At 45.7% G+C, this 144179-nt stretch overlaps 1 protein-coding gene, 1 long non-coding RNA gene and 1 pseudogene across 2 annotated transcripts; 1 reads left to right on the forward strand and 2 right to left on the reverse strand.

The window, feature by feature from the left end:
* Positions 1–665: 665 nt before the first annotated feature.
* BEND4 (BEN domain containing 4) lies at positions 666–52853 on the reverse strand. Its single transcript, XM_090035851.1, has 5 exons — positions 52266–52853; positions 39688–40254; positions 14141–14232; positions 10654–10894; positions 666–5019 (listed from the first exon to the last, which is right to left on the reverse strand). The coding sequence occupies exons 1-5, from the start codon at positions 52678–52680 to the stop codon at positions 4802–4804; spliced, it is 1533 nt and encodes a 510-aa protein (XP_089891977.1). The 5' UTR covers positions 52681–52853; the 3' UTR covers positions 666–4801.
* Positions 52854–53169: 316 nt separating this feature from the next.
* LOC149870223 (uncharacterized) lies at positions 53170–69972 on the forward strand. Its single transcript, XR_016440701.1, has 4 exons — positions 53170–54103; positions 57051–57190; positions 63550–63756; positions 69652–69972. It is a non-coding gene; the product is annotated as an uncharacterized LOC149870223 (long non-coding RNA).
* Positions 69973–108208: 38236 nt separating this feature from the next.
* On the reverse strand, positions 108209–108334 carry LOC149870224 (U2 spliceosomal RNA; annotated as a pseudogene).
* Positions 108335–144179: the final 35845 nt, after the last annotated feature.

The following is a 144179-nucleotide window of genomic DNA, read 5'->3' on the forward strand; positions in this document are numbered from 1 at the left end:
CTTTTCTATATATTTTTCTTCCAATATAATACCGGGAAGAGATGTTAAAAATATTGTATCCTGGTGTACACAGCTTGATCTTAAACTTACCTGTTTGTTGTTTTCTTAAGGTGCAGGCACAGAACACATTTCCTTGAGGGTAAAGGCGGTGCAAACAAATGACATGTACCCTTATACTGGTATAAATCATTTCATTTTGTCATAATATTAGCTCAGCTGAGTGATGATTATACGGTTGTGTAAGTTGAATCAGTGTACCAGTAATTTATCTTTTCCCCTGGTCAATGTCACCCTGGAGGTAACCATTTATCCAATGCAAACTCGATTTCCCACCACCCAGTGGTCAGGTGGTATAATAATTCCAACTGTGGACAGTTGGCTTGGGACAGCTGATGTGTCTAATCCCTGGTATGAAGTGCAATCTTCAGTAAATGACTTTATAGTAACCGCATTGTGCAGACATACCTTTATATGAATGCTTCCTCCTGAGACATCCTATTAAAATTTTTAGGGGGAAAAAAGACAGTACTATCTACTTAGTACATTCAGTATGTACAGTAAATGGTGAATGTTGTTGCTTTCATGCAGTGACATTGTACTCGGTAAAAAATATTAACCAGAGACTAACTTTTATTGTGCACTGTTATGTAACAGAACAAATGGAACTGGAGGTATGCAGTAATAAAACTAATATTCAAATTAGGATTAACACCTGGAATAGCAAACTGTAGTAACAAATGTTTTTATAATTAAAAAATATTGACTGTTTAAAAAATTATCTAACATTTTTAATTTTCTAAAAGAAATGTGTGCTGCCACATAGAAAACAATTCACACTTCCTATAGAAATTGTCACAAAAAACCTACTAGTCTATATTACACTATGCACTTTGTTGTACAGTATCTGGTATTGATCTATCCCTAGTTTGTAGTTACTCTACACAGTACAGTTATTATTAGAAAGTATTCATAGAATTACATACACCTTAACAATAAAAATATTAGGATTAATGGGCTTTTTAATCACAGTTTTTCCACAAATATTTGTTATAGAAAATAGAGCAAAGGCATGTTGGCACTGATGGGCGTGCGGTACTGCTACACGACATTTCAGGGGGTAGATACATAAATAACAGCAAGTTGGTACACGGAAGGGTAAGATTAGGATCTAATCTTCTGGGATTGTTTGGAGTGACATGACAGATAGTAATTCCCTTCTGTTACAAGTTTTCCATTTACATATAACACCATAAATTAATATGATGCTTTACAAAACACAGTGCTTAAACACGCTGGGCAATGGCTTAGATGCTATCTCTGTTACTTCTGGTCCGTAGTTCTCCCGTAGTATTATTTCTTCGTTCTTGTAATTTCATAAATGATTTTAGCATAAATTGATTTACAATGCAAGATGAATATATTCCTGGGACTAATTAGAATAAACAGTTGTGAAAAGTTATAAATGAAGTGATTTTTGGTCAAGAACTAACATGCCAATGTTGTTGCCATAAACCTGGGACAGAGATTTAGTCTACTACTTTAAAAACAAAACACACAAATGGCTGACTGACTGACTAGATCATGTCCTCTGCACATCTATGACAGCTCTATGATAGATGCAAACACTCAGCTAGAGCAAAAATTTGTTCTATTTGAGTTGAAACAGAAAGGCTGTTTCCATACGTCTGGACCTTTTCGGAATCATTCCATAAATTTGGTTACTTTGCGCACTAGGAGAGCACAGCATTGAGTGATGTTTGTGAATTATGCCAGCATTATAGGGCAGAAGACAGACCATGCTTTATACTAAAAATAAAAACTAAGCTTAGAAGCTGCTCTAACAAATCATTAATAGAGAGAGGTCTATCCAGTTTAGTAATATTGTTCTATATTATTAAAAATGAAGCTTTTTATTTTTAATCTCATACAGTTAAATATTGGAAAGAAACTTGCACTGTTTACAAAAATACATCCTGGTACGTACTGCTGTAGAGAAGATTAACAGTCGCACATTCTGACATGTTTTACCAAGTAGCTCTGGTAAGTGTCATCACATTAAATGTAAACCAGCAAGACTTGCACCATCGGAGCAAGGTAACAGCTTCTAGAACTGTTCTTTTTTAAAAAAATGTTTAACAATGAAAAGCCATTATTGGATATCTACACTAACATTTTTACACATTGAGCTTCCTCACAATGGGCCATCTTGTGCTACTGATTTTTCAGCAGAACTTCATCTTGGCTGCCAAGAGAGCTACTGGTCAAAAAACCAACGGCACACAGGGACCAATGTAATTAAGCTATATATTCATTTTCAGAAATTAACTTTCTTGTTCTAAGTTAAATGAGAGATTTAAAAAACACTTTAACATTAGAAAAAATAAAATGAATTAAGAGGTATTGGATGTTTAAGGGCCTAAAGCACATATTAAGTTAGACAGTAGCTGGAGGGTGCATTCAGAAGATTATTTTCTGAAACACCATCCAGGTACAGCCTCTTAGAAGCTGTAAGGACAGCATGGTTTTGTTCAGAAAATACACAGTGCTGAAGTGGCTTATATGTTGCCATGCTTCCTCACCGACTGACAGGAGGCACCACATCCATAAGAGACCCTTTTCAACAGTGGCCAAAGAAGAGGCTAATAATAGGAAGATGTTGACATGAGAAATTAGTATTTGAGAACCTGTCTCAGTATTTTGCCCTTGGCCACCTAGGAGTTATCAGAGCACCTCATGCCCAAGGAACCCTTTGGTTGCTTATGAAGAGTGTTTTCCCAAACCAGTAGTCACCATGGAAACAGTTAGCAGATTTGCTTGGCTAAAGACTCATACACTGTGGTGTGAGGGTGGAGTGGGGCACACATTCAGGAAAACTGGCAGAGATGAGGTAGAGAGGTAAAGGTGATCACAGATGGAGAAAAATCACTCTAACAAATACAGTTCAACATTTGCATCAGACAGGAAGTGTTGCCTCAAGAAAAGCTGATTCTGTAGCTGATCCTCATCCAGTAGTGATGAGGATAGCCTGACTCACCTGAAACAAGGAAGAGTACTGGAAAAATGCTGAAAATGAGAGGGAAGGGTAGCATTTCTTTGGCATTAGTTTCCAGAGTGCATCAATGTTTCAAAATATTACTGTAGTGACACTGGATCCATAGCTGTGATATTAAAAATCTCAAAGCAGTTGAATTTATTACCTTGGCATCTGCTTTCAGTATTATGTTCCGTTCTGACCTGGCTTCATTCCTAGCAGAAGTATTTGTTTACAGCTCTTAATTAAACCTGGATCCCTTGGTTAAGTGCCCAGCAGCCAAAAGGCTACATTAGGTTCTTCTTGTAGAGCCCCCCCCTGCATGCACCACTGACTATCTGATTATCAGGACCAGCACATTCTTAGAGAGTTCAGACAATGAGCATAAAACACAGACAATGGCACAAACAAATGCAAATTAAAATCTTTAAAGCTATATAATACTGCTGCAGAATAATAATAACAATAATAAAACTATCTCCTCAAATGGCAATTTGTGGTTTAGTAATCTCTTTTTTATGAAAACTGTAGTGATTAGCGCTAATCCTTTCAACAACTGGATAAATATAGTATTTATCAATTACATAGAGTAATTTTAGTGGGCTAGCAGTACCTGTTACTGTTTGGTAGCTCTGTAACTGCCAACGACCACTGCCACTTTACTATGGCACTGGAATTTTATGGTATTAAGTGAATAAAGGAAGTGTTATTTAGGATCTGAGTACACAAAATGAAACGGGCACTATAACATGTTTAAGCTACCTTTTATAATTTATTGTGCTATTTTTAGTCAAAAAATGGAAGGCCACTTCCTTTGCCACAGGCTTGAGCTTGATCCTACACCTCTTCTTAGGCAAAACAAATAGGCAGACACGTTTCTAGTCATTTGAGGTGCAGACAGAAGTGACAATTATCTGGACACAAAAAGCAGTTTATACCTGTGACCAAATACAAGTGCACAGCTGTAAACAGCTTAAAAAATGGCCAGTTGAGTGAAACCCTGATCCCTCATCACATGAGGTATCAGACAAAGATGCTACAAAATGTAATGTCTCTTGTAACCTGTGTCTGCACAGCTCCCAGCCCATTGCTGTTTTCAGAATGGGAGGGGGAAAGGGAGCAGAGACAGTTCAGTCTGGGGGGTTTTCAGCCCCCTCGTGGGTTGTGTGTGTGTGTGTGTGTGGGGGGGGGGGGCTATAATTCACCCACTCTTCAGCACCAGTTTGGGAGCCCCAAGCATGAGCTCCCTCCACTGCCCTTCCCCCTCCCATTCTGAAAACAGGCAGCACTGACGAGAGCCCTGGCTGTTGCTATGGGAACCTGGCTGCAGACTCCCAGCCCCAGATGGATTCCTTTCTCCCCAGGAGCCAACACTGAACTTCTGTTTGGTCTGGGGTAACGTTGTAATCCAGAACGCTTTGCAAAAATCCTTCTGAGTTACAGCTAGCTGGGAGCTGCACTTCTGTCTGCAACCTTGAGAATGTGTTAAGTCACATTTTCTTTAGAATGATATGAAATGAAATTGCAGTTTCCTTTACAAACAATGAAAGGCTTGAAAATTATAGGCACAAACAAATTCCACAGGTAGGCCTTGTAACAGATGTCTTTGTTAACTGGGGCACTGGGTAGGACGGAAAAGCCAGAATGTTTGCAGTATGAGTTTGAACATGCTTTGGACTCTTAAATGATTTCAAGGTAAGTATATCTAACCAACAGTCTCTTCTAGTTTAAAACATCTGCTACAGTTGTATGGTTTTTCTTACTTTGCTTTCAATCTCCAGATCCATCTTGCATGCCCCTATTGAAGACTTCATCTTGTGAACCTGGATGGTCAGTCCCTTCATAATATGAGTTACCATTATGAAGGAAAGTCCCCACTGCACGCCCTTGACGAGCATGTCCTACTGCATCACTGAACACCTTGTTTATCTGTTCTTCAGATGGCATCCACCAGTCAGGGTTGGAAGTACAATGCATCCTAATGAACTCTGTGGGAAAACAGGCACTGCTGAGAAATGGCATGTCTTTGTAAGAGTTATTGCCTAGAGAGCAAGTAACAAAATAATTGACTATTATTATGATATTTAACCAGAAGTAAAACCTTATGGGAAATGCCATGAAAATGCCAGTTAAACCTATTACATTTCTACACAGATTTATTTCGCCACATGCATCTAGTGTATAGATGTAAAATAAGTATGCTAGTTCTGAGAAATATAGAGCCAACTGGAAAGAGAACTTCTTATCGAAATAAAGTAATAAATATACTTTTTAAGATACAGAGTGTGCAATGCATGTAAAAGCTGATATGAAATCAGGAATGTCTTTTATTTGAAACTTGAACCACTTATGTATGCCACTATACATAGATTCACAGAATTTTAGGTTCTCGCTCTGCTGGCTACCTAGACATATACAGATTTCAATAACCTACAACCTGCCAGATAATATCTTTAGTACTATTTGAGATGGATGCCACTTCTCTTCTAATGGTAACTCAATTTAAGTTTTATATTTTCTGTTTGCTTTTGAATATGGTCAAGTCTAAATTGGTCACAGAAATAGCTAAATGAAACCATGGGACTAATTTGTCCTTTTTTCAGACCAGTGGATAAAAAGCCATGCAAGCTCCACTTGTACCTTGCTTAATTTGTTTGTTTAAATGGCTAGTGTGCAAGTGTCTTTGTCCATGAATGTCCCATTTTCTTTTGTAGTGTTTAACTGTTACCTTTTGCTTTATGAATTTGAACCGCTTGGTCATATTAAACCTACAAAAGTGGTTTTCACAATTCTACAACTCTTAAAGTCAAATGCATATAAAAACCAGAGATACCTAGACCTCAAAAAATAATTTTTTGAAGTGCAGTCATTTTACCACACACATCAGAAGCACTGTATCTTATATAGAAATAGGCCTTCTTAGTTATTCTCTAGAATTAGGCATTCTTTTATGGAGAAATGTATCTCAAAGGACATTTCTGGTTTTATGTTCTAACACTGACAAGCCAACAGCACAACTGGTGGCATAAGTTAACTTCTATTACTGTCGCAACCTTTTGAGTGCAGGGAATATTGTGTTCTACCAGGAATTACATTTTAAGTATTGCTCACTTTTGGGAGTGACTTTTAAAAAAAAAAAGAAAGAAAGAAAATATATTCGCATCTTTTTCTCCAGAAAGTTCTTCTTGATTCTGTTAAGGTGACAGGGAGCAAGCTCAACTATCTTAAAAAAAAAAAAAAAGACCCTTAAACCTCATTCAAGAAATGACATTGATATTGGATGTGGATACCACATCTTTGCATATGCCATGTTAACTCAGACTACAGTCCCATATGTTACAGAGTAATGGGATCATGTTTCCCTGCATGGTGCTCAGGGGGAAGGCAACAAGAAAGTATTAGGAGTTGAACAAGAGAAAGTACAGGAAGGGAACAGTAAAACCTTTTTTTTAGGAACAACCACCTTTTTTTTCCCCTCCCAAAAGGAAGCCTTTCTATTTCCCCATCATCCTTCTTCACACTCCTAGGCCCTCCATTCTGCTGACAATAGTCTCAGGTAAGGAAGGCACTCTCTCAAGTCAGCCTGGCTGCAAAAAGATACGCAATTCTCAATTCCTGCCACAACTAGATTGCTAAGGTTTGATCCTAATACTCACAGAAAGCTGGGCTATCTCCACTCTGCCAAGCCAATGCAAAGGTGCATTAACTTACAGATTTCTATGAAGCAGTTTAGCAGGCCCAATGGACCCTGCATATTTTAGTTTCCTAGGCAAGATACTAAATTATTTAGGGAACTGGTATTTTTTCCATGGAGAGCCAAAGGATATGTACATCCATATTAGCTATTGGCAGTGGTGATCCCTGGCTTATTGGTCAGATTTATTCCTTGAACTCTCTTGGCTGGAGGGCTGTGGTGGGCATGAACTCACACTTCTGCATGAGTATAACATACCAGTTGAAATTTAAAGCTGCTTAGAACTGCATGATGTCCTGCTGTTCAACTCTGAAGCTGCCAGGTGAGCTTTAGATACCCTACGTTCAGCAGCAGCAGGGTCCTTTGTACATAGCAATACATCTTACTCATTTTTGAGCTCTTTCAAATCATTTTATGGTGCTGTAATATCTAGTCAAGTTTGTTTGTCTGTGGGTTTAGTAGCAGAAAGCATTCTTCTTTAACTTAAATTTATGGAACATGGTACTTTAAAGGTATTACTGGATTACATAAATATTCCACAATTAAAAATTTGTTCTGCCAGGACTTGTCAATTGCTTCTACTCCAAAAAAGTATAATCTACTTAGAGACTCAAGTGTAACCAGTGCAGCTGCTAGTATAGATGGGGAGCAGGATTTTATCAAAGACCGGTCACAAGTTGCAAGTATGCAAGTAACCTTCTTTGCATTTGTTTAGCGAGAGCTGTGTAAAGTTATGCGGTACATCTATGCTGAATTTCATTCTAATCCATTCTATATTTACACATACAGAAGGCAATTGCTTCTAGAATTGTTCTTTAAAAAAACATATCAGATGCCTAAGCCTTCATGAGCAACAACTCACTGCATCAGAAGCTCTGCACGTCTTTTCATAGTGTCTGACAAAAGTGAGCTGTTGCTCACAGAAGCTTATACGTTTCCTCTGATTCAGTTGGTTTATAAGGTGCAGCTCTACCCTCCTTCTGTCTGACTACAGGCTAACATGGGTAACTGTCTCTTTCTGCTTATATTTCCTTATGTAATAGCCACACTTCTGTAATGACTGCACCCTTGTATTAATCTCATATTTTTTGAAAAATAAAGCACTTGGGCAGTAGCCACATCCTGAGTCCTAAAAACAGATTCATAAGCCATTTCCCTTGAAAGATATGATTTGTTGAAGAATGGAATGCAGTCATGTGGGAAACATGCACCATGTGTCCTTTAGTTCCATTTCACAATTGGTTTAGTTTGGAAGATTGTGCAAGATGGGGAAGTATGATCAACATTTGAATTACAATTTTGGTTTAGTGTTAATAATTCCCTCAGTCTTCATCCAGGGGCCAAATAAAAGCCACTGCCTAGAAAAAAAGCCTTATTAGGGAAAGGTTAGTTAAAATAATGAAAATCTTACTAGCCCAGGTCTATTCTGCCTCTAGGATATTGAAGTCTTTGCTGCCACTAGCTCAAAAGTATGCCTTCTGGCACAGGAGTGTGAGCCTGCTCTACCCTGGGAAACGCACAACTTTCCCATTCTCTTAATGGGCAGCCAGTGTGCATCCAGAGGGCAATTCTACCACGTTCCCTGAGAAATGAATATTAGCTCTCCCATTCTGATAACAGATAAGTTTACACAATCCACAAGGACCATCCTAGTCCACTCTGGGGGATGGAAATAACTTTCTCATCCTCTCAAGTGCCCAGTCTTACATGCTTCTGTCATTTGTGAATCCAGCTCCCTCAGATGGCAGGCTTCTTGTTAGGATCCACCTAATTTGTGTGGAACAGTCTCCCTGGACCTCTATAGGTAACTGCTGGGGGTGGTAACACAAGAAGAAGATCCCCCCACTTTATGCCCAATAACTCAGCAGATAGAGCCTCTGCTGAGAAAGAGAGAAACCTAGGGTCTAGACATTCCTCAACCAGAGAAGATCTGAACACCCATATTTCTCTTCCAAGGAAAGTGTTTACCAAGCTATGAAGAAGCCAGAACTTAGACCATTTTCCATCCTCTTGCTGAAGCTGGGCCTTAAGTGGAAAGGAATGCCTGAATTACTGGGACCAGAGGCGAGTATATAGCATGGAGCCTGATTCTGTCGCTCACTGAGGAAGGACCTCTCCTGGGAGGGAGGGAACCCTGGGTTTTAGTCCCTGTTCCTAATAAGTGCTTGACCATTGTTACTCGTTTTTTTTAGGTGTGATTAACCTGTTAATCACATCTTAAATTATAATAACCTAGCCACAAATTAAGACAATTAATGGCATCACAAAACATGACACTGGCCATAAAATTATTCCACAAAATATGTGTAATGATTTTGTGGCCGGTTTCCAAATTGAACGTGTGGCAGGGTCCCCCTGATGCCAGCTACATGTATGGTGAAGCTTAGCTGATATCTCCCTTAGACCCAGGACTGCATGAGAGTCTCCATCTGGCTCCAGTGTAGTCCCAGGGCTGGGATCCCCAATCATCTGACTGTCAGTTTCAGCCCCAAGACCACACCAGAGTCTCTAGCCAGCTCTAGCATAGTCCCAAGGCTAGAACTGACAATCGGATGATTATCAATCTCAGACCCAGGACTACACCAGTTCTCTTGCACTGGCAAGTTGAAAATGGGTGCCCTGTAGAGTCTGGGATCATGATCCTGGACTCCCCCTGCACTCACAAGTCATAATGGCCTGATTGGGATTTGATCCCGAATCCCAAAATCACATATTCTATGTGTGGCATAGCAGGAGGTGTGACTGTTGGGATTAGGGAACATCACACCCTTAAATGAACATGTGCCATTGACCTTGCTGTCTTATTGATTTTAGTGGCTGCTGCACAAGGTGGTATAGGATTTAATTTAGTAACACAGACACCTGAAAGCCATGTAAATGCCACTTGTGTTTAGAGAGTGGCTACTATATTTAAGAAAAGGAAACACAGAGGAAAAAATGCCAGAAACTTACTTTTAACCAAACTTTAAAAAATATATATATAAAATAGTATGTAAAATGACAAGGAGCTTTTATAAAATCTCAGAAAATAAAAATAGGCATTGTTATAGCAGATTAGATCATCTGTCCATTTTATAGAGTATTCGCAGTCTTTGACATTGGTCATATGTTTCCAAACCCCCCCTGAATGGACAGATATGGACTTGCTCTCAGGGGGAAGTTTCATCTTAACCCTCTCACTTAATGTTGTTGGTTCATGCCCTGAAGAGTAAGGGTATGGAAAATGTACCTTTTAACCACTGTAAAAGGGGATGGGGAGCTGTTACTTGGGAGTATGCATCAGCTCTTATGATCTATCTCTTATATCAGCATGATCCTGTAGTGATACAAGTTAGCTAAATTCCACTAACGCTGACCCTGCATGAAGGATTAAAGTTGCAGTGGTTTTGCTTCACTTGCATTGCTATAGAAACATGCATGTGCAGGTTACATCGACAGTTTATATCAGTATCCTTTGATACTGATGTCTCTATGGGTATGTCTAAAATTTAATATTCAACTTCCTGTGGATGAGCTCATCCATACAAAATAAGAGTCCTTGCTGAATCCTACTTTGAATTGTATATTACAACACTGAGTTCCACAGATTATGTGTTAATTAAAAAAATCTTTTTTTACAATGAGACACAATAAAAGAATAAATGTCACCCCATTATTGTATTATAAGAGAGGGTAGCAAGACCTTCTGATATGTCTTCTTTGCCAACTGTTATTTTATAGTCTATTATCATGTGCTTACTTAGTTGCCTTTTATGTAAACTAAACTTCCTCAGTCTCTCCAGTCTTTCCTATACTCAGAAGTTTTTTCATGCCTCTACTTTTCTCGGAAACCCATTCTATTACAGTAAGCTGAGTGCTCTATTGAGCCAGAGCCAATGCGGTGAAATGAGATCACATATGGTGGACACTGAGCGAAAAGATGCAGTACCTCTGAGACATGTTACTTTTACTGGATCCAGAGGACGTCTTTCAGGACCTGTCTCTCCTGACTGCACTGACCTTTTCCTTTTTCCAAGGCCGCATGAGTACTTAAGCTCATCGGTTGTGAAAACAAATCTGATGAGATATCGAAGTAGTCGCCTTCCATCTTTCTTTGAAGAATTTACAGCCTCATCCCACTGTTTACTAGTGATGTAGACAGGATAGTTGTTCAGCAGCTGCTTACTTCCCTGAAAAAGTTAAATATTTCTATTACTTACAAGGCACACAACTACATACATCAGTTCCAAAGAAAAATATGCTTTTAAGTAGCTGAGGTCCTAAGAGTGAAATGCATACTGAGGTGAATAAGTAACGTTCATACTGAGAACAGGCACTTTTAAAATTAAATTTGCATTTTGTATAACAAGATCCAGTAAGATACAATGAACATCTTCTGCAAGAGTAGCTATTTATAACTTGCACTTTAACAGTTAGGTTAAAATGTGTCAAGATCCAATGACTGGAGATACCATTTAAATATAACCTTTCTTCTTAATCTATTAAAATGTGTAAAAAGGTCTTTGAAGAGTGTGATCAAACAGGTTTCTTCTTGGCAGCTGACAGTTAACTACTTCAGAAGTGACTTTTTATAGTCTATTTTTATAATAAATTCATTACTTTTTGTTGAACACACCTATAACTTGACAACAGTTATGTTACTATGAAAACTATAAGGAAAATAAATAAATCAACTATAAAAAAACTAAAAGCTTCATTACTATTAATGAATGCCACATTAACTCAAATTATAGCTTTCTGCAAATGCCACCATGTCAACTGAAAATGCATCTTACTTTTAACCTTCATAATTTATGTGTGCTTTAAAATTCTAACACTAAATGGGTGCAGTGGGACTAATTACAGGAATTTCCATAACCTACACAACATTTATAAGCTATCTTTAGTCAACTGCACCTAAACGGCATGACCTTAGTTCTTGTTGCCTATAAAATTCTATAGTACAGGACAAATTAATTAACCCTAGCTCTCAATTTTAATGTACTTGTTCACAAGTAATTAAGGTAAAGAAGAAAAACCCTCCTAGAGACTAATTTGCTTTTACAACTACACATTTATTGCGACTTATAACTTTAGCACTGTTTCATTAAATTAGACCTGATTAATAAAAGCTTCATATAATAAACTGTTTAGATGGGAGCTCATGAAGAATGTGTGCAATGAAATATTTTCTTTTTCCATGAGGGAAGATGGAGACGGGTGCTACACATGGCCAGCTCTACTAACGTAATGCTATTTGTTTGCAGACATTTAGTCCATTTAGTACGAACTTAGAAAAAAATCACTCTCTCTGTGTGCATGTTTACATACCTCTTGGCAGATGGGCTTATCTTAAAAAAAACCCCTTTGTACTTCATTCATCCTGCTACTACTGCTGTGCAGCTACAGCCCTAACTGCTTTAGCTCATGCTGGCTACTCACAGACCTGAAGGACCAAAGACCAGGTGTTGGAAGCACTGCAGTGTACAGGCATTTTGGCTATGTGTTCTTTTACTCGGTTTCGCTGTCATCACCCCGCTCATTTGGCAGCAGAGAAGGAGAGTGGTGAACTTACACACTACTTATACAGCTGGCTCTATGTAAGTAGGGGGACCGCATTACACTGAGGTAATATTTCCTGGGTCAGTTCTGGCAGACAGGCAAAGTACAAGAGCACATGACCCAGAGCAGATAGCTAAACATCTCTCATACATAAAAGCTAGTTTGTTGTCCATTCTAGATTCCTAGGGTTCATCTTCTGGACTATGCAGATTAAAAAAATAAAACCCAGCAATGTAAAATGGAAATGAACACTAAGTTTTGACACCACTACAACTTACACACTCCTGCTTATTAGGAGTGAGACCTTTGATCACCTGCTGTGCTAGCTGGGGTTATGGCCTTGTCATCTCTGAAACTAAACAAGATAAGGCCTTGTTCAGTACCTGCATGATATGGGACTCTGGTCCAACTGTCTTCGAAGGGACTTAAAGCTATGTAGGTAACTACCCTAAAAAGTAAGCACAGCATTAAAAGAATTGTGAAGATGGAGGTGGAGTCTTGTAAATATCATTTAAAGAGATCTTGACTGTCTGTGGTTGTCAAAGATCTCATAGCATTTGACTAGAAGGAAACTATTAAACCTGACCTGATTCCAAGAGCCCCTTTTAAAGTTTAAATTTGCTAGAGGTTTTTTTTTAAGGGCTGACAAAAGGTGGTCTGTAGTGTTCAGGTCCTATGTTAGACAGCAGCTACGTTCTATTCCATTATAATGCTGTTACTTCTGATGTAGGTTAAGCATTTTGAAGCAAAGGCTCTTGATAAATGTACATTAATACTGGTCTATCCAAGAGTCATCAAAATAAACTGCAAGAAACAGAATAAGCAGATTCAGCTTATATCTGTATATGATTAAGCTTATGAATAAAAGATTGGAATGTGTTTAATTGAATAAAAGATTCTCTCCTTTCATAACAATTTACTGCACATGGACAATTACAAAACACAGCCAATTTTTGCAATGGGTTGAAAACTTCGGTCAAGCAAAATTTTATAGAGCTAGGACAATGAAAGCTTGGAATACTTGCAAGTGATCATAGTGCAATTCTTATTAGAATCAAACTTCTTGGAATAAGCGAGGAGGAAAGCAAAGAGATGCCAGCTCTTGGAGGCAGATTCTTAACTGGGACAAAGTAACTTCAGTGCTGCTATGACAATCTGGACTCTTTCCAGTCCCTTGCACTGCACCTTGCAGGTATATACGAGAAAGTATATGTGAAAAGCCTGAATTAAACACTGGGGCAACATTAAGTAAAATTGCTCCAGAGCTCGAACAGACGTGCCTATCTTTTGGACAAATGCAAGGCTTAAGTCTCCAGGACTTAATAATATATATTTAATAAATATATAAATAATATATATTTACATGTATTATAAATACACTTACACTTAGTGTTGACTTTTGGGGATATTATTGTTAATGTCTAATTTTGTTTTAAGTCCCTTCAGAAAAGAAACAGTACACTGAAAACTGTAGTTCGGTCAAAATCACAAGAAAGAGAACTAAATCTGTAACGTTGGGCTGTTTGAGATATGAAGTTGAAAAGGATTTTTATTTGCATTTGGTGATGTCTCTGTCTGTAGAAAGTTCAGACAAAAAAGTTCCCATTACAATGCAAATAGTGTGTGCATGTGCCTGTTCGCATTACACATTGTTGTACAGAACAATTTTGGATTAAATTAGTAATGGCATGATTCCAACAAGTTTTAGGACTATGTAAATTTAATCCTTTGTCGCATACATGAAATGACAGTTTAATACCGGTTTTTACATATTTTAGCCTAAGTATATTCTTCCAGTGCCTATTGATTTATTTAGTTATTTTCAATGAAATATCAAACGTGAAGGTATGTAGCATAGCATCATTGTATACTACCTCTGTTGGATGGTCCGTTGGCTGTGGTATCATAAGTTGGTTGTGGTGCTGAAGTACAGTCTTCAAATAATCTAAAACAGTCTGGCAGGGCACTGCATGAAACAAATTGTAATTACTGTACATTAGCTATCTATCACAAAGTAAAACAGCAGTCTTAAAGCAGGGTTGTCCAAGATCTGCTCTGAACGCCATTAAGACTTATATCAAATGGGAAATATCTCTCCTTTTGATTTGTGCATCCATTTCATTCAACAAATATATAACAGATGCTGCATTTCATTTGTTGAAATCTTAGAGATTTTCTTCCCACTGCATTAAAAGTTTTCTTGGTTCAAAAATATAATGTCTATGACTATAAATTAGGTCGGCAAGAAAGACAAGAAAATCTGTGCATTCTGTAAACAGCCCAAACCACGTAAGGGAGAGAACATTTCTTGGACTTAAATCATGCATTCAGTATTAATATGGAAAGATGCTGGAATGTCTCTGAAACTACAGCCTAGTTAAATACTCTGTATATATTTAAGTATGCACATACTTTTTTCCCCCCTAAACATGTTACAAAACCAGGCATTAAACAAACAGTTTTATCCCTCTTCCCCCTCCTCCTTCCTTGCTTTCTCCCCCTGCTTCAAAACTCTCATTTATTTCAGTGGAGGTGCCACCATCCTATTCTCTTCTCTGGAGGTGATAGGTTAATTAGGCCTGATTCAATTATGAGTCTTGTCTCTGTCAAGCAGATGCTGCCATATCCCTGATTAACTCTGGAGTATTTTTTGAGATACAGTGCTTTTCTTCTGAGCCACAACAGTGCAGGAGAATTAAACAGATATTAACCCTAGCATTAAGACTGACTTCTGAGAGACTAAATAAATAAATGCTATTTTGTATTTGTCAACCTTGTGTTTTCTTTCAGATGTTCTTGTAACAGCAGTAAAATGCAAAAAGGGTGTCTTAGCTTTAGCTAACAGTCTAAGGTAATACTTTTAAAAAAATCACCAATTTTGAGTGCCTTTTTCAGTATTTCTAGAGATACCTCAAAGGTCTGATTTTCAGGCTGTGCGCGCTTAGCGCTTTCTGAAAATCAGACTTCTTTAAGATGTATCAACTTCAGCACTTCAAAAAGGAGGCATCCAGTCCCTGTTCACTGCTGAAAATTTTGCCCTGAGTTCATAATGTGTCTGTCTCTCCTCAAGATAGTCCTATATTTTGCTAGGTCCCATGCTGCTCGTCTACGCAGGGAAAGTTACTGAGTTAAGCTAAGCCAGGGCATTAATGTACAATACACTAGTTTGCTGCTCTAACCCCCCCAAGTGGATACTCTGGGTGCATCTATACATGCTATTAAGGCAAAACAATAAACTCCGGTGCTTATCACAGATTTTACTGATTCCAGGTGCTACATTTACACATGCTCCTAGGACCGCAGCATGTTGAGCTGTGTCAGAGCAGGGGATCCAGGGGGTCAGCCTGCCAGGCCAGGGCTGTTCCAACTTGCCTCAACGTGCTGCATAGGGGTTGGCTGGGGCACAAAGGTGCTTCAGTGTGGGGGCAAGCCGGCAGGCAGCCCCTGTACTGACATACCTTTGTGTCCCAGCCAGTTGTGCCAGCATCTACATGTGCAGTGCTATGGAGTTAATTATCTCCTAAGGCCTAATAAGGCTGTACATGTAGATGCAAGATATTTACTGTGGAGCTAATTAGTCTACTCCACAGTAAATGTCTCCTATACACATGCCCTCTGAGTGCACGTTTACCGTGACTTTTTGCGAGCAAGTTTATTCTGTTTTGGAAATGAAGTATGCTACCTTGCATTTAGTACATGCTTGCCACATTTACATGGCAGGCTTGTGTGGTACAGTAAGCATGCTGGAATTTCACAAGCTAGTTTACTGCCCACTGACTTCCCTGTATCAAAAAGAAGGCAGTGTGTTTATCCATGCTTCATTTTCACTTTCATATTTTCACCTTTGTAAGCAAAATGTCAGCTTCACTTATGAAGTCATGTGGAATCTGATAGCTTTTTAACTGGTCTCTCCCAGGCTAAGTAGCTCCAGCAATTTCACTGCTTGCTGTAAGCATCATTACTTCTGTACCTCAGAAAGGAATGACGTTACTACATAGCAACATTGTTGAAGCAAGTGAACAAGAAAAAGTGAACAAACAGTCTACTGGCCTATTTTTTATACTTATCAAAATATTTTTTTAAAAATAAGTGACTCTTCGGTGACAAAAAAACAGTATTACAAAATTCCTTCAACCTTGGCAATAGCTGAACACTCCTAAAACTGTTATGGCTCAAAATACTAATTTCACAAAGGTGCATAATGCACTTCTCTGTATGACTATTGAGATATTTAGCATATTGCTGGAGTTGAGGAAATAGAGTTTTGCATAAGCCTTTCTTCTATCTGCTGTTTAGCTCTGCTGTCTGTTTCTTTTTCTCAGAAACCTGAAGAAGGGTACAATGGTACCCAAAGCGTGTCCATGTCCCTCCCAATCATGTAGTTGGTCCAATAAAAGATATCACCCCCATGGCTTTAATTTCTTACGTGATTAGTGAATTAGTATGAGGCAGTTTAATAGTATCTTGAGAGACTATTATGATGCCTAGAAGAAAATATGTAGTATTGTTTTGTTTGTGGAAATGGGGGTAGAAGATACAGATGGAGATATATATTTAGGTGAGATTGGGTTCCTTTGAGAAATGCAATTGTTTCTGGTGATCTTAGTTTACATATCTTGGTCTCACTGATTTCACTAGCTGACTGCACTTAGGCACTGTCCCCCTAAGGTGGGTGTTATGTGGGACCACTATGTGCTTGGTGAGGGTTTTTATGAGCATTATAAGGGAATTTCTCTTTTTCCCTGGGATTCTTTTCTTATTTGGCTAAGTGAGTGTTCCAAGAGGGTAACATGAGAGGTTTGAAAAGTGCTTCATTTCTATTGTTAAAATAGAAATGGTGTTTCTTTTGGACAGCAGGAAGACATTGTAAGGATTGAATAATACTGCTGTAATCTATGGATGTAAAAGGAAGATGATTTGGGTGGGCAAGAGCTCACCATTCTCTACCTATTGGGCTTGAGAAGAAAATTAGGAGGAAGTCTTCTTAGACAATAGGAAGATGTCGAAGTCCCTAGCTTAAACTGAAATCTGGTTGGATGACATAATAAGGCTTGGCTGGTACAGAAGAGCTGTGTTCAGACAAATACAAGATATGTCTTACTCCAAACATATTGATTTTGTATGTGCTCATTTCCTGAAATTCCCAAGGATATGGCTAGGCATAGGCTGCCTGCTATTTTGATGAATTCCTGGACTGGTCCATGTCCTTTAACACATATGAGATGCTGAGGAAGGGGAAGGGAGGAGTGACAGTGAACCTATTAGAACCATGGTATTGTCAACCAGATAACATGCAGTACATTTTTTAATCCATCTCAGCTGATGTGATGCTGAAGCTTTCCCATTTCTTGCCAGAAACATGAAGGCAAGTTGGCTCAAGTTCATTTTTACAAATAAGTATTTTATTTTTCCTAAGAATAGAAATGTTTTTGGCTTCAAATTGGATGCTCTGAATACTGTGAAAATGGCTGGGCACATTTTGAGGACTTTAATTAGTAATATCACCTTATTTCACCACCATTTGTTGTGGGACAAGCAGCTTTCCATCTTCTAAGCTTCACAAATGCCAAACACTATTCCCAAAGTTTTGCCACCTCACTCAATTACACTGGTTTAGAAATGAGGCAACAACATTTAACAGGACTCTAAAAACAAAAAACCCACCAGGAGCATTAGAAGCACAGAGATTCAAAACTTTAGCAAATCTCCTGGAATCTCTAGTGAATCTCCTCCTAGATATTTCTTTATGGCTCAAATGGTATGACTGTGAAATTAATCACTGTCTTTCTGAAAAAGCAAATAAAACCATTTTTTCCAACTCTCCTCAGTAAATATAACATTATCAGAGCCTGGAGTTCTAAACTGTGAGTGTGAATGATTTGATTTTTTAATATATGATTCACAAGGAATTAACATACTCATAACATAGAGATATAGAATCATAGAAAATTAGGGCTGGAGGGGACCTCAGGAGGTCATCTAGTTCATCCCCCTGTTCAGAGCAGGACCATCCCCAACTAAGATCATTCCAGCTAAGGCTTTGTCTAGCTGGGTCTTAAAAACCTCCAAGGAGAGTCCCCCACTTTCTCCACGTAACCTGTTCCAGTGTTTTACTACTCTCCTAGTGAGAAAATTCTTCCTAAAATCTAACCTAAACATCCCTTACTGCAACTTGAGACCATTGCTTCTTGTTGTGTCATCTGCCACCACTGAGAACAATCCAGCTCCATTCTCTTTGGAACCACCCTTCAGGTAGCTGACGGCTGCTATTAAATCCTCTCTGTCTTTTCTGCTCAAGACTAAACGGGCACTTGTATATGTAATCCGGGTTTTATTCTATGCCCCCTAAACTGAAATGTTGGGTTTCAATTTTTCTGTCACATTACAGTGAGGTGCCTGATCCTTTTATTTTATTTATTTTCTTTTTTTGGAAAGAGCCAGAGCCTGGGCAGGGGACAGCTGCCAGTGGGCTGAGCAGCCCAAGCTGCAGGGGGCCCTGGTTCTTCCCTCTGTGGTGGTGGCACCCCTTAGGCTACGCAGGTGAGCTGCTTGTGGGCCAGGTGTTGCCCTAGCTTGGAGGCATCACCTGCCCCAATCCAACTGCTTCCCAGGCCTGCCCAGGGAGCAGTGCTCAGTGTGCTTCCAGCAAGCAGGCTCAGGGAAGAGTTGGATCATGCTGGGTGCTGCCTCCAAGCTGGGACACCACCAGGCCTGTTAGCAGCCTGCCTGGGAGGCCCAGGGACGAGCCACTGCCATGGAGCTTGCCCCCTGTCCATGGGAGAGACACGCAGGCTATGCTGAAAAAAACCCCAAACGATCGGACCCTGCATCACTTCAGCTTTCAGCAGGTGTCTGCTGAAAGCAGAAGTGGTGAGGGGCCCAATCCTTTTTTCTGCGGAATCTGCCCACCTCTCCTGCGGCAGGAAAAGTGAGCTGACGGCTGCAATGTATCAATGCAAACTCACCTAAAATCCCCAACACTGGTGCACGTGTAATGTGTGATGCCATTAAACCACACAAATTTTATTTTTGTCATATGTACATTGTGGTGACTGTCAAGTGTACAAGCATCCACTGAGCCCAGTTCCCTCAGCCTCTCATCGTAAGTCATATGCCCCAGCCCCCTAGCTATGTTTGTTGCCCTGTGATAGACTTTCTGCAATTTGTTCACAGTCTTTTTGTAGTGGGGAGAGCTCAAAACTGAACACAGTTCTCCAAATGTAGCCTTGCCAGTGCTGAATAGAGGGAAATAATCACTTTCCTTGACCTGCTGGTAACACTCCTACCAATGCAGCTCAGTATGCCATTAGCCCTCTTGGTAACAAGGACACACCGCTGGCTCATATTCAGCTTACTGTCCACTGCAACCCCCAGGTCCTTTTCTGCAGAGCTGCTGCCCAGCCAGTCAGCCCCCAGCCTGAACTGGTGCATGGGATTGTTCTGTCCTAAGTGCAGGACTTTGCACTTGTCTTTGTTGAACCTTATGAGATTTCTTTTGGCCCAGTCCTTCAATTTGTCTAGGTCACTCTGACTCCTAGCCCTACCCTCCAGCCTATGCACTACTTCTCCCAGCTTGGTGTCATTTGCAAACTTTCTGAGGGTGTACTCTATGCCATCTTCTAGGTAACTGATGAAGATATTGAACAAAATTGCCCCCAGGACCAACCCTTGGGGCACCCCTAGTTGATACTGGCTGCCAACTAGACATTGAGCCATTGATTACTCTCCTGTAAGACTGATGCTCCAGCCAGTTTTCTATCCACCTTACAGTCCATTCATCCAGCCCATACTTCTGTAACCTGTCTGTGAGGGTGTTGTGGGAGACTGTATCAAAAACCTTTGCTAAAGTCAAGGTATACCACATCCACTGCTCTCCCTGCATCCACAGAGCTGGTTATCTCATCATAGAAGGCAATTGGGTTAGTTAGGCATGACTTGCCCTTGGTGAATCCATGTTGACTGTTCCTAATCCACTTTTTTCTCTTCAAAGTGCTTAGAAATGTATTCCTTGAGGATCTGTTCCATGATTTTTCCAGGCACTGAGGTGAAGCTGACTGGTCTATAGTTACGTGGATCCTCCTTTTCCCCTTTCTTAAATATGGACACTATGTTTGCCCTTTTCTAATAATCTGGGACCCTCCTGATAGCCATGAGTTTTCAAAGATAATGGCCAGGGGCCAATTGTCAAAGATAATCACATCAGCCAACTCCCCTCAGGCATGGGCGACTGGTGGCCCCACAGGGGCCAGTCATTATGGTGGGGAGGTCCCCCCACAGCCGACTGCGTGAACCAGGAACCGTGAGTGGTGCTTCCAGAAGTGCCAGAAGCCCTTCACCAGGCGCGCCCCTGTCCATTGCCTAAGTGGGGAGTGCTGCCTGTCAGGGGGTGCACCAGCGCTCTCAGAGGGTGTACGTGCACTCCTGTGCAGCCCCAACACGTCACCACTGCCCTTGGGTGCATCCCACTCAGCCCTATGGACCTGTGTATGTCCAGCTTTTGTAAACAGTCCCTAACCTGTTCTTTTGCCACTGCTGGCTGCTCACCTTCTCCCCACACTGTTGCCAGGTGCCGTAGTCTGGGAGCTGACCTTGCCTGTGAAAAATGAGGTGAAAAAGGCATTGAGCACTTCAGCCTTTCCCACATTCTCTGTCACTAGGTTGCCTCCCCCATTCAGTAAGGGACCCACACTTTCCCTGATCTTCCTCTTGTTACTGAATACTTGTTATATGACTATCTGCAAGCCTAAACATCTATACTATGACTGACAGATTAACTGTACGGACAACATCTGACTGCAACCAGTGGGAGAGGTGATATTGGTTGTAAAGATACAGCTTCTCTGCAAAAAACAGAAAAAATCATTTTCCTGCCCATTAGGAAGATGGAGGATCAACTGTCTTTATTCACCAGCTTACTACCAACTGTCAGAGATCCAGATCAAATCCTAAAGGTGGTAAGGTAACTCAGAGAAATAAAATGCAAGGGAAATATCAGACTTTTTCTTGTGGATTACAGCTATGAAAAAGGAGATGGATTTTTGAGACAATGAAATATAAACTGGCAGAAGGCAGGGCAGGGGAGAACCTTGAGACTCAACTCTAAAGTCTCTAAGGTGCTACCCTGCCCTGCCTTTGCCTGACTTCAGACTGTCACAGCTAGCTGCCTCTCCCTAAATATAAATTGAGAGTATTAAGTGATGCATATAATTTATTATACATACAAAAACTCAGGCCATAATTTTGGAGACCAACACTGTAAAAACAGGACCTGCACAAGGGCTTGTTGGAACTTTACTGTTTATTGACCAAAGTAATAAGATTTTGCAGTTACTCTAAGGAACAAGCCTTGTATTGCTGTTGGTTTCCTTATGCTATGCCAAATGAAACTTGGGGCACTGCTTGCAAGGGTCTTGCCTATGATGTTTTCACATTTCATAATGAACTCTTGACTAGAGCTTTGACCAGAGAATGCATACATTATAAGGCTAGTAGGGACCACTCTGATCATCTAGTCCACGGGCAGGCAATTATTTTGGGTGGAAGGCTGCTTACTGAGTTTTGGCAAGCTATGAACAGCCGCATGACAGGCAACCAGGGGCAGATGAATATTAATTTTCTAAATTTTTTGGCTGACCCATAGGCTGGATAGACTGGCCTGGTGGGCTGCATCCAGCCCATGGGCCGCATTTTACCTACCCCTGATCTAGTCTGGCCTTCTGCATAATACAGGTCTTAGGATTTTCCTGAATTAAGTTCTGCGTGCATTATAGCATACTTTTAAAATATATTTTCTGGCAAAGTAAACTTTACTTGGTAAGCTGCTACAATGGCTATTTACCCTCACTGTTAACAATAACATGCCCCATGACCATACTGAAAATGTCTAGATACATTTTCCAGCCATTGGACTTAATTCATCCTTTGTCTGTTAGACTGAAGAGAACTTTATCACATTTTTATTACCCAGGAAGGTACTTATAGGAGGTGATCAAGTCATCCCTTAACTTTCTCTGTATTAAACTAAACAGATTGACCACTTCTGACTGCTTTGGCTACACCACCACAGTGGGAGTTCATTTTCAGTTGATAATCCACTATGATGTCCAGATCCTTCTCAGTCTCCACATCTTAAATTGAGATTCCCATCTTCTAAAACAGGTTTAAGCGATTTTGCTCCTAAATGTCAACTTTACATTTGGCTGAATTATATGCATATTGCTTCCTTGTGCCTCCCTTATCAAGTAATCAAGATACATTTTTTTTTTATCAGTGACCTCTCCTCTTCCTTATCTGAAAATCCCGCAGACCTTGTATCACCTGCCAACTCTTAGTGATAATTTTGTTTTCTTCTACTTTCCTGATAAAAATATTAAAACAGTGTAGGACCAAGAACAAACGCACATGGAACCCACTAAAATCACATCTGCTCAAGGATGATTTCCCACTTACAACTGCATTTCAAGACCCATCACGGAGCTAATTTTATCCATTTAACATGAAACATCTGGATGCTGTATCATTCTGGTTTCTTAATCAAACTGTTGTGGTACTGAGACAGATATAAGCTGCTGGTAGACATGTAAAAGAAACAAACCCCACCAGTGCTTTACCAGAAGAGGAAGTGCGTTAGCTTGACCCAACTCCCCGGTGTCTGTGCAGATTGGATACTTCAGTGGGGCTTTTTGCGCTTTTATCTAATAACTGATTAAATCAGCTATTGATTCAATCAGCAGGCAGGCTCCACCTATGACCAAAAAAAAAAGAAAACAGGATTGGGCCCATCACCATAATCTGCTGGAAAAACTGAAATGGTGGGCAGAGACAATGCAAGCAGAGTGCAGGGCCCAGGGCAAATATGCCCGTGCAGGGTTCCGCCCAGTCGCTGAATTTGGTGTGGGGGTCCAAGTGCCCAGATGTGAAGCTGGCAGCAGCGCAGAGTCGCTGTGGCTGCTCCGCCCTGCTCTGCGGGGCCCCCAAATGTGGAGCACGGGGCAGTTGCCCCGATTCAATCCCCACCCACCTCAGGGATGGCCCTGATGGTGGGTTTCAATTAAAAACTCACCATTTCAGTTTAGGGGGCACAGAATAAAACCCTGAGGACTAAACCCCTATCATGTGTACAAACGCCCATTTAGTTTAGAGAAGAGAAGAGAAGACTGAGAGGGGATTTAATCGCAGCCTTCAACTAAGTGGGGTTACAAAGAAGACGGAGCTGGACTGTTCTCAGTGGTGGCAGATGACAAAACAAGGGGGACTTCCCCAGTATTCCAAAACTTACTGGTCCCAAGTTGCAGCAAGAGAAGTTTAGGTTAGATATTAGGCAGAATTTTCTTACTAGAAAGGTAGTAAAACACTGGTGGAGGTTACCTAGAGAGTTTGTGGACTTTCCATCCTTGGAGGCTTTTAAGACCTGGCTAGACAAAGCCTTGGCTGAAATGATTTAGTTGGGGATGGTCCTGCTTTGAGCAGCAGGTTGGACTAGATGACCTCCTGAGGTCCTTTTTAACCCTAATTTTTTATGATTGAATCAGCTATTACATAAAAGCACCAAAAAGCCCTGTTGAAGTGCCAAAAAAGCCCCACTGAAGCTTTTAGACACTGGGCAAGCCGGGTCAAACTATATAGACACTGGGCAAGCCGGGTCAAACTAACACAATGCTTCTTTTGGGCATATGCTGCACTTGGTCTGGAGGTGTGCTGAGTTGAAAGTAAAGCACTGTTTTTGATTATTTTTTCATGTCTGTCAGCAGCAATAGCGTACATAGATGTAGACTTCTACATCAGCCAAACTGGTAATATAATCCAAAACACAGTATGATAAGATCCATCTTCATGTTTATCAATTATATACCCTTATTTAATGCCTTACTAGTAGAGTCCAGTGGTTCCTATATTTTGCTAGGCCTACATTTGTTCTAGTTTTTCCATTTATCCTATTCTTAATATTTGCACATTTGTTTTCTTTCAGTCCTTTGGAACCTCCCCAGCATTCCAAAACGTACTGAAAACCAAAATAAACAGCACACAGAGCTCCTTGTCCCTTTCCTTTTACAACTCTTGCATGAGAGATTTTTAACAAAATGTTTTTAAATGTTGCTGTTTAATAACTGCTCTTTAATATTTTCCTTAATTACTACTGGAATAGAGAATATGAGTTGTCAGTGTGACGAAATCATCAGCAAAGCTAACCACACTTTATCATGCATCAGCAGGTGCATGACAAATAGAACCAAGGAGGTGATACTTTCCCTCTGGGTGGCATTGGTCAGACCACAGTTGGAGTACTGTGTCCAGTTTTGGGCGCCGTACTTCAAGAAGGATGTTGATAGACTTGAGAGAGTCCAGAGCCACTTGTATGGTTCAGGGCTTACAGGACAAGCCCTATGAGGAGAGACTAAAGGACCTGGACCCAAGAGAAGGCTGAAAGGTCATTTTGTGGCCGCCTACAAATTCATTAGGGGGACACAGCAAGGGATTGGAAATGTTCTGCTCACCAGGGCGCTTCTTGGGGTAAACAAGGAACAACAGTCACAAACTGACAGAGAGCAGATTTAGGCTAGGTATCAGGAAAAACTTCACGGTAAGGGTGGCCAAAATTTGGAATGGGCTTTCAAAGGAGGTGGTGCTCTCCGCTACCTTGGGGATCTTTAAAGGAAGGCTGGATCTGACCCCAGCATTCTTTCCTGCCTAGGCAAGGGGTTGGACTCAATGACCTGCTGAAGTCCCTTCCAACCCTAGCATCTACGAATCTATGAATCGATGAAAACATGTTATCAGGATACTCCTTTTCCTATGATATGACATAAGCTGGCTTTTTCTCAGATACCGTAACAGAAATATTTATTGAACACTTGCATTATTATTGACAATGGTTAGGATTCTTTTTTCCTATTATACTTTAAAAACTCCTACTTTTGTTCTCAATTCCACTGGCCATAGATTGGCCTTGCAACCTTTGGCTTATTTTATTTATTTAGTACAGTGCATGGCTACTAATGTATATTCATTTCTCCCTTCTTCCATTTGTTATTTTTTATAGATATTTTCACTTCCTTTCCAAGCCATTTTTTAAAAATCAGTATGGGGTCTTCTTTCTTGAGTGTGGTTTTTTGGGGGCCTCTAGCAAAACACTGTCTCTCACCCTGTTCTCATTAAGACACTGGGGGACTGTGGTGTTGACACCCACACAATCAGTTGGGTCGCCAGCTGGCTGGATGGCCGCACCCAGAGAGTGGTGGTGGATGGGTCATTTTCAGCCTGGAGGGATGTAGGCAGTGGGGTTCCGCAGGGCGCCATCCTCGGCCCCACACTGTTCAACATCTTCATCAGTGACTTGGATGAAGGGGTAAAAAGCACCCTGTTTAAATTTGCTGATGAAACTAAGATGTGGGGGGATGTGGGCATGCTAGAAGGGAGGAATAGGCTCCAATCCGACCTAGACAGGCTACAGAGGTGGGCGGATGAGAATAGGATGGGATTCAACACTGACAAGTGCAAAGTGATACACCTGGGGAGGAACAACTGGCACCATACCTACAGGCTGGGGAACTCCCCTCTTGTCAGCACAGAGGCGGAAAAGGATCTTGGAGTCATCATTGACTCCAAGATGAACATGGGCCGGCAGTGTGGGGATGCAGTCAGGAAGGCCAACCGTACCCTGTCATGCATCCAGAGATGCATCTCAAGCAGGTCCAAGGAAGTGATCCTCCCCCTCTATGCAGCACTGGTCAGGCTGCAGCTGGAGTACTACATCGAGTTCTGGGCGCCGCATTTCAAGAGGGATGTGGACAACATGGAGAGGGTCCAGAGCAGGGCCACTTGCATGGTCAGGGGGCAGCAGGGCAGGCCCTATGAGGAGAGGCTATGGACCTGAACCTGTTCAGCCTCCACAAGAGAAGGCTGAGGGGGGATCTAGTGGCCATTTACAAACTAGTCGGGGGTGATCAGCAGGCATTGGGGGAGTCCCATTTCCCACAAGCACTGCCAGGAGTGACCAGGAATAACGGTCACAAGCTGGCAGAGGGTAGATTCAGGCTGGGCGTAAGGAGGCGCTACTTCACTGTCAGGGTGGCTAGGATCTGGAACTAACTTCCAGGCAAAGTGGTGCTGGCTCCTACCCTGGGGGTCTTTAAGAGGAGGTTAGATGAACACCTTGCTGGGGTCATTTGACCCCAGTACTCTTTCCTGCCATGGCAGGGGGTCGGACTAGATGATCTGCTCAGGTCCCTTCCAACCCTAGAAACTATGAAACTGTTCTGAAACAGTTTCTCATTATCATTTACATTTTTTTGTTTAAATTTTTCCAACTGCTTTGGCTCATAATTGTTTTCAGGTTTGCAAAATCAGCCCTTTTATAAAGCAGCAAGTATGTGTGTTTGTATATGTATGTGTGTGCGTATGTGTGTGTGTTCGTGTGTATATAACACTGGGTTGGATTGTATTCTTTTTGTGCATAACAGATGTAATTGAGCCATGATCACTTGTACCTGCGCTATCCCTAATTTGTATTACTGTAATCATTTCCACTTTATCAAGATGAGACCACATAGAGAATAACCCTGTCCCCCAATCCTAGAGGCTATACTTTTGATTTAGGAAATTGTCATCTGTAATTTTTGGAAAGGTTAAGGACTTTTTAAACACTTTGATATTGCTCTTACTGAAATTCCCCAAGAAAATGCACCCTTTTTCCTCGATACAATATAAATGTGATGCTCATGGATTCATTCTGATCTCTGGTGAGTGGCAGGGTGCAGCCACTAATTCAGGGATGGGCTATGATTTGAGCTGGAGAGTCACTTAAGGAGTTCTGGCGAGCTGTTGAAGGCCTGGCAGGGAGGTGCTGACCTGGCCTGCAGAACTGGCACACATCACAGGGACATGCGGGGCACCCTGGCCTGTCTGCCCTACACCGGTTCTGGCACTGGAGACACTAGTTGGTTCTAGCACTGGTGACACTGGCAGTGGCAGCTGGAAGGAGCTACTACCACAGGGGGTTTCTGGGAAGCTGAGTCTGGCTGCTACAGCACCTGCCCCACAGACTACAGCTCCCTGTGTGCCTAAGAGCTGCACACAGGGATAGGCATAGGTGGAGGGAGGATATTTTGGGGGGGAAGGGGGAGGGAGGGGCTGAGCATGTGCATGCACCCCCCTCCCCCAACAGGTAAGCCTATGGGGGAAAGAGGGAGGGGGGGCAGATTGAGCCCCTGTCCTGCACAGCCAGGGCAGGGTGTGGGGCAGAGCCACGAGTGGTTCATCCAGGGGGTGCCCAGTGCAGGGAGAGGGTGGTGGCTTCTGCTGCTGCACACACCCCGGGAGGCACAGGGGGCATGTACCCCTGAATCTGCATGGGGCAGGGCAGGCTGCCACTGTGCACTGGGGTTGGCGGTGCTGGGCTCTTCCCAGCTGGGTGAGCTGGACCAGGCTGCACTGGGAGTAGGTTGTGGTGGTCCTGGGAATGGGAACTACGACAAATTTTGGGGTGGCTGCAGCCGTCCATGTAGCCTTGCTCCCATCACCATACGCCCCAAGCGCAGCCCTGCTGGAAAGAGCTCAGCACAACCCCGGCCCCTGCCCACAGCGAGCAGCAGCTTGCCCTGTCTTGCACAGGTCTGAGGCACATGCACCCCATGCCTCCCAGGGTGTGTGTAGCAGCAGGAGCCCCACCCCACTGGTGTGCAGTGTCTCCCCCAGTCCCAGATCCACTCCCTCCCCACCCAGGCTGCAGCTGCTGGAAGCCAACAGCCAGGCTACCTTGTGGCCCTACTGCTGCCCCGTGTTTGGGGCGGCTAAGCCCTGTTAGCCCCCTACTTTCTGTCGTTTACGGGGATAGGCCAGGCTACACTCCATGCCAGACCCTGCCCATGCCCAGAGGCAGTGGGACTAGCCACATGTGCCATGCCCAGGCTGTCCCCCATGCCTGGGCTTGGCAGGGCCAAGGGATCTGCCATGGACCAGAAAGCCCACAGGCTGTATTTTGCTCACCCCTGTATTAATCAGTACCCTACCCAATGCTTTTAACTGCTGAAATACAGATCCACAGGCTTTTAAGATTACTTGCTTCTGAGGTGTCAGTGCTCATCTGACTGGTGTAAATGTCTTATTTATTTCTGTATAACTGCCGCGCGGCACTCTCACATTTATGTAACCTTGTAGTTTTGGCTTCTAATCAAAATGAAGGCTTTATATTTTCCCACGCTTGTATTAAGCTGCACATGCGTATTTTGTAAGTTTCATTTCTTATCTATAAGTGTCATTCCTGCAGAAACGAAACTTATGTAGAAAATCTACCTAGTAACTATTATGTAAAAGAAAACTATCCTATCCCTGTATGCTTAGCTTATATCATAGTTAGTGTCACAGAGGCAGTCCAACCAACATCTATAAAGAGGCATAGAGGCAAGAAGTAGCAGAGACGATGACTGGACGACCCTTCAGGCTTGATCACCCTGTAGCCAGTCCTCAGCCTCCCTGCCTGGGTGTATCCCAGCGAAAACCAAGGCCTCAAAAATCTGACAATTGACAACGATTCACCGTGTTACAGTTTTGTTATGTATCATCCTGTTCATGAGCTGTTGACCAGCCCTAGGACTAACTAGTGAGTAGCCGTACCTATCCCGCAAGGGGTGGAAAGCAAGGGCTTGCTAGTGAACCCTGTGGGCCAACAGACCCTTTGTATCCGGCATACTGTAACTGAAGAAACATCGGAGACTCCACCTCTTGACTGCCTCTCTTCGTAGTTTAGACAGCATATCTACGCTTTCTATACTTATATTTACTGCAACTTCATTCCAGCTGGTCTCCCCTCTTATTCATAAGAGGGTGAGGCCAGGTGAGTGAACCTCCATATCTGAATCAAATTGGGAGACCAATTAAAAGCTCCAACTCAAATTGGAAGCCTTCAAATCGATTCGGAAAAGATTTAGCCAATTTGGAGAATCAGCCATAGACTAAACAGGCAGCAGTCCTCACCATGCTGGACACAGTTACCTCCAGCTGGTAAGTCTGTTGTGGTGGGTGGAGGGGGGGGAGATTGGGGCTGGGGTTGGGACAAGCTGCCCAGCTGGGGTGAGGGGCATGGGACACAGGGAGTGGGGCAGGGGGTGCAGGATGTGGGCACAGCAGTGCTGGGAGAAGGAACTATGCCCTGCTGCTGCTTGCCCAGCCGGGGTGTGGGGGTGGGGCGTGGCTCACTCTGGGAGATGGGGTCAAGCGGCAGCAGGGCATAGCTCCTGCTCCCAGTGGTGCTGAGCCTGTGCCCTCACTCCCTCCCCGCCGTCCTAGCTGGGCAAGCGGTGGCAGTGCTTGCCTCCCACACCAGTTGGGCAAGCAGTGCCAGAGCCCATCCTCCCACACTGGCTGGCGAAGCAGTGGCAGCGCCCACATCCGGCACCTGCTCTGTGCTGGCTGGGCAAGCGGCAGCAGTTCCTGCCCCCCTGCCCCAGCTGGGCAAATGGCATCAGTGCCTGCCCCCCCATGATGGCTGGGCAAATGCCAACAGCACCCGCCCCACCCCCAACACCCCTCCACACCAGCTGGACAAGTGATGGCAGCGCCTGTCCCCCCATGCTGGCTGGGCAAACAGCAGCAGAGCAGAGCCCCCACTCCCAGTGCTGATGTAAGCGCAGCAGCATTGGAAGTGAGGGTTATGTCCTGCCGCCACTTGCGCAGCTGGGGTGGAGGGAGTGGGACAAGGTGCAGGTGTGGCTCCCTCCAGGCTGAAGGGGACAAGCAGCAGCAGGGCACAGCCCTCACTCCCAGCACTGTTGTGCCTGCATCCTGGCCCCCTCTGCCCAGCTGGGCAAGTGGCAGCAGGGCAGACACCTGCTCCCAGCGCTGCTGCACCTGCAACAGCACTGGGAGCAGGGGCTCTGCCCTGCCACCACTTGCCCAGCTGGTAGGGGGGGACACTGCTGCCACTTGCTCAGCTGGGGTGGCGAGGGCATGGAATGCGGGCGCGGCACTGCTGGAAGTGGGGGCTATGCCCTGCTGCTGCTTGCTCCCTTTCGCCCTGAGTGAGCTGTGCCTGCAAACTGGGCAAGGAGCAGCAGGGCATAGCCCCCGCTCCCAGCACTATCGCACCAGCATCCCGCGCCCCCCTCCCCCCACCCTGGCTGGACAGCTTGACCCAGCCGCAGGCCCAGCCCCAATCCATCCCTCCCCCATGCCTGTTCTCACCCACCTCCACAACAGACTTACCAGCTGGAGGCAGCTGTGTCTAGCGTGGTGAGGACTGCTGCTTGTTTAGTCTATGGTCAAATCTCTGAAGCGGTGCCGAATATTCGGATCTGATTCAGCCGAATCAAATCAGGACATTAATTCGAATCTCTGAATTGAATCACTATCCCTCCAAACTGTCCGAATCTGAAGCGAATACTTGTCACTTCGCACAGGTTTACTGCTCAGTAGCTGAAAAATACTGTGAAGTAGTCTATCGCAGCATGGACAATGTTAATACACTACTGAGCGGTAGTATTAGGCTACTGTGCAGTAGCATCATCTGGAAGATGTTCACTGGCACTACTGCATGGTAACTCTGGTTACTATGCATTTATTTAGTACTTGCTAATATGAGTACTAAATGAATGCACAGTAACATCTCATGTAGATGTGCCCAATTACACTGTATAGGTACATACAGACCACGCACATCATTGATGACTACTGGTAAAGACCTGTACAACTACACTGACTGTGGCTAAAATATTTTATTTAAATGGATCTTTTTAATTCTCTTCTTCCCTTCAGTTTGAATTGATATACAGCGCTATTGCCATTTCCTACCTCACACCATATGGTACTGTATACCTTTATTTATTGTAGTCAGAACATCTATAATGCCTTCATTCAGAGGAAAGAAACAAGAAGCTTCCTTATTCCCTCTTAAGAGTTCAATTTTTATTTCACAAGTTTCTGGTGCCCTTGTTCGCTGGATGATGAGAGATTCTTCATTTTAAGTTCATTTGAGGGTATTTCTGAATTTAGACTTACTGTCAAAAAGCTGTGATGAACAATATTACACCTATTTAGAACATATACGGTAGTACTAATCTCTGATCATATAAATGGAGTCATTTTTCACCCTAATATTTGGACAAGTTCTCTGTACAACATGGATTATATAATTTTTGTCTACTAGCTCATTTATTTCAATAACAAGCTGGAAGCTGGCAAGAGCTGCATGTGGCAGCTTGTGACGAAAAGTGGTGGAGTGCCCTGGGGTGATGAGAAGCCAGGGGTTGCAGAAGAATAGGAGTTAATGCTTTATCTCCTGGAATTCATGCTTTTCATGTCTAAGTATCCTGAAAATTTATAATATTTTCAATTTGATAGGTGAATGAATAAGAAAACTACACCTTTCACTGCAAGCAACAAACAGAAGCTAATGCAGGTAAGAGGCCATAAATGGTTAGCTTGGCTGACCTAAAGTGACAGTCAAATGCAATACACTACCAGGGGAGTGGTGGGGAAGGCCTGAATTACAGTCTCTGCTGCCAGGACTTTTTATGCCTCTTACATTAGACAGTCTTTGGTTAGCAAATAGATATAACCCTGGCAGTAGAGACTGGAGCCCAGGATCCCTTCACTCAGGGAGTGCTGTAACCAGTAACCTACAAACTCAGACTGCCCATGACTCTTTTGTTGAAGATGGGGCACAAGGCAGCCAAAAGGTGGACAATGCTTTCATTTAGCTTATTCTATAGCCTGCTGGTTAAGGAATTTCCCTGCAAAGTAGAGGAAATGGGTTCAGAGCAAGGGACAGTTCTAAAAAGAAAAGTGCACTTTCTATCCTGCCTGAAGATGGGCTGTGGGGTACCCAAGACTGTAAGTCATGAGGCCAGAAGGAGAACAAGCAAGAGGCAACCTGACTGTAGTCTACTGGAGGTCCTTGGACTCGAGTTTTTCCACTTCTTGGGTGAGTGCTCTAATTACTAGGAAGAGATTGGTTACATCACCATTAACCATCATGTTTGAACTGATTTCAGTGCTGTTAATGTAAGGATGGAACTTTTTTCACCTGTTGACAGGAGCTTCTCCAGAGACATAGGTGGAACTTAAATATCTCCCAGATCTGAATCACAAAAGTGCTTAGGTGTAAATTAGAGGCCTAGGTATTCTACCTGAATTGCTTCTCAGTATGTGCAGAAGATACCTGTGAAACTCAGCAATTCAAAATAGAAGCAGCTAATGAATTTGTGGCTGCTGGTGTAGGGCCATTTTAAATAGATCTTTGGAGTACAGACACCAAAACTTTTTCCAAGTCTGTTAGGTACCCAGGGCCATCCCTAGGGGGGAGTGAATCGGGGCGACCACCCCAGGCTCCGTGCTTTGGGGGGCCCTGCGGACGTTTTAATTAAAGCGGTTCCCAGAGAGCATGTTTTAAGCCCCAGCACATTTAAAAATGGCCACAGGACGCTTTATCTAAACCTCATATATATAGGCAGCCAATAAATCTAACGCTTTACAGGTTTTTCTCTAATTTGTGTGGCTTTTGATCAAGGCTCTCTGATCATAAATTCCACAGAATTTGCCAGGATAAATCTAAAAACTGATGCATGAAGAAAATAAAGTTAATATGGCCCAGATCAGCTGAAGTAACTGTACTGTGTATATTAACAGGAGTAAGAGTTTGTATGCTCAAAATAGATAGTTTTGGAAACTGCACAAGCATCCTGAAGTTGCAAAGCAAAGCAATACTGAAATGGCAGCTATTGCATACAAATTCAAAAAGGCACTCTAGTATACTATTCCTTTCAAAACACTCATTGATTCTATTCAAGCTCTACTTACTAAAATAACTTCATTCTTTGAAACTGTAAAGCAGAACAAGACCAGACAGGATCAAGCTAAAATGCCAAGAGTATCAAGGATACTGGTTTTAGCCATGTTGGTCTAAAAGCATAGGCAGACAAAACTCTTGGGGTAGAAGTGATATCTTTTATTAGACTAACTAAATGAGTGAGAGCATCAAGCGAAACTGATAAAGTATTTCAAAGTAACTACCAAGGGTTTAAAAAACAGCAGCAATAAAATATTAATTTGTATACCACATATAGTTGCCAAGTCTATCCTACACACCCTTGTGCTACTGCCACATAATTACCTTCCTTCTAACTGAATTCCTTAATCCACTTCCCCATACAGTAATAGTTGGAGAATTTTCTGTTGCTCAATCTAATTATTGGAGGGGGCAGGGGGTCATGTTAAATCCAGAGTTGTTCTTGGATCTGGGTAAATGCAGTATATTTCTATGAAAAGAAACCATTTAATTCTAGAATATTTCTTTCTGCTTTTATTTGGTGGTCTGCCTAGGACTGATTCTTTGGGGCACCCTAGGCACGTCTACATGAGATGCTGCTTGTGCAGTAGCCGAAAAATACTGCACAGTAGCATGTTGCAGCATGGACAGTGCTAATATGCCTTATTATTAGGCTACTGTGCAGTAGCATCACCTAAAAAATGTTTGCCAGCGCTACTGTGCAGTAACTCTGGTTACTGTACATTTATTTAGTATTTGCTAATATATGTACTAAGTAAATGTGCAGTAATGATTGCACAGTGGTGTCTCATGTAGATGTGTCCACTATAAACTAAAAAGATACCACTAAACTGAGGGACTTGCAAAACTTGCATTGTAGGATCTTGGGGACAGGAAGAAAGGCATTAGTAGCAGAAGGTCTTAGTTCCTCCACCTCAATGGCCCAGGATTGTATAATTTTTTCCTCAGTAAAACTTCTAACAAAGTAACAATTTCACTGCTTTCTTATGTCCCCAGAAAACACTTTGTTCTAGGATTCTTTTTGTGAGCAATGCAAATGGGGTTTTGTACAGTTGCAGTTAGAAATGTGCTGAGGATCTATTTTTAGAATGCAAACTCTCATTGATTTTAAATGGGGTTTTGCATACCAAAAGGAAAAAATGCTAACTGTTTGAAAAAAGGGGGGAGAATGGTTCACAGTCAGTTACAGAAAAGAAGGAACAGTCTGCTGCTTTTATCTTCTGTTTACATTTTGCCATCAGGAATGGCAAACCTTCAGTACATGGGGAAAGTATTCCTTCCCTCTTGGACCTATTTTTGGCCTTTCCTTAGAGCAGGGGTGTCAAACTCATTCAGCCCTACAGGCCAGATGACTGGTTCCAGGCTGGTTTGAGAGCTGAACTGGACCCACAAACTGGCTGGAAAGGGTGCTGCATGCAGCATGGTCTTGCTCTGGCCACTCCAGGCTGTGCTGCATGCAGTGTCTACTCTGGTCGCTAGAGTACTTGTGGCACAGCCCTACACATCCCTGGAGTGGCTGCTGTATACAGCACAGTCTCGGACTGGCCAGTGCAGCCACTACGTGTGGTGTGCAGGGCCATCCCGTGCACCCTGCATGGTGCCTGTGGGTCAACTCCAAGATCCACGGGCAGCAACTATGGGTTAGATCCCATGCCTTAGAGGCTAATAGAACTGCTTCAGTTCTGTGCAGCACTGAAGGAAAAAACCCCTTAGTCAAACAATCACTTTTCCAATGGGCTGATAGGACCTAAGAACGGCCTTCCTCTACCAAAGAGGCCCCTAAATCCTCTTTTCACCTGGATCTCTCTCATTGCTTGCCATGGCATACAGACAACCTGCAGAATTTTAAACAGAAGGAGAGGAAAGTTTTTGCACAAGGGAGGGGAGATAGTTCATGTCAAATTGTGAAAAGAATTATTAAAATCTTAGGGTGAGATTTTCTGGAACCCTCAGTAACCTTCTGAACCCTTTATCTGCAAATGCATATCAGCTCAGAGTGTTTTATGTCATGGAAAATGTAACTACTTTTTAGTGCTGGACTAGAATGTGTGACCAAAGTCAGGCTATGAGCCAAAACCGCAGACCTCCCCTTAGCTTGTTTTTTAAGCATATTCACTCCTTGGTGCTTCTGGAACCAACTGGGGAGTTTCGGTTCCATCCGAGACCCGTGTCCTAGTTAGGAGCAAGGCAACTGTGGCAAATACCTAAATCCTCAGATTTTCCTGACCTGCTGCCAGGTTGGCTGTGGACCTATATATATTATGCAGACAGCATCAAGTTGCATTAGTTGAAGATAATCTACTGATAAATACACGACCTGCATTTGTGAAAATTCAGTCTGTATTTTTCAGTTGCTTTGAATATACCATTGAAGGGATTTTTTTTTTTTATCTGTAGGGGTAGAGAGAATGACATTCAGGTGACTCCACTCTCCTCTAAAAATGAAACGAAGGGCAAATGGAATGACCCAGATAAATATAGACTGCTTAGCCAGACATCAATCTTGGGCACAATAATGGAAAAGCTGACAAAGAGATTCAACTGACAAAGAATTAAAGGATAGGAATATAATTAATGCCAGTCAAAATGATTTTTGGAAAGTAGAGCTTGTCAAACAAACTTGATTTCATTCTTTGATGAGATTACAAGTTTGGTTAATAAAGGTAACTCCATGGATGTAATACAGACTAATGCAAAGTATTCAACTTACTACTAAGTGACATTTTGATTAAAAACATAGCAATATACACTATCAACAGAGCATGTTATATAGATTAAGAATTGGCTAACAGGCAGATCTCAAATAAGGAATCAGCATGAATAAGAACATTTTTAATGACGTTCTACTTAGACTGGTACTACCTCAATGGTACTTACTGTTTTTCTAGTGATCTGGAGGGAAACATATCTCTGATAAGATTCATAGATAATGCAAAAATTAATGGTAAATAATGAAGAGAACAGGGCAGTCAAAACACTCTGAATTGCTTAACCTGGGTTCCATCAAACAAAATACTTCTGCCAAATGCAAACTTATGTGTCTATGAAAAATGCATACAGAACGCAACATACAGTTTCAGCTTTCTAGCCTAGAAAGCAGCAACAGTAAAAAAGACTTAAGAGTCAAAATGAACAAGCAACTGAAGATAAGCTCCTACTAAGGCCATGCAGAGACATTCAGTTTCTCCTGGGAAGGTCACACTGCTCTTCCAGGAGAAACCAAAAGTGTACAGGTGTTCAGAATTTTTCTCCTACAGCAGTAACCAGGGACAGGCAAAGTCCAGCCCCATTTCCCAGCAGCCCCTGTGTGGCTGGGGCCAGTTTCCATGGATACCCAACAACATCTGTGCTGGATCATGCAGGGCCAGGGTTTCCATGGAGGTCAGCCCCTGCAGTGCTGGCAGGCAGCAGCAGCACCAACTTCTTCCTGGTGGGAGATGTTGAGGGGGGGGGCTGTGCTGTAGGTGGGAGCAGGGTGGATTCAGCTACTGCCATTTGTGCAGGGTGGGCAGTAGTGGCAGCAGTGACACTGCTGGGAGATGTGGCTACGGGGGGGGGGGGGGGGGTTTACAGGGAATTTTGGAATGGCTACAGCCCCAAACCGCCTCCTAGTGTTGCCTCGGCTGACGCAATGTGCAGCAGGGCAGGGACCTGCTCCGGAGCTGGGCTTGAATCTTGCAACAGTGACAATGCACCCCAGGAAGGGGTGTGCAGGCAGTGGATCATGGCACTGCCCCCGCTCTGGACCATGCTGGCACTGCTGCAAGGAGCCGGGGCAGAGCCGCAACCCGCTAGCTGCAGATTGCAGTTCTGTCCTGGCTCTGGACCATGTTATCACCACTACGAGATCCCAGCCCTGCTGTGCACCCTGCCAGAGCTCTAGGTCTGGTCTCCATGGAAACCCTGGCCTTGCACTATTACAGTGTAGCTGCTGTTGGGGGCTGCTGGGAAATGGAGTCCACTGCTGCCCAGATCTGCCATTTTGTTTGCACCTGGCATAACTGGTAGCTCTGGGAGAAAAATAACCCAGGAACAACAAAGGATAAATTGCTCCTGGGAAAGTTTCTAATCGGACAGCAAATGTCTGTACATGTTCCTTTTGAACAGAACTCACAGCATAGCCCTCCAATATCTCAGGTTCTTTTGCTCCCCTCATCCCAAGAGACAGTGTGTTGCTCAGGCTGGATTCTACTGCTCAAGCCAAGCACATAGCAGAACACTCCTCCTATACAATCCCCACATTGTGCTACAGGAAGACACAGGCTGATGATTCAGCTGCTAGAGGAAACATCTATAGAGAGAAATGTATTGTTTATTTAGCTTGTCAGTGAAGAAATGCCTGGTACTAAACAGCATTTTTAATTGTGCGCAGCAAGACATCACAAGAACCAATGGCTAGAAGCTGCAGCAAGACCTTCAAATTAGAAATCAGGCAAAACTTTTTAACAGTGGAAGTGATTAACAACTGGAACAACCTACTAAGTGTTGGATTCTCCATCTTCTTAAGACTTCAGATTAAGACTAGATGCCTTTCTGAAAGAAAAGCTCTAGGCAAACAAGTTTTGCAAAACTTTTGTCAGAGAGGAGGTAGTGCAGAAAAGTTATTGAGTCTAACAGAGAAATAACTCAGTGAAAGTTAGCTGCCTATGATGTACAGTCTAGATCTGACTCCAATATTCTTTTGGTGTTAAATTCTATGAGACTATGATCTAACTCTGGGTACCACAGGGTTTTACTTATCACTCCAATTGTTCCATGTGGGGTATGAAGTAAACAGAGAGGTGGAATGAGCTGAAATGTATATCTGCTCCTCATATTGCTTTTTATTCACATTTTCGATCTTCAAGTAGATATTCAGATAACAGCTAGTGCCAAAAGACTTTTTTTCATCTGTGCTTGAGTAGAAGGTTGGCAGTATTTTTTCTCAGACGCAGCCCCCACTCATGCCTTTCTCACCCCTTTTATTGATTACTGCCATGAGCTTTGTGTGGGTCTCTGTTCAAAGAAGTCTCAAAAAGAAGTATGTACTGTATAGTCTTTACTGTTTTCTATTTTATCAGTGGGACAATCCAAAGTATTGTACTTCCACCTGTATTTAAAATCTAATGGGTTTAGAATCGTAGCATTATAGAAATTAAGGGCTGGAAGGGACCTCGAGAGATCATCGAGTCCAATCCCTGAGCTCCTGGCAGGAATACTGCTGAGATCAAATGATCCCAGCAAGGTGTCTGTCCAGTCTCCTCCTGAAGACTTCCAAAGTTGGGGACTGCACCACTCCCTTAGGAAGTCTATTCCAGATTCTGGTCACCCTTACTGTAAAGAAGTTCTTCTTTACCTCCAACCTGAAACCATCCTCTAATCATTTATGGCCATTGTTCCTTATCCTCTTCTGGGGTGCCCTAGTGAACAGTTTTTCTCCCAGCTCCCAATATTCACCCTTTACATACTTATAGATGGTCACCAAGTACCCCCTCAGTCTTCTCTTCTCCAGGCTGAGCAGTCCCAGATCCATTAGTCTTTCCTCATAAGGCTTAGGGTTAGAATACTTTACTAACCTTCTTTGTTCTCATTTGAGACCAGAGCTGAAACACCTTGGCTGCTTGCAGATGCTAAACAAACAAAAAACTAAAAAACCCCACACTTTACCAGAAGAAGCAGTGTGTTGTAGATGCTGCAGAGCTAGGTTGAAGTATAGATCAGGCACTTCAGCAGGGCTTTTTGGCACTTTTAGCTAAAGCTAATTCAAGCAGCTATCTGATAAAAGCACCAAAAAAGCCCCACTAAAGCGCCGGATCTTTACAGATGCTGCAGAGCTAAGTGGAAGTAACGCTCTACCTTTTCTGAGCATTTGCGGGGCTCAGTGCAGGAATGATCCAAGTTTAAAGTAAAGAGTTTTTTTTTTTTTTGGGGGGGGGTTTAATGTCTGCAAGCAGCCCTTCAGTTAATCTCAATTTCTAATGGCTCCAGGTTTAATAGGGTATAGAGTTTCAGGAGTTTTTTCAAGGCGGACAATATCTTCCACCTGCTTGATCTCCCGCTTCATCAGACACAGCTCAACCATGTTGACTGCCACTCTTTTCCTCAGGTTTTACCTGGAGATGGGTGGAGAAATGTTCAAGTTTTTGTTGATCGGAGAGACATTTTAGGAGGATAAAGCCATTATAAACATCATATCCATCTTGTTAAAGGGAAGGACACGTCTCCATCCTTTTCATAAGTGATTTTAAAGCAAAAAGGAAATACTCATAGACTGACAATTTATATATAAATGCCACATTAAATATGACATTTAAATATCAAAGAACATATTTTAAAGTATTATGACAACCTGCACATAATGACTTCAGTGTCCCAAAATCAAGGAGACTGAGTTTTGACAATACATCTCATCCTAAATGTACAATCCTGAATGTACATTTATCAAGGTCTTGCGATTTTTATAAATCTGTACCTGTATTTTATTCGGGGCAGTTACAGGAGATTTGGGTAAAAGCTTTACATTATGTCCCTCTGTTTGGGTGCATGCCAATGACACCTCTTAATATATACTTTTAAAGTTAGCTTTAATACTACAGTCTTTCTACCAAATATAAACACACATTAAATTTGATACTAAAATGTAATGTTAAATGGCTTATTTACCTGGAATGCTCTCCAGTTTTCTCCGGAGTTCCTCATTTTCTTGTTGCAGTGAAATTACCTCCTGTTCTAGCTCTTGACATCGGGGACAGTACCCTTCCTCCTCCTCCTCCTCTTCCTCCTCTGGAAGTGTGGAAGATGATGGATGTCCATGGGATTCAGAGGTTGCTGGGGAGGTCCATCCACCTAAAGTGTGTACTGGAGAAGTTGAAAGTGGATCCACATCTGCTAAATGGCCAAAATCATTTACTGATGAGGTGTTCTGAGATGGAAAGCTCCCAGAAAGCAAATAGTTCTGGAGAGAATCAGTAAAAACCCTCAGAAAGGCTGAGGTTTGTTGTTTCTTTTGCATATACTGCATCTCTATGTCTAAATTGTCTGGTGTCTGACTATGGACAAGTTTCCCAAGCTGACACTGCTCTTGTCTTTCACTATAACTTGTGCTTTCCTGCTTTATGTAAGAAATCATGGACTGAGAGTGATTGCTGTCCATCAGTTTTCCACCGCAATTTAAAAGACTAAGAACCCGGCTGCATTGTTGGGCAAAGGCATCCAGAATCATACGACTCTCTGAAACAAAAGAAAAGATGAATCACAGCAACCTAATGCAAAAAGATGTGCCAAGCAGTACCAGCTAGACTATCACACACAAGAGTTTACATGTTATATATGACATATTCAAATTATGACTTCCATTTTTAATACTGTTTTAACTCCAAGCTTTAAAACAACCCTTCTTTTGCTTCTATTTTGAGAGTGCCCCTATGCCCTTGTGGCTAATCAGGACTGCATTGTGATGATAGTTGCTGCTCTGTGCAGGGCTTTCAAAGGGAATTAAAACAAGCAAATGGGGAAGAAAACACACATTTGATTCTTTGTCACAAGTATAAGGTCAAACAAGTATTTTTCTTGAATCAAAATGTAAACCATTCGTAGACACTGTATGTTCTTGTTTCTAAGATTTCATGCTGTATTTTATTCTTGTACCCTGTGCGCTTTTCTCCGCTATAGCTTCCCTGAGGGTTTTCTTACTGCTCATGTCCTTGACCTGAACAGTGGTGTACAGACAGTGGCACTTCACACAGACAGGTTTGCAGTACTGTGGTTAGACCCTGTGTCTTCTCTTCCTTCCAGTCTTGGCTCTGAGTATGCCCAGATTTCACTGACTGGAGAAAAATGGGTGCTGGAGGCTCTCTTTAATCTAAGGAAGATACGCTAACTTTCTTCCTATGCTGTTATCTCTAACAATAAGGGTTTTTTTATTTATAGACCCCCCCTAAAGCCAAATGCCTCTAGAGGCAGGTCCACCCTAACTCATTGATGAATTCCCTGCAGTGAAACACAGCATGCCTGCTCTGCCCACACTATCACCTAAAATGATTGCAATGTAGCATCTTTAGGGTGGTGCTGGTCACATGCCAATTCCTTTTGGAGGGAGGGAGTTTATTGATGCATGCCCAGCATTGCACTAAGGTAGTACATTACGGCTATTTTAGAGGATATCATATGCAGAGTAGGCATAACCTTGTCCCGAGCACATGTTCTAGGTGTCTCACAAAATTGACTTGAATGGTGGGCCAAGATTATAAAAATGGCTAGTGACTGTGTGTGCTTGGCTTTCTACAGCTGAGTTTGACGTAGCTTAAAGGGGCCTGAGTTTCAGAAAGTGATGAGCACATGTACTTTTTGAAAATAAAGTTTTTTCTAGGTATGCCATATTAGAAACCCCAAGTCACTAGTTGATTTGAAAATCTACCCTTAATTTTGAAACATGGTCACGTGACTGACAATACACAGATGGCAGGAGAAAACAACCAAACAGCCAATGAAAGCAACAAGCAAACAAAAAACCCAAATCCTTCAAGACTGGGTTCTTTTGGATTCCTGAAGCTACAAACAGTTGGAAAATCCACTTGCTGCTACTGAAATTAGCAAAACCATCCCTGAAAAAGTGTTTGAAACAACACTGCTTACAATGGTCATCCCAGTACAGCACTTTGCTTAAGGTAAAAGGGTTCAAGCTACAAAATCCTGGCTCTCTCAGTGACTTGGATGAGGGGGTAAAAAGCACCCTGTTCAAATTTGCAGACGACACTAAGATGTGGGGAGAAGTGGGCACACTAGGAGGGAGGAATAGGCTGATATTGGACCTAGACAGGTTACAGGGGTGGGCGGATGAGAACAGGATGGGTTTCAACACTGACAAGTGCAAGGTACTGCACCTGAGGAGGAAGAACCAGCAGCATACCTACAGGCTGGGGAACTCCCTTCTCGTCAGTGCAGAGGCAGAAAAGGATCCTGGAGTCATTATTGATGCCAAAATGAACATGGACCAACAGTGTGGGGATGCAGTCAGGAAGGCCAACCACACCTTGTCATGCATCCACAGATGCATCTCGAGCAGGTCCAAGGAGGTGATACTCCCCCTCTATGCATCACTGGTCAGGCCACAGTTGGAGTACTGCATCCAGTTCTGGGCGCCGCACTTCAAGAGGGATGTCGACAGCATGGAGAGGGTCCAGAGGAGGGCCACCCGCATGATCAGGGGTCAGCACAGCAGGCCCTACAAGGAGAGGCTAAGGGACCTGAACCTGTTCAGCCTCCACAAGAGACGGCTGAGGGGGGATCTAGTGGCCATTTACAAACTAGTCGGGGGTGATCAGCAGGCATTGGGGGAGTCCCATTTCCCACAAGCACTGCCAGGAGTGACCAGGAATAACGGTCACAAGCTGGCAGAGGGTAGATTCAGGCTGGGCGTAAGGAGGCGCTACTTCACTGTCAGGGTGGCTAGGATCTGGAACTAACTTCCAGGCAAAGTGGTGCTGGCTCCTACTCTGGGGATCTTTAAAAGGAGGCTAGATGAACACCTTGCCGGGGTCGTTTGACCCCAGTACTCTTTCCTGCCGTGGCAGGGGGTCAGACTTGATAATCCGCTCAGGTCCCTTCTGACCCTACCAACTGTGAAACTATGAAACTCCTCCTGATGCAGGAAGTGAGGATGACAGCTTCATGTGGTTTTCTGTAGAACCATGCCTAAACCCTGGCATAAAAGATGTGGCAAAAGGTATGGTGGGAATCAGAGAAGCTGAAATCCATTCTGAGCAATGGTGCTAGCCAGAGATCATCAAGGGCAACCTACCAGGACTTAAGCCTAGAACTGGAAGGGTACAAATTTGACTTAAAGCCTTAGCGTCCCTCTTTCTGAACAGTGAGCCCTACACTGTACTGTTCAGAGAATTTTATTCTGCATCTGTTATGCATTTAAACTGAACTACCTAGTAACTTTTTTCAACGGCCCCATCTTTATTTAAAAAGGTAACAAGAACCTTCCATCACTAGCATTTTACAAAACCAGCCTTTTCAAAGTGTCATTATGGTCAGAAACAACTGCCTTCTCAAGTGGTTGAAAGTGCCATACATTCAGCAGTAGCACGACACTGAACCACAAACATGTTGTTTAATCTCTCACTGTGTGCGCATTATTTATACTCCTGAACCTTTTTACACTCGCTAAAACTTTACTTATCTGTGGATGGCCCTTAGAGAATGATAAACTCAAAAATATGGAACAGCAGAGCAAATACAATGTAAATATAAATTCCTAAATATATGCAAATGATGGGAACCTACTGACATTATAACTATCTAAATGTAACATTCTGAGTAAGTGACATAAAATCAAGAAATTAAAGGAGCACTAAAACAACCTCAAGAAGTGGTTTCTTTGCCTCATTTCTTCACTACCAACATTTCTCTTCAAAAAAATATCAAAGGATGGTATTGATTGGAATTTTGCAATCCTACTACACAGCAGTTTTTTATTCATTTTAATCCTATAATCCGATTCCAGACCTCAAGTCATATTTACTGTTTGCATTTTAATCATGGTCCCAATTGACAAAACAGTTACTCACTTTTTATATATCCTTATAGCAAGGGAACAAAATATGAATGAAACATCTGAAATGGGATTAAACACTGTGCAAATAATTATGGCTGTCTCTGAAAGAGGAAAAATCTACTTTGAAATTTAAAGTTTTTTGGAATACTAAACATTGGTTTTTGATACATTAAAATAATTCAAATATTTTATAATATATGGACACTTTTGAAATTGTTCAATATGACAATAGCTCCAACTATAGGAGATTTTGTATAAAGAAATAATTATATTGACAATTCTGAATTTGTTGTCCGATTTAGAAAACACCACAGCAGCAAACACTGAAAAATATTTGAATTTTTATCTAGTCTTCATAACAAAAACAGATATTTTAAAATACTAGAACAATATTATGGTTCCTACTTAGCATGGAAAATGAACAGAAGTCTGCCCATTTAACACATATTTTAGCAATCACTGTTTTAGCTTCTACGGACTGCATGTAATTAGAAATGCAAGCAGTGTGCAATGCCTCATCACTGAGAAATGAAGAAAAGTTGTTTTTATGTGAACACTATTGAATAATCACTGATCCATGGTTCTTAATTGATTTTATTTAATATATACATTTCCCTAAGAAAGGAGTATTCTGCTGAAATGACAGTAAAAAGCTAAAGCAGTATAAGCAGTTTACAAAAGTGTTATTCTGCTATTACTCCAGCTCCATCATAATGCTCACCAACCATGCACAGGATCCACGATTTCAAAAGAGGGGCTGTGGGAGCAGCAAACAATATTGCAGTGGGGTACCCTACCTCTTAAGGCAGTAGACCACACCATGGAGTAGCAGCTGGGGACTCTTTTTAAAGTTCCCAAATTAGGCAAAAACCTCTTTCACTCAGCACCTCTTACCTTCCTCTCCATGCTTAGCAGCACCTGCGTCTCTCCCCATTCCCCCTCTATACTTATGCTTCTGGGCAAAGGAAGGGGTCAGATATCAATCTACTGCCACCACTATCCTGACTGCCCCACTCCAGAAGCACAGAAGCAGTGATGAGCAGCGTCCCTTTTCCTAAGACTGCTCATGGGCTGGTGAGGAACACCTGAGAGACTATAAAGGGAACTGGAAACCTGCCTACTATTGCTGTCCCCAGTTAAATCCAATTTCCCTTACAGCCTGGCTGGAGCAGGTCAAGAGCAGCTCTGGAGCTTCCCCCAAAGCTAGGGTCAGCAGCAGTGATGGGCAGGGGAAGGGAGTGATCAAAGGGAAGGAGAAATGCTGATGAAGAGGGGGTATTGAGAGTGAGTGGAGAAGGGGGATCTTATCGGTTTTGGGGAGTCCCCAGTTGATGCTCCTGCAGTGTGGTTCAAAAGGGGGTATGACTGCACTAATGCACCCCCTTTGGATCCACCCCTGAAACCATGTAATTCTGCTGCACCAGATCCTTTTGTCCTTATGTTTGCAAAACTCCTGCAGACTCTTAATGGAATTTTGCCCAGGTGAGGATTTACAAGGTAAGGCCCATATAATGCCAACAAACCACAATCAAAACGCTCACTGTTGCTAGCTACATTATTTCACTTCTGAGTGCAGGCAACTTGTGGATAATATCATATTGAAAATCAGATCTGGTGCAATTCCTGGCTGTGTCAATCATTTCTACATCTCATTTTCTTTCAAGCCAGATGGTTGGCTTTCCCAGTGCCTGACCAAATAAAAGGCTTTAGTAAGAATGAGGCATCTGAAACTCATCAGACAAGACAGTAGTTAGGCTGACGCACTGGAAAAAATTACCTGGAAGAGATGGCAGTTATATCTGCTCCCACTACGCATGAGATTTTTCTCAGTATCAGGGTATATGGTTTTATGATTAACTATTAGACTGGAACTCACCAGATGTGGACTCAGTTCTCAGCTCTACCACTGATTTTGTGTGCAATCTGTGTGGGTAAGTAGGTTAGGATAGGGTTTTCAGATCTCACCCTAGCCAGCTCCTCATCTGGCAGGGCTTATTTATAACCCCCTTGAGGGAACTTTTCAAAATGTATCCATTTTGGGAAAGTCCCTGAAACCCTCCTGAGCAGGGGTCAGCAACCCCTGGCAAATGTGGCAGAGCGTGGTATGCAAAGGCATTTTGCTTAGTACGCATGCTTTGGGGTGGATGGCAGGGAAGGGGCCAGGGCTACACTGCCACAACAAGGATTGGGCCTCTCATGGCTCCCCCGGCCAGTCACCCCTAGCATACCAACACGTTACACGATGACGTTGGTGCATTTTTGGCACTCTGCCCAAAAGCATTGCTGACCCCTGCTCTTGAGCATACTCAGTGAAGAAACAATGGTGGCTGGCAGCCATGGTGGCAATGACACTGAGGTCCAGGGGAGTAAACACTACATTAGCAACCAGGTTTGAGAGTGTGTAGGACCTGGACCCGGAGGGCAGTGATCTGTGAGAACTTTTGGTGAAGAGGGGCAGGGCCTGGTTGGCTGAAATGGACTGTCCTCTTAAAAAGGAAAAAGCCCACCGACTGATCAGGGCTTGGGGAGCTCTGACTCCTGCTGGCAGCAGGGAAACAAACCCGCCCAGTGTCCAGGAACTGAAAGAGGTTGAGGGGAATTTTAATAACTTTTCTCTTAACTAGGGAAGTATGCATCCTGCTCTAAGGGCTTACTCAAAAAAAAAAAAGAAATACAACACGACAGCACTGGATCCAGCCAGAGGCTCCAGATGATGTGGATTCAATCTGTTCTGAAAGCAGTTTTCAGAGGCTGAACAACCCCAGGAAGAGGGTAGTGGATTCTGAATAAGCCAGAGTTTCAGGCACAACTTTCAAGAACAGAGCAGTATTAAGGTTTGAAACAGAGTACAGGTGTCCAGGAACAGCTATTTTTTCCTTTTTTCCCTTTTCCATTTGCCTTTTATGGACTAAGAATAAAAGTAGTTCTCAGGGACAGTCCAAGCTGGTTTTTGGCTTATTCACCATGGAGGAGCACTTTAATGTGTGTATATATACTGTGCGTTTTAATGTTTCCTTTGCAAGGTTTTTATTTACTGTTTGCTAGCCATTTTTCATTGTAGTAAAAAGATTGTGTTAGACTTTCTTTTATTCACTATTAGTAACTCTGGAAAATTTACTACTAAATATCACACACTAGGTGCTGTTGGTTTTTATATATACATTAGTAAACCCAGAAGGGTTGTGCACTTAATATTGTAAAAGCCTTATGTGTTCAATTCCTTTTAAGTTCCAATTGGATTTCATATCCCTTAGTGACTCTGAACCTCAGCCTTTATCTCTCTGTACTTCAATTTTCTTATGAAGATGATGAAAGTAATCCCTTTTCATTCTTCTTGGGTAGTTGGATTGCAGCATCCTTGGGGCAGAGACTCTTTTGCAATTTATTTGCATAGCGACCAGTAAAACAGGACTCCAGAGGAGGCTGAGGCTTCTAATTAATAACAATAAGCTATTTTTGGCTTGTTGATTAGCAGTATTATCCAGGAATTACTTTTCCACTAAGAGCTGCAGTGCATGGGTGACTAGTGCCTCCTGAGTCTGGGGGATCCCCCAGCGGCTGATCACTGAGCCAGCAGCGAAAAAGTGCACTTCCAGTGGCACTTCTGGTTTTGCGGCTGGTGCTTCCAGGGTGTGCACGGCTGATCTCACAGGGTGCACGTGCACCCATGTGCACCCCCGTGCAGGCAAAGCCTGCAATGGCAGCCTGCCCTTGCACTGCGTACAGATCTGAGGGGGTACACATCCTTCCCATGCTTGCCCAGGAGTGCGTACAGTGGGAGGAGCCACCCTCCCCCCATTCCTGTGCCCCGCCCCCCAGACGAGCTGCTTGCAGGTCTGTTGTGTGCCCTGCCCTGGCTGGCCGGTGCCTGTTGGCACCCCTCTGCTTCAGCACCCAGGGCAGTCGCCCCGCTTGCCCCCCCTTGCTATGGCACTGGCTAACAGCTACTGGATGAGTCCATGAAAGGCATTGCCCCCTTCCACTACTTTAGCACTTTCCTGCCTCCATCCTGGCCCCTCACTTCCCTTAGTCAGTGCCTAGGGTTGATGCTCCAGTCACACTACTGTTTGTTTCACTTCCTCTGCTGTCAACTGTAAAATCTATCTACTTACTTGGGCTTTTACCGGAATAAGGGGGTGATGCAACTCTCTTCTGTGACCTCTTATGCTGTTTGTTAATGTAAGTATATCCAAGGATTATTAGTATGCATTTTTTTACCTCTGGAAACAATCTGAGTGGAACATCAGAAGATGATTCCTTTCACTGGGGAAACTGAGTCATATCCAGTGTTTGATAATGGGAACAAACCCCCCTGTTCCGTAATTAAAACAGTATCCGAGTGCTTTTTGGTACAACCTCCTGGTTCCAGTCCTTCATAGCTTTGTGAAAATTTCACCCAGCAGAATGGAACTGCTTTTGTGAGTTCTCTCCCCACAAGTAACTTTTTTCAAAATTTTGGAGGAAAACCACTTCAGGCATTGTGTAAAGAATCATAAAAAGTTAGGACTGGCAGGGACATCAGGAGGTCATCTAGTCCCTCCCCCTGCTCAAAGCATGACCATATCCAACTAGATCATTTTAGCTAAAGCTTTGTCTAACCAGGTTTTGAAAGCCTCCAAGGATGGAGCTTCCACCACCTCTCCGAGTAACCTGTTCCAGTGTTTTATTACCCTTGGAGTAAGAAAAGTCTTCCTAATATCTAACCTAAATGTCCCATGCTGCAACTTGAGACTGTTGCTCCTTGTTCTGTCATCTGCCACAACTGGGAACAGTCTACCTCCTTCCTCTTTCAAACCCCACTTTGGGTAGTTGAAGGCTGCTATTAAGTCCCTTCTCGGTCTCCTCTTCTTTTAGCTAAATAACCCCCATTTCCTCAGTCATAGGTGACTGGTGCCACCTGAGTTGGGGGGGGGGGGCACATGCCCCCCCTAGCGGCCGGTCAGTGACCGGGGCGGGGAAGTCCCACCATGGCCGATCTTGCTGACTAGGAAGCACAAGTTGCACTCTCGGAAGTGCCAGCAGTGCTTCGGCTGGCTCCCCCACCCGCCAGCCGGTGCTCATAGGTGAGGCACCAGCCCCCCCGCCTGTCTCCTAAGTGGGGAGTGGGTACACATGCACCCTGTATGCATCACCATTGCCCTCAGTCATTTCTCATAAGTTATGTTCCCCAGCCTCCTCACCATTTTTGTCGCCCTCTGCTGGACTCTCTCCAATTTGTCCACATCCTTTCTGTAGTAGGGGGCCCAAAACTGAACACAGTACTCTAGATGTGGCCTCACCAGTGCTTAACAGAGGGGAATAATCACTTCCTTTTACCTACTAGCAACACACCAACCAATGCAGCCCAGTATGCCATTAGCTTTCTTTGGTAACAAGGGCACACTGCTGGCTCAGCTTATTGTCCACTATAACCCCCAGGTACTTTTCTGCAGAGCTGCTGCCCAACCAGTCAGCCCCTAGCCTGTACTGGTGCATGGGATTGTTCCGTTTTAAGTGCAGGTGTTTGCACTTGTCCTTGTTGAACCTCATGAGATTTCTTTTGGCCTAGTCCTCCAATTTGTCTAGGTTACTCTCAATCCTAGCCCTACCCTCCAACCTATCTACTACTCCCCTCAGCTTGATGTCATCTGTAAACAAAAGAAAATCCCTTCCTCATCAGAAAGCAATTAAAATGAATGTTTTTTGAACAATGGAGATGGATGGGTAGGAGGAATGTTGAAATATGGTGCAGAAATACATGTAGACAAGGGGAAATGCCTTTGAGAGTTCCAGGAACACTGTTGGGAACACAACAGAATTCTAATTATGACTGGATTCAGCACTCTGGAATGCTAGATGCACCGTGACCCTGATCTCTATAATGACACAGGGAACCTCTCTTTTGTCTTCAGGCAGGGTTGGTAAGGAGGGGACATTCTTTCTCCCTAGGAGCAGTAGTAGGGCTTCCCTTTCTTCAGAAACAGGAGAAATGACAGTAGAATCCCTACTCCTGGGACAAGCAGGTCTCCCCAGTACTTATCTAGCAGCCAGAGCATCAGTCAGGCCAATGACACTCTTCTAACACATAAGTCACATCTACACCAGAAAAGATATGTACCTCACATACCCTCACTTTGAGAACAACCTTTTTCCAAGTCTAGATATGGCTACTACATACAGTCCTTTTCTGGAATGGCATTGACACTCCAAGTCACACTCCAGAGAAGTAGATTTAGGAGTAAAAACTACACAGAAAGATATAGAGCAACTTACACTATTAAGAGCTATTGTTTTAGGCTATCTTCAGACCATGGCTGAAATCACAGAATTAGTTATACTCAGTTTGTGTTTTAAGATTTTCTTCATAGCCACAAGAACATAGTTTTTTCCCCTTCTTTTTAAATGAAATTTAGGATTCAGGATCATGAAGTCACAAGCACAGGCCTCTAAGTGACTGTATCTGCGGTATCTGTCACATTCTAGTACCTATGATAAACAGCATTTTCTCTCTGCACAGGTGTATTATGCAGGGTTCTTTCTTCTTAGTTCATAAAGCATGCAACTAGGGGAGGGCGTGTCTGGCTTGCCTGTGGGGTAAACTTAGCTGTACAATGAAAAGTGTAGGGCAGGTACATAAGTGATGATGATGCAAGAGCTCAAGAGCACTTAACCGCGCAGCCAACATTCTCTTAGCTCCATATAAAAAAAATGAGTTAAGTCTATGGCAAATCCTCAAAGCAGATCCCTAACTCCCGGACTCGATGATCTATTGAGGTCCCTTCCGACCCTAGCATCTATGAATCTATGAATCTAAGTACCAGTATGATTCAGAAACACAAGGAAGTCCAAACTCTAACTTATAAAAGCTTAGGACTCCTGCCTAGGGGGATTTGTGGTAAAAATAAGGCCACAGATATTATAATAGAAGATATTTAACTGTCTAGTAAGAGTAACCCACTTCTGTAAAGAACTCCTGGACCCCATGTTTACCGTGTTCCCCAAGATGCTAAAATACTATTCAACTATTTAAAAATTAAATCATACTTTCTTTTTCTGAAACTATCTTTAATGCCAGGGATCACAGGGTTCATCATAAAAAGCAGTGAATGTGTAGTAGAAGCCCATATATGAGACAGAAAATTAAGCCCTTTTTTATAACATGCTGCAATTATTTGGAAAGAGATGACGGAAGTAGCAGCATACTAGATGAATTAGGGAGAAAATGTGCATTAAAACATTGAAATATATTCTATTAACTTGCACATTTCCCTGTTTAGTAAAGAAATGTCATCACATTTGTTACAAAGGCAAACAGCAACATACCAAAACAGGATACAATTTTTCTAAATAAATAAATCAATGATGTGTCAAAAATTAACAGATGAGTTAATATACCCGATGTTATCAAAACCAGATGGTGCTTTCTAATATTCATCCTGTTCAGTCAAACCCTGAATATTTTCTGGACCATCAATATATAAAATAGGATGCTGCTATTTGTGATGGCAAACAAAAGCAATCATGCCTGCCAAGCACATACTATAACAGGCAGCATTTCAGCTCTGCTAGACAGAAAGTAATTAGAATGCTTTTAATGTCCAAAAGAATGATGCTGATAGGCTGCCACAGATGTGTAGATTTATGAATATTTATATGGTGGTTTATAGCTGACACTTTTATCAGTTGAAGAAGATAAAATATCTGCCTGACTCAAAAGCTTGACAGTCAGGTTAATAAAATCTCATTAAAGAGAATGACCTATGCAATTATATAGGATTTATTGTAATTCATTTTTGATTGTACTCTGCTTAAAGATGCAATTTCCCATTTCCTGATGCCAAATTTAGGTTGCATATCAAGATCTACGTGGGTTTTAACTCCTAGCCATGACTAGAAGAAAGATATGCATTTAACATTTTGGTATGTTATACCTTTAGAGGGGGAAAAAAACCCCAACAATATTTTGATCTTCTGTTCTCCTCGACATTTTATGAAAACACTGCAAGGAAGCAGAAAATCTATTTTTTTTTAAATCACGACCCACAGAACAACAACCTGTCCCTTCTCATCTGTTTTCTCTGACATCTAGCTCAAGATGCAAGGAGGGTGATTCTCCTGCTAGGATTAGCAGATTGCGCTGGATTGAGGTGGGGGGGATGCCCTGGGCACCCAGCTTTCTGCCCCGGCCCTTCTGCCTGCCTTCCTTCCTTGTGATTAGGCGTGGAAGTGGGAATTGGAGGCTGGCACTTCACTGAGAAGTAACGATCAGGTTTCCAGCCGGCCCTGACTAAGGGGGGAGGTAAAAAAAGAGAAAAGAAAAGGCAGCCGCTCTGTGTAATGCCGCCGGTTGTGTCAGAAAACAAATCCCTCAGACGGCTAAAGGGTTTAGGGCGTGAAAGATGTGCCTGGATGCCAGAAATCAGCGGGGGGAACCGCCCCTGCTTCCTCGCAGGAGAGCCAGGGCTCTGCCCCCGGCCGGGCCGCGGCACCGGCACCAACTTAACCGGGGCGGGCGAGCGCGGGAACTTCAGTCATTAAGCGGCATATAACGACGCCTGGAAGCGGCTGAGGAGCCCGCCACCCCCCGCCGCGGGCAGAGCAGAGCCCGGAGGAGGCTGCGGGGGGCCGCAGCTGCCTCGGGCCCGGGGAGCGGCCCCGCCCGCCCCTCGGCCGCTCGCAAAGTTGGTGGGAGAGTTGGTACCTGCGCTCAGCTCCAGGCTGCCGCCGTCGCCGGGCGGGCCGGGGCCGGGGCCGTAGCGCCCCGAGGACGAGGCGGCTGCCTGGGGCGCGGGCGTCCGCGGGCGGCCCTGGGCGGCGCGGCCGGGCCCGTTCAGGTAGGGGCTGTGCGCCGGGTAGTGCGGCGGCGGCGGCGGCGGCGGGTCGGCGCTGCTGCTGCTGCTGCTGGCGGCGGGCGGCGGGAAGTGCTGCCCCGCCGCCCGGACGTGCGGCAGCTCCACCATGGTGGGTCGCTCGTAGCGCCGGGGCAGGGCGGCGCGCTTGCCGGGGAAGGTCTTGAGCACACTGTAGGGGCTCCGCTGCCGGTACATCTTGGGCAGGCTGCGCCCCTCCTCCCCACCCGCCGCCGCCGCCGCCGTCGCCTGCATCTCCTCCTCCATCCTCCGTTCCGCTCCGTTCCCCGGGCTGTGGCCGCCGCCGCCGCCGCCTGTGTCTGTGGCACCGCGGCGCCCGGTGCGCTGGGTGCTGGCGTGATTGACAGGCGGCCTCGCCAATGCCTGGAGGGAGAAGGAGGTGAGGAGCAAGTGTTTCGGGGACTCTCTGCTAATGATCACGGGGCGCGGAGGCGGGTCTTGGCCGGGCCGGCGGCCGCCTGCGCTGCGGGGCTGTCGCCGCCGCTCCGTGCCGGGCGGGCAGGTGCGCCCCGGTCCGCCCCCGGCACAGCCCGAGCCCGAGTCCGGCCCCGCCGCGCTGCCCCGAGGATGCTGCTGGCGGGGCGGGGCGGGGCGGCTCCGCGCGCCTCGCGGGCGCACGGCGGGGGCGGCAACTTGTAGTCGTCGCTGCTGAAACTTTGGGGGCGGCCCCTGCCCCCGGACCGGAGCCTCCCCCCCCTTGTGCGAGCGCCACGCGAGCGCCCCGAGCCCGGCGGAGCGGCGCGCGCCCCGTCCAGGCAGTGGCCCCGAGCTGGAGCCCTACGGGGCTGTCGGCGTCCCGGCTCGCGGCGGGCGGCAGGGAGCCCTGAGGGCCGCGTCCTGCCTCAGAGCCGGAGCCGCGGCCCCGCCTGTCGGGTAGGCGCGGTGCGGCGCGGCCAGTGGCAGGTGCAGTTGCCCCCATAGGACGCGGGTCTCCTGCCTCGCTCCCCCGCCGCTGTGTCCCCCCGGGGGCACCCAGCTCCTTCCGTGGCGCCAGGGCTAACTCTCCATGGGGTCCCGAGGGCTCCCTACTCCCGCCTGGGCTGCTGCTGCCTGGAACGACCTCCCCCGGAGCTGGTCTGGGGCACCCCTCCCCCCCAGCTCATTCACAGTCTCCTTCCATGCAGGTTTGCACCAGGACTTGCTTTGTCTCCGCCCTGCCCTACCTTCCAGCCAGCTGACTGGTTCAGAAAGGCCTGAGCTGGCCTAAGCAAGTGTGACTGCTGGCTGGCAGTGACCTGGCCCAGGGGTTTTGAAAGGGCAAAAGATGATTGGAGGACTTGGGATCCCTTTCCGCAGCAATCAGGCCCCAGAGACTCACCCCCCTGTGTCCTGATTGGCCCCTTGGGTCACCTGGAGGAGGATAAAAGGGGCGGCATGGGCTGACTCAGGAGAGAGACTGGTGAGGGACAGCAAGGAAGGAACTCCCAGAGCTGAGCCAGCGGGGCAGGAGCAGTGCCTTAGAAGAGCCTGAAGGAGCAGGACCTGCAGGCAGCCGTGGGACCCTCAACAGCCTGGTGTGCATCTGGCAGGAGAGGCTCCCCACTGGGCTCCAGGATCCCCTATGAGAGGCTGCAGCCAGCAAGAGAGGCTTCCCCCACTCCAGGAAGGATTTGAGCAGTGACCTGAGAGGTTCCCAGCTCTGCTTCCAGCTCCTCTAATCAGAGGCCAGGTAGCTCCACGTGAGGCTGGGGCTCTGGGAAGGTCAAGACCCCTAGCAGGCTGGGGCAGTGCCATCAGTGGTGCTGTGTGGCAGCATTCCTGCCTACCATATGGGAGCTCTGGGTTCAAGTGCTAGCTGAGGTGACTTGGGGTGAGTGAGATAACAAGAAGCAAATCTTCTTGCAGTGGAAAGGGGCTATTGTGTTTTCCCCTGCTTTCTCCTGCTCCAGGTACCAAGGCCCTATATTTCCTTGTCATTTGACATTTTGTGCCTTTTTATATTTCACCAGCCCTATTGTTTGTGTTGCTGTTTGTGTTTTATATTTTGTTAACCCTGTTTTTTGTCAGTGATTGTAAATATCTAACCTTTGTTGAATCCTGCCCCCTTGAGGCATTGTAGTATCCACTATCCCCTCTGATTTTATGCCTGTTATGTTCCCAGTATTAAAAAGTATATGGTTAAGTCCCCATTGGTGGTCTGGTTCTGCTCTATAGGGGGAGGAGAGTCCCTACACCTCCCACAACGCTTGTGCACCTGTTTTGATCCCTTCAGTTGGAGAGGGGGTACCTCTTGAAGTACCGCCTGGGTTACACAAGCAACACCCCTGACCTACCTTCTGCCCAAGCTCAGACTACCAGGGCTTGCCACCTCTTCCCTTACTTTGAGTTGGTTATTTTTTTTTTTTTTTACTGTGTGAACTATCCCCCTTGCTTTGTCCCAGGTAGCACAGTACTTTGGAAAGGTGCTGGACTGGCGACCTTTGGGAATGAAGTTCGTGTTCTCTTCTATCTGGTGACCAGTTCTAGTGACAATAGGATCCACTGGTGACTCTCCACATCTTCCCGAATGTGCCTCAGCTCTCACCAGGAGAGAAGTCCTGTACAAGGGAGACGTTTCCACCTCCATTCATTCTCAGTGCCCTTTCAAGTCTTTGTTAAAACTCATAAATAGGTGTGTCACCTGGTGCCAGTGGCTACTTGATTTTACAGATTAATGTTAACTTTTGTCCATCAGAATGCACTAGCTAAAGTATACAATATAAACTCAGCATCTAGATGCAAGGAAATTCAAATACATGGGCCAAAATGGACCAAAAGGACTTTCATTATCCAGATGCTTTAACTCTGACGCCTACCTCATTTTCAGATACTCTGAAAGACCGACACCCCTGAAGTACATCCAGAAGACTTTTAGGCATGAAAGGGAAAGTGAGTTCCAGAGTCTTTACAGGGGGTGCGTGTCCTGTTAGTACTTCTCTCTTTATCTAGAATTCTTCTACCTGAGTGATTTTTTTCTGACAGATGCTGAGACATTGTGGCATGGGGATAGAAGGCAGGATAGATTTGCATCATAAAGATGTAGCTATGTCTATTTCTAGATGCGCATATCTATCTATCTATCATACAGGCTTTCATGAGCTGAAGCTCACTTCATTAGATGTTGTGAAAACTTGCAGAAAGCAGAGTAAAAGACTGACTCAACATATTAAACTTCATTCAGATACCAACAAGCAGCCAGTGAAGATCATGGAACACTAGCCTTATGTGCAGGTTTTTTTTTTTTTTTGGTTTTTTTTTTTAAATCTATCTTAGGCTTTTCAGTAATGCCCATCACTGGAGTGTCAAAGTGCTCCCTCAGAACATTTGCCTGGTGAGGTCCTTGTTGTGGAATGCCGGGCTAGCGATTCCGGCACCGCTTGGGGAGCCGCAGGCTTTATGGAGCGGGTGAGCGTGCGGCTTGTGGGGCGGGATTGGAGGTAGCTTTATGACCGCCTTTGAGGTTCGCCGAGTTGGCGCAAGTAGACAACTTGGAGTAAGTTGTTAGTTTTCTATAATAAGTTTGTAGGATGTCTGTTGGTTCATGGGGTTCTGGAGTAAGCCCTTGCGTTCTAACCCGATGGGCTAGGTGTGGCTGCCAACTCCTTAAGTCCCAGAACGGGTCAACAGCTCATTGAGATAGGGTGTTAGTGGTAGAAGTTATTATGGAGTAAATATAAGGTAAAGCAAAAATTGATTTTATTCACTCACCTGGCCTCACCCTCTTACGAATAAGAGGGGAGACCAGCTGGAACGAAGTTGCAGTAAACAGAAGTATAGAAAGCGTAGATATGCTGTCTAAGCTATGAAGAGAGGCAGTCAAGAGGTGGAGTCTCCGATGTTTCTTCAGTTACAGTATGCCGGATACAAAGGGGGTCTGTTGGCCCACAGGGTTCACTAGCGAGCCCTTACTTTCCACCCCTTGCGGGATAGGTGCGGCTACTCACTAGTTAGTCCTAGGGCTGGTCAACAGCTCATGAACAGGATGATGGATAACAAAACCGTAACGCGGTGAATCGCTGTTGATTGTTGGATTTTCGAGGCCTTGGTTTTCGCTGGGATACACCCAGGCGGGGAGGCTGAGGACCGGCTACAGGGTGATCAAGCCTGAAGGGTTGTCCAGTCATCATCGTCTCTGCTACTTCTTGCCTCTGTGCCTCTTTATAGGTGTTGGTTGGACTGCCTCTGTGACACTAACTATGATATAAGCTAAGCATACAGGGATAGGATAGTTTTCTTTTACATAATAGTTACTAGGTAGATTTTCTACATAAGTTTCATTTCTGCAGGAATGACACTTATAGATAAGAAATGAAACTTACAAAATACGCATGTGCAGCTTAATATAAGCATGGGAAAATATAAAGCTTCCTTTTTTTTTTTTTAGAAGCCAAAACTACAAGGTTACATAAATGTGAGAGTGCCGCGCGGCAGTTATACAAAAATAAAATAAGACATTTACAGTCTTTTGGTGATCTTCATGGAGTCTTCCCCTCTTCTGTAGCATAGGAGATACTGGGTTTATTTTTATTTTAATCTCTTCTTCCTTTTCTCTTTTTCTGTTATGGTGAAAAAGCTTCATAAAGAGGAGAGTCTTGTATTTGATTGAAAGTTCTTTGACTCTGTTCTGTCTGCCTCAGGAAACACCTTTCACAGCTGCATACCTTGGACCAAGAATGGGTCAACCTACTGGATTCAACCTACTTGATGCAAAAAATCATGGACTAAATATAGACATTGGATTTATGACAGAGAACCTGCCTAATATCTGACTCCCCAGGTACCTCTCCGTTATTTACCAGCTATATTCATTCCCCTTCCCCCTACCTGTCTCTCACCCACTGACTTCTCAATTTACGTAGTCACTGATTGGCTTTCTTGCATGTATACCAGCCTCTGGCTTCTTTACTATGCATTCCATCCATCCAGGAAGATCACACATGAAGTGTAGATGCTTCCTCAGCCCAATGAAGGGCATTTTTACCCAAAAGCTTGCAAAAAAGAATTTTCCAACTACTTGAGTTGGTCTAATACAAGATACCAGATTTACTCAAAGAATCTTGTCTGCCTAAGTCCTTAGATTAACACAGCTACAACCTATACCCTTGGACCAAGAATAACTGACCTCCAGCTGTCATGCTGTTTATCGGGCTTTGCAAGCTACACTGTTCCAGAGGAACAGTTATTTTGATAGGTCTTGTATGGTCTGCCTTCTGTGCTGACCTGATTTTGAAGTTGAAGACCAACCATTTGAACTAGCAACAGAAACAGACTGGAACTCAAGGGTGGGATCAGAGTAGTAGGTTGACACACTTATAACATCCACTGAGTATGTGGATTGCTGCCTTCTGTACAGGCTGGAACTAGGGTCTCTGCAGTATTCTACTAGTTTAAGGTTTTTCTGAGTGTCATCACTGTCCTTGGATTATTATTTATTTAATTCTTATATTCTCTTTGTATTACAACCCCACTTTGGTTAGGCACTGTACGAATACATCTGAAGACACAGTTCTTGTCACGAGGATCTTATAAACTAAGAAATGGCCTGAGTGTTTCAGTAGGAAGAGGGCCAATATTACCGATGCATGTATGATAAGCCAAACAGCCTTCGATAATGACTTTATGTCACTATGATTTGGGACTGGAACCAGGCGTGAAATGTTATGGATCCTATTATCAGTCAACTGAAACCCCCTTTCTATTGTTTTTCTAACCCTGAAGATTTTGAATGTGCAACTGGAGTAGTAAGGTGAATATCCTCTGTCTGCAGTGTACGAAAGCCTTCATTATGACAGTTTGTAATCAAGAAAATGAAAACAGATGAAAGAGATGAGACCCCGGATGAGTACTGCCGTGTGTGCTCTCCCGCTTCTAGAAAATATTGTGAGGAGCATATTTGTCAGTAAATGAAAAAAATACCCAATTTAGACATGGCCTATCAGTCACCAAATATCTCTGTCTATAGGTGCAATACAATACTCAAGAAACAGGTATGATTAATTTCCATCTTCTGAGCAAGAGCTAAATCTCTCATACATGGGAGCAGTTCTGTTGTTGGTATAACTCTGGCAAGCAGGATTTGGCCCTGAAATACCATTGCTACTCCACACATATGGAGTCCCTGATGAGCACTGAGATTGGCAACTCTCCCCTGTAATATAAACCACTCCACAAGCAGGCTGGCCATAATTTGCTGCCCTAAACATTTAACCTCAGCTAGTTAATTTAAGCTTAGCTCAGTTGCTCATGTTTATGGATAAAGAAACAAAAGAGTAAACATCAAAAGGAAAAGATGACTGTGGAATTCAATATTTCAGCAGCTGTTGATAGGTAAATGTTATTGAAGTGTGGCATTCAGAACCAAAGGCCTGCATTTATGATAATGAGCCTAACAAGAAAATGAGATTGACACAGCAATTCTCTGTTTTTGTTGTCCCCTGAGGTTAGAGATTATGCAGTGCATGGTTCTGTTTTTAGCCTCTTTGGTGATTCCAGCTGTGAGAGACAACACTGTGCATATTTGTCAAGGTTGCACTCCAATCAGGTGACTAAGGAGCTTTTGAGGGAGAACATGAACTGCTGCTCTCAGTTAAACCTTAACCCACATCCTGTGCTAAAGATTCAGCAGCCAAACTAAGTGCTTTTGGTTCTTGCTTTTCCTTTAGGCTGATAGGATTCCACCTGGAAGCATTATAAAGTAATTAAGATGGATTGTCCTGACTTGAGACTTACTGGAATGTTTCTCAATGACATTCATTGGGGTTTCAAAATATTTTTTTTTCTAATTAGTGCAAGTTTACTGAAGAGATGGGAGGCATTTATAAATGGTAAACAAATATTTCTGTGCTATATGTGTGCCTTAATAAAACCGTAATTACCCAAATACTTGGGATGAGTAAACAAAAGTAGGAGAGAATAATGGAAGAGAAAATAGCTTATATTTTAAAAAAGGATCATATTGTGCAAAAAGAAGAAAAGAACAGCCTTCCCTGAGGACTGGAAAATGGATGAATGAATTATTTAAAAATAGTCAAAGGGCTTAGACTGAAAAGTAATGCCTTTGACACCAGATGTAGGAAAAATTATTAATATTTTAAGGAATCAATTGTGAACACATGGAAAAGCTGATTTTAATTAAAGACAGCTAACATATAGCAGTTTGAGGAAGGGAAAAACAGTATCTCATGTTCAGTGCTTGGAATTTTTTGCAGATCATATGTACACATAAGAGAAACTCAAGTTATAATATACTTGGATCTTCAGTAAGCATTAAAACTTAATTTTCAGGGTGCCAGTGACTCTGAGTTACTATTCTAGTTTTACCTTCCTGGAAACCTAGATTCAACTCTTGCTTTGTCATAAAATTGGTGTTTTTAGCTTAGTTCAGTATAAGTGGCTCTCTCTGTGCCCAGGCAATATCTGAGCTTGTATGGTTGTAAGAATTCCAAAATCAGCACCTCAGAGGATCAGCTTACCATACACAGAACTAGGAGTATGGTGTTTTGCAGATCAAGATTAAGCTGCTTTGTCAAATTTGTGTGATTCTAGCCAGTTCTATTTATATCCCACTTTTCATGAAAACCAAAATAATTACATTCATTAAAAAACCTTTATTATCAGAGATTAATAAAAGAGGTGCATTTGTAGAGTAGAAGAAAAGAGTCGTGTTCAACTAGAACTTGCTAGAATAAAACACAAAAGTCAGTTTCACAATATGTAGATATTGCTGATATTTTTATAGCGAAGTATTACACTGTACCTTGGAGCCTATACATAATAGTACTTGTGCAGAAAAACCAGCAGTTTTTGTCAAGAAAATTTTGCATACTTACTGCAGATAAAACACAGGAGGAGAGTGAACAGAAGTTGCTGGAACCAGACTCTTCCCTAAACTGCATCTGTTTAGGAGATGTAATTGTCCTTTAATACTACGAAAGATAGATGATCATCCACTCCACATTCACAAAATAAAGATTCAACAATACTTAATCTAATGAAAGAAGGCCTAACAGATGTTTGGAGAGACACCAGTGCTGAAAGCACATGGATAATACTTGTTTCTTCACTGTGGACACAATTTACTCCAGACCAGACCTCTTTTTCAGCTTTAAATTAAAACCTACTAGACATTTAAGTGTGTACAATCTTTTCTGAGTTTGCAAACCTATTTTCCTATCACTGACAGCAGTCCCACAACTATGAACTAAATCATGACAACTTAACCACTCATTCCTAAATGCACAGTTCAAATTTTAATAGAGATGAAATAAAAGACTTCCTGTATATTAATAACTCTGTAGAAGTAACACTGGTAATCCTGTGGGAAACCCTAAAAGCTATCTTGGCAAATAATTGCCTTCACCTCAGAACAGAAAAAGCAATGGACAAAAAAAGTTAAATCTCTTGATATTGCAATTGTACATTTAGAAATACAGCACCAAATAACTCAGTCAAGAGAGGTGCTAAAATCTCTAGAACACAACAGAGTCAAATAACATATTAGAATTAAAAATAGACTAACAGTACAAAAATGCAAAACCAGATGGGAATAGAGCAAAGAGACTGCTAGGTTCCAAATGAGGAACAAGATTATGACTCCTGCAAAATACAGGTTTAACATTTTAGAGAGAGAAGATAGCAAACCAGACATAAAAGAAAACTTATTTAATTGTTATTAAAAATAGAATGTTCCCTAGCCTAGACATGAACACAAAAAAATATTCTTTGCCTCTTAGTATCTTGCAGACATACTCCTTAGAAAGCAGAAACTAAATATTAGAACCCAAAACTTATATTTTCAGTTTTTTACATTTCTCAGATTTGCTTACAAAGCTGGTGGCATCTGATTTAAGCATACAGCAATACAACCGAGTCTTGCCTTTAGCTTCTGGCATGTGATTTGGTGTTCTGAAGTATGGTCTTTCCATTTTCCTGAAAAGGAAGAAAAGAGAGATGGAAATTTTCCTTCACCTAGACAAAAATAGTATATAGATAAGCCTGTGTAACTGTGTATGGCCAATATGTGATTATATATTCAGTACTAGACTGTTAAAATACTGTTCAGCAAATACATTATTGCTTAATTTTGAAACTTATAATTGAATAAGTAGTTAATTGGATTGATTTTTGTAGCGTTCAATTCAGTCTAGAGCTGGCCAAATCCTACTAGCTTAATACATTACTTGATATTTTTGACTACTTTGTTAAATAGTTTATTGGGATTTGACTAGCTGTTATTGTCCTCATAGTCAGTGGTGATATCTGGAACAGCAAGCACTGAAAGCAGAGGAGTCTGATTTCTGTCATTGAACAGGGATATTAATCTTCTATAATCTTGGCCCATATCAGGTGACTTTGACAAAGAAATAAAAACTAGTTTCTTTCTAGCACTTCTGCGTCACATCATAGAAATACTTGTGTGACATATTGCATCTGTTATTATTTATTAATTTATTTAGATTAATTGATCAATAAGAACACCTGTACCATATTCTCACACTTACGATAGTCTCCCCTTTACTTTGTCTAGCAATCCAGCTTTGTAAGGACTACACCTAACTCTTCAAATTTTCAACTAGCTCAGACACCTTCAAAGAGAACCCTTCTCTCTCCCCCACCCCAGACCTTACAGAATGAGCAATGTTTGGTGTTACAAAAGTCAGCATTAAAGTCAGTTATCTCAGAACTCTTTAAAGCTGGAAAAAGGACTCTTACTACAAGCCACTTGAAAAGGAAGATGCCTGGCTTTTTACTTGTGCTTTCTTCATGGTCTGAGGCTGGAAGTTCCTGAGACAGCAGACCATAAAACTGTGGCATCCTTATGGACTTTATTAATCATTGGATGACCTGTGTCATCCATTTGTACCTTTACCATTCAAGAATAACATAAGACATCCCAGGATCTTGCCACAATTTTTGTACTATATCATAATTCACTTCTTATTTCCATGGATATGCAAATGTACTAGACCAGGGCTACCCAACTTCTGAGCAGTGGGTGGTTGTAGACTAGGGGTGGGCAAAATATGACTTGCGAGCCAGATCCAGCCCATGAAGGGGCTTTGTCCAGCCTGCAGTGGGTCCCTTGGTCCCACCTGGCTCAGGCACCACCTGCCCGTGGTGCATCCTGCCACCCCCCTGCAAATGCAGCAGGGCTGGGGTTGTTCCACGGTTTGACTGCCTTTTTAGGCAGCCAGGTGGCGGTGGCTCCTTCTGGTTGCTGCTGCCGCTGGCTCCAGCCCCATGGTACCAGCAGACACCCGTGTGCACAGCCCCACCTTGGCCCACCCTGCACCGACTCTGGACTTGTCCGCCCATGCTGAGCAGTGGCAGCAATGATGGCTGCTGGGCAGAAACTGTTCCTCGGCATGGGGGAAAAGCAGTTCCTCCTCCTCACTGCTGCTGGGCCCTTCCTGCTGCAGCTGCCCAGAGCCTGTGCCAAGCTGCCTTGCGTCTGCTCTGCATGGCCACCACTGCCTCACTGGCAGCAGTGACAGCAGCGGAGACACAGGGCAGTCCAATGCAGGGTCCGGGCAGCTGTGGCAGGCAGGGCCTGGCAAGCAGTGAGGGGGAGGAGCCACATTTCTCCTACCCCCCACAGCTCAGGGCCTACTGGTGGCTTGTTCCCCAGCCATGTGAGAGGTGGGCAGGCACCCCGGAAAAAGAAAAGACTGGGCCTCTTGCCGGTGTTTTTATTTTTGTCCGGCGGAGCCTGCCAGTGCAAGCTGCCAGCAGGCCTCACAGTCCCTGAGCAGCAGCCGGGGGGCCCGGTCCTTCCATCTGCAGTGGTGGCACCCCCTGGAGCCACCCGGGCAGGGTGCTAGCAGGTAGGTGCTGCCCCAGCTCGGAGGCTGCACCCTGTCAGGTCCAACTGTTCCCTGAGCCTGCCCACTGGGAGCCTGCCAGGCACTGCCCCCCAGGCAGGCTTGGGGAATAGTTGGATCTGGCAGGGAGTTGCCTATGAGCTGAGGCTGCACGTACCTGCTAGCACCCTGCCTGGGTGGCCCCAGAAGGCATTGCCACCACAGGGGGAAGGACCGGGCCCCCTGCCAGTCAGGGCCTGCACAGTGGGCAGGTTCTGCGGGTAAGAAAAAAAATAAAAAGTGAGGAGCCCAATTCTTTTTTTTTTTTTTTCTGCAGAGGTTGCCTGCCTCTCCCGGAGCCAGGGGAGGAGATGCTGGAGTGCCTGAGTTGCGGGTCCCCCGGTCATAGATTCATAGACATTAAGGCTGGGAGGGACCTCGGAAGATCATCGAGTCCAGCCCCCTGCCCAAAGGGCAGGAAGTCAGAAGGAGTCAAAGGATCCCAGCAAGATAGACATCCAAATGTCTCTTAAAGGTGTTTAAGGTAGGTGCTTGAACTACCTCTGGCGGCAGTCTATTCCAAACCTTGGGGCTTGAACAGGAAAGAAGTTCTTCCTTATGTCCATCCTGAAACAGTCATGGAGGAGTTTGTGACCATTCAATCTTGTCATCCCTTGGGGCGCTCTGGTGAACAGACGTTCCCCCAGATCCTGGTGAGCACCCCCGGTAAACTTATAGGTGGCCACTAGATCACTCCTGAGTGTGTGCTTTTCCAGGCTGAAGAGTCCTATGGCTCTCAGTCTCTCATTGTAAGGTCTGTTTTCTTAAGGTCCTTCTCTCCATGGTGGCCTTGCCTTCCAGGGCTGCCCAGCTTCCCCAAGCCCAATCTGGGGCAGCATCTGGCCTGCTAGCAGCCTGCCTGGGTGGCCCCTGGGGGACATTGTTGCCACAGAGGGAAGGACCGGGGCCTCTCATAGCTCAGGGCCCACCGGCAGCTTGTCCCCCATCTGTGGGAGGGGTAGACAGGCTCCATGGAAAAAGAAGGATTGGGCCCCGTGCTGTAACAAGGATGGAAGCCCCTAAATTGAAATGGTGGGATTTTAACTGTCACAATTAAAAACCCACTGTTTCGAGTTAGGAGACTAAACCCCCATCACGTGTATAAGCACCCTGGAGATTACAGTGGACAATAAGCTGAATAGGAGCCAACAGTGTGCCCTTGTTGCAAAGAAGGCTAACAGCATACTGGGCTGCATCAGTAGGAGTGTTGCCAGCAGATTGAGGGAAGTAATGATTCCCTTCTATTCAGCACTGGTGGGACCCCATCTGCAGTACCGTGTGCAGTTCTGGGCCCAGTATGACAAAAAGGATGTGGACAAATTGGAGGGAGTCATGCAGAGGGCAATGAAAATGGTTAGGAGGCACATGACTTACTATGAGAGGCTGAGGGACCTGGGCTTGTTTAGTCTGGAGAAGAGAAGACTGAGCTGGGGGGAGGAGGGGGAAGGGGAGGGTTGGTAGGATTTAATAATAGCCTTCAACTACCTGAAAGGTGGTTAAAAACAGGATGGAGCTAGCTTGTTCTCAGTGGTGTCAGATGACAGAATAGGGAGCAACAGTCTCAAGTTGAGCAAGGGAAGTTTAGGTTAAATATGAGAAAAATTTTCTCATGATGAGGGTAGTAAAACATTGGAACAGGCTACCCAAAGAGTCTGTAGAATCTCCATTCTTAGAGGTTTTTAGGACCAAGTAGCCAAAACCTTGGCTGGGATGATTTAGTTGGGGCTGGTCCTGCTTTGAGCAGGGGTTGGACTAGATGACCTCCTGAGGTCCCGTCCAACCCTGATTTTCTATGATTCTATGCTTCTAACTTACCATTTAAAAGTCCAGAAATAAAATTAAGTTTGTACCTACCACATTATCTCTGTTCCCTTGTGCCTCTGCTGTATGATAATTTAATTGCATGATCAAATATTGTTTCTCAGACTATATAGCATAATACATTGTTATAAGGCAAAGTGCCCAGCAACTTAAAGAGGATACAGCAAGATTTAAATAAATACTGGTCCTTGTGTTTATTTAAATACAACAGTCTATAGCTACTTGTCTATAGCTGACTGTTTTCATATCTAGTCTTTAACTTCTGAAGATTATGGCTGGGTGAGACAGCAATAAAGTCAAGTCTGTCCTTATCAAGTGTCCTGTTATTTTTTCACATTTGTGAGAAAAAAAATCACATCTAGATGCTCTTCTGTGTAATCACCCAGCTGTAATCTAGATATGAGGGTTTTTTTCACATTTACTTATTGATGTTCACAACTGTCATATGTGAGAGTCTTCAGTAATGTATAATAAAGGAGGAGACATTTTAAAGAAAGATATAGGAATGGCAGTCTTGTGACGAAGACATTTGACTAGCATTCAGGGTTCAGTTTAATGGCGCAGATTTTTCTGGCCCAGCATTTGTTATTAATCACTTTGGCCCTCAATCTCTGAGGAGAAGCACCAAGTGAGTGCAAACACTAGTTTTCTTATCAGGTGTGTTTTACATCAGCTATGCAGTGGTGTAAGTGACTGTACCATGTGCATGGTTTTGGAGAATAAAACCCTCAGTACCTGAGATCTCTTCCTGTAACATAAAGCTATTGATACTTCCTTTCGCTTACATTGTGCCTGTCTGCTTTATGTAAATTATGAACTCTGTAGGGCAGGACAATCCCCTACTGTGTGTGTACTGTGCAGAGTGGGTTGTGTTGCACACTACACATAGGAGATATTAACTACACTTAACATGTGAGTGTCCACAAATTTTAACAGTAAGTATGTGGCTTGAACACTGAGGGTAGCCTGAGCAACAGCGACCATGATCCCATCAGGTTCACTGCCTGTCGCAAGGCTGACAAATCAACTAGCAGGATTGAAGTTGTGGACTTCAACAATGCTGACTTCAACAGGCTCAGGACATTAGTAGGGGAGGCGATGTGGGACCAGGGATGGAAAGCAAATGGGGTGCATGAAGACTGGTCATTCCTCAAGGACATGATCCTCAAAGCACAAAAGCAAATCATTCTTATGAAGAGGAAAGGTAGCAGAAAGGCTGGCGAGCCCTCCTGGCTCAATAGGGACATCACAGTCCTCTTGAAAAAGAGAAAAAAGAGGTGCACACACAGTGGAAGCTAGGGACAGTCCTCAAGGAAGACTATACATCAGTGGTCTGCACTTGTAGGGAAATGAGTAAGAAAGCTAAGGTGGCAATTGAGTTAGCCAAGGAAGTCAAGGACAATAAGAAGTTCTTCTTTAGGTATGTAGGGACCAGAATGAAAACAAATGGAAGTGTAGGACCCCTGCTTAACACCTCAGGACAGCTGGTAATGGACACTCAGGAAAAAACCAAACTCCTGAATGCCCACTTTGCTTCAGTATTTCACTGGACCAAGGGGAAAGAAAAGCAAGATAAGGATCACAGGGGCATGGTGGGAATGATAGCATTTCCACTGTGGATGCTGAGCTGGTGCAAAACCAGCTAGAACAGCTAGACATTTATAAGTCAGCAGGACTGGATGGACTTCACCAGAGAGTGCTGATGGAGCTGGCTGAGGTCATCGCAGAACCCCTGGCAAAACTCTTTCAGAAATTGTGGCACACAGGGGAGATCCCCGGGGATTGGACGAGGGCCAACATTGTGCCTATCTTCAAGAAGGGGAAGAGGGAGGACCTGGGCAACTATAGGCCAATCAACCTAATCTCCATCCCAGGGAAAATTCTGGAAAATTCATTCACTCATTAAAGAATCTATGTGTGATATGCTCGTTGAGGGTAAGATTCTGAACGACAGCCAGCATGGCTTTGTCGTGGCTAGGTCTTGTCTTACCAATCTCATTTCCATCTACGAACAGGCCTCTCACCACCTGGACATGGGAGAGAAGGTTGACATTATATACCTAGACTTCCAAAAGGCTTTGATCTAGTATCCCATGATATCCTTGTGGAAAAATTGGAAGATTGTGGGCTTAACTGCTCCACAGTTCAGTGGATGGAAAACTGGCTGCATGGTGGGACCCAGAGAGTTCCCATGAATGGATCTGTGTTGTCCTGGTGAGAAGTGGCCAGTGGTGTCCCTCAGGGGTCTGGGTTGGACCGGTGCTTTTCAACATCTTTATCAATGATTTGGATGCAGGGGAGAAAATCTCACTGGCCAAGTTTGCGGACAACTCTAAGTTATGGGGCAGTATAGTCATGCCAGAAGATAGGCTGCAGATACAGGTGGACCTGGACAGGGTGGAGAGTTGGGCAGACTGGAACCAGATGAAGTTCAACACTCAGAAGTGTAAGGTGCTCCATCTGGGAGCAAACAATCCCCAACATACCTACAGGCTCGGTGACAACAATTTGACTTGCACCACAGCCGAAAGGGACCTAGGGGTAATGATCGACCATTGCATGAACATGAGCTGGCAGTGTGATGCTGTGGCCAGCAGGGCATACAACACACTGGCATGCATTAACTGTTGCATCTCATGCAAAATTAGGGAAGTGATACTCCCACTGTACTCTGCACTGGTGATACTGCAGCTGGAGTACTGCATCCAGTTCTGGGTGCTGCACTTCAACAAGGACGTGGAAAAACTTGAGAGGGTCCAGAGAAGAGCCCCCGTATGATCAGGGACTTGCAAGACAAACCATACAAGGAGAGGTTGAGGGACTTGGGCCTCTTCAGCCTACAGAAAAGAAGGCTGAGAGGAGACTTGGTAGTGGCTTACCACTATATCAGGGGAGTACGTCAAGAACTGGGTGAACAGCTGTTCATCAGGGCACCCCTAAGGAAGATGAGGAGCAATGGATACAAACTCCTGTAAGACTGCTTCAGACTCAATTCCAGGAAAAACTTCTTCACAGTCAGGGTGTCCAGACTGTGGAATAAACTCCCTCCAGTGGTGGTGCAGTCACCTACCCTGGAAATCTTCAAAAGGAGACTGGACAGTTGGTAGTAGACTGGGCTGTTGGTAGTATCTCCAGATCATATTAAGTAACACATGTTCAGTTGTTGGATGGCTTCATGGAGATAATACAAATTCAAGATTCTGGAGAGGTGCTGGGGCTACAACTGACAATTAGTTGGTTCCTGCTTCTGCACTACAGCTGAGCCAGTTCAACATAACTAGCAGCAGAGACCCAGCAGGTGATCCGGTGGCAGGTGCCAATCTAGCTGCAGAAGTAGCACCTTTTCCTGGACTCAGCTCCCTATACCTCCCTCTGACCACCAGCGGAAGCAGAGACTTGACTCACTCCAGCATGCCAGGGGCAAGTGCTCCTGAGCTGGGCAGTGCTGGGCATGAGGCAGGAAGGACATAGATTCCAGAAATGGGGCTTGCATATCTTCAAAAGTGGATGTGTGGGCTGTGGTGCCCAGTGCTGGGGGTAGAGCACAGCTGGCTACCACTGTCCAGAGTGAACTGAAATCATAGCAAGCGTTACAATGCAACTGCTCAGAACACATTCTAACTTTTAATACAGCATGGTAATACTTACTAAGATCAAAATAATGCATGTGCTATGTGCCCTGTGTGACAAGGCTACTGTGTTGACTGTGTCTGTGTCTACCAAATCCACATGCAGCAATGGCATGACTAGAGTAGAATGAGTGGGACACCAGCCCCAGGCACTTATTCAGAGGAGGCACCAGCAGCATGCTTCAGTGCTCCACACATGCTCTCTGGTGTTTGACAGCATCTCTAACTAGGGCAATGAAATTGCTGGTTATACCTCAAACAGTCTGTAAAACAGTAGTTCCCATCCCATGTCTCACAGGCAACATATTGTCTATGTGACCTCCTGATGTGGTCACAGGAAATTCCCAGTTTCTATATTGCCTACAAAGCTATGGAAAGACATTTCTAGGTAGACAACTACAAAAAATAATTTTCTACTTCGGGTCGATCAGTGTCAAGTAGCCAAACATCAAAAAAAATTAAGGAATACTTGGCAAACCTATGTACACATTGACAGTCTTATGTTGGTATGGAATTTTATTTTGCCATGCAGATATTGGTTGGGACAGATTGCCTGATGAAGTATGAGTTAATTTTTATATAGGGGATAATCCACAAGTTAATTCCAATAACTGGCTGGTATTGTTAATTTTGATATAGGAGTAGTGTGGATGGATAAACTGATCAGTGAGACTATTCCAGTGTCAAATCCAGAATTGATTGAATACTTAAGCAATACCAGAACAAAGTTACAAACAGTTTACAAAGGTATCCTTACATAGGCCTTCTAAACAATGCAATGATTCAGCTATCCAGGTGTTGTCACAGAACCTGGAGTTGCAATCGCAGCAGTTGGGTGCTGTTTGCTTCTCTGGCTTCCCAAGTGTTAAGCTTCTTCGTTAGCTATTTATATATCCTTACAACTTTTTTTTCTTTCACATGATTGACAGGATTCTGCAGGTTATGTCAGAGGCTCCCACCAATCACCGCTTCCTAGCAACTATCCCCATTACTTTGTTACCCACAATCTGTCTCGCAACTTTCTTATTGATGGGTATGTCATTCTTATCACTAAGTAAGTCAACTAAATAGATCACCTCCCCAAGTTGCTATGTGCTTGCCCCATATCCAGCTAATGGTATTGGTTATGTCAAGGCCTACAGTATGATATGACTGGTTTATGTGGGGCAAGTAAAGCAGAATATGTAATAATCTCATCAAGGGAGCAAGGGGTAGTTCCAGACCAGATAACATGCCTGGCTCCTTGTGATCCGATCTGAGAGAAAATGTCTTGCATTCAAAACCTTGTCTAACTCTATCCCAGCTACAATAAAAGATAATAAAAGATACCTCCCGAAGAAATCCTTGCCTCTTGCATAATTTCTGGACCATCACATCTACAATGTCACTTTTACACTACTATAAATAATGACAGATTAGGAAGAGCTGTGGAGACTTCTAGTGGGACATTAGGAAAGGTTAATTTTCTGTTGGTATGTTCTCTTGGAAATGAAAAAAGTGAGCTACATTAGTCCAGATAGTTAATCTGGCAACAGAATTTCATATTCTAAGCAGCATATTAAATTAGGGAATTTCATCTTTGCTCTGGAGAAGAGGAGCAATTACCATATTCACTCAATATAAGATGACTCCCCAATAATTAGATTCTATGTATAGAAGATTTATACATTTGTTATAATTTTGCAGGTATAGCACCTAATTATTGGATATTTGCTGTGAATTTGTTCCCTTCCCACTGCTGCAGTATGGAAAATAAATCTGGGAGGGTCAGGTGGCCCCCTTGTTCTCTGCCCTCCTAATTTTTTTCCCCTGCAACCTTTACACCACCCCTGTCTTACTGTAAGTTCCTGCTATCCCTGAGTGCATGGAAGCGAGGAGCAAATTTGAAAACACTGACTTTGAAATAAATATTCTTATAGTAATTTGCATATAGGCATATTATTATGGATACCCATAGACTTAGTTAATCCAGAATTAACGCATTTTACCTTGTTTAAAACAGTTACAAGTTTTGGCACAGGTACTTCATAAACACACTTTCAAGCTGCACTTTTGTACTTACTTATATATACTACAAACTTTTAAAAAATATAATATGTTTTGTGTTTTAGGCCAAAATAGTCAAGTCACTTCCAAATCATATTGACTGAGCAGAATTCAGTTGTTCCAAAAACCATGTCAGTTGAGCAGGAGGAACTCAGTAATACAACCAGCAAGCATCCCCTATCCCAGACCTCTCACCATGAGACTTCAGATAATCCCAAATCCATTGGTAGGCATCCTACATGCAGGCCCAAGCCTAGAGGTCTTGGGAGTTGGATGCTCTCAGAAAGTACAAGTAAACATTCCTGTTTAGTCTGGGGCTTCAGATACTTCCTACTTGATCTTAGCCCATAAGATGCCTTTTTTTTGCAAAAATATTTATTTGTATATAAATAAATATATATACCTCTACCTCCAACACTCTGCCAAGCGGCCTTTGTGGTTCACAAAAGCACAGTAAAAACCTGTTACACAGTTCGCACTGCATAACCACATGCCCTTGCACCCAACTTTATACCTGTACCCCCGCCCGCTGCCCTCCTCAGAGCCCCTGAAAAAGTCTATGCCAGACCCCTCTCCATCAGATGAGATCTGCAATTTCTTCCCATCATCCTTTTCTGTCTTCCTGTACTGCCAGTACATTTCACTTAGCCTCACTTTAATACAATCCTCAACTAAGATGTGGGGCAAGAAGGACACACTTAGAGAGAGGTTGCAAATAGATTTAGACAGACTACCAAAGTAGGCAGGTGAGAATAGGATGGGATTCAACGCAGACAAATGCAGGGTGCTGCACCTTGGAAGAAGGAATCCACAGCACACATACAGGCTGGGGAGTTCCCCTCTTGAAAGCACAGAGGCGGAAAGGGATCTTGGAGTCATTATTGACTCCAAGATGAACATGAGCTGCCATTGCCAGACCGCAGCCAGCAAGGCCAGCCATACCTTGTAATGCATCCAAAGGTGCATCTCAAGCCGGTCCAGAGAGGTGATACTTCCCCTCTATGTGACTTTGGTCAGGCCACAGTTGGAGTACAGCGTCCAGTACTGGGCGCCGCACTTCAAGAGGGATGTGGCCAGCTTGGAGAGGGTTCAGAGGAGGGCCACCCACTTCATGAGAGGGCAGCAGGACAGGCCCTACGAGGACAGACTGAGGGACCTGAACCTGTTCAGCCTCAGCAAGAGGAGACTGAGGGGGGACCTGGTGGCTGCCTACAAACTCAACAGGAGAGATCAACAGCAACTAGGTAGAGCCCTTTTCTCCCCAGCACCACCTGGGATGACGAGGAACAATGGTAATAAGCTGATGGAGAATAGGTTTAGATTAGAGATCAGAAGGCAATATTTTACAGTTAGGGTGGCCAAAATCTGGAATTAACTTCCCAGGAAAGTGGTGCTTGCCCCTACCTTGGGCAAATTCAAGAGGACATTGGACGATCACCTGTCTGGGGTCTTGTGAACCCAGCATTCATTCCTGCCTGTGGCAGGGGGTCAGGCTAGATGATCTGTTCAGGTCCCTCCTGACCCTAGCTACTGTGAAACTGTGGGGTCTGAGTGCCTGTTTGTGAGCAGGTTCATGGTTTTCCACAGTGCATACCTGAAGCAGGATATGAACTGGTCAAAGTGAGCTGTCGGGGTCCCTTGCTCTCTGGTCAGGTGCCAGTAGAGAACTGCTTCCCTGGTCAGGTGTCTGAAACCTGTCACCATCAGGAGGAGCACATGGATTTTCTCCATACCTCTCTAGCATATGGGTAGTCCCGGAAGAGAGGGTCAATTGTTTCTGCCTGCCAATGGCAGGTCTGCCTTGGGCAGTTTGATGGACCTCTCTGCCCTGCTCTGTTTATCCATGTCCACATGTGGAGTGCCCAGTAGCCTGCCTGCCAATTCAGGTCTGCGCTGTTTCTGCAGGTCCTTGTGGAAGATTTGCTCCCACATGCCCTGGCAGCTGTCACCAGGTAGTAAGTCCATGGGTGATGTGGTGTCTCTTGCCCTTATCACCTCCTGTATCTTGCGGTGGTTCATCAGGGTTGCTAGTGTAGCACTGTGCAGCTTGTACTTCTCTTGAAAATGCTTCAGAATTTTGTAAAACCATGGGGAAGCCATGGTCCACAGGTTCCCATTGATCATCATGTGCACTTGCCACTGTCACAGCAGCTGCCCTGCAAAATATTTAACAAACATGGCTGTTTTAGATTCCATCCCTGTTGCCAGTTTGCAACCCTGGCTCATGTATCTGAGCCAGAGGAAGAGAAGGACATCTGGCATTCCTCTGCCACCCAACCATGTTGCATTGTACAGCTTGGTCCTCGCCACTTTCTCCCGTGTGGAGTTCCAAAAGAAAACACACATGGCTCTTTTGAGTCTGTGAACAACTTGTTCTAAGGTGGGGAAGACTAAGGTAATGCGTAACAGCATTGGCAGGAGCACCACCTTCTTCAGGGCCACACGCCCCCTGCCCCACAGTGACAGGCAGTGCAATTGCCATAGCCTCAGTCTCTGTCTAGCCTTAGCCTCCATCTTTTCCCGTGCCCTGTGCCTCATCAGCTCTGGGTCAAAAACCACCCCAAGGATCTTTACCCACTCCTGGGGGATGGACACCCCCAGGGGTGACAGGTCCCCAGGCTTACCCAGGACTAGGCAGGTGCTTTTGCTTATGTTGAGCTTGGCCCCTGATGCTGCTCCATATACCTGGTTGTATTGTAGTGCTTTTTCCACTGACCCTTTGTCCCTGCATATGATGCTCAATTCACCCATGTACGTGAGGACTTCTGTCTCTTCCCTGTTCCTCTCGAGGATCTTCACACCACTGATCCTGGGGTATTGTCTGAGTTGTCATGCTAATGGTTCCATTGCACAAATAAACAGGATCAGGGAGAGCGGGCAGCCCTGCTGGAGACTGGATTCTACTGAAAACAGCTTTCCTATGTGGCCCTGTTCTTTGGAGTGCTGGGTTGCACACAATGGGCTGTGGAGGCCCCGAGGGAGGGCAGCAGGGTGGGAGCCCAAGCCTGAAGTGGGCAGCCTGCACCCATGCCCTGTGCACAGATCTGGGGGGGTATGGGTCCCCCCAACCACCTGGGAATGCATGCAGCAGTGGAGAGCAGCACCCCCCACCCCAAGCCCGCAGTGGGCAGCCTGCCCTGCCCTTTCCCAGCACGCAGACCTGGGGGGGGCACAGGTCCTCTAACCCCCTAGGAGTGTGCGCAGTGGTGAGGAGCCCACCTCCTGGAAGAGCTGCTTGTGGCCCCGCTGGGGCCCTGCAGCCATGCATTGCAGCCCTGGGCCTGAAGCTCTAGGCACTGCCTGGCTGGGCAGCAGCCCCAGCCCCAGCCTTGTTGAACTCCCTTTCTACATATGGGAACCTCAGTTGCCACAAAGTACTTGTGGGAGCTGTTCTCCAGGTTGCCTGCGTGCCCTCCTCCTGCCTGACTGCCCCCCTGCCTAACCCCTTGCTCCCTGCAGTCTGGAACTCTGCCAGCCTATAGAGAGCTTGTTGCAAAACTGCAAAATCCATTGGTTTCTGGGGTAAAATGAGAAATCCTCATTTGCCTCCAGTAAAAGATAAAATCTGTGGTTTTCTCTGTTTTTCCATGGGAAACGGAGAACCTGGATCCCTGGCTATGAGTCTCATTGTTTCATTCAGTTGAGAGTCAGTCAGGCTGGTATGGGTGCTCTTTCCCTTAATGCTCCTGAAAGCAGTAAGGGAGAGAGTCAGGAGATGCCAGTGGTAAGCTTCACAGAAGGACAAGTGAAGAAGATCTGGGGAGTGGTGGCAAGTAAACAATTAAAAGAGGAATATGCTGACCTAGCATGGATGGTTGTGAGAAATATCTTGCCTGAGAGAGAAATACAAAGCAGATAGGGCTTGATGAGCTCATCTAGCAGCCCAAGGAAGAGGTATGGGGGATTAGAAATGGTGGGATGTGTTTTGCGAGTGTACCTATGCAAAAGGGTGTGGTAAATGGTCTGCCACTTTTTTGGGTGTCACCAAAATAAACCTCTTGTTAGCATGAGAGATGGTACTATGTGGATATCAAACAGACCAAAGGAAACATTAAGGACTCTATTAGAATGTTTTAAAACTTTTTTATGGAAAATAAGAAACCTCTGGTTTTTAAGGGGTTGGCTTTCACTGAAAGAAAGTGCCTGCAGCTGCAGCTGCATGAAATGAAATACTACATCAATTGGGATAAGAAAGAGATCCGAGAAGAAGAGGCAGAGAAAAAGCAGAGGAAAAAGGACTGGATACACTTGTTTCACAAAACCAGGGGTTGGCAACCCCTGGCACACGTGCCAAGCATGGCACATGAGGCCATTTTGCTCAGCAAGCCATGGCCAGCCCTGGCTCTGGGTAGCTGCTGCCAGAGATGGGGCCTGGGCTGCTCCCAGCAGGGCTTGCAGCATCCCAGCTGCCTGCTGGGAGCAGCCCGGGCTCCTGGCTGGCAAGAGATACCCAGAATTGGGGCTGGCTGCAGCCATGAGGCTGTTAAACAGCTGTGCCGGGCTCCAGCATTAGCTTCATACCGGCACATGCAGGCGTGCCTCAGAGTGGGCGGTGGGGCAGGGGCCTGAGGCAGCGCAGCCCTGGTCTCTCCCCTGCTCCTGGCACAGAGGTGATATCAGGGTTCCGGAGCCCAGCGCAGCTATTTGTAGTCAGTCTGGGCTCTAGGCAGCTGCAGCAAGCAGGAGGCAGGATGCAAACAGCTGCACCAGGCTCCACAGCTTCGGCATCAGCTCCGTGCTGGAGATGAATGCACAGGCACCTCGGGGCAGGCTGCACTGCTCCGCTGTCTGCTTTGAGGTGCGCATGCAGTCACTGCCAGCACAGAGCTGATGCTGGAGCTGTGAAGCCCAGTGCAGCTGTTTGTAGCCTGCCTGCTGCCTGCTGCAGCTGCCCACAGCACCAGTACAGAGCTGATGTCAGAGCCGGGAGCCCGGCACAGCTGTTTGGAGCCTCCTGGCTGCAGTCAGCCCCGACTCTGGGGAGCTGCTGCCAGCCGGGAGCCTGGGCTGCTCCCTCCAGGCAGCTGGGATGCTGGAAGCCCTGCTGGGAGCAGGCTGGGCTCCAGCAGCTACCCAGAGCTGAGGTAGCTGCTGACAGCCACAGAGGCTGGGCTGGGGGGCAGGGGTTTTGGGTGGGGGAGAAGGGGCGGCAGGGCTGGGGGGCAGGGGCTTTGGGTGGGGGGCAAGGGGCATCCTGCCATGTGCCCCTTGACCTCATTTTGTTTTTCTGGCATGCCGGCCGGCACTCCAGCACCTTCCAAGGTAGGCATTGTGGTGTTTTTTGGCACTTCGGCAGAAAAACATTGCCTACCCCTGCACTAAACTCACAGAAAGGACTGATGGGAGGGTCAGAGAGCTTCAGGTGGTTACTGAGGTAATCTTCTTTTCATGGGTTTCTGTATGAAAAAAAAGAGCTCTGTAAGGGATTCTGTTGTGGGAAGTTGATGGATATTGTTAAAAGGTTTAAAAATATAGTTGTATGTTTTTGGATATGTAGTTGTTTTTGGATATGTAATTGATATGAAATTTTGATGAAACAAGGATGGTCAAAATGTGAAGTTTTGTAAGTGTAGGGTGATAAGTGTTTTTTAATAAAGTTTGAAAAACAAAGAAGTGCCTGTGGGAAAAGCGGGGGGGGGGGGGGGGGGGGGGGGGGGGGGCTGAAAACCGTTTGCTTTCATGAGAACTCAGGAAGCATCTACATGCAGCTTGTTTTCCTCTCTGTTGTGCAAACATGCAAACCGCAGACTTGCAGTTGGAAAGTCCTTAGCTTCGCAACTATGCTAGTTTGAAATGCGATTGCGCTAATGGAATTTTCCCAATACCTTGTAATCAAGTATATAAGCAATGGAGAATAGGCACTCGGGGTCGGCTTTGATCTGAGTCTCATGACTCCAGGCCAACCTGCTTGCAAGCAATAAAGGCTTTATCTCTGTGGCTTGTGGTGTGACTCACTTCTGGGGACCAAATTGGAATTTAGCCTCCAGGAGCTCCAACGGCCCCTTGTGCAACAATTCTGGCGAGCCAGCCAGGAGCGCTCTTGGACCACCCCGGGGCCAGACGACAAGACCGCCGTACGTGCTCGTGGAGTGCGCACCAAGCCATAATTTGGGCTTGCCACGAGGCCGAAAGCGTGAGTTGGGGCACCCGGGAGGTTAAAGGCACTCCATTTCCATTTGAGTCACCCCAGCCGCAGACTCTGAGGACGAGGTACCTGGGCATGTTTGGAGTGAGTATACTAATTCCCTGTCTCATTTTGTTAGTATTGTTATTTGTTGGTCCGTTAGGACGTTGGTCTGGGAGTTCTTTGGCCCAGAATTTGGAAAGAGACATAATGGGTACGGGTCGCTCTCGAGTTGAAAACTCCAGCACCCCACTGGGTTGTATTTTGCGCAGTTTTGATAAATTTGTCAAATATGGAGATTATGGAATAAAAATAACTAAGGGTGAAATTTCAAAGTTCTGCCAATTAGAATGGAATACCTTTGGGGTAGGCTGGCCAAGAATGGGATCTTTTGATGTTGAACAGGTTACAAGGGTTCATGGTAAGGTAACTCGGGATGGCCACTGGGATCAGTTCCCTTACATAGATTGCTGGTTGGGTATAGCCCAGGACTGTCCACCTTGGATAAGGAGATGTGGCATGGTATGTAGAGTAATGGTGGCAAAAGAAAGGGCTTGGGGGGGCCAAGGGACTCCTCGGGTTTTAGACGATTCGGCTAGGGAGATAGATACTGTGGACTCTGGAGGGAGGCGGCGTAGGCCCCCTAGCCCCATTAATGAGGATCAGGAAGACCTGCAAGATTCAGATGAGACCATTGTCTCCTCTCCCGAACATGAGCGTCCACCACCATACCTACCAAACTCAGCAGAAGATAGTCAGGGGGTTCCTACAGCACCCCCCACCAAGTCAGCGGCAAATCAATATAATCTTCAAGATCCACCCAAACAAAAGTCTCACCTAAATTGCCCAGTGAGAGAGGTAATTGGGGAAGGGGGTGATACCACCTTTGTGTACATTCCCTTTAGTACTTCAGATTTGTTCAATTGGAAAAACCAGAACCCATCCTTTCGGGAGGATCCCGAGAAAATGAGAAATCTTTTTAGATCAGTGGGCCAGACTCACTGACCTACCTGGGCGGATGTTCAAATGATGCTTCAGACATTACTGACCCCCGAGGAAAACCGGGTGGTTCTTGGTACGGCCAATCGATTGGCGGGGGCTCGCATTGAAGCAGGGGGGAAGGAGGTCGAACCCTCCGAGACATCTGTCCAGTCGAAGAGCCGGGGTGGAATAGTCGCACTGCCGCAGGAAGAGAGAGAAATGCCTAGTACCTGGGAATTGTTGTTGAGGCATTGGGGAAGGCGGTTCCCCGGGTTAGTAACCTTTCTAAGCTATATGAAGTGAGACAGGGAAAAGAGGAAGATCCTTCTACCTTTCTTGGGTGACTATATGAGGCTTTCTGCAAATTTTCCGATCTTGACCCAGAGGCACCAGAGAACCAGCTAATGGTCAATCTCATGTTCATTGGGCAGGCTGCTCCAGATATTTGAAAGAAATTGCAGAAAACTGAAGGAGGACCCGGTAAGCCCATCTCCGAACTTGTGGAGATTGCGTATAAGGTATACGGAAACAGGGAGCAGGTAGCAGAGAAGAGGGAAGAAAGGAAGGGACAGAAACAGATGGCAATGTTGGCAGCAGCAATTGTGGGGAAGCATGAAGTAAGGGGAGAAAGAAAGAAGGGAGCAGGACGTGTTGAGGCAGATACATGTGCCTATTGCAAGGAGAAAGGACATTGGAAGAGGGAGTGCCCTCGGTTGAGAGAAAAGAGGGGGGAGCACCCTAAAGCACACCAAATGAGAATTGAACTTTCTGGGGAGGAGTCCAGTTGATGGGGACCGGGATCCAAAACCACCACCCTGCGGGTGGAGTCCCGCAAGGATCCCATGGTAACAATAAGGGTTGGTGGTAAAAATTATGAAGCACTAGTGGACACTAGAGCTACATTTTCAATGATCCCTGAAAACCCCCATCCGGAGAAGAGAATGGGAAGTATGTAACGGTAGAGGGAATTGAGGGGAAGCAAAGTAAATTACCCGTGTGCGGACCTCTCCTCACTAAAGTCGGCAGTAATCTACTTGAACATGCCTTTGTTTACTCCCCGCCTGTCCGGTTGCCCTGTTGGGATGAGATATCCTTACTAAACTCCTAGCTGAGATTTTCTTTTGAGGAAACCAGATGATGGTGCAGTTACCAGTGAAACAAGGATCTAACTATCAGATGGCCCTCCTGAAGGGCAAAAGCTCAGCGGTGGGAATCGAGGGCTTGGAAGACGTAAATCTGCAAGTATGGGCCGATGGGACCCCCGCAAGGGCCAAGCATGTGACACCGGTAAGAGTGCGCCTCAAAGAAGGGGAGGGGCCCGCCCGTGTAAAGCAATATGCCCTTAACAAGCAAGCCAGAAGGGGATTAAAACCCCTCATAGAGAAATTTAAAGGATATGGATGGCTAGTGGAAGGCTCATCCCCATTTAACACCCCCATACTCGGAATACCCAAGGCCGACGGGACCTCATACCAATTGGTGCAGGACTTACGAACTGTGAACCAGAAGGTTCTAGTAGATCATCCGGTGGTCCCAAATCCTCACACCATCCTAACCCAGGTCCCACCGAATGCAAAGATCTTCACAGTGCTTGACCTAAAAGATGCCTTCTTTTCCATCCCTCTCCATGAGGATAGCCAGAAGCTCTTTGCTTTTGAATGGGAGGATCCGGATACTCACCACAAGTCTCAACTTATGTGGACGGTGCTACCCCAAGGGTTTGTGTCCACTCCCCAGATATTTGGCACCTCCCTCCAAAAGGATTTAGAGGACTGGAAGCAAATACACCCTGATGTTGCTCTAATCCAATATGTTGATGATCTATTAACAGCTAGCCCAGATGTAACCAAGGGAAAGGAGGCAACTGAGTCGTTATTAAATACCCTCGGGGAAAAAGGATACAAGGTGTCATGAGAAAAAGCCCAGATATGTCAGCCCAGGGTAACTTTCCTAGGTTATGAGATAACAAAGGGAGCCTGAGCATTAAGCCATGATTGAATTTCGGCCATTCAAAACATGCCGGTCCCTAAACCACCTAGAGAGCTCAGGGCCTTCCTGGGTCTCACAGGATTCTGCCGACTCTGGATACCTGATTATGGAGGAAAAGCTAGAGCCCTGTATGATTCCTTAACCAAGGAAGGCTTGGCTGATTGGAAATGGACAAAAGAGAAGCAGCACTCCTTCGAATTGTTAAAGGCCGGGCTGGTACAACCTCCGGCCTTAATGATTCCGGATGGCCGCAAACCTTATAGACTTTATGTACATGAGAATAGGGGGGTGGCATCTGGAGTCCTAACTCAGCCAGTAGGACCTACCTGGAAACCTGTAGGCTACTATTCGAAGGTGCTGGATCCTGTGGCCCGAGGATGGCCTACCTGCCTACGAGCAGTGGCTCCTACGGCCACCATAGTAGAAGAAGCCCAAAAGAGTGTCATAGGAACCGATATGGAAGTACATACCCCCCATGGGGTCCCACAAATCTTGGGAGGGGAAGGCGGGAAATTCCTTAATCCATCTCGACAATCCCGATATGAAATTTTCTTGTTGTCTAACCCTGGGCTCACCTTCAGACATACAACCGCCTTAAACCCAGCCACCCTGCTGCCCGAGCCTGGTTGATCAAATCATGACTGCCTGGAAGTATTAACCCAAGCCATCCTTATTCGCTCCGATTTGACAGACGATCCAATGACAAACTCTGATGAGGAATTCTTTGTGGATGGATCTAGCACTGTGGTGGATGGTAAGAGACGTACTGGGTGTGCGGTGGTCACTCTAAAGGAAATTGTATGGAAAGAAACCCTCCCCTCGCACTGGTCAGCACAGGTGGCCGAGCTGGTGGCCCTTACACGGGCTTTAGAACTGGGAGAAGGAAAGCGAGTAAATATATACACAGATTCCCGATATGCATTTGCCACGGTACATGCACACGGAGTCTTGTGGAAGGAGAGAGGATTTGTTACTGCCTCCGGCCAAAAGATCGCGAATGGGGAGCAAATCACCCAACTACTTGAGGCTCTAAAACTACCTCAAGAAGTAGCAGTGGTCCATGTGAGGGCCCATGGTAAAGCTTTGGATGAACAACAGAGGCGAGGAAATGCAAAAGCTGATGTCGCCGCCAAGGAAGCAGCCCTGATGGGCGGAGAAAGACATACCCAGGCCCTATCTCACTTCACAGTGCCAATATTTGAGGAATGAGTGCCACACTACTCCATGGAGGAGGAAAGAATGGCCAAGGAAGGATTAGCAACTAAAAACACAGAGGGATGGTGGATTGTGCTGGGAGGCAAGGTCATTATACCTCGTCCCCTACTTCGAGAAATCCTTACGCAGCTCCACTCCAAGACCCACATGGGGGGTCTCGCTATGGGTGATTTGCTCATTCGACAAATAGTCTCCCCGGACTTTATCTAGAATCCCAGCACATAGCTTCTCAATGCCTAACTTGCCAGAAAGTGAACCCCAAACCAGCAAAACCCCCTGCTCCAATGGGAGGGAGACAATGGGCTTGCTATCGAGGACAAGCTTGGCAAATTGATTTCGCTGAACTCCCCAAGTCTGGACGACACCGATATCTCTTGGTAATGGTGGATCAGTTAACAGGATGGATAGAAGCTTTCCCGACCCGAACAGGGATAGCAGCAGTGGTGGCCCGCACCTTGCTAAACGAAATTGTGCCTCGCTATTCCCTTCCGGAGTCCATGGAGTCTGATCAAGGAGGACATTTTGTTGGGAAGGTAACACAGGAGGTAGCTAAGGCCCTAGGAATTCAATGGAGGCTTCATACCCCCTGGAGACCTCAGAGTTCAGGCCAGGTGGAACGCATGAACAGGACTCTAAAAACAATGTTAACAAAGATCTGTATAGAAACCCATCTAAAATGGCCTCAGGTGCTCCCACTGGCCCTAACTCGTATTCGAAGCACCCCACGGAGGGGCATAAAATTATCCCCTTATGAAATAATGTTTGGTATGCCACCCCGAGTCCTGCCACCAGGGGTCAGGGAAGCAATTACTTTTGAATTGGGTAATGGCGAGCTACAAACATACGTTATTGCTTTGCAGTCTGTTTTAACCTCTCTCCACAGGTATACCACCTCTTTTCAGCGGCTTCCCTTGGATGCCCCAGTCCATAGCTTCCAACCCGGTGACCAGGTGTTGGTACAACAGTGGAAGCGTGAGCCACTCTCAGAGAAGTGGGAAGGTCCCTATCAGGTGCTGTTCACCACTCACTCCGCAGTGAAACTTGAGAAACACGACCGCTGGATCCATCACACCAGAATCAAGTGATTCACGGGCAGGGAGATGAGCAACAGCTCCCTGGGTGAGCCTGCACCAGAAGCTGGGCCACCCTCGGAACAAGAAGCCTATACCTGGACCAGTGAGCAAGCAGGGGACCTCATGCTCCGACTTAAGCGATCGTCTAAGACTAGTAGTATGGCAAAACAGTTGCTTTGCTTGCTTTTTCTCTCATTCCTCCCAACTACCCCATTCCCCTTTCCAGAAGGAGTGTTAACCTCCTCCTACCAGCTTGCTAACCTCACGGCTCATAGTCTAAACCTTTCTGCCTGTTGGCTTTGTGTGTCCCACTGAAGCTGGGGAACCGCTATCCCAGCCCCACCATCCCTGTGGGGTTCTCTACAGGCTAGTAATTCTCAATGGACGAGAACGCACCCTAAATCAGACAGGGGTCAGTCTCTGAGGGGAGGGGAACAAGCGCTTAAGTTGGCATGGAAATTCAGAGATCAGCCCTTTACAGCAAAAAGCCCAGCATCCGGATCCATATTCGGATATATTACTAATCATGCTGAGAATTTATACCCAATTTGTTTGCAGAGCAATTATACCAGTCATCAAGGCTCTGTTTACCTCGGCAGCATAAGGCCCTGGCAATGTAATATTACCTTTTCGATCCAACCCCCAAAATTTACTACAGGAGGTTTCAATTATTCTGTATTCTCCCCCTCGCAACTTAAAAGCTCTTCAAGACCCAGGCTGTACTCAGACTACTCCTGGGGTAGACCCACAAACTCACACCCAGCTTTGACAAAGGGAGGGCCAAATGCGATCCTATTGTATCAATCATTGCAGCCTCAAGGACAGGTCCTTTTCGATAGCAGCCGAGGGTCGATCTTCTTTGCCCCCACAAACGACACCTCCTACAAAGATCCTTCCCTAGATCCTTTGGTCTCAGCTACTATGGCTGCTCAAACGTTGCAGGCCTTTGTCGTAAAAGAAACTAGGAATGGAAGGGAAGTCAACCTCAACCCTCAGCACTTATATGCATCCATCGTCTTTAGCAGTGTCCTGTCCCCAGCATCGGGAGTCTACTGGATATGTGGCAATCGGGCCTACTGGGTCTTACCCCCTGGTTGGCAAGGGACTTGCTCCCTAGGGTTTGTGCTGCCACAAATCGAGGTGGCCTCCTCAGGGACTCCACTCCCCTTCCGACTACAAGCAGTAGGTAAAATAGCTAAAAGAGCAGCCCCACTGCTACCCCTAATGGCAGTAGTAGCGGCCGCAGCCGGCGCAACCCGGATAGCCACCGGGGGAACTGCACTAGGGTTACAGCAAAAACTGTCCCAAGAGACAGCCAAAGCCCTTGAAAAAACGGGTGAGACTTTAACCTTGCTCCAGCAGCAACTTGACTCCCTTGCAGGGGTAGTGCTCCAGAATAGATGAGCTCTAGATCTTTTGACCTCAGGACAAGGAGGAACATGCCTGTTTCTCCAAGAGGAATGTTGCTTTTATGTAAACCAGTCAGGGCAAGTACAAAAAAACATTAATGAAATACTGCAGCATGCTAGCAACATCAAGTCAGCGGGATGGGGAACCTGGGCAGGGGGACCGATACAATGGCTATTATCCCTTCTATTGCCCCTCATACCAGTCCTACTCGTCGGGCTAGTTATCTTAATGTGTGGTCCTCATATTATACAAACCCTGAACTGATTTATTTCTGCAAGGATCAAAACTGCTACACATTTACAACTCGCAATGCTTCACGGGAGACAGATGAGGAATTAAAAAGAAAGCATCTTGAGGGGGGAATAATTGTGGGAAAAGTGGGGGGGGCTGAAAACCGTTTGCTTTTATGAGAACTCAGGAAGCATCTACATGCAGCTTGTTTCCTGCTCTGTTGTGCAAACATGCAAACCGCAGACTTGCAGTTGGAAAGTCCTTAGCTTCGCAACTATGCTAGTTTGAAATGCGATTGCGCTAATGGAATTTTCCCAATACCTTGTAATCAAGTATATAAGCAATGGAGAATAGGCACTCGGGGTCGGCTTTGATCTGAGTCTCATGATTCCAGGCCGACCTGCTTGCAAGCAATAAAGGCTTTATCTCTGTGGCTTGTGGTGTGACTCACTTCTGGGGACCAAATTGGAACTTAGCCTCCAGGAGCTCCAACGGCCCCTTGTGCAACATGCCCATCACTATGTTTGCCCAGTATAGATCATGTGTTCTATAGTCATGCTCAGTGTTAGCTGTATTTAATCAGTTTCATAGTTGGTTTCCATTACTGAACACATGCTGCTTTTGGCACCAATTTAATGATAGACAGTGTATTTAATGAGGTTTTCTTGTTCGTGAATGAAAGATGAGCTTCTCCCCCCGCCATCAGCATAGGGAAAACACTTTCTCTTATATCTGAGTAAATATGGTAATTTCCACATTTAAGCCTGCTGATTCATTTAGAAAGAAGTGGTGAGAAACAGAAAGCTTTTGACTTCAGGGTCACCTCTCATATATGTAATGCAGGAAAACCAGTTGGGTAAGACGTTCCCCCTCAGACATAATAGGCAAATCATCTAAATGACAGAAACAGTTTTAAGGTGTCTTTAAAATTATTCAGAAACTATCAGAGAGGTTCCATAAGAGGTGAAGCGAGAAGCCAAACCAGCATTTCTTTTTTGTGTGTCAGTGTAGAAAAGAAACTTGATTTGAGTCCTTGTAGAACAGGGAGTGAAGTAGTTTGAAGTAAGCAGGCTGTAACACCCACTCTTAATGTTACAGGCCAGGTGGGATCAATACAGTTCATAGACCTATACCTGGAAGAAGTGCACCTGTCAGGAAGATGAACTAGATCTAGCAATAGTGGGAGAAAGTGGCACTGTAGGAATTCAGTTTGTTTTCAGGGGAAACAAAGATGACAAACCATAGGCGAGTGTGGATGAAAAACTAGACTACCAGTTTAACATAACTAGTATGTGTTTGCATGCTGTGTTTTGTTGGTTATTTCGTTTACTATGAAGATGCAGGAAGGGGGAACAATCTCATAGATGCTGTGGGGTCTGCGCAAGGGTGACTGGTGCCACTTGAGTCATGGGGGACATGTGCCCCCCCAGCAACCAGTCAGTGATGGGGGTAGAGGGGTTTCCAGAAGTGGCTGTGGCACTTCTGGAAATGTCAGCAGTGCTTCACCTGCAGTGAAGCTTCACCTGGCACCCCCAATCCCCAGTTGGTGATCGCAGGGGGTGCACTGGCGCTTCCACCTGCCCACCCTTCCCGTTGCCTAAGTGGGGAAAGTGACCTGTCAGAGGGTGCACCAGTGCTCTCAGGGGGTGCACATGCACCCCGTGCACCCCCTATGTGTCGCCACTGGGTGTGTGTATGTGATAAACTCCATATAGCTTGTGGATGTGGCACCTGTCAGAAAGGATGGCTTCTGACTTAGGAAGCAACCTGAAAAGGAGGTCAGGGGAAAAGGTGAGCTTCCTGCCAGGGGAAAGTGAAACTGGTTTGGGGGAGCCAGAGACACCAGTAGCAGGAGATGAGCTGCTGCTTCTGACTGTGGAGTGTAAAAATGCATAGTCCTGAGAGCAAGGACTAGGCCTTAGGACTCTGCACTCCCAGCTGAATACCCTAATCATAAGGCCACAGAATCCAGTTTCTTCTTTCTTGTTCTCTTTCTGGCTCTATAACTCTTGCGTTGTTGGCTGTACAGTTGCCCAGTTCCAATAGGAGGGATGGATAGTTTCCCTCAAGCTACTCTCAGTTTGAATCCCCTTGCACTGAGGCAGGCCTATAACTCAGGTCTCCCGCTTGCTGGGTGGAGCTAGGCACCTAGCTGCTCAGATTGGAACACTTCTAGTATGAGAGTTGTCCAAGCTTGGGTATCAAGGAATATAGGTGCTGAAAGAATTTTGTTAAATAATGGATTTTGTGGCTATCAGAGTAGGAGCTTTTTTATTTACTTTTTTGGACTTAATTGCTTAAATTCCACTTAATGTTTGCCTAAGTCCCATTTTAGGCTCCCATAGTGCATCTTTGGATCCCATTTATAAAGTTCACAAAAATCTTAAAACTATGTTCCAAGAACAGAAGTGGCAACTTTTTCTATTTGAATCTTGTACCTCTGTATTGTAGTGCATTTCAAGGTCCACATACTATGGTAGTTGCATTTCTATACAATAGTAGAGAGAAAGAAGCAACAATAAAAATATGTGGGCCCCCCAAAATCTTGAGCCTGTATTGAGAAGTAAGCTAAGTCTTTGCATTGCTAGATCTCAGTCTCAGAAACTTAACTGGTATTCAAGGAGGCAGAAGCTCACTGAGATGCATTTGTTCAGACTGATAGAAACCATTAAACATTTTGCAAAGCATTTTTCTCTGTAACGTTAAATTTAGTGGGAATCAATTGGTTGAAAGATCCAATTGTAAGAACAGTAACAGCAGGATTTTGCATGAGTAAAGCCTACAGAATGTTTTATCTGTTATTTCATAGAGCAAAGACTTCTTATTAATTTATAATTTCCATGGCATCACAGATATATACTTCAGGCAGATATAAGATGACGTGGTTCCTGCCCTAAGGAGCTACCTAGGCTAGGCAATAAACAGAAAAAGATGAGATGCAATACTGAAACATAAGAATTTGCATTGGTGAGGCCTGGCATAAACTTGGTAGATTAGGACTTTTTTTAAAGAAAAGGCAAAAGAATGGAAGAAGATGGTTATAGCAATTTAGTGCTAGTTAGGTAGCCTGGTTGTCCACACCAGGTGTGTATACACAAGACACCTAAGTGCTAGCAGTCTAGTTTACTGTGCAGTAAGCTCATGGGTCTACATGTGCACACAATTACTGCACAGTAAAATCTTAATCATGCATAAATTTGCTACCTGCAAATACACATAGCAAATTTACGTGGGATTAGTTACTGTGCAGTAATTAGTTTCATAGTTTCATAGTTAGTAGGGTTGGAAGGTACCTGAGCACATCATCAAGGACGACCCCCTGCCATGGCAGGAAAGAGTACTGGGGTCAAATGACCCCAGCAAGGTGATTGTCAAGCCTTGTCTTGAAGGTCCCCAGGGTAGGAGCCAGCACCACTTTGCTTGGAAGTTGGTTCCAGATCCTAGCTGCCCTGACAATGAAGTAGCGCCTCCTGATGTGTAGTCTGAATTTACCCTCTGCCAGCCTGTGACTGTTATTTCTAGTCACTCTTGGGAGTGCTTGGGGGAACAGGGACTCCCCCAGTGCCTGCTGGTCCTCTCTGACTAGTTTGTAACAGGCCAATAGATCCCCCCTCAGCCTTCTCTTATGGAGGCTGAACAAGTTCAGGTCCCTGATCCTCTCCTTGTAGGGCCTGCCCTGCTGCCCCCTGATCATGTGAGTGGCTCTCCTCTGGACCCTCTCCAAGTTCTCCACATCCCTCTTGAAGTGCGGCTCCCAGAACTGGACGCAGTACTCCAGCTTCGGCGTGACCAGTGCCACATAGAGGGGGAGGATCACCTCCCTGGACCTGCTTGAGATGCATCTGTGGATGCATGACAAGTTGCGGTTGGCCCTCCTGACTGCATCCCCACACTGTCGGCCCATGTTCATTTTGGCATCAATGATGACTCCAAGATCCTTTTCTGCCTCTGCACGGACGAGAAGGGAGTTCCCCAGCCTGTAGGTATGCTGCTGGTTCTTCCTCCCCAGGTGCATCACCTTGCACTAGTCAGTGTTGAATCCCATCCTATTCTCATCCGCCCACCCCTGTAACCTGTCTAGGTCTGATTGTAGCCTATTCCATCCTTCTAACGTGCCCACATTCCCTCACATCTTAGTGTCAAAAGCAAATTTGAACAGGGTGCTTTTTACCCCCTCGTCCAAATCACTGATGAAGATGATGAACAGTGTGGGCCCAGGGACTGAGCCCCGCGGAACCCCACTGCCCACATCCCTCCAGGTCGAAAATGACCCATCCACCACCACTCTCTGGGTATGGCCCTCCAGCCAGTTAGCGACCCATTTGACTGTGTAGGTGTTGATACCAGTCCCCCAGTTTCTTAATGAGAACGGGGTAAGAGACAGTGTTGAAGGCCTTCCGAAAGTCCAGAAAGACTATGTCCACTGCTCCCCCTGCATCTAAGGATTTGGTGACCTGGTCGTAGAAGGCCACCAGGTTGGTCTGACAGGACCTGCCTCTAATGAACCTGTGTTGGTTGCCCCTAAGCATAATCTCCCCTGCTGGCCTCTCATGGACATGTGCCAGAATAATTCTCTCAAAAAGCTTACCCAGGATCGAGGTAAGACTAACTGGCCTATAGTTACCCAGGTCCTTCTTCCTCCCTTTTTTGAAGATGAGAACCACATTCGGCCTCTTCCAGTCCTCTGGCACCACACCAGAGCACCATGAGTGCTCATAAAGCTGTGCCAGGGGTCCCGCAATGACCTCAGCTAATTCCCTCAGCACTCTGGGGTGGAGATCGTCCGGACCAGCTGATTTAAATACGTCCAGTCCCTCCAGAAGTTCCCTGACTAGATCCTCACTGACTCTTAGCCTAGGTGCACCTCCCCTGGGGCCTGGGGAGGGCCTGGTGGGGGGACTGATCTGGTCCCTGCTCAGGAAAATGGAGGCAAAGAAGTCATTAAATAGGTTAGCTTTGTCATCTGGTGTGACAACCAAATTTCCTAGTGTGTCTTGCAGGGGCCCCACGTTACCCAGTACCTTCTTTCTGCCCTCTATGTATTTAAAAAAGGGCTTCTTGTTGTCCTTGATCCGGGAAGCTAGTCCCAGTTCCATCTCCACCTTGGCCTTCCTGACTGCCCCCCTGCATCCCCGGGCAACTGGAGTATAGTCCTCCCTGGTGATGGCCTCTCTCTTCCATTGGGTGTACACCTCCCTTTTAGCTAGAAGACATTCCCGGGTGCTTTTGGTGAGCCATGGGGGCTTTTGTGCCCTCTTTTCCCTTTTGATCCGTGTTGGGATTACTTCCCTTTGGGCTTGGAGGATCGTCTCCTTAAGGAGCAACCACTCTTCTTGGACACTTGGCTCCCCTCCTCTCCGGGACCTCAGTGCTTCCCTGACTATTCTCCTTAGCTCATTGAAGTCTGCCCTCCTGAAATCTAGGGCTGCTGCCTTGCTGCATGCCTTTGCCACCTTGTGCTGGATAGTGAATTCCAGCAGGCGATGATCACTGTCGCCCAGGGGGTCGAGCACCTGCAGCCCCCTTACCAGGTCGTCATCCATGGTCAGCACCATGTCCAACAAGGCATCTCCCCTGGTGGGGCTGTGCACCTCCTGGGTTAGATGGAGGTCTTGCATTTGGGCTAGGAACCTACGTGAACGTTCAGACCTGGCTGACTGCTCTTCCCAGCAGATGTCTGGAAAATTCAGGTCACCCATGATGACCACATCCTTTGACCTAACTACCTCCATGAGCTGACTTAAGAATTCCTGGTCTAGCTCTTCCCCTTGATTGGGTGGCCTGTAGGAGACCCCCACCGTTAAGTCTCTTTCCCCTCAACTGCCTTGTATTCTAACCCAGAGCACTTCTGTGTGCCCCTCCTCTGACTCTGTGCTACCTGATGAGGATGTGTATTCCTCTTTAATGTAGAGTGCCATACCCTCGCCTTTCCTCCCTGTCCTGTCCCTCCTATACAGCCTATAGCACTTGATATTCACCGCCCAGTCATGCGTTGGGTCCCATCACGTTTCAGTGAGCCCCACTATGTCTGGGTTGGTATCAACTAGGAGGAAGGTAAGTTCCTCCTGCTTGTTTCCCATACTATGAGCGTTTGTGTAGAGGCATTTGTGGATGTGTGCACTGGCCCCCTAATCACAGCATTCCCCTGGCCCCTGTTGCTTACCTGTGTATATGTTCTGCTTGTCAGTCTAGGCTGGGCTGTACTTGTGATTGCTGCTTGGTTTAGCAGTCCAAGGCTTCTCCTCCCTTGTCTTCCCTTCCCCCGGTGAGCCTAGTTTAAAGCCCGCTGGAGGAGATCCGCCAACCTAGAAGAGAACACATGCTTACCGTTAGGGGAAAGGTGGAGCCCATCCCACCCGAGCATGTCTCTCATCGTGATGTGTGGGTCACTGTCAAGGAAGCCAAAGCCCACCTCAAGACACCATTCCTGAAGCCACCAGTTGGTCTCTGCAATGCAAGTCTCATGCTGTCTACCACGTCTGCTCACCGGTAGAACAGAAGAGAATACCACCTGTCCACCTATCTCCTTCAGCACGCCCCCCAGAGCGTGGTAGTCCACCACCAGGTGATCAGGACTTCTCTTGGCCCTGAATGTGTAGATGTGACCAGAGAGCAAGTTTGCTCCCAGGTTTGTCCAGCAACTAGGGGGCCAGCCTCAGGCTGGCCCTAGGGCACTCAGCTAGAAGCCTCTCCTGCCCCAGGGCTGGGCTGCTTTTATGGCAGCCTCTGCCTCAGGCTTTATAGGCATCCTGCAGCATCCTTATAGGCTCGGCAGTGCTATGTTGGATAGCACTACAAAAGAAAGAGACTTGGGGGTCATCATTAACCACAAGATGAACATGAGCCTGCAATGCGATGCTGCGGCTAATAAAGCGACCAAAACGCTGGCTTGCATCCACAGATGCTTCTCGAGCAAATCCCGGGACGTCATTCTCCCCTTGTACTCAGCCTTGGTGAGGCCGCAGCTGGAGTACTGCATCCAGTTTTGGGCTCCACAATTCAAAAAGGATGCGGAGAAGCTTGAGAGAGTCCAGAGGAGAGCCACGCGCATGATCAGAGGTCAGATAAACAGATCTTACGATGATAGGCTGAGAGACATGGGACTCTTTAGCCTGGAAAAGCGTAGGCTCAGGGGTGATCTGATGGCCACCTATAAGTTTATCGGGGTGACCACCAGGATCTGGGGGAACGTTTGTTCACCAGAGCACCCCAAGGGATGACTAGGTCGAACGGTCACAAACTCCTGCAAGACCGCTTCAGGCTGGACATAAGGAAGAATTTCTTTACTGTCCGAGCCCCCAAGGTCTGGAACAGTCTGCCAGAGGAGGTGGTTCAAGCACCTACATTGAACACCTTCAAGAGTAAATTGGATGCTTATCTTGCTGGGATCCTATGACCCCAGCTGACTTCCTGCCCTTCGGGCAGGGGGCTGGACTCGATGATCTCCCAAGGTCCCTTCCAGCCCTGATGTCTATGAAATCTATGAAAAGTCTGCAGGCATTTTGAGTCCTGGGGTATACATACAGAGAGTCTGAGGGCACTCCGGGCTCCTGTGTCCCCCTGGGCAGGCCACAGGCTAGACACGCCAACTTGGTTTCAACCCATTGCTGCTGCCTGGTGCCAGTGTGCCACATGGCTGCCAGGACCATGCCATCCAGGCCAGCAGGGTGTTTCAGGTTGCTGCAGCCTCCAGCCAGCCCTGTCAGCCCCCAGGCCCAGCTGCAGGCAGCTTCTGGTCAGCAAGGCCAGTTCCACCTGCCTGCAGCACACCCCCAGTAGCCTGCCCTGAGCCTGCAAGTGCTGCAGGGCATTACCTCTGCCACACAGCTGCCAGTCCCATGCTGTGCTCCTGCGATGGGGCTGTGGGTGCTGCAGGGGGAAATCCCAGGGCTGGTGCTGGGGTTGGTGTGGCTGGTGCTCAGGTACCAGTGGTCAGGGTGCAGCTAGATGGGGTCTCCTGTGCTGGAGCACCTCTCCAGGCCTCTCCTGTGCTGCTGGGCTCCTCCCCACCCTGTGCCCTGCTCTGGGCACCAAGGGCTCAGCTCCTTTCAGCTGCTGTACCACCGCTGCTGGCTTCTGGGTGCTGGGCCTCACGCTGCAACACTATTTCCCCATGCCCTGGCTTCAGCACTGAGGGCTCTTTTAGCACAATCCAGACCCTTCAGGCTCTATCCGTCCATCCTCACGCTGGGTGGCTAACCCAAGCAGCTTCCGCTGCTCCGTGACTCCCAAGGCTCAGGCCCATGCTCCACCCTGTGCACTGTGGGACCTGGCTGCTTGCTGGGAGATGGGGCCTGCACTGCCTCACTGTGGCCCCCAAAGCACTTGCCCTGTGTGCTGCTCCAAGCACCATGTGGCCCACTGGCTCTACTGGGGTTGCAGGCTCGAGCCACTGCTTGCAGCTGTCAAAGCCTGGGCTCCATTCACTGAACCGCACACCATGATGAGCCCGAACGGTCTCACACCGCTCCCAGCTCCAGGTCTCCCTGCACCATACCAGTGCACTGTCAACAGCCCAGGCAGTCTTACACCGCTCCCAAGGCTGCTCCTCCAGTGGCAGCTTCAGGGGCCTTGGGCCTATTGCCCACTGAGGGAGAGCTCCCCAGCTTTTCTTGGCTCCACTCTTCAAGTCCCTCACTGCCTCTGCCCTCATGCTGGGCACGCAGCTCCTTCTATATGCTCCAGGGCTCCACCCCTGAAGTCTTCTGGACCTGACAGTTTGCAGTCTTCAATCAGGTCTGGGGGAGCTCTTCTCACCCTCCCCTCAAGAAAGGGGCATGACTTTATTTCTCTTGCTGCCTCCTGATTGGTGGATGGGCTCCACCAATCAAAACAGCAGGATTTCAAGACTGGGACTCAGCCCAAGCTCTGAAAGGTGAACCTGCTACACCCATGTTCTCCACACAGGGCCCCAACTGGTCTGAGGAGGAGACTGGCTACCTCATGGTACTGTGGGGTAAGCCAGGGGTGTAGCACCAGTTTGAATGGGGAAGACACTCCAGCACCCACATTTTCTAGGTGTTTTCAGGCTGGACCTGGGAGCATGGGCATGACTGGTTGGCACAGCACAGTGCCGCATAAAGATCAAGGCCTTGAGGGCACAGTGGGTTGCTGTGACCAACCACAAATCATCAGGCCAACAGTGCCCATAAAGTCCATGACCTTAATGAGGCAACTGGACACCCTGCATTCTGGGACCCAGGCTGTAGCCGTGCAATCTACAGCAGCATGGGCAGTGTGCCTGAGCCCCCACTCCGGCCTGGCACCTTCAGTGACATGTCACTGGTGGAGGTCCCCTCGGGTGTCCAGTGGCCTGTCTTGCCAAGCTCCCTACCTGTAGTCTCCACCAGCAGCTTGGGGATCCCTGGCCAGTGCCTATCTCACCAGCTGTGAAGCCCCAGGCCCAGCCATGAGGTGCGGCTGGCCATGACACTGCTAGCTACCAGCAATGCCATCTCTTCCCCGGGGTGGCCCCTGGCTAGATGCCTGCATGCAGAACCCCACTATCTGGGGACACTGGCTGGAGCCACATGCCATTGCCAATAGCTAGGACCGACCAGAGCTGCCAACCACACCAGCCCCAGCCACATAAGTCCTGCACTGGGGGGAGGGCCCTCCCCCTCCCCCTGTCCCGGCCCCCAGCCCCTGCCCCTCCTCCCTGCCCACACTCTCCTGGCCCTGGCTTCCCCCCAGCAGCATGCAGGGAGGTGGGAGACAGTGCAGAATTTTATTGAGCAGCCTATGCCCCCACAGCTAGGTAGGCACAGGCCTCTCACATGCCTGGAATGAGCTGATGCCAGCAGCGATGGCCTCCTTTGCTGTGGGGGACAGGGACATGTAGTGCAGCCATACGTAGCCCTCTAGGTGGCAGCAGAGGTTTCAGGACTCCCTGGGCTTGCTTCCCATGTCATCATAGCTCAGGGTCCTGTGCCAGGTGCTCAGGTGTACCCAGGGCACTATGGCCATCATCATCATCAGGGTGTAGCAGGTTGAGCACCTCTTGGTCCATGCAAACAGCTCCTCACACACTGCCTGCAACATGCACAGCAGGGACACACTCCGGGTGCAGTGGTGGTATGGTGTGGCAGGGAGCTGGCCCCGGGGCACCTCCTCAGAGTGGCCCCCTGTGGGGAGGGTGGAGGAGCAGGCAACTTCTAGTCCCAGTCATCCAGGAGCCCTGCCCCCCAAAGCCCAGTCACTATGGCCTGGGTGGCAGTGCAGAACAGTGGCTAGCTTGTAGGAGGAGGGGGCAAGTGGGGTCTGGAACCGTGGCAGCAGGTGCTGCCGGGAGCCTGACCTGTCCTGTCCTGGGAATGGGGAGAGGGAGGCAGGCTGCCTGTGGCCTACACCTAGTGGCTTGCCGGCCCTTGGAGTTCAAGTGGGGACAGGGGGTTTGGTTGGTAGCCACCTGGGCCTGGGTCTGCCTGCCTTACTTACCATGGTTGCTGGGCACCTGTACATGGTTGACACCTGATCTGAAGCCAGGCAGTGCAAGGGCCCTGGTACAGAGCATTCTATCATAGAAATGTTGCAAACTCTTAAACAGCTTCTGTCTCCTGGCTCTGCAGGTCCTGCAGCTGCATGCTCGAGAGAGGCTACCTTGGGATGTGCCTTCTCACAGGATCACTGTCACCCACAGGTGAGGCCATGCAGGTGCACCAGCTCCACAAGAGGCAGATGCAGAACCTCCTTCAGTGCCTGGTGGTAGCATTGAAGGACTGACTGGAGGACTCATGGGCCTGGTGGGTGGAGGACATTGCCGATGATGATGCATAGGACCGGGTAGAGTGGGAGTTCCAGGCACAGATCCTGACCCTGGAGTGTGAGCAGCTGGATCTTCTGTGGGAGCAGAATGTCATTCTGGTGTGGGCAGTGCAGGCCACAGATTATCACCACTGGGTGCTGGACACCATTCTGTCCCTGACTGTTACGTTCACTCTGTGTGCTGCCTGGGAGGAGGTCCTGTGCCACCTCCAACAGCCAGGAGCCCCTGCCCTGGACCCTGCCCTGGGCCTGGCACCATTTGGACTCCCCACCTGGGCCCAGCCACACCACTTGCCCCAGTTCCATGCAGGCATGGAGCTGCAGCTGCCTGCAGTGGGCCCAGGACCACATGCTGGCCCTGCTGGCCCTGGCCACTGACTGCTGGAGGGGAAGACACTCATGCTGGGGGACCAGCGGCTGCCATTGCCCCTGGGTGAGCCCCTTGCCCACCGCATTCATTGCAGCATCTGCATCTGTGGGGGAACAGCCTGAGGCTGGGGTGCTGGCTGCCTGCCCTGGGCTCTGCCCCCTAGGTGCCCCCACCCCATAGCCCCCAACCCTGGTATGGCCCACAAAGGACACTGTAAGTAGTTTTCATGGGGAACAAGGTTTTTTTATTGTTGGTGGGTGGATTGGGTGGTGGAGGGGCTGTTTGTTGAGAGGGGAGGAGGGCTGTGATTGATGTGAGGGGAATAAAAACTTGTTCTTCTGTCACATGTCCACAGTGAGCGTGGTGCTGGGAGTGGGCAGTTGGGGGCCACAGGTGATGGTGCAGGTGGGCTAGAGTGGGAAGTGGTGGAGGAGGTTGTCAGCAAGGGCCTCCTGCACCTGGTGCCCTGGCCCCCTCTGGTGAGTGTGTGGCTCACCTGAGGCCTCAGTAGGGGGTGGGCACCACTGTTGGTGCTGCCACAGGTGGTGCTTTCTTTGCCAGGCATCCTCTGCCCCTTGCAACTACTCTGCCTAAACTTCATGGAACAGCTCCCCCAGGGCCTCACAGATTTTATGAGGCACACAGGCTGTAATGATGACTTTGGCAAACTCAAGGCTGGTGTTAAGGGTGCGCCAGTGTCCCTTAAGATGGCGAAAGGTTCACTCCACCATGGTGCAGGTCTGACCCAGGCAGCAGTTAAAGTGGGCCGGGTGGGGGTCCAGGTGGCTGGTGTAGGGCCACATGACCCATCACAGGAGCAGATAGATGGGGTCCCTGATGAGGAGGAGCAGGATGGCCATGGCACAGATGTGGGTCCAGCATCCCCAGTGTGAAGCGGCTACTCTCCACCAGGCTGGAGTTCTGAAAAACATGGGCATCGTGGTGCTGTCCACCCAGCCAGCACTCACATGTGTGAAGACCCCGTGGTGGTCACACGATGGCCTGGTACACCATGGAGTAAAAGCCCCTCTGCCTGTAGTAGGGGTAGTCTCCATGGGGTGGGCAGGTGACAGAGACGTTGGTTCCATCCAGGTCCCTGATGCACTGGGGGAAACCCAGGGCATGGAATCCAGCTATTACCATCTGGGGTTGTGCACATGGAGCACAGTGTTCCTCAGCACATCCTGGAGGGTGTCACACAACTCCTGGATGGCTTCCCTGGTGGTGGCCTTGCCCATGCCAGACAGGTGGCCAGTGTACTGCAGGCTGGTGGACATGGCCAGCTGCAGTGGGGTGAGGGTCAGGTGGGTGTCCACAGGATTGGGGAGCAGTCACATGCTGATGTCCTGCCACTCCAGGTGGGGTTGAAGCTGCTCCATGAGGTCCTGAAATGTAGCCTGAGTCATGTAGAAAGCAGCCCAGGTCATGTACAAGGCCTCTAGTCACTGCTCGTCATCCCAGGTATGCTGGACAATGTCCTGGCTGGCCCAGTGGGCCCAGAGGTGGTGGAGCTGGAGGCCCTAGTAGTGGTGGCCAGAGGGTCCTCATGAGCATCTCTGCCAGTGGCAGCTGAGTAGTGGTGGTGCACTCTGGTCAGGCAGGCAGTCACTGCATGAGTGGAAGCCAGGAGGGACAAGACAGCTGTGGGCCAGATGACAGTCAGTGCAGCAGGCCAGCATGACCAGTGCAGTGGCCAGCAAGAGCGCAGGGTGCTGGTTATTGCTGCCAGGGGAAGAGGCTGGAGCAGTCATAGTGTGCAGAGCCAGAGTGGGCAAGGAGTGAGCTGTCAATGCTGCTCCTGCACTGGGAACACTGGTTTTGGCCAGGGTAGTGGCTGACCAGAAAGCAGTGAGCAGGGCTTGCTTTTGAAGAGGGCTGTTGGCTGCTGGCAGCTGCAGCTAGAGCCTGGAGTTCCGCCGGCTGGTAGCAGGGGCCAGTTGCAGGGCTGCAGTAAATTTGGTGGTAAAAGCAGCAAATTTGATGCCTAGTCTCTACATGTATAGACATCTGCCCGGAAGCACTTAATCTGCAGAAGATTATACCCAAGTACATGGAGCCCAAATCAAATGCATGTGTAGATGCTCCCAATGAGAAAGAGAGAAGACTGGCCAATATTAATGCTATTTGTGAAAAAATAAGAGGAGATTCTCATTAGAGAATTAATATGATATTTTTAGAGAAAGAACCAGCACAAAGGCAACACCTACACTTTGATGGCAGCAATAGGGGTAATGGAACAGATATCCTGTAAGGAATTAACACTTCCTCTGAAAAGCAGACCACCATAAACTCAATTTTAGAAATATTCACTATTAGAATATAATCTGACATCCAGTGATGGACTGTGGTAGAAAATATTCACTTTCTTTATTTAACATTTAGATACAGCATTTTTATTTTTGATCCATTACAAATGTGAATTATTCCTTAAATCACATCTTGCTTGTTGTAGATGCAGGAAACTGAAGCAGAGATATTAATTGCCTGCTTTCAGAAGTGGTGCCCAACTTGTAGCTGCTCAATACTGCTAAGAATCAGGACTTTCATGGTCTACTCAAGACCCCACAGCAGCATAGTGGCAGACCTAGAATTACTGTTTGGGACCACCTGACTATCAGTATGGTACTCATTCCTTCAGGCCCTACTTTCTCCTGATAGAATTCAGCTATTCTCAGCTTCAGTAACAGAAATAGAAGGAGCTGCTGATTATCATCAAGATAGTAATAACACCTCAGGCCACAGTGACAAGTAATTGAAACAACAGGGGTCTTAGGAATACTTAAAAGCAGAATATTTAAAAATATACAGAAACTTGGATAGGCAAATAGAATGTGTAAGTAATAAATTGGCAATTATCTGTAGTATAATATCTGGGGCAAGTTACAACCGTTCAAGACAGTTCTGTAGTATTTGCCTCCTACTAGTAACATTGTAGACCGTCATCCATAATGGATAAAATACTGATACTTATTAATATTATTAGCAATTCACACTTACATATTCGCCTAAAAATATTTCTACCTGTAAATCCCAACCAGGGAAATGTTATAAATTCAACAGAAACAATTCAACAATTAAAGACTTAGCAACAAGTTGGACTGAATGCCAGTTACCTTATGCCAATGAGGCATTGACCATCACGTACTTACTTATAACAAAAAATATTTTTGTTAACCATTTTTGATCAATAGTGCATGTTGTTATACTGGTCTAAAATACACCACATGCTATACTTTTTGTGACTTAAAGGTGTTAAGTGCTACATTCTCCACTGTTGCATCTGGCCTTTTCAGGAGGCTTTTGTTATAATCAGTATGGAGAACATGAAAACTATCTTCAGTTCAAGTCACATGGGATAATTCCCTCTGGGTTTGTTTCTCAGTTTCATTTATTATATGAGTTCACACTTGATATTTTCACTTGGTTTTATGATCTGTTAATGAAATTTCACCTATCAACCATTCTGTATTTTCTGTCTTACTTTACCCAATGTCTACACTTGCTTTCAGGATTTACATTCATTTTCCTTGTACTGTATGTGATTGGACATATATTTTAAACATCCAAGATATGCAATATTTAATAAAAAGTTTTGCAAAACCATCAAATTGCATTGTAATGACATACAGAGATATTAAGGCTGTTTTAGTACTTTAGTTACTAGATGGCAGATGAAGGTCAGTATGATTAAATGCAAGATAAAACTGAGCAAAGTAATAAAACCAGACAAGTACATGAAGTATCCTTCTGGCAGGGGCTGGTCTCATTTGTCATGTAAATATTGCCTGAATACACTTTTACAGGAACTAAAGTTTGTAATTGCGCTTCTCCTTTAGAACAGCTGTTTCAGCTAATCCTACATAAGATTTTAGACTTGACATATTTTCACCAATGCAATCAGTCCTTACACTGGTGTAAACAAAGATTGGACACATGATGTACAGCCCCACACTTGTATAACTTACCTAGTGCAGAATTACTGGAGAAGAATCACAGGTAAATCTGTACTGCAGTAATGTGTCCAGAAGTGTCCTGAGGTAGCTGTTTGTGATAGGGAAATAGGCTTTTACCTGCTCCTCTGTCACCTAATGGCAAGGTGATGTAATACTGTCTACTGTGAGCAGCTATCCTGGAGTAGCAGATTCTCTCACTGCACTGGATATAGCCAAAATAAATTATACTAGTGCAAAAGTGTTCTGTGTCCAGCAACTAAACTGTCTTCAGAGGAATCAAAGATGCAGGGAAGTCAGTCTCCCTTAATTCCTTGTTATCATGAGTTTATTCTTTGTTGTATCCACTGTGCATTAGGTACTTTGATTTCCAATCTTGGAGTCTCAGGACATGGTCAGAGAAACACATATACTACATAAAGAATGGATAGACTTGCAGCTACCATGGAGTTGCTCACATAGGAGCTGTTGGAGGAGTAGGTAGCAAACCATTTGCCTTTACCAAGCAGCTGCCCCAGGAACAGACAGAGGATCCTAAACTGGTGTATATTATCTGGACTCTTTCAGAGTTACCATATTTACTCGCATACCACACACACCTTTTCATAAAAATTAACTATCCAAAACTGGGTTGAGTGTTTTAAGTGATGCTGATCTTCATGCCAAAATGGAGGCATTGGGATGGTGGAATGGCTGCTGGGAGCAGGCCCCTTTTGGCTGCCTGGGAAAGGGGTGGAGCCTGCTGCTCAGGTAAAACCTAGAGGTTTAACTCTCCCACAGCCACTGCCAAATTGTTCAAAAGCTTCTGCCAATTTGGCAGCAGCTAGTAAAGGGTTAACCCTCTCGCTTTTGTCTGAGTAGGAAAAGGAGGGTGAATAGAATGAGGAGACCCTTCCCCTGCTGCAGTCAGATTCAGCTGTGGCTTCGGAAGTCTTATTTTCTTCATTTTGGTTTCCCAAAACAAGTTTCATGTTTAATTTGGGGTCATGTGATAAGTAAAAAAATACAGTAATTCTCCAGCAGACTGGTTAAAGTTAGCCTGGTTTATAGATTTGTATTTTATCTCAGTTAATGCTGATTGCACTAATGTATACATTTAATCTGTCCAGAGGTGTAGTGTCCCTGCATTTCAGTTCTATGCTCCAGTATTTCTTGTGAAAGAAGATGTAAAACTTACCTGAAACGTGCCAATATACAATGAATGGATGATTCAATTCTTGATCTAAAGCTGCCTTTGTCTTATAAAAAAATAGCACCCTGTACCAGAAATGGTACAGATACATAAGTGCTAAGTCACTAGCAAAAGTAGAGCTTAGCAATTTTTACACATATCTTATAAAAACTTGCAGCATAGTTTTCATAGTGATGAAAACTGCTGAGCTCTGTACCATTGCTGGAATTAGCTAGAAAAAACATGGGTACTAATCTTCCTAATATAGAGAAAGCATTAAGAGGGGATGGTAGGAGAGGATTTGACATAACTACGCAACCATTTAAAGTGGATTAGATAAAAAAGACAGGGATAAACTTCAGATGTTGACTACTGAAAATATATTGCTTGAAGAAAACTACAGATCAAAAATAAGTTGCAGAAATTATTTGGTCAATTCTGACATAACTTCAAATAAAAAGAATTTGGAAATAGAAAAAAAAAGAAAAAGAAATTGTATATGTCTGGTCATAAACTATTTGCTAATGTTCAAGGCTATATGAATGAGCTATGTCCCAGCAGTCAGTCAGTCATGGAGCAGGAAAGTGGCAGAGGTGCCAAATGTGTGGGGGCCCGAGGGCCCTGGTTCCCCTTGTGTCATCTGAAATGTGCAAAACTTTCCACTTGTCCATCATCTTAGGCCCCCCCAGCAAAAATAAAAGTGGGAAGTGCCTATGGGAAGTGGGAAACATCATTGACCCCCTTTTAGTTTCTTGGTACATTCTGTATTCCCAAAGAATTCAACCAAGAATCATGAATTGCTTCATTCCTAGAGCTCTACTGGCAGCTGAGCATGTCCTGTACAGCAAGATCCAGGACTTGACTGCCTCTCATAGCTTGTTTGGGAGTCCCTGAGACACACTGTGACTGTGATAAATAAATATACAAGGATAAAATGGAATAATCAGTCTAAGGGGCTGATTTTCTATGTCTATAGTTTGTTCCTATGTATTGTTTTGCAAATTATACTCTCTCTAAAAATGAAAAGGTAAAACCATAATTAGAGAGAAAGTGTTGTCTCAAATCCCAGTTCCCCCAAGAAGAAAAAAAAGCAAAAATGCTGCTTGGACCAGTATCTAGACTGCAAACATATTAGGCTCCACAGTAGTGTTCTCAAACACACTGAGCAGCTCCTCATGTGCTACTACCAGGACCAGATGCACTGTAGCCACACCTGCATAGTACAAAGATTTGGGAAATTAGCACCACCAAGAGTCAGTACTGATTAACCTGCCCTTGGCAATACTCTGGCTGGGCACAAGTGTGCATGGCGCCACATGGTGCAGTGAAAGGTGGGCACAAGCGTGTTTGTGTTCTAGGCATGACCTGGAATCATGGGAAATACTTTAAAATTTTGTAGTACTACAGTTATACAGTCTGTGAAATCAACACTGAAAATAGTGGGGACATGATAAGGGGGGGAGATGTTCTAAGAAGCAGGGCTGGCCACAATTTTTTGCGGCCCCCTGACACGAAGAAGCCACCAGCAGTGGTGGGGTGTGGTGAGTGGCTGAAGAAGCTGACAGCAGTGGCAGCAGGTTCTGTGGTGGGAGGGGTGGTGGCTGGACATGAAGATGGCGGTGGTGGTTGCAGCTGTGGGGTGTGGAGAGCAGCTGGATGTGAAGCTGGCAGCAGTGTCAGCAGCAGCAGTGGGGTGGGGTGGGATGGCAAGTGGTCAGATGTGAAGCTGGCGGTGGTGTCAGAGGCAGCGGTGGGGGAGGGGGGCGGTGAGCGGTCAGATGTGAAGCCAGCGGAATTGCAGTGGTGGGGGAGGCAGTGGTGAGTGGCTGGACGCAGGGGGTCCTGCAGCTGCAGGGCCCCCTGCGGCCACAGGTTTCGAAGGATAGGATGGGCTGGCCCTGCTAAGAAGGTGGGGTCTTACAGAAAATGTTGCAATTTGAAAATGTCCTCGCTGATCTGAAGAGGTGCCAAGAGCAGAGCCAGTGAATGGACATATAGATGATCTGTGTCCCATGCTTCATTCAATCAGGCAATCAAGATAATTAGAGAGTATGGGAAAGATTGATTAATGGCCAAGACAGACTTTGAGTTGACCTTTCCTTTATTACTACATTTAAATAGTCTCCATTTAGTGAGGTTTAAAATAGAAAAGTGAGCTGATATAGATACAGTAAATGTGTAACTAAGAATGAGTGATCTGCCACCCCTACTCCGGTAGTAGTAATTCCTACCTTTAATCTCCGCATTATGTTCCCTGAATATGAATTAGTAGCATTTCTTGAAACTGTTCTCCATCACAGGAGTGGGTTACTAGAATTTGCTCCATGGTGGTAAAACAAATGCAGCTTTCAATTTCTGTAAATGTAAACACTTTGGACAATTCAGTCACACTAGGAACTGAAGGCAGTGTAGTAATTCCACAAATTAATCTTATATGTTTAATCAGCACCTTGCCTCGGCACTGGGCTTTCACTGGGAGCCACAGGAGTTTGGGTGAGTATTTAGATTAGGAGCGGTCAAAGTCCAGCCTGCGGCCTGTATCAGCCCCATGTGGATTCCATTTCCCAGCAGCCCCATGTTGCTATGGCTGGTTTCCATGGAGCTCTCAGGAGTGGTGAGGCCATGACAACACAGGGCCCGTGTTTCCATGGAGACTGGCCCCAGCAGCACTGGCAGGGTGCGTGGCTGGGCAGGGAGCTCCTCCAGGCCTGACATTTTGTGGCAGTGACAGCATGGTCTGGAGCCAGGGCACAGCTGTGATCCGCTGCCCGCATCCGCTCGTAACTGCCTGCATCTGCTCCCTGCCCAGCTGTGCACGCTACCAGCACTGCGGGGGCTGGTCTCCATGGAAAAACTGGCGCCCCACTGTCACAGCCCTACTTTTCCTGAGGTCTCCAAAGAAACCAGCTGCAGCAACGTGGGCAGGGGCTGTTGGGAGATGGAGTCTGGCCACCAGTCAGACACACTATTTTGCTATCCAACCGCCCCTGGTTTGAATGCTCAGCTCTTATGAGCCCTTTTTTGCCAGATTCCTGTGCCATGTCAGTAGTTAGCAAAGTAGTTAGTGCCAGTGCTCCCTCTCTGTAGCATGTGCCCTAGAAGCTCTATGCTCAGCCAGTTGCAAGCTGGATCCTAATGAATCTGCCACTGTGGCCTTGAATATACAAAGCTTTTCAGAGAATGATGTTTTGGAATAACATGACAAGTTGCAAAGCAAAAGATTAAAAGGCATTAACCTAGAAGTAAAGGCTTTGAAGGACAGAGGGACGGGCATAAGTATACCAAGGCACCCTGGCTCCAATCCTCAAAGGTGCTAACACATTTCTGCACCTAACTCATTACCTGCCCTGATGCTGAGTGGAATTAGGGGCTCTAAGCAGTGCATAAGGAGAGACTGCTCCCTGGGAGAGTGTTCCTTGGAAACTAGCTGAGCCTAAGCTAGCCATATTCGATGCAAAGAAAAAGGACAGGGTTTAGGCACTCCGGTCTACTGAGGATTCTGAGCTGAGAGACCTTTCAGCTAACCTTGATCTGTAAAAGAGACACACACCTCAGAATACCTAGGTTCAAACCAGTACTCTGCCTGGCTCAGAGCAGGGATTTGAACCCATATCCCCAGTGAACACTCTGACCACACATTTTACTGGTACGCTAGGATGAGCTGTTCCCAAGCTGTCCAACTACAGCAGTTGTATTTTGCAAAGGTATTTATATACTTGCTGAACCCCAGCTTCCCTAATCCCACATGAAAGCTCTAACTATTAGGTTATTCTGGGGTGGGGAACACAAATCTTCCCATGCATTTACTATTCCCCTTACTGTCCCAGTTGGGCTCAGAGCATGTCAAGGGCCTCTGGGACTTCTGCTTTAGTTAGGGCTACAAGATAGGGGCAGTGTTGGTGCTTACCCAACAATAGGAACCGAAGTGCCAAACAATTCTAGATGCCTATGGGATTAATTGAGTAAGTTAATAGTGCCTAGATCAATGTTTTCCAAACTTTTTAGCTTCAAGCCCTGCCCCCCCAGGGGGTAATTAAACCACCCCTCCATAACTTTTTTGCCCATTTCAAAATCTAATGTATTTATTATAATATTTGCCTCCTTGCAGAGGGACCAGGCAAGCAGCCAAACAGGGAAAGCCTGAGCCTGCTCTCATCTGCTTTTCTCCTCATACCTCACACCTGAGCCGGAGCTGAAGCCAGAGTCTCTCTTTATCTGCTTATCTTCTCACATCTTGCTTAGCTCTTCATACTTCCTGCAGTCAAAGAATCTTGCAGCACCCCAGGTATCCTGGCATTCTGGGTGAAAATCACTGGCTTAGATGGTGGACACATGGCCAGATCTAGCCTCCCTATACAAAGAACTGGGATCAGGAGGGGCTATGCCTCCAAAGGGCAATTCACAAAGCTCTGAGGTACCATAAAGTGGCTTAGAGATAAAGCTAAGTTTATGGTGTGGGGCTGAGTTTAGGCTGACTCAGGCTCAACATAAGGCATATCTGTTCACTTGAGATCCAGAATACCTAGTCCTCCGTCTGTGAGTAGATGTGTAACAGGCAGCAGCATATCTTTAGCACAATATTTTAATGGTTAGAGCTTTTGCTTGCTCAGGAAGTAGGCTACTGAGTTCTAGGTTTTTGAGTTGAATTTAAGATTATTGATGAAGATTAGGCATGATCAGAACACATAGAATCTTGTTGGATCTTTCCAGGGACTTACTGGGCTCCCCAGCAACAAACTGGCTAGCTACAGAGCCTAGGCAGGAGCTAGTTGCCTAGCAGGGGCATTTTTACACATGTTCTGAGACGCAGCGCTAGGCATTTTAATTAGCGAGCCACACTAATTAAAAGCGCCCGCACGTCACGTGTTTCAGTGTCCCCATGCATTGCCACACTGAAAAAATGGTGATAAGGCACTTTGAACTAAACCTCATTGTATATGTTTTATTTTAAAGCATACCACCGCCATTTTTTCAGCACTGGGATGCACAGGGACACTGATATGCGTGATGTGGAAGGCTGCCAGATTGCGATTAATCAAGCCTGCACTGACGCGCTTGATTTCCTGCTCCTCGGAGTTGACTCCCCACACGTCTATATGACTTGGTGATCAAACTGAATCACTTCTGAGCATGCTCAGAAACCCAGTTGTGGGGACATGGGGAACTTAAGTGTCCAAAATGGAAGTACCATGTGAACATAGTCAGGGCTGTCCCTGGCGGGGAGGGGGTGTGTGAGTTGGGGTGACCGCCTCAGACCCCGTGCTTTGGGGGGCCTTGCGGAGCTGGCCAGAGTGGCCATGGTGACTCTGTGCTGCTGCTGGCTTCACGTCTGGCTGCTCGGCATGCCTCCCCCCAGCCCCCACCGCCGAATCTGCCTCTGGCTTCATTGTGTCCAGGAGTGGGGTCCTTCACAGGCTGATTTGCCCGTGGCCCGTGCTTGGATCATCTCCGAACATAGGCATTTTTTGACTAGTAGAGCAGGGCGAATCTGCCTGGCTCTACTAGGTGCCTAAATTTCACCCAAGTTCCAGTTTGGTGTTTGTTGGTCTAAAGTGTTTCTGGCCTTTATGGAGACTTAGAGGTGCTTTATATGCTGCTAAAGATCTGGTCCCGAAACAGGAGAGTTCAAGATAAATTGTTAAAACTTGATAGAAAATGCTGAAGTACTGGAACATATAGACAACACGAGACTTCAGGAGATGCTTTATAACATCACGGCAAAGCATGAGAAATATGGAGACAAAAATAGAACCTGAAGAACCTGGGCCTACGTTTGCAAGCAAAGCATTCAAACCCCATTACAGAGAACCACCAAGACCTCTCAGGGTAAAGCTCCCTGCTGGAACCACAACCCAACCACCCAACCCTCCGTCTCCCAACCTCCAGGTGCTTCTCAAAACAGAAGGACAAGCCCTTTCAATTTCAAGACCCAGGAAGAAACTGAGTCCTGTCAAGGCAGATTTGAGAAGGTGTTGAGCAAAACACTGTAGCAAAAGTGAAAAGCAAAAAAAGAAGCAAGAGACTTGTGAGTCCAGAAACCAGCATCTGTCAAATACTGCTGTGCTAATTAATCACAGCATCATGTATTACTATTTTAATATAAGCCATCAGACATGAAGGCAAGGGTACTTTGCAGTGCTGGGAGAGGACTTAGAGCCAAAATTGTATCTGAAGACTCGTAGCTCTCGCAGAGGGTTCTTCCATCACTGGTATGACTGGTAAACTAACTGGCAGGTTCAGAGGGAGTGGCTGGAGAAATAGGGTACCCACCTTACCAGATGGGCTTAATGGTGTCTCAGGCCTCACAAAGGCAATGATGATGACCTGGAGTTGGCTTTTGCCCTTACAGCCACTATCATGGCAAAACCAGTGGAGTGCAGGGAGTTCTGTTTGTATCTAAGAAGCTGAGACACAGGAATGTAGACGTAGTCTCTTTGAATAATGATTTAACTTTTTATACAAATCATAAATGACACCAAAGGAAAATGCAGCAAATCAATTCCTATAATGATGGCCAAATGTAAATGAGAAGCAGAGTCAGGGACACATGCTGTGGGATTTTAGAGGCTGGGAATGAAGGACAGCGTATTCTGCCTAAAGCCAACCTCGGGCTGTGATTTTTTTTCAGTTCTCACATAAAGAGGATACATCACACGCAAGGAAAAAGCTGTGCCCTATGTGCACGGTCTTTAGCACTACCTGAGAAGTGCAGAGCACCTTTATTCCCTCTTAAAATCCATGAGATTCTATTAAAGAATTAATTGTATATTCCCTTTAGCAGGACCAAAGAATGATGTGTAATGCTCAAGGCTATGTACTGCACTGTGCTCTTCTTAACCCCAATAGTGCTGTCAGGAAAGAGTGGGAAGTTAATTAATAAAACTGGCAATACAGTTTTCAAAAAATATTTGGAAAAGCTCTGTAGAATATCAAAGGTTCTTCAGAGCTGAGTGGCCCACTGGATTTGTGGTTAAGGCACGTGGATTTTGGCAGCCAATGACACACAAGAGATTGATGTGGCTAGCATCACAGCTGGCTGCCTTTGACTCTCCAAACCAATAACCAGGTGCCCCTTAACACCTGGGGTCAAATGTGTGCAGTCTTTTGCAAACTCAGACCTCTGGGATCATAGCAAGATGCCTGAGCCACACTTCCACTACACTCATTCTGTAGACTATAATATGGATGAAATCATATCATTTTATAGACTTTTCTAGGTGGGAGTGCAAAAATGTCAGAAACAAAAAATATTATGAATATTTTTGCTTTACTTCCATTAATTTTCACCCTCTGTGCTGCAAAGTTGTGTTTGAACTTTATAAATTCAAGGCTGTTTTTAGGCTATACTTGGTGCATCTACGTGAAACACTTTACTGCAAAATAGTGTAGTTTACTGGGTAGTAAGCAGGTGCAGGTGAGACAGTAAGTATGTTCATGTGTAGCTGCACCTGCTTACTGTGCAGTAAACATCGCTAATCATGAGTAAATTTGCTGCTAACAGTGCAGTAGCGCTCATGTAGACACCTGACCAGGAGCAAATGTGGTCTTGGTCAGCTGGCCACCAGGAGGCTGGATATTACTTCCTGCCCCTGAAAGCTGCCTGCTGCTGGGGTGAGATCCATCACCGGAGCCCAGGCAGGGATTATGTCCCCCTGCTCCAGCAGCAGCAGGGAGCTTCAAGCACCCTGCTCTGAGATTGTGATTGGGGAAAGGCCCTGGAAGCTCATTATCTCCCAGCCCCTGCTTCGCCATTGCAATGGGGGAGCTGGGGGCTGGGAGATCCTTACCTCCCAGCACCAGCTTTATGGTCATGTGGGATTCCCTGTGGAGCTGAGCAGGCAACAGGCTCTCTAGCCCCCGTCCCATGATTGTGGCGCAGGGGCTGTGAACTGTCTCAGTCCGGGGCAGGTCCCAGCCCCACGTCCTCATTGGGGTATCAAGGTGGGGGGCTTGGAAAAAGATGCAGTGGCGGGGCAGACACCTAGCCCCCTGCTCCGATCAGCCGGTGGGGCAGCTAGCAGTGACCCCCCAACTGGGTGGGGAATCAGTCAGAGACTTGCTGTTAGCTGCCCCACTGGTGCATTGGGGCAGGAGACTAGGACCTGCCCCTCCTCTGCAGCTCTTTCCAAGTCACCTCCCACAATCTTTTTGTTTGTTGGTTTGTTTATTGCACCGCTCCTGGAAGCACTGTAATACCAGGCCAATGCATGGAGGGGATGGAGCAAGCTCCAGTTCCACCTTCCAAAACCAAAAATCTACTCAATATAGACCTCCCATGGAGGACATATTAGGGACAACCACCTGCCCTGGGGAGCCCGCCTACATGGTCATGGTGCTTCCTACAATCAGGGAGCTGGGGCTGGGAGCAATGTCCCAGGCCTGGCCAGGAGACTGCCGTCTCCTGGCCCAGTGCTCCCTGCCAGCCCCTAGCCTAGCACCAGGGCAAGCCTAGAGCTCCCTTGGTGGTGTCAGAGGCCCATTGCAGGGGCCCAGGAAGTGAGAGCAGTTTGCTGCCATTAGCAGCAAACTGCTCCTGCTTTTCTACATTTGTAGATGCCTGCCCAGGAGTGTGTACTCACAAGTAGTTTACTCATGAATAAACTGCTCCTGGATCTAACACACATATAGACACACCCACTTAACATTTTCTCTGTTCTGGCTTTTCATAAGATGAAGAGGAACATATTGAGTATATATTTGGTGTAAAGGAGTGGCTGCTTTGATTTCAGTGCAACCACACAGATTTACAGCGGATGGGGATCAGGACTATTTTATTTTCTAATTCTTCCCACATGGAGAGGCACTGGGGCTAGGGCATGGACTGAGCTCTATTGAAGGCACTAAAGCTATGTGGTGGGCAGGGGTCTGCTCACATGATGTAACAGAATCAGCATCTTATTGGGATCCAGTTAGGAGCAATGGTAGAGTTTATTGAGAAAAAGACTTTGGCCCAATTTAATCAACTTATATTTGAAAAAGCTATTAGGTGGTTCTGTTATTCCCTTGGATATAAGGGGCTGTATTCAAAGCCTGGGATGCTCATCAGGTGTTACATTGATCTCCTATGCATTCATTTCAAGTTTGCTGCCAATGATTGATCTGAACCTAGGTTAATGGTATCCAAGTCATCTGACACCTGTGGGCCAGGTGAGTCGCACGAGACTAGACCAGAGGCTTGAGCTAAAGTATAGTTCCAGTCCACAGGCTGGATCCGGAGTGCACAGCCACATCACCTGAACTGTGAGGCTGGAATTTGGCTGTGGCAGCATTAATTACTGCAGCTCCCAGAGAGGCGACAGTCATTGCTCCTCCCACTGCCAAATTTTGGGCCCCATGGGCCAGATGACATGGCTTCAAACTCTGGATCTGGCCCGCAGAGCTCCCCACAGGTCCTGAAATTTGGTAGTGTAGTGAGTAGTGGATGTGTTAATTGTTGCAGCCCTTGGAGCTATGGCAGTTAATGCTGCTACCACTTGTCCTGCTCCCTAATTTTCAGCTCTGTGGGCCAGATGACATGGCTACCTGGGCCGGATCTGGCCTATGAGCCCCGATCTCAGTCACATTGATCTGTGACTATGAGCCATGATCCTGAATTGATCTCGGAACTGACAGGCCCTTGGGTATGTGCGAAGTCCCACTGATGCTCACTGCAAGACTGTGCTACAGCGAAATGGGGCTACTCAAGTGCATAAAGTTACTGACACATTTACATACCTGTGGGATTGGAGCCATTAATAGATCAGTTTCTTGTTTTATTGGCAGATGTCACATGTGCATGATAGTTATAAATTTGCTATTGTTTAGCATGTGTCGGGGTACTAAGAACATGCTCAGTGTTTATTTGTTGTATTTGGCTTACCTGGTCCAGTGTCAAATCAATCACCAAATTTAAGTTCAGGAAGGAATTTTTCCTCAGGTTGGACTGGAAGTGACCACAGGCTTCTTTTGCCTTTCACTGTAATGTGATGAACTGTCCTTTTTCCCAGGATCATTTGTGCATAATTTAATTTATTCCCTGCCACTGCAGAGCTCTTGTCCCCCCTGCCCATCAGCTGGAGATGTTCTTATGGCAGCCGGAAAACAGGAAATGTTTGGAAAATTGTTTGACTGTGAAGGCTGGGGACTGGACTGTGTGGCCTGGGGGATCCCTTTCAATGACATGTTGCTCCAATTTTATATTTAAAAAATAGCTTATTTTGAAATAAAGTAAAAATCTACATGGGTTTTCTGCATATCTGCAGGAATCACAGAAGAACAGTTTTTCAGTTCCTATAAAACTGCATTGGGTTCCATCATGCAGAAGCAGATTATTTTTATTTATTGGATTAAGCCCAAAGCTTTTAACTTCAATGCAGCAAGGTGCAGAGCATTGCTGTGTGATATGGAGAACCCACAATTCTTGTGGGCTTCAGTGGAAAGGGAGGGAGATCAGCACCTTAGAAAGGGACTTGGAACCTTGCAGAAGTGAACCTTGAAATCTGAATCATATTTTAAAATATTTCTCTTAACAGGATATAAATTTCCCTTCCCCCCCTAACAACACTCCTTCTTAAACTGGGAACAAACATTTTACTTATGGCTAGACTGCATTTATTGGTAATTTTCACATAAATCAACTTATATGAAAATGTATTCATAATCCAAGCTTTCTCTATAGTGATAAAATGTTTCTGCTTCTGTGGTAGAAAATAGCTTATTATGCAAACAGCATTGCCAGTGTTACATTATGCATGGGATTCACCTGGAGAACATCACAAAAGCTTCAACCAAAAGAAAAAAAAGGGGGAGAAAATCGGGTGTTCCATTTACTGCACCACTTGTCTATTATAATTAGCTGTAAATGAGCTGATAGCTGTACCTCGAAACATATTTCATATATGCCTTAGTAAGGTCATAAGGATAAGAAAAAGAAAAATAGAACAGAATGGAGGAATATGAAGCCTTCCAAGGTACAGGCCGTCAAAATGTCACCCCAATTAAAAACTGAAATCCACTTGCCATTTTTCAGTTTAGTTGTATTTACTTGGAGAATGACTTGGTTATATTTTTGTACGCTCGATTTAATTCAGAACACTGCACATTTCCACTAGACTGTCATTATAAAGGATGACTGTTAGAAAGTTTGATTGGACGAGATTAGTTCAGAAAAGACTGATATATGGAATTAGCTTAGATTTAGGCTAAGGTAATTACTCCTCAGACAGATTCCAGCACAACCCTGCAGACACAGAGTATCTCCTTCAAAGAGGAAGCTGACTGTATTTCTCTTTGTAGAGTGAAAAGGTTGAAGTGTTAAAACAGAAGGACTGTGGGAGATTTCTCCAAGTGCAATGATATTCCCAGGCAGTGGCAGAACTGCTGCATTTACTTCCGTGCCTCATTCCAGTCCCCACACCCCCTTACCCCACCGAAGAAATTGCTGAAGCCAGCATACATTAGTGCAGTCCTTTTCCAGAGCAGCCCCAGAGTTAGGGTGACTCAAGATTAGATTAAAGCCACCACCATGCAGTGTCATCTATGGACAGTTCTGAAATCTGGGACCAGATTTTAGATCCTTCCCACATCACAAAATGCTTCTGATGTCATGAACAAGATTTAGTTGTTCCTGATTAGCCTTGGCTGCTCCTTTCACATCTGCTCTGCTGAGAAGTCCTATGACTACCTATGAGTCTTCCCTAAATAGTATTCAGTGAACAGATTTATTTGTCATCCCAATTCTGTATTTCTTTAATTGTGCAATGTATACCTGCCATGGCAGAGACTCTGGCTTCATTCTTACCATGTCCCAGATACTTTCATCATTTTTTCTGGAGATAAGGAGTTCTTGAACTCCCTGATGAATCTTGTCATTTCTTTTAATAGAACTGAATTGAATATCTAGTATTTTCTTGAGGCATTTGACTTTCCAGACATTGAGGCATCTGGCTATACCAGAGTGATTACATTATTTATTAATTTTATTGATAAGCAGTTATATACTGTGACAGATTTACATTGGCCTTTGCAACGTGTGGCATAAATCCTGAAAGATGCTCTACATGTTAACTGTGCCAATGAGCTGAGTGTCAGAATTAGACAGGACAAAGACAACCAAAAGGAAGGGAACAGGGGAAATTCTAGGGAGGTACACTGGTGCACTTGCACTCCCTTTTGATTCCTGGTCCACCCAAAGTTTAAGACCAACTTTCTGGTAGTAGCAGTAGCATTTCTAGTCAGGTAGTGCAGAGGGAGTCACTTTACTTCATGGCTTATTGTAATCTACCTGATCCCTTCTAAACTCTTCTTTCCACATGTGTTAGTGAACCTCTCTTCTTTTTAATAGTCTTGATGTTCTACCAATCAAGCTGTCCTTTGTTCTGTAGTTCTACTGTCAGTTAGCTGCTCCTAGTAATGAAGTTCCAATTTCACAGCCCTGAAGATTATTTTTAACTCATTCCAATAAAGTTATACTTCTTTTTGCTTCAGTCTTAAACTGAATAATGCAGCCCTAGGCCACTAGCATATTAGTAAATCTTTTAGTTTGTATTTACCTGGAGAAAATATGTATTGTTGATGATGCACCTCACCATCTGCGCCCTCTTTCCAAAATTCTAGATCTGCCCATGGAAGGGAGGTTGTGGCAATGGCTGATGAAGAGTAAGCAGGAAAAATTGCTTTTAAAAATAAGGGTGGGCTTTCAGATGGATGCACCCTGTTTCTCTCACTCCTAGGCTGTGACCTAGATTCATTTTCTCTTGCCCTGTGGAGTTTGGGATGTACATACAGCTCATTGACAGTCGATGTGCTTCCCTCTGGGATTCTATAGTCACGTCTTCCTAAACAACTTACTGTGTCAAGCAATGGAGCACTTAAACTAGTGCTCCTCACTAGGGTGCCGTGACAGCCTGGCGTGCCTTGACATCCTTTGAAGGGTGTTGCAGAGTGCTGGACCATGTTAGTATTGCTAGATGTGCAGATGTGATTCACAAGATGAATCAAGGGATTTCAAATAAGAATTCATTATGTTAAAAACATTCTGACCTGTTGTGGTCTTCCTGAGTTCTTGCTCTATGATTTTTCTGTAGTCAAAAAATGAGTGAAAACTAAGAGCTGGCATTTTCCAAGGGGTGCTTTAAATCCAAGAAGGGTGAAAGCCACCCACTTAAACATACCACACTTCAAACAAGCCAGAAGCAGGATAACTGCATTAATGAAGCATTATGGGCAGACTAAAGCACTGTCAACCAGCAGTTCTGATTGGTCCAACCAAAACACCTGTGAGGACATGACTACTCTGTTTCTGATTTGGAAGGAAGTCTAGGCAAAGAAGCATGGTAGATTTGAAGGCTGGCAAAGTTTGATGTGTGGACATGTTCTGTAGACCACAAGTCCACAAGACAAGCTTTCTCACAGCTCTGCAGAAGAGGAAGTGGGTGTTTTTTTTAGCATTAATCAAATTACCCAAACTGAAGTCATTTAAAATGTTATACAAACTCCTCTGTATAAAGATAGATTGCTATTGTCTAGATTAGTAATCAGCAGTTTTGTTACTGTGGCATTTCTGATTCAATGTTGGAACTAAGCAATGGGAAACTGTGTGGATTTAATTCTGGGCCACAGCCCTTATGGTAGGTTAAGTCCTTGAACATAGTTACTGAGTCAAATTCATCCTTGCTATAACTATGAAGACTTTGATGGCATTCCTCTAGTGTGCACTTGGCTCTCTGTGGTAAAGAAGGCTAGCAGTTAGTCATGCAGTCTAATGACAAGTTTTTAATTTTACTGGCCCATTTCCAAAAGTCTCAATGATTTTATATACCTTTAATATGTCATTGTCTGTCAGATGTGGCTGCATGTACTTTGCTTGACCTGAAGAACCACCTTGTTTATATACTGCACCTAGCTTGAAAATTGCTCACCACAGGAGAAGTGGTTTCTACTAGTATGAATAGTCAAGTGACTACTTTTAGAACAACTGCAGTAAATACAATAAAACACATGTTAATGCTCAGTGAAGGGGTTTAATTACACATATAGGCATGCTTTATCATGTTCTTACATCAGTTTAAACCTAGACACTATTGAAAATCAATTGCTTATTAGGAAGGGTTATTTCAACATCACAGCTCTAGTCATTCTCATATGAAAATGTCGTAGAGTGACCACTATGGAGGACTTTGTACTTTCCATGGGTTCCACTTTTCCAAATGCAGAAGTTCATATTAAACCAGTGGTGTCCAGACTTTTTGCCCAGTTGGCCAGCTTGGCAGTGGACTGGTCTGTCCATGGGCTGGATATAGCCAGTGCTCCTGTTCTGATATGGGCATGGCAGGCACTATCTGGCCACATGGAGGTAGGGAGGAGGGTGGAGGATGGGCTGGCCCCAACACAGCCCTACAGGGGAAAGGAACTTGGCACAGCCCTACAGAGAGGAAGGGGGCATGGCCTAGTCTGGGGAAGGGGAAGGGGACCAGCCCAGCCCCAAGGGGGCAGCCCCCAACCTGGCCCCACAATGGAAAGGGGGTGTGGCCCAGCCTCCAACAGAAAGGCAGGAGGTATGGCAAGGCCCCAAGCCACTTCACAGGAGAAGGGGACATGCCCAAGCCCTAATCCAGAAGCAAGGGGGTATGGCTTGGCCCCATGGAGGAAGCAGGCTAATGTGGCTCTGACCAGCCATGCAGGAAATGGGGCGTGGGTTTTTGGCAGGGGGAGAGTGGCTGTATTTATAGCCACTACTTCCCTGCTGCCAAATTTCCAGACCTGTGGGGAGCCCTGCAGGCCGGGTGTGATGGCTCTGCTGGCTGCATTTGGCCTGTGGGCCAGAGGTTGAGCACCCTTGAATTAGACAATACTGACCAGTTAGAACGCTCAGTAAAGCAAACTTCATTCAGTTCCCTGCCAGACAGCCACACATTGCACTTCCTGTTGTGCCACAATTCCCATCACACCTTATTGCTCATGCAGGGGGGACCTGGGATCATGATCCTGGGCTCCCCCCAGCACCAGCAAGTAGCAAGCTTCTGCCACGTGAAGCTCCCTTAGCTGATGGGGTATCAGCTCTGGGGGTGCACCATGTGCTCTGTGGCTGGGAGGCCTGTCAGCTGACCCAGGCTCCCAGTCACAGGAGCACATGTTGTGCCTTCAAGGTTGGGAGACCCGTCAATGTAGGATCCCATACATGGGGGTACATCTGGCCACATGTTCAATTAATGGTGTCATATAGGAACCAGCCACAAAGTTGTTATACATTTTTTGTGGAATAACTTTGTGGCTTATTCCTTGTTTTATGATGCTATTAATTGATTGAATGTGAGGTTGGATTACAACTTTAGACGTGATTAACTGATAATCCAAGCATAATGTGATGAAGGGGCTTTTGACTTCTTTACTCAGAGTGATTTCTGAACAACATAAAATGTCACAAATAAAGAAACTAGGACAATAGCCTGATTGGAAAAATGGAGAGGTTGATACCCCCACCAGCGTTGAGACTCTAGTTATGTGGAAGACAACCAGAAAAGGTTTATACAGTAAACAGTGCCATCAAAAAAGGAAGACAGTCAGAAGCACTTGATGTTTCTAGTTTGCTCAGGCAGAGATGGGTAATTATGAAAATACGTTACAGACAAGTGAGGAGTACTGCATTCCATATAAGACTGAAACATACAAGAGATGTGTTTTTTTTATCAGAGAGTTCAAAAGGAGGGAGAAAATAGAAGAATTTAAAAAAAAATCTAAAACAGAAGAGCCAATCTTACAATTTTGAAGCATTAACTGAGTCTCTGATAACAGACCAGTTCATGATTAGAATCTGGGACAAAAACTTCATAGAGAGCGAGTAGTGGAAGACCTAGAATTAACCCACGACAAAGCAATTAAAATTTGCCAAGCAAGGTAAGTCAGCTAGTCAGAGCACTGCTTTAGCCCTGGGAACATGATGGATAGGTCTACAGTGCAGTTGTTGTTGTGCTGATTGGAAAACATGCCGCCAAAGCTTGGTAAATATCTCTTGGAATAGTGAACTATTGTTGGGAAAACTGTGCCTAGTTTAGTTGCCCAAACTAGTTATGTAAGACTGGTACTTTGCAATTTCCAATGAATATGGCATGCAAATCTTCATAAAGTATTAGAGAAACAGAAGAGTTAATTAAAGAAATGCCAGGCTTGAGGAACTATGACAATAAGTCCATACTAAGTTATCCAGGAATGCCTCTCAAGGGGGTGCTGGCACAGTCTTCTTACATTAGTATGAGGGCTGTCAATTAATAGCAATTAATGCCCGTGGTTATCATGTTAATAATATTTTGTGTTAATTTTTTTAATGTGAAATTATTGTTGTTGGTAATGGGGGGAAAGAGGCCCCTCCCCACTTGCTGTTGCATGCCTGCCTGTGCTGCAAAAGCAGGTCCACTCCCATCGCTGGTGCATGCTTGCCTGTGCTGCTGGTGGAAAAGTGGCTTCTCCTCACTCATTGCTCCCTGGCCATGCACACAGACACAGACACAGACACAGACACAGACACAGACACAGACACACACACACACACACACACACACACACACACACTAGTTGGGCAGGGTCCTGGGAGCAGACTCAGCAGCTGGATGTAGGTAAGTGTATGGAGTGGACAGGGGTTGGAGGGCCAGGTCTTGGGGACTGTCTATGGTTTGAGTACACATGCGTACATCCAAAAACATTTATAATAAGCTGGGATTCTATTATTAACTGTGTGATCAAAATTGTGATTAATCACAACTATTTTTTAATCTCATAATTCATTATAATTATTTTTAAATAGTTTGATAGCCCTAATTAGTATGATCTGAAGTAGTTACTAGTTGCTTAATGCATCACTAGTGCTAACAAAAAGTAAATTTCAGGATATTCAGAGGAAAGGTTTTGGCCGTCAGTAAAGTAAAAAAATAATATTTTAATTTATGGAAGAATAGCTTTTGCTGAAACTGGCTATAGCCAAATTACTGCCATTGCCAAAAGGGGCCTGGAAAGTAGCTTCCTCCATGATCAGAGATTATAAATATAGATTTGCAAATTGAATATAGACTGGAGTGAGATTTGATTGTTGTAGACACAATGACAATAGCATTTGGCAAAAGTTCAGTGGATCAAAGTCCAGAGCAAGATTATGTACCTGTCAATCTGATTGAAAAACTTATCCAGTCTCTGCTGAATTGTGGACTGTTTGCCAAAACTACTGCCAAGGAATGACTCCCTGCAGAAAGTAATAAAGACTATTATAAAAGTCTGGCCAAAACAGTATATTCCCAGTCAATTATCAGTTTAAGGGGGAATATAGAAATATGCTGAAAAAGGACACAAGAAAGTCCTTTTATTAACTCACTTATGACTATTGTAATTTCTCTATTATATTAAATGATACATTTTATTTCCATTATGTTTGGAAGGCAAAGAATGCTATAGGGAAGTTTACCCTTAAAAGGTTTTAGCACAAGCCAGTTTGAACTGGTAGCTGTGATGTGCAAAGGATCCTGTTACACCATGCTGATTAGACACTGAAGAATGTTGAATCTGTCAGGCTCATTGGCTCTGAATGATTTCTGAACAACACACACACAATCGATACCAACATGAATCACAGTGTCCTGTTTAATTCTCATGTGGAGACTTGTGTGCACAGGGGTGCTATGAAGAAGGAATATCAATGGTCTGGGAGATGAAAGAAGAAAAAGAGGAAGCAACAAGTTGGGGATCAGAAAGTCAAGGAAAATAGAAGCAGTCAGGACAAAGGGTAGAAAGGCTAAACTGAAAGGTACAGAGGTGGACAAGTCTTTACTTATTAGAGCACATTACCTCGCAAAATCTTCTCCAGGATCACTGAGTCTCAGAGCTATTCTGCTATTATGTATAGCTGTTAAACATGGTGGCAAATTGTATGTCTCATCCAGCTGGAAACTAACAGCTAGGCCTGTGCAAATACAGAAGTATTCAATTCGCATTCAGATTAGGCCAATTCAGAGGACAGTGATTCGATTCAGAGGGCCAGATCACTGTCCTGAATTGATTCGGACAAATCAGCTTTGGAAGATTTGGTGCCGATTAGAAGAGATTTAGAGATTCGGATCGGCTGGGGAGAGGCAGGCACCATTGCAGGTTCTCCTGTGGCTCCTCCAGCTGTGCCTGCCTCTCCCTGGGTGGGGGGAGCCACAGGAGAAGCCCCCATGGCTGCCCTGCCTGGCCCCATGCTCTGCCTGGCCCCAGCCTAGTCCTGGCACTTAAAAAAAATAAAAAATCCCTGCAATCACTAGCTGCAGCAGTGGCCACTGGGGCCTCTGGGTGCTCATGGCAGAGCCACAGCATGTACAGCACAGGGCAGTGGGGATTGCCCCCCAACCTAGCACTCATGTGGCAGCTGTCACAATTGGATTCGGATTCGGAGATTTGGTCCCCAAATCGGGTTGAATTTCTTCTGAATCGAATCAGCCACGGAAGCTTCACACAGCCCTAACAGCCTACTTCCACTTTATTAGCACAAGTGATAAAGAGGTCTGTGCTGTAGATCTAAGTGTTCTAGCCCTGCTGATGACCCAGGCAGGGGTCATAATGGTTGTACATAAAGTTATTTCCATTTTTCATTACATCTGTTTTTTAAAATTTACAAAATTAGTTAAAATCTGTATTAAATGTACATTAACCTTATAAGATTCCAATGTCTTTGGTGTACAGTGACTGGGCCAGGCACTGCAGGATGAAAAAGGATGAGCTCCTGGTTAAGATAGTTGAATGCTGCCCTGAATAACTGGATTCTACTTCTTTCTCCACCACAGAGGTTCTATGTAGTAGAACTCAAGCCATTTAAATCACTCTTGTCATTGGAGCTTGCATGCGTCTCATTTTCAGTGGGATCTGTGTAACAATAGCATCATTGCTAGATCTATCTATCATTATGTGTACATCAGAAAAGGAGTGTTCATGGTTACTGTACTCCTAACATTTCATGAATAGAACAGCAAGCAATGAGATAGGATTGAGACCAAAGAGAAATTTTAAGATCATAAACATAAACACTTAATTACAGTTATAAATGCTGAATCTTTAAAATAGTATTGGGTCTTTATCACACTTACTTCTATTGTAAGTATCTCAGGTTTTTACTTTCTGTACTTAAAGTAATAAGCTGCAGTATGCCAGCTCTTTCACGATTTGGAGCAAAGTTAGTAAAGTATCCTCACATCCTCACCAAGGTGAAATGCTCCTTTCAGATCAACTAACTTGTACAATATTTTCCTGTTTCCTGAAGTGAATGATTTTTCCAAAAACACCAAAAAAACGTCCTATCCAGTCCTACCCAGTAAGACTCCATCTTGCTTGGTACTATATAAATGCTTTTGGAAACACTCTATGCCCCAGAAAGCTTACAAGTAGGGCTGATACATAATTAAAAAAATTAATTGCAATTAATTGTGAGATTAAAAAAAATTGTGATTAATCACAATTTTAATTGCACAGTTCAGTGTTCACCAACCATTGATCATGATCAATTGATTGACTGTGGAGCCTCAGACAGTTGATCTGAGGCTGGGGGGCCTGAGCACATGCATGCATGTGCACCCCCCATGGCCAGCAGGTCAGTCTGTGAGGGACGGAAGGGGCAGGGGCCAGATCGAAGCCCCCATGGTGAGGGAGGGAATGAGGCACAGGCAGGAGCAGGGGCTGAGGTCAATGGGGCCTTGGCTGGGCTGGGTGGTGGGAGGATTGGAGCCCAGGTGGCTTGTCCACGGCTACAGGGGCTCCTGCTGCTGTGCACACCTTGATGGAGAAGTGGCTGCTGCTGTGTACTGCACTTTGTGCCCCTAGCCATGCTGCAGCTGCAGCTGCCCCAGGAGTGCCGTGATGCCACGTGCATCCCATTGCTAGATGGGCAGGGGGTGAGGCTCAGCCCAGTGGTGGGACACACGTGACATTGTGCTGCTCCTGGGCCAGCTGCAGTAGGGCTCAGGACACAAAGCACAGCGTGCAGCAGCAGCCGCCTCCACCCCGTGCACAGATCAGGGTGGCATGTGCTCCCCCCAAAATGTGGGGCGATGCAGGAGGCTGCAGCAGTGGTGAGCGAGGTTGTGGGGCTGGGCTAGGGGCAGGCACTGCACAGCTGGGGCGGGGTGAGGGACAGGGCCATGAGCAGCTCATCCAGGGGTTGCAGGGCAGGAGGCAGCTCCTGCTGCTGCATTTACTGCATGAGAGCATGGAGGGCACGTGCTCCCAGGTCCATGTGGGGCGAAGCAGACTGCTGCTGTGGGCGGAGGCCGGGCTCTTCCTGGCATGGGGAGCTGGGCTGGGCTGTGCTTAGGGTGGGTGGTGGTGGCAGTGCTGAGAGGGGGGCTACAGGGAGGGGCTGTAGCCACCCCAAAATTTGCTGTTGCCCCCCCAAGCCCTCCTCCCAGCACCACCGCTGCCCACCCCGAGCGCAGCATGGCCCAGGCCACCCTGCTGGGAAGAGCCAGGTGCAGCCCCCAGTCCCAGCCCGTAGCCTGCCCTCCCCTGTGCACATATCGCAGGCACATGACCCCTATGCCCTCCTGAGGTGCGTGAAGTGGTGGGAGCCGCCACGCCCTCCCCATGCTGGGTGCCCCTAGGATGAGCCGCTTGCACCCTTCCTCATACAGTAAGGGTTCAGATTGTCACATGATTGGACACTTTTAAAGCGCTCTGTAGCCGTGCACTTCTGTAAGGCTTTCTGGGGGCTGATCACGCAACAAACATAACTTTTGTTTGTGCCCATGGTGACAAACCCTTTTCAAGCCACTGGGGGCTGTGGGTGCATTCTCCTTTGCTTCATTCTAGAACCAGGGGTATAAAAGCCCTTATTCTGTAATGATCCCTTTGCTCCTCTCTGACTGTCCCATGCACAGCGTCTAAACTGCTATAGACTTATTCATGAGATAAGGAAGCATAAATTAAGCTCCAGGTCACAGATGCAACCATCAGTATGTGACAAAGGGATACTTCAGGAATTGCAGCTTTCTCTGCATGTAGCAGAAAGGGCTTTAAGTCTTTTCTGGTTCAGGAACTTTAATAAGCACCTTGCTTGTGTTGCTATCGAATTTGATCATTTTGTATAACTTCTCAATTAGAGCAGGCTGAAGCTAAGGTTTTCATCAAACCCTACACATAATTGTTGACTGTTCAAAAGGATTTCTCTTGTCATAGAAACAACTGAGGGAACTGAACCTAACCAGAAATGAGCAGATACAGGTTAGAGGCCTGTAAAAGGTAGAGAGAGAATTCCCTGTTGCCAAACCTATGACAGATCCTCTAGTATTGAGTCAGACCTTGCTGGTGGAGTGAGAAAGGAGACAGCTGAGCTGGAAGGGGGAGAGGCAATATTTGTACTCCCTTACCTTAGATGTACAGAGACTTTATAAGCAAGATGATGCTGAGTGTCTTATCTGTGCATTTGCTTGGGAGAAATGCAAGAGGGAGTTATCAGGGAACTCAGTGTGACAGCGTAGTTACCATGAGGAAATTCTGAGTGCTGGTGTGGCAGGCTTACAAGTTCAGCCCAGCTTAAACAGGCTTGATAAATCTTCATTTCAATTAGTGGAGCCTGTCCACAAATCAGGTAAGGGCTGGGCAGGGCCAGCCCTGCCCCTTATGCGGGGGTGGGGCAGAGAGCCTCCTGGACCTGATTGAAGTCTATGTGCTGCAGGTCCAGCAAGCCTTCAGAGGCGGAGCCTCCAGAGTGAATAAAAGGAGCTGCATGCTCAGCATGTGGCAGATGCATTGAGGGACAGAGAAGCCAGTGGGGGCTAAGAAGAAGAAAGGAGAGCTGCTCAGAGAGCAGAAGCTGTAGCCCAGAAAAGCTCTGGAAGTCTCCTTCAGTGTGGCTGAAGCAGCGAGCAGTGTCAGGCCCAGCTGGTGCACAGCATGACACATGGGGAAGACCCCGGGAGCTTCAGGATGCAGTTTGGGTCTCTGGACACTTGGTACACATAGCGGTGCACAAGGCAACCAGACCCTGGGAGCTGCATGTGGTGGCTTGAGCCTGCTACCCTTGGCATGCAGTCAAGGATGCCAGTGCAAGCGGAGGTGCATGGAGCCACCAGACCCTGGGAGCTGCGTATGGTGGCTCAGGTCTGCTACCCTCGGTGTGCAGCTGAGGATTCAGCACACACGGTGGTGCACGGCATCCCAAACCCTAGGAGTGACGCTAGGCCACTCAGGTTTGCAACCCCTCCCCAGTGTGAGGCCAGGCATCCAGAAGGCACCAGCGCAGCGTGGCCGAGGTCCCAGGGGGCCTGGGTTTTGGGACCTGCACGAGGTGGCCTGAGCCCCAATAGAAGGCAACGCCTGGGTGTCAGGACCCGCACGAGGCAGCCTAAGCCCCAGTGGAAATCAGAGGGTGAGGCCTGGGTGTCAGGACCTGCAAGAGGTGGCCTGAGCCCCAGTGGAGGACAGGAGGCAGAGCCCCAGGTGGCCCCAACGAGGCACCCATGACTCTGGGAGTCCCTCCTGGTCTGCTCCCCAGATCCATGTGTACCTTAGGAATGGGTCCCCACACGGGAGAAAGCTCTGAGAGGGGGGCTCAAGGGATCAGGGACCAGGGGGACCCATCAGGGGTTGAGGAGGTACTGGAACCCACTAGGAGTAGTGCCAGGGTTTGGCACTGTACGGGAATGGCCAGTGGTCCCAGCCACATGAGTACCTGGGAGCGGGGGACTTGTGCCTCATATCTGGTAAATAGTTATTTATATATTGTTATTCTTTAATGTGACTGGGGTTATGTCATCTATCTGAGGTTTATCTGTATTTACTTTTTGTTGTTCTTGTCAGAACTTATCTGTTGATACCTGTTGTTTATCTGCCTTTGTTATACTTACCTGTTGATGACAGCTACTTACCCATGTAGAGACCCATACCCTTTTGAGGTGGTGGTCCCTTGGGCCTTTGGTTATAAAGCATAACGGTATATGGGTGATCTGGATATTGTATATAGTTACCAATACTTTCTTATAAATCTGTAAATAGTGTTACCTGTTTAATAATAAACCTGTAAATAGTTAAGCTGTCCTGGCCTGACTCTATAGAGGATAAGGGGGGGGCTGGCCTGCACAATAAACCCCTCTCACAGTACTCCTGCCTGGCCACCTATCCCCTTCAGATGATGGCTAGGAAGCACATACTGGGGTGCACCCGGGTTACACTAATATAGAGGGTCTAGGCATGTATAGTAGGTCTCCTGATCTCTAAAGGTTCATGAGGATATACAGGTTCAGTGTCAGTGGGCGCATCTACATGTACATTAATGCGTCTTTTCTAATGTGCATTAAATTGTGAGGTAGTAAATGAATGTGCATTAGGCTGTGCTAATGTGGAGTAGCACATTTGCATGCTTTTTTAGTGACACTGCACAGTAGACTGTTTTACTGTGCACTAGCGTAATGTCATGATTTTTTTATGTGACGCTTTACTGTGCAGTAAAATAGCCTACTGCACATTAAAGCACACTTGTAGACACCCCCAATGTCAGCCACCAGCCACTTCTATTAGGGGAGGGGAGCATTAAGTGCAATAGGGAGATCTGTACTAGAGACAATGTGATTGACTATGTAAAGGATGCAGGAGGTGACATCAGAGGTTGTAATAGGATAGAGGTCAATCAGATGATGATGAGAAGTTAGAAGAGTAAGGTGATTACTGTATTGCAGGTAGATGCAGGTAAAAAGCACACAGGGCCTTAGTATTGATGAAGCAATATAGCTTTTTGGACTTTTGGAGAACATAACAGTGCTGTCTCAGACACAAAGTTAGTTTGATAAGATAATAGCTCGCTATAGTCAAACTGCAGAGTGAAACTATTGTGTCTTTAGATAAGAGCTATTAGCTATTGTTAAGATGATTGATCACTTCCATCATTATTTTGTGGAAGGAGTTTCACAATCAAAGCTAATCATGGTGCATTACAGTGCCACTGCCTGCTTAAATGTTGAAATCCAGAGGGACAGATTGCTAGATGATTACAAAAATTGCAAGGCTGTCATTTCCATATTGAATGTGGTCTGGGCAAAAATCATAACAACAGATATATTACTGAGATACCCCATATTGAGAAAAATACTTGTAAAGGCTGCATTCAGCATAAGGAGAGGGAAACAAACAAAAAAACTTCTGTTTAGCTCTTCTAGTATACAAAGTTTCTGTAGTCCTCAAAATGTTGTATCTATTTTTCTAGTTTCTTATATGCTTCTGGTACTGACTACAAGATGGTTCTGTATTCATTACAGTAAAGTCTGAAAGTAGGTTTCCTAAAATTTAGAGCTATAACCAAAAATCTCAAATGCAAAGGGAACCAGACCCAGATTATAAAATTATTTAAACCAGTGGTTCTCAACCCTTTTAGACTTAATCTTTTTAGACTTTACAAAAGGCCGGCTCTTAGTTTTCACTCACTTTTTGACAATAGAAAAATAGAGCAATTTTTCTTTTGTAAAGAACTCAGAAAGGCCACAGCAAGTCAGAATGTATTGACACAGTGGATTTCTATTTGAAATCTCTGGGTTTATCTTGTGAATCATGTTAGCATGTGATGGTACTAACATTGTGTTGCAGCCAGCCGCACCCTTTAAAGGATCTCAAGGCACCCACAAGGTGCTGAGGCACCGAGGTTAAGAACTACTGGTTTACTGTTGTTTCATTCAGCATGGCAAGGGCTAAAAGCCAAATTTATAAAAGTACTTAGGGGCCAGATCCACATAGATCAGCTAGACACTGCTGCTGGAACACTTAAAAATTAGGCACCTGGTCTCAGGGGGGTGACCCAGACACTTAGGCAACCAGGATCCTTATACAGTTAATGGGAAGCTATAGGGACATATAAACAATTAAATGCAGGATAAAAGGGGCCAGATTTTACTGCATATCAACTATCCAGTAGTTACTAAACATGTGTACACTTTTAATTGGTGATAAGTGAAAGTTAGACTGCTACAGGCTTGCCTTTGATGAAAGAAGTAAGTTTTCATTTACCACAGTGTATGAATGTGCACTTGGGCAGTTTAGTATGGTACAGATGATTTACTTCCTTTTATTTGTTCTTCTTTCAGTCCCCTGACTTAAATTTCTTTCTGTCTGGTGACTCAGCATCAGCAGTAAGGCTGGAGGATGGCCATACCACACTCTATTCTGTAGTCTTGTGATTAGAGCTACCCTGGGAAATAGGCAACATGAGTCTGTAGCCCCATAAGCTTAGGAGGGTCTATAGCCTTGGTCTACTATGCCTGTGTGAGTTCTCTAATCATTAGGCTATTATGCAAGAGGTGGACAGCAGCACCATCTTCTCCTTTGAGTGAAAATGGCTATGGCTGTGGCTGATGCATTTTGTACAGAACTCATGGCACACTCCAAAGGTGCTTACTAGATTGGGCCCCTCTGGAGCAGTTTAGTTGTCTTCCCATTTCCAATCTGGATTCCAATGGCTTTTAGGTGGGCAGTAGGCATTTAGGCACTGAACTGCTTTTGGACATCCTCAGAAGCCTACATCTAAAGGCTGAAAGCTGTCTGTAGTCTACAATGGTAATGACTTTGGTATCTAATGAATGGTTTTTGGAGCAGGTGGCTTTTTGAAGCATACACACCTAAATTCCTCTTAAGTCCCATTTAGTCTGCTTCCAATCTGGACCTGGTCTCAGGTGTCTAGAGATGCAAGGAAGTGCATAGTGGGAACAGGAGCTGAAACCTGACTCTCCTAGATCACAGATGAGTGCCCTCAGCACCAGGTAATAGAGTTTTTTACTCTCTGTCTGGTCCAGTGAATGTTTTAGTGTTAATACAAAGTGTAACCACCTCAGCAGGTGAGACTGAGAGGCCACCATCAGAAAGCTCAACAGCTCTGCAGTTAGAGCACTTACCTCATGTGGATTTCAACATTTAAGCACTTATCTGATGTGGGAACCCAACTTTGTGTCAAGCAATTGGAGTCAAATTTCAATTTCAATCTCAGTCTCTCCCATTCGAGGAGGGTGCTCTAATGGCTGTGCTTTGTGTAGGGTTAAATGAGTTCTGAGCACAGTTACTGGATCACGCTCCACAGGGGTGTGGCAAAATGCTGGGCTAGCGGCTCCGGCACCGCTTAGGGGAGCCGCGGGCTTTGCGGAGTTATGTGAGTGCGCGGCTTGTGGGGCGGAATCGAGGTAGCTTTTTAGCCGCCCTCGAGGTTCGCCGAGTTGGCACAAGTAGACGACTTAAAGTAAGTAGTTAGTGTCTCTTAATCTATAGGGTGTCCGTTGGTTCACGAGGTTCCAGAGCCAGCCCTTGCGTTCCAACAGTGGAGCTAGTCCAAAGCTAGGTGCGGCTGCCGGCTCCTTAAGTCCCAGAACTGGTCAACGGCTCATGAATGGGAAATACAATGCAATACTGTAACACAGTGAATTGTTGTCAGTTGTCGGATTTCTGAGGCCTTTGTGTTTGCTGGGATACGCCCAGGCGGGGAGGCTGAGAACCGGTCTGCGGGGTGATCAGGCCCACAGAGTTTTCCAGTTGTCGTCTCTGCTGCTTCCTGCTTTTTTGCCTCTTTTATAGATGTTTGTTGGACTGCCTCTATGACACTAACTAGATAGGATAATTTTCTTTTACATAATTATTGCTAGGCAGATTTTCTACATAAGTTTCATTTCTGCAGAAATGACACTTCTAGATAAGAAATGAAATTTACAGAATGCGCATGTGTAGCTTAATGCCAGTGGAGAAAAGTACAAGGCGTTCATTTTGATTAACAGTCAAGACTTCAAGGTTACATAAATGTGAGAGTGCCGCGCGGCAGTTATACAGAAAAGGGAAAATAATATAAAGTCTATGCAAAAAACTATAAGATAGTTACAAGGGGATTAGGTGAGAGTTAGGTACCAAGCTGCTCTGTGCTGCCAGGATCTAGGGAGTCTTGTACATGGACAGGTTCATTTTGTGAACCTAGTTCTTAGTCTAAGTCTCTTGGGAAGTCAATGGAATGTAAGAGCCTAAATACCAAAGTCACTTTAAACAATGGGATATTAGCTAGGAACACATTATTGTGTGTCAGGGGCATGACCAAGATGTGGGTAAGCAGGGCTCAACCGTAAAACAGCCACAAGCCTGGAAGTTCAGAACTTGTAGGGGAGAGTGAGAGGTGGTCACAAGGCAGGAACTAGGCACTAGGAGCTGGGCAAGGTTTCAGGCATAAGCTACGGCAGGGGTGGGCAGCTATTTGGGCTGGAGGGTCACTTAATACGTTTTGGTGAGCTGTTGAGTGCCACATACACAAAATTAATGGTGGTTAACAATAGCTATACTTAAAAATTGTTCTGGCATTTATAGTATAAAGGAACCTTCATGTCATTTCCACACTTAATCAAAATAACAACACTTATCAACGTGTATACCAATACTTATTAACATGCTAACAAACATGATGCAGGTCTACTCAAAATGTATCTTGAGAATCAATGGGCAGGCTGGATAGGGCTCACAGGCCATATTTTTCCCACCCATGAGCTAGGGGCTAGATGCTACACAGAGGGGCATCTGTTAAGTACCTGGAAGGGTGACTGCCTATTCTACCCATTCTGGACACTGGTACTGGTTGGAGATAGACAACTAGCCATCAGGCCCACATGGGAAATCAGGGCCAGCTGAGGGCTAATTAGCCTGCCTGCTTTGCCTCCGTGGGATAAAAGGGAGTGAGGCTTTACTGTGTGGCAGCTGTCCATGCACAGTTTTATGCTGAAGTAAAATGAAGCTAATCTGCAGTTGCTCACCATTCTTTCATTGAGGGCTATGTCACTGTAGCTTGTCTTTGACATACCATAGGATAAACATGTGCACATTGTACCTTATGGTGGACCAGATGACATGTGGGAAAGCCCTGCCCCTCTATCCTGTAGTAAAGAATCCTTAGCTTAAATCAGTTGGGTGGTGCAGAACTGACCTGTATTCTTCTAAAGGACTCTCTATTAAGGATTGTGGTTGCTCTTGCTTATTTATGATGGAAGAGACGGTACAGGTGGGCCTTCCACGCTGTTCTTTTGCAGCACTCTGGAGGCATTCTGCCTAACCCTCCTCTTCAGTGTACCTCTGTACTATTCACAACAGAGCTGTAAGGGCCCTTAAGGGTTGTAATTTAGTAGGAAATAAACGCTTTGCTCAACAAGTAGAAGAAAGCTGCAGACAGTAAGGTTTGTGTGTCAGCAATTCATCTCAGAACATTATTTAATTACACATAATTTGGGCTTCTCAAATACTCACAAGAAGATCCTCTTTACTTAGACACTTAAGCTGGTTACCCAGGAGTTGACCATCTTATTCATATCTTTCATGGAATATATACATCAGGAATCTCATAACTCATAAGGTCAGACAGGACCATATGGATCATCTAGAGACTAACACAGACTGTTGTTTCCATGATTTAATTTGTAGTTGCATCAGTGCACACTAACATGCTAATCTAATAGGTCTCAAACTGGTCCATGCCACATTTGTGGACCACAAATGAGGGTTTGCAGCGCTGGCTGTCCTACTTTCTTGAAGCTAAATCCCATTAAAAACCAGTGCAAAACATTACATAGTTCCTTATCTCATGACTCTATCTGAATAATTGCTATAGCTGTCACAGGGAGAGGTCATGAAATACACTCTCTATTACCATGTTCTCCACCCTATGAAAAGGTTTGGGAATCCCTGATCTAATTAAATCTACATCCATGCATCTAAGGTTCTCTCTGATAATGAAGTCATAACAAATATAAAGAGCTTCAAGGATCAACTAACATAGAGGAAATAGTATCTCTTGCTTTTTCAGGGGCCTCTCACTCTCCATTAGGTTGCCCTTGGGGAACAAACTCCCATAGGAATTCAGTCCCACAACTGATATTAGATCCTTTTGCTCCTACTCAGGATATGCTTCTTCAGTCTTGCAGTTGCTAATGTAAACACACAGCACATAATACAGTATTAAATACAATGGAAACTAAATTCTCTCTTTTGGGAAAGAAAGCAAAAGGAAGAAGCACATGGTACTCTCATGTGGATGTTATTGCCATATTACATACTTATTTCTGTAACATGGTGGAAAAGAGTGTGTGTATTTGAAATTCTGCTTCCCTCTACTGGCTGATCTATATAGGGGTGAAGAGTCTGTTCCTATATCTTTTATGCCACTATATCAGGTGTCTTGCTCAAAGAAACCCTTCTTTCTTCCTTCTATGTTTAGCTGTATTTTTTCTTTGCCCTCTCATCTTTGATGGTATTTTTTGGCCTTTGGTTTGGAATATATTTTACCTTTGGTTCATGGAGATTTTTAATTAAAGATCAGCATGTGTGATATTTTGAGCATAACTTGACTACTTTGGCTTTGATAGCAACCACTGCTGTAACCTGCATGCTGGAATTTCATTTAAGATTAAAAATTGGCTTTCTTAGCCTTTTTTGGCCTGAAAGGCTTCAACAGAAACCCCGTGCATGTGATGACTGAAAGACACTTACATCAAGTTATTTCTTTCCCTTTTGCATGGATAAACCTCTAACAGGAATCTAGTCTTTGGGTCTAAATTCATCTTCTAAGTGATTAATGGCATCAAAAGGTAGGGAGGGATCTATTAGTCTGGCTTTTCTCCATTGGAAGGAGACTATATAATTCATGCTAGTCTGAAGGGAGACATAAAATCCAGTGCTTAGATATTATGCCCTAGCCATAATTAAACATGGATAATTGGACCCAGTGTATGTTAATAACATATCTACCTTGTGAGATGATGATGGTATAGAGGAAGTTAGGGAATCATAGATCCACCATTGTATTAGGAGTTCAAGCTGCTGGCTACATCCCTTGTATAGAGGAGAAAAAAACCCTAAAGTCTTTGAACATGTACGCTTGGTAGATTAGATTTGTACTGATAGCTTTTGTTTCCTTTCTTTTCTTCCTTGCTTAGTTTAATATGCATGGCTATAGATAGAGAAATGTGCCTCTGTGCTGGCATTGTGAAGATAACCTTGAAGGGTATAAATGAATGTACGTATTGATGGAGCAATTTGAGTTTTTATTGATTTCTTGCTGTGTCTCACTGAATTGCTAGTATGTAGAATAGGCTGTAACTATTTTGTTATGAAGAAAGCTGAAAAATATATTTCTCTCCCCAAAAGTTCTTAGTATGGTTTACACCTAAAAATAGCAGAGGGGGTGAAACCTATGGTATCTATTGATTATCACTACTTATTGATATAAATATTATCAGCACTCCAGGGACTGACACAAAAGTGGATATCATATAAGCAGATTTCTTTTATAGAGAACCAGATTGGTAAAGATGAGGCGATAGCCTCATTCCAACCTAACATTTTACCTATAAAGGGAAAAGCTGAAGTATCAGGTAATAAGATTACATAGTTCTGGCAAAAAGGTAGAAGTATAATCATACAAACAATGTCAGGAACTGCAGTGCTTTGCAGAATATGGCTGAATATTAGCTGGACTCCACTAAGATTAGCCTGAAATGTTGTCAGTAGTGAGACACAGATGTCCTTTCTACATTTTGCCACAAATTGTTATTCTTATTAACTACAAAATGCCACAGGTGTGCGAAGTACTGTAGTGAAAAAGAGCCCTGCCCTGAGGAAGTTTTAACCTACAGCCCCAGTCTTGCAGCTGGATTTGTGTTTGCTGTTGGAGCTCTATTGAATGCAGTGGTGCTCTGCCTCTGCACAGAAGTGTATCTATATAGACCCAATTACAGAACTGGGAGATAATTTAAATTGGTAGCACCACAATTAATGGCATTAAAAGGTAGGGAGGGATCTATTAGTCTGGTTCTCCTCCACTGGAGGCAGACTGAGTTCTATATTCCATGTTTCCTTAATTGCTGTGCAATGCAGATATTTCCCTAGGTTGAAATAAGTCTCAATTCAGCTCAAGGAGTGGAAACTATACTTTCCCTGTCCTGCTACTGCTAAGTGGAAAGGTTTCCACCAGGAAAGAAGTGACCTGCCTGGATTTGAAATGCTGTTGGTGAATGCGGAGGGTATTTTTTATGGAGAAAAAGAGCCATTCTATCACTTACAGCGTTATGTTACCTGAGACACTCTGGTAAACTGTCCTTATCACAATGTTACTATTTCTTCTGCCATTTAGATGAATTTCCTGAAAAAGGCCACATAATCATTAAGAGCTATTGTGTACCAAAGCATTCTGAACCTTTTACATTCCCAGAAAGAAAGCTAGAGGTAGCCATACTGGAAATCAGTAAAATAAAGCATCTGTCTTGTTTTAACACACAGGGAGAAGAGGAGCAATAGCGTTTTGTTCATCAAAAAAGACCATAAATCCCTCTCCTTTGCTTGCTATCTCAGATAAAGGCAGGGTAAAATACTGTGCTTCCTAAGGAATGTTCCACACCCATTGCAGATATGTTTGATTAGGTCCCAAGGTTGGTTTCATACACGGAAATAGGACTGCATACAGAAGGGGCAAACACTAAGCCTATTGTATCTGAATTTCACTCACAGAAGGACTAAAGTTCCATTGGTTTAATAAAGAGTGATGATGATGTGCATTTGCAGATCAGCCTGTTACACATATTCTCACAGATTTGTGCCACTACTTTGTGCTGCAGTGCATGCCCCTGCTCGTGTGGTTTGTAGCTGGGCACATTGTCCCCCAGTGAACCAGGCTGACTTGGATAGGCTTAAAAAGTGGGCAAATACAAACCTGATGACATTCAATACTGACAAATACAAGGTGCTCCACCTTGGAAGAAAAAACCTGCAGCACACTTATAGCCTTGACAGTGCTACACTCGCTAGCACCGTGGCCAAAAGAGACTTGGTGGTCATGATTGACCACAAGATGAACGTGAGCTATCAATTCAATGTCGCAGCTGGCAAAGCAAAGCAAACTCTGGCTTGCATCCATAGATGCTTCTCAAGTAAACCTCAGGATGTCATCTTCCCGCTGTACTTGGCTTTGGTGAGGTTGCAGCTGGAGTACTGCATCCAATTCTGGGCTCCACTATTCAAGAAGGATGTGGAGAAGCTTGAGAGAGTGCAGAGGAGAGTCATGTGCATGATCAGAGGACAAGAGAATAGACCTTACGATGAGAGGCTGAGAGCCATGGGACTCTTCAGCATGGAAAAGCACAGGCTCAGGGGTGACCTGGTGGCAGCCTATAAGTACATCAGGGGTGTGCATCAGGATCTGGGGGAATGCCTGTTCACTAGAGTGCTCCAAGGGATGACAAGGTCCAATGGTCACAGACTCCTCCAAGACCATTTTAGGCTGGACATAAGGAAAAACTTCTTTACTGTCCAAGTCCGCAAAGCCTGGAATAGACTGCCTCCAGAGGAGGTACAAGCATTTACTTTGGATTCTTTTAAGAAATGTTTGGACGCTTATCTTGCTGGGATCCTTTGACCCTAGCTGACTTCCTGCCCTTGGGGAAGGGGACTGGACTTGATGATCTTCCGATGTCCCTTCCAGCCCTAATGTCTATGAAATCTATGGAGGGCTGGCGGAGGCATGGGCAGAGAAGGACACAGGCATGTGTGAACCGGGTGGCTGCCTATTTACAGCCCAGACAAAAAAGGGGGCCCAAAACTGGTAATTTTTATTACCAGTTATTGTTATTATCATTATGTCTGGTGAAGGGGGGCCTGATACTAAAAGTTTGCTTGGCATGTAGCAAACCCCCCAGTTTTTCTTTTTTAATACACACATATATATGCGTTCCCTTCCCCAATTATTTCTAGCTTTTCTTTCTCTCCCTCTCTATTCCCTATAGACAAGCATAAGTGAGCTCAGACTTAGGATAATCTTTAACATTTTTATTTTGGTAGCAAGTTTTTGGTTTTGGATATCCATTATTTTATATTGTATTATTATTAGGTTTGTATTGATTCTTACTGTTGTATATTGTATTATTATCATTTTCATATTGATTTTTATTGTTTCATATAGATATTGTATGGTTTAGGCCTGTGTTTGTAAGTGAACCAAAGTAATGTCAAGTTTCCATTTTTTATGTCAAGTCTCCATCTTGCGTCCTCTGCCCAGGCATCCCCTGTGTTGCAACTGTATGAGTCACGTACCCCTCCCATGTAAATTGGTTCCCGGAAGAATGAGAGTGATTGGAAATGATTGAAATACAATGGTAGCAGGCCTCTACTGAATGGCCTGTAAGGACTGGGCCATCACCTCGCATTGATTCATCCAGGACCCATGGACCTCACCCAGGAACAGAGACAAGAACCCAGCATTTAAAAGACAAAAGACCCTGCAGAACCAGCAACTCTACCATTGTACTCCACCATTACAGACACTCGAAACTACACATCCCTGCATGGAGCACACATGCTCAGTATGCCAGGGGCTGACCCTTGCCTGGGCATGCCTCTTGCCACTAGGGTCACATAAAGTCTGCCCTTATAAAAAGGGGCAGTGAAAACAGACCCAGTGGGATGCCCTCTCCATCTGGACCAGCGCCATGCCACACCACTTATCCACCCAGAGGCCCTGCTGGTAACCCCCCTCTGGACAACATCTACTGGAAAAGCACCCCAGCCTGGATAGGTAACTACCACCCTCCACCCCCTCTTCAACCAAGGACTTGGACTTTGCTTCTCTTCCCTAGCTGGACTCCAGCCCGTCCACTGAGTCTCTTTCCCCTGCTGCCATTGTGAGTGCTTGTGTGTGTGTGTGTGTGTGTATGTGAACCAATAATTTCATGGGGCTGTGTAGTGTGTTGTCTGTGTAATAAAGCTGTTAACCCCTAAGTTGGGTTTTTCTTTACTATGGTTTGGCCCTGCTCCAATCTCTGCTCCTCGCCCCTCTAACTTCTGTCTCATTTCTCCCTTTCCTGCTTCTAGCTCACTGCCACCTTCAACACCTGTCCTGAGCTCCTTTCTGCCTTCCACCCCCCTGTTTCTTTGCTACCATCTTATTTCCACTGCCTTTTCCTTTTCCTCTAAGCAACCAGGTTTCTGCCTCAGTTTGTTTCCTGGCTGTCTCCTCCTTGCCACCACTTATCTGCACCCCCCCCAATATCTCAGCTGTCTGCCTCAGTTTCCAGCCCCAGTCTACCTTAAGTACACACAAGCCTCAGTTCCTCAGCTAGCTTCTCTGTAGTCCACTGGTTCTAATCCTGGTTCTGGCAACTTTTACTCCCTACACTTAAACTCTCTCTCTCTCACCTGAATGTTCCCCCAAGTATCCCAGGTACCTCAAGCACCTAGTACACATACACACTGTAACATCCAAGTTAGGAACTTACCTTTGTGTATGTGTAGGTGGGTTGTATGTGTGTGAACTGGTGAGTGTGTGCCATATATATGGCATTGTGTGCATGATATATGAATTAATGATCTGTGTTTAACTTTTGGGGTGTATGTGCTTGAATTGGTGATACATATGCATGTGCCTAGGCTAGTTTGGATGTGTAAGTGCCCGAGCTGGTAGTGTGTGTGTGTGTGTGTGTGTGTGTGTGTGTGTGTCTGTGTAAGCACCTAATTGATTTGTGTGTTTGTATATGTGCAATTGTGCCACATCCTCCTGTCTAACAGCGCAATATTGAGACCCTGAGAGTTGGCCTGATCCCACAGGGCAACAGGGGCTGTGAGGAGTCTAGGTATGGTGCTGGGCATGGGGTGCCTCAGCATGGGGCTAGCTGGCAGGCAGCTATTTTGCTGAAGCACCCTGTGCCCCAGCCAGCCTGGGAGCTGCACATGGAGAAGGGGGAGCAGACAGCCCAGGGCTGTGCACTGTGAGGTCCCTGTGCTGAGGCAGCCTGTGCTCCATTCAGCTGCACCCCAGCTGGCCGGGGCACAGTGTACCTTGAAACTGGAGAGCAGGCACCTTTGGGCACATGCTTCAGAGCTCCCATGCTGAAGCATAAGGAGCTCCCTTTCTTGAGGCATAGTGTGGCTTGAGACAGGGGAGCAGAAGCTACCTCAGCTGCCTGCTCCTCCATCTCAAGGCCCCAGCCAGCTGCTCCCTGCCAGCTGAGCCCCAGCCAGCTGCTCCCTGGCTGGCTGGGGGGCTTTGCAGCACATGGAGATGGAAGAGCAGGCTGTCTGCTCTCCTGTCTCCATGTTTGTCTTAGCACACAGCACTTTGGTGTGCTTTGCACTACCTTTTTTTCCCTGGGGGCTTTTTTTCACTACCAGGAAATCCTAGTAGCATGGGACTGGGCAGAGGTGGCACTGGGCTCCCAAAACCTGATCCCTGGATGTGGGACTAGATGGAGGCAGTGCAGGGCCCCAGGAGCTAATCCTAGTGGGTGGGGGTGGAATGAGGCTTGAACCTGGTGTGTAGGGTCCAATCCAGCCCGGTGCCCTGCATCTGGCACACAGGGCCAAAAGGTTTGATCACTCCTTATCTAGACAGCTTGGAGAAAAGCAGGGAGTGTAAGAGCTCCAGTTTTCTTCCTTCTGCTTTCAAGTAAGAGTGGACCCTAACAAGGTATTACAAGGGAAACTGCTATCAACCAGCTTTAAAATGATGCCGCTGTTGATATGCACAAAGAGCACTTGTATAGATAACAGTGTTTAATCTTCACTAAATTAAATAGGTTTAATAAAATTGAAACGATTTGTTTTAATTCAATATATCATTGTTTACAGGTAACAGCCATTAAATCGAATTAAGCTCAGTGTGCAATTCACATTAAATTAAGCCATGTAACAATTCACCCTGCTGATCTCTTTAGTACTCTATTACAGCAGGGGGTGCCAGCAAACCAGTAATCCTCTCACTCCCAAAACACACCCTGCAAAGCCGTAGCTGCCTGCAGGGAGCATCATGACAAGCTGCAGGCGCCTGCACAGTCATCCCCCCCTATGGCCTTGGCATGATCCCCCCTGTGCCTTGCTGCCCATGTCTCCCCAAGGGAAGAGGTTATTGATGGTGGCACCATCACTGTTACCCCATAGTCTGCCACTGTAGCTGCCCACAGGGAGACCTATGCCAATCCGCTTATGAAAAAAACACACCATATCTGGAAGGAACTCTATAAAGTAAAACCTTAATTTACCTTATCACACAGCATAAAAATATTTTAAACACAGTATAAAAATATAAAAACACAATATAAAAATATAAAATACAATCTTTTTTGCATTAATAAATCAATCAATCAATAAATAAAAGCAGGCAACATAAATAAACTTTCCCACCACCAGTGGATGGGGCCATTCTATTTTCTATTATTTATTTGTTATCTTCTATTTCTATTTCTATTATTTGGTATCCTATTATTTTTATTTCTATTATATTATCTATTCTATTACTCTATTCTATTTCTATTCTATTATCATTTTCTATTTCTGTTATCTGTAATCTTGTGTCTTCAATTCTCTTCTATTTCTAATCTTCTAATAGTCCTGAAGGGGAAGAAAGAAGATGGGTTTTGCCCCATACTCCCAAAACCACCTTCTTTGTCTCCCCACTACAGACTACAAAATCTCCCGTGGGAGATTTCTCCAAGCATGATGTCTGTCAATACTTATGAATCATCCAGGATGCAGCATAGCCCGGCAGAGGGGTTTGCGAGGATGCCTCTTCTGTACATGGGTTTTCTGGAAGGCAATTATAAGAAAGATGCAAGTTACCCCAAAATATTAACATGTTAACATGTGCCATGGGACATGCTCTCAATGGCAAACTTACCATGTGCTGTACCTGCTGCTGCACCTCTTGGAGGGTGTGTGTGTGTTGTGCATGCAGCTGAGTGGTGCAGGGGTGGGAGCATCACCACCAAAGGCAGTGGTGCTGGTACAAAAACCACCACTGTATAAAGACAATAAAGGGCACTAACAGGGGAGTAGACTGGAGGTGTGTCACTGTATGTTTCTAATAAACCAAACTTGCATTCAATATACCAAACTGGTAGCTGAACTCCATTTCCCAGCAGCCCCCTGCCCATGTGGCTGGGTCCAGTTTCTATGGAGACCCCAGCACCAGCTGCTTTGATAGCATGGGCCCAGGGTTTCCGTGGAGACTGGGCCAGATGTGCTGGCAGTGCACACAGCTGTGCGCTCAGCTACATGCAATTTTGGGGTCACTTTGGCCCCCCTCTGAAGCCTTCTTCTTAGCACCAGCCGAGATGGCAGAGTGCGCAGCATGGCCTGGGGCTGTACTGCAGCTGGTCTAGCATCTTGCAATGGTGACAGTGTGGTCCATAACTGGGACAGAGTTGCAATCTGGAGCCTGCCATGCCCCAGGCCATGTTGTCACTGCTGCAGTGACAAGCCCAAGCCATCTGCGCTCAGCTGTGGTCCCTGCCACCAGTGGCTCCAGCTGCTCCAGGGCTTCAGCACGGCCCCCCACCCCCCAGCCCGGTACCTGGCAGCCACATGTTGCTGCGTTGCATGCAGCTGTCCCATACATTAATCTGCCTGTGGGGGAGTGTGGAGTGTGGCTAAACTGCAATTGGCATGTTAATTGCTTAGAGCACAACACTGCATGGAGTCCATGGTTGTTGCAAAAACCTGACAGCTTACAGATAGTAATGGAAGATTGAAGTCCCATTAAAGTTCAATAAAGTCGTATGTTAAACCCACAGAACAGAACACACTTGAAAGGGGTAGAGCTCACTTCCTTAGTTTTTGCTAAGGATATCTTTTTTGACCGGAAGGGAAATTTTGATACCCATTAACCAGTCTTGCAATGGCAGGTACTTAGTATGTATTAGCTTATACTTGTTATGTATTAGCTCTCAGTACAGTCAGACCCATGGGGACTCCTGCATGGGCATAGGCCCCCACCCCCTTGTGGGGCCCTTGCACTCTGGAGTGCTTTCATTAACCCTTCACAGAACATGGCTGGCCCAGGTCTAGCCAGGGAGGCTAGGCTAGAGGTGTCATGCCAGGTGGGATGTTGGACACTGAGTTGTGTGGCAGACCCCACACACTGGGCTGCCAGCACTGCATCTGGCAGCCTGACAATGACAAACCCTTCCCCTGGGCAGCATCTCCCTTTCCTTCCCCCTGTGCCCTGCTGCAGTCCCAGTGGCAGCTGGCTATTCATAGTTCAAGTAATCACAGGAAGCCACAGCTGCCCACAGGGAGACCCCCCGCCTACCCCTCCACCACCTGCCATCACTGCATCCTCCTCCCCACCATTACAAACAATGTACTTAAGAGATAGACGGAAGTATTGTGTTGCAATGAAAATTATATTTTTGTTCAAAGAAATACTCCACAGTAGGTATCAGGAACATGTCCATTGGCCTATAGAGAACTGATTCCATCAGCAGTGGCCATAATATGCATACCACGAAATACCGCACAATGGCTGTCCAACCAGTGTCTCCATGCTGATGATGTGGGGTGCCATACGCTGCCCACCCACATCTCTGTCTGCCCACTGCCTCTTCTGATTCCTTAGTCCAAGGCTCACTAAAAGCCTCTCCTCTGGTTTCACAAATATTGTGGAGCGTGCAGGCTGCTGCTACAAAAGTCATAATGTTTTCTGGCTCCAACTCAACTCCGTAGTTTGGTGACCTCTATCATGCCTTTGCAGTGGCCAAAGGTGCACTCAACAGCCATCCTACATTTGCTCAGATGGTAGTTGAAAGCCATCTTTTGTGGGTTGGTAATGCGTCCTCCTTATGGCTTCATGAGCCAGGACTGGAGGAGCCAATCCACGTCTGCTGTAATAAGCAGGGGGATGGCAACACCACAGATCACTGTACTGGGGCTTCTGGCTGCATATTGTCCTTTCTCCATTAAACCAGGCAAGTTTGTAAACACACGCTCATCATGTGCGCTGCCTGCCCAGCCTGTATAAATGTTAGTGAAACAGCCACGTGATCCACCATGGCTTGCAGGATCACTGAGGCAAATCCCTTCCTGTTTGTGAATGACTGGCTCACCTGTGATGGGGATAACACAGGGATATGTGCTGTCCAATTCACCCACAGAGTTAGGAAACCCCATGGCCTTGAAGCCCTCAATAACTTCCAAGGGGTTATTGAGGCAAATAAAGTTGTTCACCATGACATCCTGCAGCAGCTGTCATGCTTCATGAATCACCAGCCTGGCCATGCAGGGAGTCACACTGAGCTGGTTCCTGATGTAGTGGAGCGTGGTAGGGGTAGCCAGTTTCATGTTGGCCATGGCCATCCTCTTGTCCAGCGCAATGGGTTGATGCATGATAGTCTCCTGCCTCATAATTTGTGGTCCCAGGATTGAGACTATGTGATTAAATGTCTCCCTGGTCAGTTGGAATGTTTCCAGCCACTGTTGATCATCCCAAGTCAACAATACAATTTGATCCCACCACTCAGAGCTGCTTGCATGGGGTCAGACCCTGGGATTGATGCTCCTTAGATTGATCCACAGAGCCCTATTAGCTGCCAGTTCTGCAGCTGCCTCTCAGTTCTCCCAAACCACCTCACAGGCTATTGCCTGGTATAGCGAGTTGTGATTAGGTTCTGCCATGTCTTCACAACTTTGTAGAAGGTTCAGCATATCCTGTGTTGCGATCAGTAGCTGTCTCTACAGTATCAGTTGCATCCAAGGCCATCAACAGATGATCCAGCTCCATTTGTCCTCCTCACCCACTCCATCAGGATTCCACAAAGTCATGTTGTTTGGCAGCACACAGCAGGGTGGCTGCTTAGCACACAGCAGCACCAAGGTTCAGTAGCGGGGGCATCTGAATAGCTAGGGTTGCTGAATACAATCTATTAGCATTATATCTGCACTATTTGCATTTCAATGCTTATACAGCTCAGGAGGCTGAGCACTGGGCATAAGCACAGCAGAGCTTTTGGCCTGTAGCGAGGGGTGGGGGCATGGGTGACTGGTGCCTCTTGAGTTGGGAAGGGGCACGTGACACCAGTCCCCCGGTGGCCAATCCCACTGACCGGGGGGGGGAGAGGGTGGTCCCCCTGTGGTTAGTCTTACTCACCAAAAAGTAACCGTGATGCTTCCATAAGTTCCACAGCCACTTCTGGAAGTAGTGCGGCCACTTTTGCTGGTGGCTCTGTGACCTGGCTCTTGGGGGTGCACGTGCACCCCTGTGTACCCCCTACATGTCACCACTGGGTAGGGGTGGGGCAGGTCATGTTTTGTGTCTTCACTAAGAACTTGTGGAGTTAAGATGACTCCAGAAAACCATCATATGCCCTGGGGTGCAGATACTGATGTTTACCAGACCAATGAATAGGCATACCCAAGAAGTATCAACCCATAATGGTATCCCACCCTGGAATAAGCCAAGTTTGAAATGTGGGTGTGTAGGGCCAGCAGCACTATGTTTCAATAGCTCCCATTAGCACATCAATGCCAATGCCAGGCTTCGAGGTCCCAGAACCATCAAGTCCTCTTGAAGTCACTATAGTCTGAAATCAACCCACACTCAGTTTTGGAATAGGGCATCATTAACACCCATGTTACATTTCAATTGCTGAACACACCAGGCTCCTGTAACCAAACCCATAACTTGGTACTTGGGGGTCCCTGAACATTCATCAGTTACTCATTGGTAAAAAGTGGGGTGTGGGCCAATGTATGAACCCTGAATTTTTCTTCCCTTCAGACCAAATAGAACTCCAGAACAGTTGAATGCTTGATAGGTGGCACAGTTGGGGAAGGGATATGTGCATGAAGGAAGAGCTGCCAGGCAAAGATGCTTGGATGTGATTGGCAGTGAGCCATTATGATCTATCCTTCTGGAGAATGGGGATGATTTGGGCCAGGCTATGCATATCATAGAATCATAGAAAGTGCTTAGAATCACTGGTGCTTTGTTCAGAAAGTTCACTTGATCAGATTCCCCTGTGTGCCGGTACTGAGACAGCACACACCTTCATAGATATGCATACTTGGAATTTCAAAAAAGGTTCTTTAAACACATGTCTATATAAAAGCTCCAAAACTTTGCCAGAAAGCATTTTGTGCCTCTGGTGGCAGCATAGATGGCCCTCTCAACTCCTTTTGGCCACGAAAAAGTTCTCAATGTTGACAGCAAAGAACACGTCCAGTATGCAGGCTACAGAGCAGAAGCCTGAGACATCTATAAACCATGGCCCCAACTGGACCCTGGAAGAACTTAAATACTTGATTGATATTTGGTTGGAGAAAAAGATCACTGAGTAGCTGAAAGTAGATGAAATAAGCCAGTGTATATGGCAATTACCAAGGAAATGAAGCTTCATGGTCACAACCGAGACTGGACACAGTGCCACAGTAAGATCAAAGCCCTGAAATGTGCTTTTCAGTGGGCCATGGATGAGAGCTCTCATTCTGGGGCAGCACACAATTGCACCATTCTATGAGCAGCTGACCATCATTCTTGCTATGGGTGCAGGTGAGGCTTGTCTCTGGTCATTTTGGACTGATGTTTGGGAGCGCGCACCTAACCAAGAGAGCACAGACTGTCCTGAGACTTAAACAGGAAACATGTCAGAGGTCTGGGACAACTGCTCACAGGAGCTGGTGGACAGGGACAGCCAAGAAATTATCCTGACCATGCACCCAGTCTCCCTGATACCTTGGGCGGTGAGCACAGAGGACAAGGACAACGCATTGGATGGAACTGTGCTTTTCCCCCAGACACATTTGACAAGGCAGAAATTCCTGAGACCCAAAGATGGGTTTCTGTTACAGAGATACAAGAGGATCCATGACCAGGGACTTGTAAGTACCAGGGAATGGGCATTATATCCATTTGTGGTACTATGGCAGGCAACATTTTGCTTCCATTGGGGTGGATGTGCTGGGGGGTTTCTGCAAGTAGCTTAGGAAGGGGTTAACCTTTTGTTTTCTGTTTGGGAATGAGATCTTTGACCACAAACACTTTGTTTTCCAATTCCTGTTATCAACTACTGCACATGATGGAAGCTGGGGACATCCATCTGAACTGTGGGCACCAACTTGCACTAGAGCAGAGAAAATGTGGGAATTTTGCTGCAGGCAGCAACGTTCCAGATGGAGTCTTTGGTGGAGGCCATGCAATCATGAGTGACCACCACGAATGACCAGTGGGCTGAAATCTTGGAGGTGCTTAGAGTGGCTGATCAGAGGGAGATGGAAAGCATGGCCAACACTAGGGAATTCCAAAAGGATCCCCTAGACTGCACAAGCTAATTTCTTACAGTGTTGCGTGGATCTCCAGGAGACATGCACAATGATGAAGGATCTGGTCCTTAAGCATGTGAACAAGCCCCTGATTCATAAGCAGGCCCGTGCTGTGTGTCCCCCTCCCCACCCCGGGAGAGTGCATGTAAGCTCCATTAGGCTTGCTTCTTTCTGGGAAGTCACCAGCAGTGAGACCACTGAGCCTGTTCCCCTACCCATGTTGTCTGTGGCCAAGGGGTGCCCCAATTCCAGCAGGGCCAGGAGAGCACCACTACAGTTTAGGGAACAAGGAGCAGTTCAGGCAGGGGTACACTGCTGGGAAAGAAGACCATATGATGGGAGAGGATTTCCTTTATGGTAATGCTGTTTTTTATACTGAAAACTGGGGAGTGGGCATCCCACTGTATGTTATTTTCATTTAATTAAGTGCTTTTGTCTAATAAAAAGTATTTCCCATCCATGTATGCCTTCTTTACTGGGAAGGGTTGATAATGCCTGGTTCTGGGTGATTTAAGCAAAGCCAAACATTCCCTGGATTGCCTCAGACACATACCGGTAATGAAAGAGAGTCCTTCCCCATAAGTGGGTGGGGGAGGGTGCAGAGTTGGGGTATATTGGTAACTCAGGGTGCAGTGGAATGGAATTCCAGTGGTGTGGGGGGAAGGTCAAATACCAGCTGCCCGCATGGACTGCCCTGTACTATAACAGCAGCACTGGTGCTGGTGGCTGAAGGCAAATGACAGGGCACTGGCAGAAGTGGGGCCAACCATGTCACTTGCAGCTGCACTGTGCACCTCTGCATGTCCATGGCCAAGGTGACCTCCCATGTTGTGGTACCCCTTAATAAGCCCCTTGGTTCTTAGAAGGACTTAGTAAATGCTTGTGCACCTAATGTGGGCACCTAGAGGTGCTTTCATTTGCCCGTAACAGCAAATGGGGCCCTGCTGGTCCCATGCCTGCCATACATGTGCCTAGCCAGGGTGCCAACCTGCAACATGTTCCTTCTGGCTCCCAACATTTCTTTCATCCCCCAGCCCCCCACAGCCAATCTGCAATTTTAACAGGTTTTGTAGTTATAAAAGTTTCACAAACCCCTCTACAGGTGCTTCTGTCAATTGCTATTAGTTTTGCAAGTGAGGGGAACAAAGCCAGGGAGCCTGGACTGAGTATGTGATAATAGCTTGCACTGGAAAATAAAGCGGCTGGATAATAGCCCACATTGAAAAAGAAAATGCCTGTCCATCAGATGCAAATCCCTCCTTTTGGCGAGAACACACATATAACCTGAAGTCAGGCACATAGAAAGTTTGATTCTCATATTTAAATGTAACTGATATATTAAGTATGTGACCTTGAGGTGTTCAGGACCCTGAGCTAGACCTCACCCACAGACACAGAAGAATTTTGTGAAATTTTGCAACATTTCACAGATTAGATGCTCAGCAAATGCTGTTCACTGCCTTTCCTCAGATTGGGGTTTGTCTGTGCATGGGGATGTGCAGTGAGAATGGCAAGTCAACTGGTCATACCTGATGGCCAGGAGGATGCTGGATGACCCTTCCACCTCTCAGCTTTGTCTACTGTAGTTGCGTAATGGCTGTAGGTAACTGCTGCTCTGAATGCTTTTCTCTCCTCCCTCCCTGCCCACCCCCTGTCTGCCCATGCAGGACAACTGCTCCTCTCCACTGCTGCACAGCCATTGGAGCCTGAGCTTGGGTCATGGAAAGCTGCAGGACAACTGTTGTGAGGGTCTTGCTGTGTAGCTACCATTCCGCCGGGGGCCTCTGCAGAGAGGCACCCTGGGGATGGTTACCCCCATGATACCAATGTGCCCAGACTGTGCCACTGCCATGTCTGTCCTGGTCCATGTGCAATAAGCTCCTTGTGCAGGCTGAAGATTGCCCAAGTCAGTATGCCCTGCTGCTGCTGATCCTGCTGGTGCCCCAGACACACCTGCGTTCCTGGGTTGGGACCCTTAGCTACGATAGCATGGAGGGCAAGTCTGGCCTGCCACATAATCTCCACTGATAGCTAGGAAGATATCTGTCACAGTGCTACACAATCCTGACCCTCAATACTGAG

This window comes from Crocodylus siamensis, chromosome 2, assembly GCF_052110815.1.
Source record: "Crocodylus siamensis isolate JL-2025a chromosome 2, ASM5211081v1, whole genome shotgun sequence".
NCBI classification, from domain to species: domain Eukaryota; kingdom Metazoa; phylum Chordata; order Crocodylia; family Crocodylidae; genus Crocodylus; species Crocodylus siamensis.

Excerpts from the sequence above, each read along its gene's own strand:
- BEND4 (XM_090035851.1), bottom strand. The coding sequence starts at position 52,680 with ATGGAGGAGGAGATGCAGGCGACGGCGGCGGCGGCGGCGGGTGGGGAG. Across the intron at positions 40,255-52,265 it reads CAGCCTGGAGCTGAGCGCAG|AGAGTCGTATGATTCTGGAT; the intron begins GTACCAACTCTC and ends CTTTTGTTTCAG. Across the intron at positions 10,895-14,140 it reads CAACGGACCATCCAACAGAG|GGAAGTAAGCAGCTGCTGAA; the intron begins GTAGTATACAAT and ends TAACTTTTTCAG.